At 36.1% G+C, this 112159-nt stretch overlaps 18 protein-coding genes and 2 non-coding genes across 26 annotated transcripts; 6 read left to right on the forward strand and 14 right to left on the reverse strand.

Moving 5' to 3' along the window:
* Positions 1–7212: 7212 nt before the first annotated feature.
* Positions 7213–16559, forward strand: LOC105161603 (oxysterol-binding protein-related protein 3A). Of its 2 annotated transcripts, none has more exons than XM_011079342.3 (10): positions 7213–7435; positions 7725–7818; positions 8002–8118; positions 8200–8272; positions 8357–8475; positions 8563–8684; positions 8980–9156; positions 9256–9400; positions 9508–9686; positions 16093–16559. In XM_011079342.3, the coding sequence occupies exons 1-10, from the start codon at positions 7335–7337 to the stop codon at positions 16343–16345; spliced, it is 1380 nt and encodes a 459-aa protein (XP_011077644.1). In that variant the 5' UTR covers positions 7213–7334; the 3' UTR covers positions 16346–16559. The 2 variants fall into 2 exon arrangements, with proteins under 2 accessions (XP_011077644.1, XP_088736595.1); XM_088880469.1 differs by having other exon boundaries at positions 9508–9715; positions 16093–16229.
* Positions 16560–18946: 2387 nt separating this feature from the next.
* LOC105161602 (scarecrow-like protein 9) lies at positions 18947–22171 on the forward strand. Its single transcript, XM_011079340.3, has 3 exons — positions 18947–19038; positions 19327–21759; positions 21873–22171. The coding sequence occupies exon 2, from the start codon at positions 19404–19406 to the stop codon at positions 21678–21680; it is 2277 nt and encodes a 758-aa protein (XP_011077642.1). The 5' UTR covers positions 18947–19038; positions 19327–19403; the 3' UTR covers positions 21681–21759; positions 21873–22171.
* Positions 22172–24951: 2780 nt separating this feature from the next.
* On the reverse strand, positions 24952–27177 carry LOC105161601 (suppressor of disruption of TFIIS). Its single transcript, XM_011079339.2, has 9 exons — positions 27018–27177; positions 26582–26651; positions 26427–26492; positions 26235–26332; positions 26102–26139; positions 25915–26002; positions 25499–25822; positions 25335–25400; positions 24952–25223 (listed from the first exon to the last, which is right to left on the reverse strand). Exons 1-9 carry the CDS (start codon positions 27141–27143, stop codon positions 25074–25076), a joined length of 1026 nt encoding a protein of 341 aa, XP_011077641.2. The 5' UTR covers positions 27144–27177; the 3' UTR covers positions 24952–25073.
* A 5621-nt stretch (positions 27178–32798) lies between these two features.
* On the reverse strand, positions 32799–34802 carry LOC105161600 (protein FAR-RED-ELONGATED HYPOCOTYL 1-LIKE). The gene is made up of 3 exons (XM_011079338.3): positions 34570–34802; positions 33266–33852; positions 32799–33172 (listed from the first exon to the last, which is right to left on the reverse strand). Exons 1-3 carry the CDS (start codon positions 34764–34766, stop codon positions 33099–33101), a joined length of 858 nt encoding a protein of 285 aa, XP_011077640.1. The 5' UTR covers positions 34767–34802; the 3' UTR covers positions 32799–33098.
* A 1032-nt stretch (positions 34803–35834) lies between these two features.
* Positions 35835–38654, reverse strand: LOC105161599 (laccase-17). The gene is made up of 6 exons (XM_011079337.3): positions 38373–38654; positions 38134–38285; positions 37768–38012; positions 37426–37554; positions 36357–37322; positions 35835–36234 (listed from the first exon to the last, which is right to left on the reverse strand). The coding sequence occupies exons 1-6, from the start codon at positions 38484–38486 to the stop codon at positions 36104–36106; spliced, it is 1737 nt and encodes a 578-aa protein (XP_011077639.1). The 5' UTR covers positions 38487–38654; the 3' UTR covers positions 35835–36103.
* Positions 38655–39706: 1052 nt separating this feature from the next.
* Positions 39707–40652, reverse strand: LOC105161598 (uncharacterized). Its single transcript, XM_011079335.3, has 2 exons — positions 40296–40652; positions 39707–40047 (listed from the first exon to the last, which is right to left on the reverse strand). The coding sequence occupies exons 1-2, from the start codon at positions 40565–40567 to the stop codon at positions 39909–39911; spliced, it is 411 nt and encodes a 136-aa protein (XP_011077637.1). The 5' UTR covers positions 40568–40652; the 3' UTR covers positions 39707–39908.
* A 449-nt stretch (positions 40653–41101) lies between these two features.
* LOC105161597 (thaumatin-like protein) lies at positions 41102–42361 on the reverse strand. The gene is made up of 2 exons (XM_011079334.3): positions 42094–42361; positions 41102–42004 (listed from the first exon to the last, which is right to left on the reverse strand). The coding sequence occupies exons 1-2, from the start codon at positions 42155–42157 to the stop codon at positions 41325–41327; spliced, it is 744 nt and encodes a 247-aa protein (XP_011077636.1). The 5' UTR covers positions 42158–42361; the 3' UTR covers positions 41102–41324.
* Positions 42362–43649: 1288 nt separating this feature from the next.
* On the reverse strand, positions 43650–44446 carry OHP (one helix protein). Its single transcript, XM_011079333.3, has 3 exons — positions 44223–44446; positions 44012–44134; positions 43650–43908 (listed from the first exon to the last, which is right to left on the reverse strand). Exons 1-3 carry the CDS (start codon positions 44364–44366, stop codon positions 43840–43842), a joined length of 336 nt encoding a protein of 111 aa, XP_011077635.1. The 5' UTR covers positions 44367–44446; the 3' UTR covers positions 43650–43839.
* An 871-nt stretch (positions 44447–45317) lies between these two features.
* Positions 45318–47039, reverse strand: LOC105161595 (protein PSK SIMULATOR 1). Its single transcript, XM_011079332.3, has one exon. The coding sequence runs from the start codon at positions 46823–46825 to the stop codon at positions 45497–45499; it is 1329 nt and encodes a 442-aa protein (XP_011077634.2). The 5' UTR covers positions 46826–47039; the 3' UTR covers positions 45318–45496.
* A 1083-nt stretch (positions 47040–48122) lies between these two features.
* LOC105161594 (uncharacterized) lies at positions 48123–51446 on the reverse strand. 2 transcript variants are annotated; one of them, XM_011079331.3, is made up of 3 exons: positions 50224–51442; positions 49059–49604; positions 48123–48409 (listed from the first exon to the last, which is right to left on the reverse strand). In XM_011079331.3, exons 1-3 carry the CDS (start codon positions 51082–51084, stop codon positions 48308–48310), a joined length of 1509 nt encoding a protein of 502 aa, XP_011077633.1. In that variant the 5' UTR covers positions 51085–51442; the 3' UTR covers positions 48123–48307. The 2 variants fall into 2 exon arrangements, with proteins under 2 accessions (XP_011077633.1, XP_088736528.1); XM_088880402.1 differs by having other exon boundaries at positions 48278–48422; positions 50224–51446.
* Positions 51447–56316: 4870 nt separating this feature from the next.
* LOC105161593 (ultraviolet-B receptor UVR8) lies at positions 56317–62291 on the forward strand. 2 transcript variants are annotated; one of them, XM_020694146.2, is made up of 12 exons: positions 56317–56692; positions 58908–58981; positions 59068–59152; positions 59303–59434; positions 59521–59754; positions 59918–60157; positions 60246–60289; positions 60815–61003; positions 61069–61137; positions 61532–61622; positions 61832–61875; positions 61973–62291. In XM_020694146.2, the coding sequence occupies exons 1-12, from the start codon at positions 56479–56481 to the stop codon at positions 62099–62101; spliced, it is 1545 nt and encodes a 514-aa protein (XP_020549805.1). In that variant the 5' UTR covers positions 56317–56478; the 3' UTR covers positions 62102–62291. The 2 variants fall into 2 exon arrangements, with proteins under 2 accessions (XP_020549805.1, XP_011077628.1); XM_011079326.3 differs by lacking the exon at positions 61069–61137 and having other exon boundaries at positions 56318–56692.
* A 1921-nt stretch (positions 62292–64212) lies between these two features.
* LOC105161592 (uncharacterized) lies at positions 64213–64974 on the forward strand. Its single transcript, XM_011079325.3, has one exon. It carries the CDS (start codon positions 64434–64436, stop codon positions 64695–64697), a length of 264 nt encoding a protein of 87 aa, XP_011077627.1. The 5' UTR covers positions 64213–64433; the 3' UTR covers positions 64698–64974.
* Positions 64975–65492: 518 nt separating this feature from the next.
* LOC105161590 (delta-1-pyrroline-5-carboxylate synthase) lies at positions 65493–71182 on the reverse strand. Its single transcript, XM_011079324.3, has 20 exons — positions 71132–71182; positions 70403–70474; positions 70179–70282; positions 69922–70024; positions 69599–69760; positions 69186–69463; positions 68696–68846; positions 68364–68528; positions 68093–68170; positions 67902–67991; positions 67420–67506; positions 67216–67302; positions 67049–67145; positions 66857–66960; positions 66695–66770; positions 66453–66603; positions 66302–66370; positions 66109–66175; positions 65937–66007; positions 65493–65763 (listed from the first exon to the last, which is right to left on the reverse strand). The coding sequence occupies exons 1-20, from the start codon at positions 71180–71182 to the stop codon at positions 65679–65681; spliced, it is 2148 nt and encodes a 715-aa protein (XP_011077626.1). The 3' UTR covers positions 65493–65678.
* A 2768-nt stretch (positions 71183–73950) lies between these two features.
* PRA1.A1 (prenylated RAB acceptor 1.A1) lies at positions 73951–76823 on the reverse strand. 4 transcript variants are annotated; one of them, XR_016065435.1, is made up of 8 exons: positions 76416–76823; positions 76276–76316; positions 76094–76172; positions 75519–75605; positions 75356–75444; positions 75189–75260; positions 74954–75110; positions 73951–74285 (listed from the first exon to the last, which is right to left on the reverse strand). XR_016065435.1 is itself a non-coding variant. In XM_088880266.1 (8 exons), exons 1-7 carry the CDS (start codon positions 76571–76573, stop codon positions 75007–75009), a joined length of 630 nt encoding a protein of 209 aa, XP_088736392.1. In that variant the 5' UTR covers positions 76574–76823; the 3' UTR covers positions 73951–74285; positions 74986–75006. The 4 variants fall into 4 exon arrangements, 2 of the variants coding, with proteins under 2 accessions (XP_088736392.1, XP_011077625.1); XR_847788.3 differs by having other exon boundaries at positions 73951–74321; XM_088880266.1 differs by having other exon boundaries at positions 74986–75110.
* Positions 76824–76857: 34 nt separating this feature from the next.
* On the reverse strand, positions 76858–76931 carry TRNAV-CAC (transfer RNA valine (anticodon CAC)). The gene has a single exon. It is a non-coding gene; the product is annotated as a tRNA-Val (tRNA).
* Positions 76932–76998: 67 nt separating this feature from the next.
* On the reverse strand, positions 76999–77072 carry TRNAV-CAC (transfer RNA valine (anticodon CAC)). The gene has a single exon. It is a non-coding gene; the product is annotated as a tRNA-Val (tRNA).
* Positions 77073–79337: 2265 nt separating this feature from the next.
* LOC105161588 (serine/threonine-protein kinase ATG1c) lies at positions 79338–85822 on the forward strand. Its single transcript, XM_011079322.3, has 13 exons — positions 79338–79739; positions 80366–80486; positions 80573–80631; positions 80969–81033; positions 81940–82033; positions 82104–82184; positions 82274–82382; positions 82470–82551; positions 82631–82992; positions 83109–83464; positions 84215–84506; positions 84965–85035; positions 85374–85822. The coding sequence occupies exons 1-13, from the start codon at positions 79497–79499 to the stop codon at positions 85611–85613; spliced, it is 2175 nt and encodes a 724-aa protein (XP_011077624.1). The 5' UTR covers positions 79338–79496; the 3' UTR covers positions 85614–85822.
* A 4368-nt stretch (positions 85823–90190) lies between these two features.
* Positions 90191–93696, reverse strand: LOC105161587 (uncharacterized). Its single transcript, XM_011079321.3, has 7 exons — positions 93175–93696; positions 92214–92390; positions 91952–92101; positions 91404–91505; positions 91221–91291; positions 91071–91138; positions 90191–90812 (listed from the first exon to the last, which is right to left on the reverse strand). Exons 1-7 carry the CDS (start codon positions 93376–93378, stop codon positions 90574–90576), a joined length of 1011 nt encoding a protein of 336 aa, XP_011077623.1. The 5' UTR covers positions 93379–93696; the 3' UTR covers positions 90191–90573.
* A 1524-nt stretch (positions 93697–95220) lies between these two features.
* On the forward strand, positions 95221–98773 carry LOC105161586 (BEL1-like homeodomain protein 9). The gene is made up of 4 exons (XM_011079320.3): positions 95221–96386; positions 97406–97734; positions 97858–97918; positions 98011–98773. The coding sequence occupies exons 1-4, from the start codon at positions 95517–95519 to the stop codon at positions 98536–98538; spliced, it is 1788 nt and encodes a 595-aa protein (XP_011077622.1). The 5' UTR covers positions 95221–95516; the 3' UTR covers positions 98539–98773.
* A 181-nt stretch (positions 98774–98954) lies between these two features.
* Positions 98955–102677, reverse strand: LOC105161585 (protein NRT1/ PTR FAMILY 5.6). Its single transcript, XM_011079319.3, has 4 exons — positions 102331–102677; positions 100723–100940; positions 100040–100587; positions 98955–99964 (listed from the first exon to the last, which is right to left on the reverse strand). The coding sequence occupies exons 1-4, from the start codon at positions 102461–102463 to the stop codon at positions 99097–99099; spliced, it is 1767 nt and encodes a 588-aa protein (XP_011077621.1). The 5' UTR covers positions 102464–102677; the 3' UTR covers positions 98955–99096.
* Positions 102678–112159: the final 9482 nt, after the last annotated feature.

Genomic DNA, 112159 nt, shown 5'->3' on the forward strand with positions numbered 1-112159 from the left:
AAAAAGAAAGATTATAGCAAGGAAGTTAAATTAGGTAGTTCAATTGAATTTTGTTAGTGGGGGACCGGTGTAGTGCTCCTTAAGTACTTAACAAGCCGCAATTAAAACCCAAAAAATGCAAAAAGCAACAAATATGATTTTTGAAGAGCCCAAGTTTTAAATGAATGGAGGGACCCATCTTCGTGTCCGAAACACATTACATGCTTGATGGTGCACGGTGCACCCTGATCTGATCACCTGAACTGCGGATTTCAATTGGATTGGGCACAAGCGCTTTACTCCCCACCAATCCCAACTAACTGTGTCTGTGTTTGTTGCCTCTGCTTAAAGCAAATCAATGAAATTACCATCTCCACTTTTTCATTATTCCTTTTCCAAATAACCTTACCCCCCTCACCCCCCCCCCCCCCTCCTCCTTTTTTTTTAACGAGGCACAATTAAATAATTATATTAATATTTTAATAAATTAACAATATTTCAATTCAATTAATATAACGAAAAATATTAAAATACTATATAACAATTTGCGTAAAATAAAATGAGTACTCATATATCTAACAAAAATCGAACATATGACCTCAAACTTGTATAATATTTTTAATATAATTTTTGTTTTTACTTTTTATGAAGGGATAGTTAATTTAAGATATAATTACACCGCTCTTCTTGAAATTTAATGTAATTTTATTTAGATCCTTTATAATTTAAAAAATTATATCTAATAATTCTGATGCTTGTTTCCATTCAACAAATAAATTCATATGTTAGTTAAATTTATGTACTTTGTTGATATCAATAAAAAATTAAATAAAAATCTGTATTTACTCCTCAATTGTACTAATATATTGCAGATCAAATAAAACTTTTATAATCAAATAACCCTTATATATTTTTACACTTTAATGCATATGAGATTAATTTGGAGAAAGGAATGTGATTTTTTTGTCAAAATATGTATCGGTTACATATCATACAATTACACGTACGCCTAATTAATTCTGAATGTTTCATCTTCATTTGGGTACTTATATGAAATAGATAAGTTGTGATGTCAAGATCTCGCAATCAAAAGGCTCCTACGAGCATAATTTACTTTTAACAATAATGTATTATTTCTTTGCTTACTTTAAAATATTGATTTGATTTAAAAATATTAATATATTGTCTACTACATGTTGAAATACAACGTTGGTCCATCAAAATTATCCATATATTTTAAGAAAATAAACAAAAACCGTATCAATATATATCCAACACCATACCCAATAATTAGGTAATGGAATATTTATACACTATACATACGTACACATCACATCAGCCCCCATGTGGCATGCCATGAAATGGGCAGGGTTTGATGATTCGTAATAAAAACAAAAAATAAAGAAGAGGAATAAATAGTTTAATTAAATAATTAAGAAATTTAATTGGTCTGATGTAGAAAATTGAAGATGGGCATGTGGCTTGTTTGTTTGTCTTTGGTCAAATTGTAATTAAGTAGTAGGTTTGACCTAATTGCATTGACTAACTATTCCTATTCAAATCTTTCCAACTTATATATATATATTTAGAGTGGTGTGTAGTGAAATTAGTTTATGATTCTTAGATAAAAAAAATAGAAAATATTGAGTTTAGATTAAAAAAGTAGGTGGGAAAGGCATTTAAGCAGAAGAGGGTGAAACAGTTGGGTCGGGGGTGGTGATTTAAATAGGCGGGCTGAGGAGGGTGATCCGTATACCAGAAAAAGCTGATTCTACCAACATCTGCAAAACACACACACATACAAAAGTTATTTGGATTTAGGGGTATAACACAACACATGTGAACCCCTTCCACCTCTCCACATGTGACTTCTGACCTTCCCTTCCCACTATTTATTACACATCCATCCACCCTAATCCCCTTTCAACTTCATTAAGCAACTGACTATTTTTCAAGCTCAGTTTGGTGATTATTATTTGAACAATCATTGCCATATATATATACACGTTGCATCGATCGTAAACGATCAGCTTAAATGACTTATAAATTTTATATATAAACCATCTCATTACTTTAGTGAATTCAAAATAAATTATGAGGCTTGTATTAAGTAACTAGGCATTCATGACATTGTACGACAGATCAAAAAATTATTCAAACTTAATTTTTATTTAAATATTTCAAATCTATAGATTTATGTATGTTGAGTTATTAAATGGAATTGATCAAATGTAACTTTACGTGGGCATGAGTCATGAGCGTGCATATATCATCTTTTAATTAAAACATATAGTATTTTGATTTTATTTATTTATATATTGATATATTGAAGAGATGACTTATGATGAACTACTCTTCTTCATTTCAAATTAAGTAATGATCTGGTCTAAATCAACTAATGATTAACACATGCATGCCAGATCTTTCAAATTATTTATAGAGAGAGATGATAAATTGATAATCAAGAAATAAAAGACAATAATTAAAGTATTTGCATGCATGGGATGTTATCTTCGGTATACGGCTTTGACATTAGGGGCGTACCTTTTTTTGGGATCCAAACTCACATGCAATTATGCGAGAAAAGCTATTTTATTATTTTTGACATATGGATATATATAATATTATTTAATACCAACTATAATGTGAGATTTTGCTTAGGATATGCTTCTGCTAGTTGTATAATTTCTAGAGGAATTAATTTATTAAGGAATTCTTTCAATTTATTATCAATTTTTGCTAATATATTTAAGTGATCATTGCTGGCCAAGTCAGATGATTAGATCAATTCAAAAGCAAGTTTTTTTTCTTTATTCTAATTTGTATTCATGAAAATCACTTATTGATTCACCTAACTATATTTCAAATTTTTATCTAGAATTAATTAATATGTACGACTACTAAGCCATTTGAATAAATGTTACCAACTAAATTGTTGGTCCAGTAGTAATAAGCGAGGTCGGATATATCATAAGCAAGATTTTTACCAATGAGTAGTGTTCGAACGCTAGCTACAAGATATATATATATATATATATGTTACATTTGGTGAATTTAAATTAATCTCGACTCTACGATGGTTATTACCCGTTCTTTCTACAAGTAAGGTCAAAACATTAGCCATGGCTCAAACTATATATAACAAATGTTTTGGTCATTTTGACAACGATGATAATATTGATTAACCGTAGTAAAAATGTAAGTTTTTTGTGCTGATCTTTTTTTACCTTAATTAATAGTACGGATTTACCGTTGACATTTATAGAGTAACGAAAAATCAATTCTCGTTGCAATGGAAATATTAGATTCACACCTGTTAGGAGAAGATTAACTCGATCTCGTCCTGAACATGACCAATTTTCAAGTATCTTGAGTTTATAATTTGTACAATAATCATGGGATGTTAGTTTTCCATTCCTTTAAGAACATCAATATATTCAAATATTCAAACACTCATGAACAACATATTTAATAGATAGAGGCACAGTAATTTGTTTTGCAAGAAAAAGGACAGTACGTGCTTTTTTATTGCAAATGCTTCCCCACCACTTCATTAGGATGAGAGTGTTATAATTATGGTCTTCCATTTAATCTAATAATAATTTTACAACTACTTGGACGGTGTTAATACTAAAGTATTATAGCAACGTATTGTCTATCTCTAATTGATTTCCTGTGCTCATCATCCATCATTCAATACATTAATTAATTATAAAATCTAGAGTTTGGCCCATTTGCTTCTATTCGACTTATCTATAATTAAGAAATATTATACTTCATAAACACATTTACTTAATTTATTGCAATTCCAATAGAGTAGTTTAGTATCTTACAGTTGAAGATAAGGTACAGACAATTTGATTATCATTGATCAAGAATTCTGATTTTTTAGATTTTTCATTGATTATCCAATAAGAAGGGTTTCTATTTTCCCAAAAGAACAATTTGAAGATCTATTGATTCTAACAATTAATTACATGATTGGTCGTTTGGATCTTTGAACTAAGAGATGTAGATCTTCGATTTATGAATGAGAATATTCTTGAAATTCAAACAGAAAAAAGAAAGTGAATTAGACAAAAAGAAATAGTAAGTTGATCTTTATTAATTGAGTTGCATTACATCACTTTTAATTAGGACAGTCAAGGAATAATTTAAGGAAGGACGACCCATCGAAACGGTGGAACACACTGAGGATCTTTGCTAGCCAGTGCAAAGATATATATATGTGTGTGTGTGTGTATGTAGCCGTTTCTTTCAATCCTAAAATGTGTCCGACACACTATTTGGCGTATCGAATACCGTGTCTTTTCTTTTTTATTTTGGACATGCGAATACTGTGTCCATATGACAATGACGAGAGTTTTCCAAAATTCAGGATCCACCTTGTAGAGAAGATTTTGGATTCAAACTTGGTATACCTGATTAATATTTCTAAAATATTGTTCAATAAAACAAATAACATATGTAAATCTGGAGTGAGTTTTGCAGAAGTTTTGAGAAAATAAATGAATGGTTGCTGTACATATATCATTAATAATTAATTACGTACACAGGTTGTTGTGACAATTGAAGTCATATAATCCAACAAATTGTGAGTGATTAGGTCTAATATATGACAAATTGGGGATTACATTGTTAACCGTGTGGGCGCCACTGCCAAAACAAACCAGTCCAGCCCTCGTATCACAATCTAGCCGTTGATTTTACATTTTACTATTTGCAAATTAGTTGACCAAATTGGATTTGATGATCTGATTCCCAACACATTGTGTGTTGGGGGAAAAAGGGACAATGTAGATGGCGGACACAGAGCCCAGAATGTGACCTCTCACCCCCTATCTATATTTGGGCCCTCACTCCGCCTTTGCCCTTCACAATCAATGCCGTTTTCTAACATAATTACACACCCTATGTCCCCACTGCTACCCTACCCATGCAGTTTGACACCCCATCCACATCCTAATTCATTATTCCTACACTGCAAATTCACACTACTTATACCTCTTTTTTTTTCAAAAAAATTTGAACACTATGCAACTGCAATAGTACAAGTATTTAAAGAGGGTTCTTGGGTGTGAAGTTGAATGTAATTGTGAAAAATGTGAAAATCACATGTTGGAAATAGAGTTTTAATTTTACGTACGTATGCAACGAATTGTTTCTTTCTTTTTTTTATCCCAATTTATAAATCTGATTCAAATTCATGTTAATGAGACAACATCTACTTGTTCATCCCAACATGCCCAAACACTACTGGTTCAAATACAATTGACAGGTTGCAGAAATGATAGATCAACTAGCACGGATTTTGCCACTCGGTTGATGGGGCGACACTCAAAGCCAGGTCTAGTACTGGCAAGCCCAATGCCATCCACATTAGCTGCATATGACATATTTTAAGACACATTATTTTAAAAGGATGTCAATAGGGACACCATTATCAGTTGGAACCTATAGGTAACTAGGACTTATACATAATGTTTGGATTCGTTTTCTGAGTGTTTTGTTGTGTTTTGTGGAAATAGAGAGAGAAAAACAAAGATAAATAAGTGTGTGTTAGAGATAGTATGTATGTTTGGATTTGTTTTTGGAGATAATTTAAAATAAGTATTATATATTTAATGTTGTGTTTTGGGAGACAAAAATTACTATTCATTGTCAAATCATGTCTTTGGAGATAATTTAAAATAAGTATTATATGTTTAATGTTGTATTTTGGGAGACAAAAATTACTATTCATTGTCAAATCATGCCTTTTTTATATATATTTATGTATATATGTGTGTATATATATATATGTATGTTTTTATGCTAAATCAGTTAAAAACACCTAAATAAGGTGTTTTTGAATGATGGCAAACATTGGGTATGTTTTGACTTGTCTCGGGAATAAACTGGAAATGAAAACAAACATAGTGATAGATTTTTTGTTTACTTGATAGGATCCTTTGTGACTAGTATGTCTCCTAAAAGATTAGTCCAAAGGTTATTTTACAGGTCAACCTTTCAATAATTTTAAAATTTTAAAGAAGATTTTTCGATCCAATATTATTGGACTCGAGTACACATCAATATGAATCGAGTATGAAAATATGAAACATTATAAATCATATGACATATAGTGTATATAGATTCCTTGTGCGTGGTGTCTTTATACCCAATTTATGTAAGGAAAAATTTGATAGAATTATGTGTTGTGGTGGTGTGGAGCAGAGGTGGTCTGAAACTGAAAGCGAGAGGTGGCTCAAATAATTAATTCTCAATGAGATGAACAAATATACGAAAATAATAATACTAATAATAATATGTATGTAGCGTGTCTTGCTAGTACTTAAGTGTGGGCTTGCGGTGGCATATTTATTAGCATCATCCATAGCAGATGGACGTTGATTGCAGGTACTTCTTAGCATGTCAGAGCAACAAGTGTGTGGTCTGGATTCTCTCATTTTACTCTTCATTCTCATACTAACACTGTCTAAGCCCATCTGTCTGAGAACCACATTATGGACCACCCATTCTGCTTTCTCGACATACAGCCCGCACCCGCACCCGCAACCGCAACCCGATTCCCAATTGCACCAGTTCAAATGGCCACAATAATGGGAGACTTCTACTATCACGTTTACGGAGTGCTGTTATGCTGGTCTGCTTTCTTCTTCCTTTCTTTACTAATAAAAAATTAGAAAAAAGATCGGTGTCTGTATTTAGAATTTTTTTTAACTTAAATTAGATTTAGTTTGAGCAAGTATGATATACTTATCATGTGATATCACTTTTTCTTAAATGATACAACAATCACATAATAAATGTATTGCACTTATCATACAATTAGTTCATTTCCAACTAAATGCAATTTGCGTTAGAATTTTTCCTTATCTATTCTAGTTTGAGTTTTTCGATATTAAGTCATAGTTCATTAATCCTTGTGAAAATGGTGTTCAATAATGTCTTATTCTTGTGAAAGATATGTCAAGAATTCGAATTCCAGATTCATTAATACAACGAAGGGCTGACTCAATTTCTGTGGGCCGTCAAATTGTTGATGGCAGCCCAACTTAAACTGTTGGGTTTCCAACAAGTGAGTTTGGGCCAACTCAGTTTCATGTTACCAAAAAGCCCCTAGCCGCCAAGAAACGCAAAAATCTTGGGGACTAGAAGGAGCGTATGATATCTTGTCAACAAATTGACTATTCGTTCTTCAACCGCGTACAAATATCCTAGTTATTATGACGTCGTTCTTGACTTTCAAACTAAGGAAACCGCCAAAGGATCACAATATACTTAGAAAGATTATATATTGGCTTTGTTCTTCTTCTCTGAGCAAATTTTATTTTGAGAATTGTGACTAAAATATGGCACCGATCAATGATCAGGAACAGGGCGCTGGATTTTTCACTTCGTTTGCTTCGACCCTTTCCAGTTTTGGCAACGCCATGTCCAAATCCGTTAATGGGTACTCTCATCATTTTTTACTATGCAAATTCTTTATCCTTTGCTCTATTTTCAAAGGTCCCAAGTTCAGTTCTTGTGTTTCTGTTGTGGGTATTTTGTTTTGTGCTTTTCTGAATTTTATGTTGTTTCTTTAGTTCTTTTATTGTAAACGTGATTGAAGATTCTTGATTTGAGTTCTTGAATAGATGTCTTGGTTCTTGCATACAATTGCTGCCTACTTCATTTAGATGAGACTATCATACTTTGTTTAACATTTTCTTCACTCATACTTTAGTTTTTCCCATCTCTAGCTTGCTAGGTTACCAAGGACTTGAAATCATAAATCCTGATGGAGGCACTGAGGACACTGAGGTTGAAGCTCAAAAAGGAAGATGGAAGCCGGAGGTATTGTAATTCTTTTACTTTATCTTTAGTTTTTGTTCATGTTATGTAGTTGTATTCTTCACCTTGTCAATTATGGAACTTGTGTCGCCATCCCGAGATTTTGCTCGTACCTTTTGGTTAATCCTCAACTATTAGTCTAGATTACCAATCATGCATAATTTACCTATGAATTGTTTGTGGTAGGATCGGGACAGTTATTGGAGAATGATGCAAAACTATATTGGCTCTGATGTCACGTCAATGGTGACACTTCCGGTTCTCATCTTCGAGCCTATGACAATGCTTCAGAAAATGGCAGAGGTTTGTGTTGTCTAAATTCTTAAGCTGATTGCTATATACGATGTTGCGAAATACTCTGATGGGTGTAACTCTGATCACCAGTTGATGGAATACTCGTATCTATTGGACTTGGCTGATGAATGCGAGGATCCACACATGAGATTAGTGTATGCTGGTAATGTGTTCTTTTACAGTAGCTATCTCATGTGGATTCAATCTTTGTTCAACCATTCTGATGAGTTACCCGTGTTTTGTTCAGCCGCTTGGTTTGTGTCTTTATATTTTGCGCTCCAGAGAACATGGAAGCCGTTTAATCCAATTCTTGGTGAGACATATGAGATGGTCAACCATGGTGGCATTACATTTATTGCAGAGCAGGTGATCCATGAAACAGTTACTGTTTGCCATTTCTCTGTCCTCTTGCATCTACGATAAATGGTTGTTAACAAATGATTTTGATATCAGGTTAGTCATCATCCTCCAATGAGTGCAGCTCATGCAGAAAACGAACATTTTGTTTATGATATTACTTCGAAGTTGAAAACCAAATTTTTGGGGAACTCAATTGATATATACCCTGTTGGAAGGTAAAAGTTCTTTTCGCCGTGAACAGTGTTATTACATTATCTTCTTGTATGTTAAATCTCAAGAACCTGAACCGGATATTAGGAAGCTCTCTGTTCCCCTATTCTTCTACCGTCAAAGCTTTTCTACTTGGTCTTGGCCAAAGGCGATCATTCTGATGAATAGAATCTACTTTATAGGTTTCTTTATTACAATCAGATTCAAACATTGAGGATTTATTTTGCTATAATTTCTTGTAATATTTTTATTAAACACTGACTGTGAAACTATGATACTGACTCTATGTATGTTGTGCAGGACAAGGCTGACTCTCAAAAGAGCTGGTGTGGTATTAGATTTGGTTCCTCCTCCCTCAAAAGCTAATAACATTATATTTGGACGAACTTGGGTTGATTCACCCGGTGACATGATCTTGACAAACCTCACCACAGGAGACAAGGTTGTTCTGTATTTCCAACCTTGTGGATGGTTCGGGTATGATTCCATGACTAGCCGCCAATAATGTAATCTTTGTCGAGAACGTGCTTTTTGTCACCAATTTCATCTCTTGATACTCTATGTGCTTGTCTCCAGTGCTGGTCGTTATGAAGTGGATGGATACATATATAATGCTACGGAAGAACCTAAATATTTGATGACTGGGAAGTGGAATGAGTTTATGAGTTACCAGCCTTGTGACGCTGAAGGAGAACCAGAGCCTGGCTCTGAACTTAAAGAGGTTAGAACATGATAGTTTTGGTTACGATTTTTCGTTTGTCTTGATATATGGTTACCATCTTTCAGTTGAACGGTCTCCAAGCCTTTTTCATTTTGGTCTTGGTGCAGGTTTGGAGGGCTGCTGATGCCCCCAAGAACGATAAATTTCAGTATACGCATTTTGCACACAAAATAAACAGCTTCGACACTGCACCTAAGAAGCTACTGCCATCAGATTCTCGTTTGCGTCCAGACCGTTTGGCACTTGAGCATGCGGACCTGTCCAAAGCTGGTCTGGAGAAAACCAGGTCCCTATGTAGGGTGTAACCCTCCAGTGGTATTTCCTTCAAATATATCCTATCAACTATTACACACGATGGAGTACGAAACTCCTCAAAAATACAGGCCGAATACGATGTAGGGTGTAACCCTCCAGTGGTATTTCCTTCAAATATATCCTATCAACTATTACACACGATGGAGTACGAAACTCCTCAAAAATACAGGCCGAATACGCCAACAATTTACAGAAATGAAACTTACAGAGAAATAGAAAGAACTGAACAAGGAAACAGTACTGTTTGAATGTGGCTCAGGGGAAAGAGCCAGATCCGATTTCCGAAGGGACACGGTCACAGATACCGCACCCAAACACACAAGCCGCAACCCTCACGGTTGCTCCACTACCCACGGTACCCAACCACAACTCTCCGATCACAAAGACCGATCACTCTTACTTACCACAAAGCACGTTCTCACACAGAAAATATATCACTGAGATTGAGGGAAGAAAAGTCTGATTTTCTCAAGTTCGGCCGAGAATCAGAAGGGTGAGGAACCTCCGTTTTTATAGGCTAAGGAACATCCGGAGAGAGTCCGTTAGGCGGTTTCTCAAGAGCCATTAAGTTGGCTCTTGATAACCGCCGGAAACGGCAAGGAGAGAGAGAGACCAACGGCTGCATCGGTTTGAAGGGGGGGAGAGAAGAGGAGAGGGAAGCGGCGGAAACCGCAAGGAGGAGAGAGAGATTAGATTAGGGTTTGAGAGTGAGTGTGTATATATGTATAGACAAACCCGGGTCGGGCTGAGTGGAGCGGGTCGGTACCGGGTGTGGGCCTCCAAGTGGCGGTGGGCTTTAATGTGAGTGGGCCTTTGTATTTGGGCCATAATTTCTAACATACCCCACCTTGGACCAAATACCCAATGGTATAGATCAGGGGTTTAATGGATCTGGTTTTCTCATCATTGCCAATAAATACTCCAAGGTTGTACCTGCAATAAACAACACTAACCAACCACAGAAGTATTAATCAGGATTTAATAAGAGTATTTTTAAGCACTTACAGAATTTTTCTATTGGCAAGCACTTAGTGCCCATATCTGCAGGGTTTTCATCCGAACTGATCTTTTCAAGCCTTATCTCATTTTTCCCCACAATATCACGGATGAAATGATACCTAACATCTATATGTTTTGTCCTATCATGAAAGACAGGGTTTTTACATAATTGAATAGCAGATTGACTATCAGAAAAAATCACAGGTTTTTCTTTTAGGAAGCCGATTTCACTAAGAAGTCCACTAAGCCATAATGCTTCTTTGAAAGCCTCTGTGGTAGCAATGTATTCAGCTTCGGTTGTAGATAGAGCAACAGTATGTTGGAGTTGGGATTTCCAACTAATGCATGAATTGCAGAATGTAAACATGTAGGAGGTAGTGGATTTACGACTGTCCCTATCATTCGCGTAATTAGAATCCACATAGCCAATTAGATGTGCATGAGCAGAATATTTAGAAAATTTAATACCAACATTTTCAGATCCACGCAAGTATCTAAGCAGCCATTTCAATGCTTCCCAATGAGGGGGACCAGGATTTGACATATATCTACTTAAACAGCTAATGGCATAGGCAACGTCTGGTCTAGTGCACACCATAAGGAACATAATAGAACCTATCACATTTGAATATGGAATCTTATTCATCTTTTGCATTTCACTTTCAGATTGAGGGCATTGATTTTTGCTAAGTTGAAAATGGGCAGCCAAGGGAACAGTAGTAGGTTTAGAATTTTCCATAGCAAACTTCTTGAGAACAGATAACAAGTAAGGCTTTTGGTTCAAGAGAATAGAAGATGCTTTTCTATCTCTAGTAATACACATGCCAAGGATCTGTTTAGCATTTCCAAGGTTTTTCATTTCAAAAGTTTTGGAAAGATCATTTTGAAGACAATGGATAAGTTGTAAGCTAGAACTTGCAATTAACATGTCATCAACATATAGTACCAAAAAAATCGGAGTAGTATCAACATATTTGAAATAGAGGCAGTGATCATAATTGCTCCTAGAGAAATTTAAAGACAGCATAAATTCATCAAATTTTTTATTCCATTGACGAGGTGATTGTTTCAAGCCATATAAAGATTTTTTCAGCAAACAAACATGATCCGGTTTGGAAAGGTCAGAAAAACCGAAGGGTTGATTCATGTAAATATTTTCATCCAAGTCACCATGCAAGAACGCAGTTTTAACGTCCATTTGTTTAAGTTCCCAATCATAATAGGCAGTGAGAGCAAGTATAATTCTAACAGTAGTGTACTTAACAACAGGTGAAAAGATTTCATTGTAATCTATGCCTTCTTTTTGTGTGAAGCCCTTAGCAACAAGTCTAGCTTTATATTTTAAGGGATTTTCTTGTTTTATTTTAAACAACCATTTACAATCGACAACGGACACATTTTTGGGTTTAGGAACTAGGATCCATGTTTTATTGTCTTTTAGTGATTTCATTTCTTCTTTCATGGCACTAAGCCATTTGTCACTTTTAAGAGCCTCTTCTACACTAGATGGTTCTCCTAGTTCGGTATTTAGGCTTGTGTGAAAATCCCTAAGTTTTGAAGGTATCCTGGTTTGTCTTCTATCCCTATCCCTAGCAAGTTGGTAGTTATCTAGGGGGTTGATTAATGGGTTTGTGTCACCTATGTTTTCAAGGTTTTCTGCATTTTGTTCTTGGTTGTTGTTGTCTAATCCCTCCCCTTCTTGGTTATCCTCTAAGTCTACTTTATTAAAAGTAATTTTGTTTTCTATGGGTTTGGTCTTTTCCAAGCACGGCATCTCATTCTCATTAAACGTAACATCTCTACTAATCAGAACTTTAAAGCCAGGTTGACTCCTAACCCATAGTCTATACCCTTTCACCCCTTCAGGATAACCAATAAAAATACATTTGAGAGATCTAGGTTCAAGTTTATCAACATTTTGATGAACAAAGGCAGAACATCCAAACACACGTAAGCAGGAAATATCAGGCAATTTTCCATTCCACATAAAATCAGGGGTTTTTCCAGATAAAGGCACAGAGGGAGACATATTTATTAAATGAGCAGCAGTTAGGACAGCTTCTCCCCAAAACGTTTTAGGCAATCCAGAACTAATCAATAGGCATCTCACTTTATCAAGCAGTGTTCGATTCATGCGTTCAGCTACTCCATTTTGTTGAGGGGTATAAGGATTAGTCTTATGCCTTCTTATACCAAATTTATCACACATTTCAGAAAACTGTTGATTACAGAATTCTAAGCCATTATCAGTTCTAAGAGATTTCAGCTTTCTACTAGTTTGGTTTTCAACAAAAATTTTCCATTTTTCAAACTTGTCAAACACTTCAGATTTATGCTTCATTAGGAAAACAAACACTTTACGAGAATAGTTATCAATGATAGACAAGAAATATCTATTACCACCATGGGTGGTCACATTAGAAGGACCCCATACATCCGCATGAACATAGTCTAAAATGCAAGTAGACATAGATGGATTTGGGGAGGGGGATGTAGGAAAATGAACTCTATGATGTTTCCCCATGATGCAATCATCACAAAAATCTAATTTGTCAATCCTTTCATTCAAAACACCGTCCCTTTTTAAAAACTCAAGACCTTTCATGCTTATATGTCCAAGTCTTTTATGCCAAAGAGTGGTTTTATTGTTTTCAAAAGCAGATGCAGCAATATTTTTATACGTAGCAGTGCAAATGTAAAGGTTTCGTTTTCGCTCAGCTTTAAAAACAACCAATGATCCTTTCAAAATTTTCATAGTCCCTTTCCCCCATCTACCTTCTAGCCCATCTTCCTCTAATGCAGCACATGATATTAGATTGTGACTTAAATCAGGTACGTATCTAACATTTTTCAAAATCATTTTATGACCTCCTTCAAAGCATAATGAAATGTCACCTAGACCCTTAATATCACACTTTTTCTCATTAGCCATGGATACAAAACCAATATGCTCATGCTTCAAATTAGAAAAAATGTCTTTAAAAGGACTCATATGAAATGTGCAGCCAGAGTCAATTAGCCATTCATGCATGTCAAGTGAATTCACAGAATTAGCTTCGTATACAACAAAGACTTCACCATTTGATTCTATGGACACATTGTTAACAGGATCTTTCTCCTCATAGTTTTTATCCCTAGGTTCTCGTCTAGGTTTTCTACAATCCTTTATATAGTGGCCTTTTATGCCACAGTTATAACAACGTCTATCTTTTATTCTATCATTTCTGAAGTTGTTTTCTCTAGTTCTAGATTTGCTCCTACTGTTTTTATTCCTGCTTCTACTCCTACTGTTGTATCTAGAATTAAAATTCCGAGATTTCATTCTACCTCTAACAAGGTTGACTTCATGTTGGTTTTGACTGGGTTTGTTGGTTTTAATGTCTAATTCCTTACTCTTTAAGCCATTAACAACAGTTTCTATGTTTACACTATCCCTACCATATTTAATAGCAGCCTTTACGTCAGAATAGGATTCAGGGATAGCATTTAAAAGTACAATTGGGGAATATTCATCAATATTTTTATCTCCAGTAAGTTTAATATCCTGAATCAGTTTTGTAAAATCATCAAGGTTCTCATCAATATTTTTTGATAAGTCGAGCTTATATCTAAAAAACTTTTCTAGTAAAAACAGTTTATTCGGTAAAGAAGTTTCGGTGTAAATTTCCTCTAATTTATACCACAAAGCTTTCGAAGATTCTTGTTTACCAACTTTTCTCAAAACGGTATCAGAAAGGTTTAAAATAATAGAGGAATACGCAAATTCATCATTTTCTTGTTTCTTTTCTTCCGAAACAGTTTCAGCATAATTGCCATCAATGGCTTTGAAAACCTTTTGTTGAATGAGAACACCTTTCATTTTTTGTTGCCAAATGGCAAAATCACTTTTACCATCGAAGGGTTGGAGGCTGTAACCAGCCATTTTAAAAAAATAAGGACAGTACGGTTTTTGAAAAACAGGTAGTAAGTTTAAGAAAAACTGGGTTTTTAAAAAAATGGAGTTTGAAAACGAGAAAACAAAACAGAGAGGTTTAAGGAGATGGACAGGATATTAATATATCAAATACCAACCAAGAAACAATGCACCAAAACAGAGATACACAGAGAGGGGCCACGGACAGTAGAAGAGTATTACAGAGTAAGAGTGATTATATAGATAACAGAGTATAGCAGAAAATCACAGCGGATATAACAGATATAGTCACTTGCAGAAACAGCAGGAAACCCCAAACAGTTATAGCAGATAGCAGAAATACCACAAAGAAATCGCACAGATGTAACAGTTGTAACCAAGGCCGGGGTTTACCAGCCTAAGTCCCACCTAGATACCCGACGACCTCAAGGGTCCGGCCAAGGGGGATATTAGGGGGTTTACCACGGCGACAGAGATAATACGAGTAATGAGATATAACAGTAATAATCACTAACAGTACAAGGAAAAATAATGCGATAAAGGAAAAGGAGGGGTTTATCAGAGGTTACCGCCACCAGGATCTGCACAAGTCAGAACGCAAGCTCTGATACCACTGTAGGGTGTAACCCTCCAGTGGTATTTCCTTCAAATATATCCTATCAACTATTACACACGATGGAGTACGAAACTCCTCAAAAATACAGGCCGAATACGCCAACAATTTACAGAAATGAAACTTACAGAGAAATAGAAAGAACTGAACAAGGAAACAGTACTGTTTGAATGTGGCTCAGGGGAAAGAGCCAGATCCGATTTCCGAAGGGACACGGTCACAGATACCGCACCCAAACACACAAGCCGCAACCCTCACGGTTGCTCCACTACCCACGGTACCCAACCACAACTCTCCGATCACAAAGACCGATCACTCTTACTTACCACAAAGCACGTTCTCACACAGAAAATATATCACTGAGATTGAGGGAAGAAAAGTCTGATTTTCTCAAGTTCGGCCGAGAATCAGAAGGGTGAGGAACCTCCGTTTTTATAGGCTAAGGAACATCCGGAGAGAGTCCGTTAGGCGGTTTCTCAAGAGCCATTAAGTTGGCTCTTGATAACCGCCGGAAACGGCAAGGAGAGAGAGAGACCAACGGCTGCATCGGTTTGAAGGGGGGGAGAGAAGAGGAGAGGGAAGCGGCGGAAACCGCAAGGAGGAGAGAGAGATTAGATTAGGGTTTGAGAGTGAGTGTGTATATATGTATAGACAAACCCGGGTCGGGCTGAGTGGAGCGGGTCGGTACCGGGTGTGGGCCTCCAAGTGGCGGTGGGCTTTAATGTGAGTGGGCCTTTGTATTTGGGCCATAATTTCTAACACCCTACACTAGACAACTTGTTATTTTTGGCTCGTGGCTTCAACATAACGAAATTATCTTTAGGTTGTTGTTTGAAATATCTACTTTTGCAGACTGGAGGAGAGGCAAAGGGCGGAGAAGAGAATGAGGGAGGCCAAGGGTGATGAGTTTAAGGCCAAGTGGTTTGACTTAACAAATGAAATTGCTTCAACACCTTGGGGGGAATTGGAAGTTTATCGATACAATGGCGAATACGGGCACCACCGCGAAGCAGTTGATAATTCAGATAGCATTCGAGAAACAGAAACCAACTCCATAGAGTTCAACCCCTGGAAGTATCACAACCTGCCTAACGCTCAAACCTGAGAGGATTATCATCCAATTCCGATATAGCATGTCTTTGCTGATTCAAGAATTATGACTACTTATGAATAATATTCTATTCTTGGTAGCTTCGATATTTTTAATTCGTTTTCTAAACATCATCCACGGTGATTATTAATTCCAGATTATGGGATGTGATGGTTTAAGGATGGACGTGGTATCAGATTATTTTTAGTGAGACTTGGAATTTGGAGCACATTTGTTGGATACATAAACACAAACATTTACAAATTGGAAGCAGAATATATGGTGATTGCATTCAACATAAGCAGTAATTAATACCCAAAATGTAGAGTGTTGAGCACATTTGATTTGTTAGCAGGCACATACACAAATTAAAAGAAAACCATGAAAGGGGAAAGGGAAGAGAATCAGTTGCTTTTCTTGTCCTAAGCCACATCTCTTTATTAGTGTTTTGGATTTGTAAGTTGATAAAGTCAATGGAGTAGTGGATGGCATGTGCTGTGCCCATCAAGCTTTCTTATCAAACTTGTTTTCTTATCCTAGGATGATCTCACTTGTTCTTCAACTACCATTTTTTTTTCATTAATTGGAAATATAAACAAATTTATTTAAAGTTAATTCTTTATTTTTGTTGTTGCATTCTCATGAGTATATAAAAAATTATAGTGTGAAATAAAAAAAAATTATAAAAAATTCCAAATAGAGTGAGGTGAGGAAAAAGAAAAAAAAAGTATGTAGGAAAAAAAGAAATGTGTGGTAAAATAAGAAAGAAAAAATAAATTATAGTTTTGAATTAATTAAAAATATGAAAACTTATAAGAAAAAAATAAATATGAAGAATGTGTGGGAGAAAAAATTAATTGTAATAGGGTTTATTAAAATCTTGGAAGTTTGTGGGGACAAAAATTATTTAGAACATGGGATAAAAAAAAAAGGAGTAATGGGGTGAGAGAAAAATTATAAAATAATTTAAAAATATTAAAATTACTATTATATATAGGCATTTTTTCTTAAAGAATAAAATGCATAAAAGGAGAAAATGGGATAATAAAAAATTGATACGATTATTAAAATATATTTTATAATAATCTAGATATAGATAGATATGTAAATTGTGGTATTTGTGAGGTAGAATAAGTATCTATACAATTGAGCGACACTTGATTTTCTTCTGACTAACTTTTACTATATTTTCTTGGGTGTAATAACAGAGAAAGGTTTAAATCTAAATATTTAGAAGTAGTAATTTGAAATCATTAATAAATTCATGATTCCTATAAATATTACTAGTATGATAAATGTTAGAGATATAGCATTTGGACGATGAAGCGAGTACGTTTTTCAAATGAAGAATATTTCAATTGCTATCAACGGTCGAGATTAATCACTAGGAAATCTTGACGCTTTCGACCCAAATAAAAATCAAGAAATTTGATCTTGTTTTGCCAAAAATTCGACATCTTCTTTTGTAATTTTTTAATGAAACAAGAAATAAAATGGAGGGCCAATACTGGAATTTGGAAGGATTCTTAGTAGGGACGGAGGAAAGCAACCGGAGACAAATAGCAAAGGCCGAGATTCTACAAGCAGGCAGACAGGGCCCCACTTCTCCAGCGGTCCACCTACGAGAGACACACACACAAACCCAATGGACGCCCCCTGCTGGAAATGATATCATTACAGGAGGTTAATGCATCGGACCATGCAACCTCGTCCTGATTCGTCGTGGATGTTTAGTGCACCCAAATCCCAATGAGCCATCACGTGGACTCCAACTGCAACCCCCCACGTTACCGCCAGTAGAATACTTATATTCGTGTTACCTAGAAATCGACATTTCTTTCCCTTTGCTAAAGGTTCAGGTTAGGTTGCATTCAAATATTTTAATTCTTATATTTGTTTTTAAATAGATAAGCGTCAAATTCGGGACCAATGGCGTCCTTACAAATACTTATTTTAAGTATTCTTTTAATTTATTATTTCAACATGAAATAAAATTTATTGTTTGTTTTATAAATTTTATTTTTGAACTGTTTAAATTAAATTAATTTAAATAAAAAATTATAAACAATTTTCAGTTAATTTTTCAATTTATTAATAAAATTATAGGTACTAAGTTGTTTCTTGGAATAATTTAACTTCAATTTTTTATTTTTAAATGCTTTGAACTTTTATTTATTTTTTTATAATTTATTTCCCAAAAAGAAAAAAACTATCACCGATGCGTGTTGGAGACTGAAAAGGTGTATTGGTATGGACCATTTGGGTGGGTTTTGGGGATAAAAGTAGAACAAAAAATTTGAGTTTGAGGCTGTCTGACTTGGTCGTATGAAAATTAATATATTATTATGTGATTGGTATATTATTTAAAAAAATAAATAATTATAATTTGTATTTGTGCAATTAATTTATAATATAAAAAAATAACAAATCACATAATAAATTCATCAAATAACATTTTATAATTAATTTGATTAAATTAAATTTAATTCAAATAAGAATTTTCCCAATCACCACTGCAATCCACCGGTTACAGCCGGTCACATACGAGGATCAGATTCGTTTTGCCCCACTTTCTTTACCTTTCCCTATTCTTTTCGACCACCTGCTTTCTGTCTCCTACTCTCTCTCTCTCTCTCTTACATAAAGTGCGTAGTCCTAAGAGTTCCTATGTTTCTCTGCATCTACCGGACTTTCGTTTTTCTGAGGAGGTACGAAAATAGTCATGGTTTTACTTTTGTTTTTACTGAATAAAGATTTATGATTCTTTGGAACTTTCTGGGAAAAAAGAATGAGCACTCTTTTTGAGCTGAACTGAAGTTATGATTGATTTTGGTGACATAATGTTGAGGTTAGTGATAAACTGACTCTGTTTTCTTCTTACAAAGAAAAACAACCTCTTAATTACAACTGACATTATGAAATATGTTGGATTAGTACAATAGTTGTTGTTTGAGTAAAGCATATGCGTTCTTGTTAATTTGTTTGAATTCTTTTAGCTGAGCTGAAGATGTCTTGCTAGTTTGACTACGGGAGTTTTGAGGTATACATTTTTCTTGATTAAGTTAATAGAGAAATGGATCCTCATATCCATGGATTCTTCAATTCTTCGAATAGAATTCAATTGGGGAATCAATCCACGGCTGAGTTTTCCAATTGGGATGGGCCTGGATTTGAGATTACTTATCCAGATCAGAAACAAGTCCATAGACATAGAAATCAGAGTTCCTCATTCCAACAACCTAGCAATGGAGGAGTGCATTTACTCTCAAACCAGCCCTTTTCAAATGGGAATGTTTCTAGCTCCTTTGTGGACATTGAGGACTATTATCGAGATGATTGTGATTTTTCGGATGCGGTTCTGAGATACATTGATCAGATGTTGATGGAAGAGGACATGGAGGATAAGCTACATATGCTTCAAGAGTCGTTGGATTTTCAAGCGAAAGAAAGGTCCTTCTATGAGGTACTTGGCAAGAAGTACCCGCCTTCCCCGCATCCAGAATCAGCGCTTTTTAGCCCCTGTCGTGAGAGCGCAGACGATTATTTCATTTATGTTGATCGCCATAATTCAAGAACTAATAGTGGTGATGGCAGTGGGTATCTCATTGATGTAGTTGATCCGAATTGGATAAACAGTCGCACGGATTATGATCCCTCTCTTGTTCCGTGTCATACGACTTATAATCTTTCCAACGCATGCATTAGCTCATCAAGTAGCTTAAATGGATTCTCTGATTCACCGATAAGTCCTCTTCAGATACATGAAACGTGGTGTGAGAGTCAACCGGTCTGGAATTTCAGGAAGGGGGTCGAAGAGGCAAGTAGGTTTCTTCCTAGCGGGAGTGAGTTGCTGGTCAATTTGGGTGTTGATGGTTTGTTACGTCAGGATCCAAAAGAAGGGGAAAGTAAGGTGGAGAAGGATGAGGTAAGACGTTCGCCCTCTGAATCAAGGGGCAAGAAAAATTGTCATTGTGCAGACACAGATTTGGAAGAAGAGAGAATCAGCAAGCTGCCTGCAGTTTCTGCAGACTCTGATGTTCCAATAGAGGAATTTGATGCTGTCTTGCTAAATTCCCTAGGGGAAGGTAGGAGGAAATTTGGAGCTTACAGGGAAGAATTGCAAAATGCTGCGAGCAAGAACATGCAGCAGAACGGGCAAACAAAAGGATCCGGTGGTGGGAAGGGTCGTGATAAGAAACGGAACAGGAAAAAACAAGTGATAGATTTGAGAACCCTTTTGATTAACTGTGCCCAGGCCATTGCTGCTGATGATCGTCGTAATGCTAATGAATTGCTGAAACAGATCAAACAGCATTCATCTCCTTTCGGTGATGGGAGTCAGAGGCTGGCTCATTATTTTGCTCATGGCCTGGAAGCACGTTTGGCTGGAACCGGTAGCCAGATGCATAAAGACCTTTTCAGCCAAAGAACTACTATGACTGACTACTTGAAAGCTTACTATACTTACCTCGCATCAGCTCCATTCAGGAAGATTTCAAATTTCGCCTCAAACAAGACAATCATGATGAGATCACAAAAATCAATGAGAGTTCATATCATAGATTTTGGTATCCTCTATGGTTTCCAGTGGCCGACCTTTATTCAACGTCTAGCTGAAAGAGAAGGTGGCCCTCCAAAGCTTCGGATCACTGGCATAGACTTTCCACAACCTGGCTTCCGGCCAGCAGAAAGAATTGAGGAAACAGGGCGTCGCTTGGCCCATTATGCCAGAACATTCAACGTGCCATTTGAGTACAATGCCATAGCACAAAAGTGGGAGACCATCAGAGCAGAGGACCTTAAGATTGAGAAGGATGAAGTAGTAGTTGTCAACTGTTTATACCGGTCCAAAAACTTAGTTGATGAGACAATGTTGGCTGAAAGTTCAAGAACTATGATTCTTAACCTGATTAGGAAAATAAATCCAGATATTTTCATTCATGGGATAGTGAATGGGGCTTATGGTGCGCCATTCTTCGTCACTCGGTTCCGGGAGGTTTTGTTCCATTTCTCAGCTCTATTTGATATGCTGGAAACAAACATACCTCGGGACAAACCAGAACGGTTGCTCATCGAGAGAGATATCTTTGGAAGGGAAGCAATGAATGTCATTGCTTGTGAGGGTTGGGAGAGAGTTGAAAGGCCTGAGACATACAAGCAGTGGCAAGTACGTAATCTGAGGGCAGGCTTCATACAAATCCCTTTTGATAGGTGGATCATGGACACAGCAAGAAAAAAGGTGAAAGCATTCTATCATAAAGACTATATAATCGATGAAGACAGTCAGTGGCTGTTGATGGGCTGGAAAGGCCGGATAATCTACGCCCTATCCTGTTGGAAACCTGTTTAAGAAACTGAAGAGGATAGCGTCCTGACCAGACTATTATTCTTCTTGACCCATGATTTGCCACGTCTCCGAACGCTCCATTGTAAGCTCTGAGCAATTTCTTGATTTTCTTTATCCTCATTCAAGAAAACTTTTATTCTGCTGTGAGTTCATAATTCCAATTAATCACGTGTACTTTTCGCTCGGTGCTTGCAGATATTGATCATTCGTTGCAGTGGAAAATTGACATTTTTGTTCTTTCATTGATGACTATGTAGAAGAAGTGGGACGTGTTCTTTGCGTTCTCTCCCAAGAAATGGATACAGCTGACGCTTGAATAGGTACACTCAAGATCAGTTTTAGATTAAGCTTCTTAACTTAACTTGCTTACGGCGATGTAAGAAATCTAATGCGAGGCAGTGTCCTTTTAGCTAATGCTGCCAATATATTCTCATGTTAAGGGATTAACTAATAAGTTGTCTGCAAGAAGAGTGCCTTTTTTCCATTCCTCTTCATCCCTGAAAACCTTTGCATGTGCTATGGTTCGTAAATAAGCTTATGCTCCTGTGTCTCTCTGTACTTGAATATCATCATTTTTCTGCTGTGGACGCTTTCTCTGCATGCAATTTGTTTGGTACGAGAAAGAGTAGCTTATTGCTCAAACAAGGTTTCAGAACCCGAATCATGCTTGCCTCCGACATAAAGTGATCACTCCATGTAAGAAAAGAAATCACTTTTTCAGTCATCAGATTTCATGAACTCCCTTTTTATGTTTTACTGTTTTATTATGCATAATGTATACCGAAAGACATGATTATTAAGATATTAATATTAAATGATTCTCTTTTTTGATAACAATTTAAATTTATAAATGAAAAGTCGTTTAACATGCTATTTGTTTTTTTCTGGAAAAAGTGAATTGCTCATTTACAATATCACATGAGTTAAATTGCATATAACCCTTAAAAGAATATATAAAAATGATGAGACATGTAATGAAAAAGGTTGAGACCTGACCAGTTACATAGGTAATTTATGTAATAAAGTTGAGTGGAGGTGATAGCAGCAGCAGTAAATGAAATAATAAAATGATTACACTCACAAATTATTGGTAAGTGGGTGCTTCAACATAATATTATTACCAAATGCTGTCTTTTTCAGGCATTAAAGCCTCAATTTGATTAAATTATGTTGATGTACTTAATCTTTAATGATTATTACAAGTTGAAATGAGTGGGAAGACATTGTGGTGAGACATGATTTCATGGCAGTGACATCTCATCCTCCATTAACATTTTAACAAAATGAAATAATTATTTGCAGACAGCGGTGGAACAAACCATTCACCTTGAAAATAAGCCACTTCTATTCACCATAGCATAAGAATATGAATAAATTTCAGCAATAATTACACAATCCTCTCCTAAAAGTTTATATAATTATATATAATTTTTTTTATTCTAAAAAATTATTTTTAGTGTTTTTGACGTTTAAAAATTTTGATTAGAAAAAAATTTATTTAACCTGCAAATAGATTGGTAATAAGTCAATCGGAATTAAATAGTTTTGACCATTGTATTACTTAAATCTTTAATTTAAGCAAGGGAGTTTATCTAATAATCATAATAGTTAAAACCTATGCTACTATTATACAATTGACTGGATTTGTCTATTAATTCAATTTTCATAATTCCATTGATTTTATAAAAATTGTTAAATTGGAAAAAAATAAAAAAATTGATCAACCATCGTCAAAATCAGTAGTCGAATTTTAGAATTTGATTTTCATACAATATCAAAATAAGTATTTTGATAAAAGTCAAACCTAAGTATTTTTTTTATTCGTGTTTTTTGATAATTTGATAGAAGTGAGGAGGTTCTAGAACAAAGTTAAGAACCACAAATGGTGATTTCCATGTAACACATCATTCTTGATTATGACATTGAAAATATTAGTTATTAGTAGTACTAACCACATAATGCCACCAGGACAATATGGGCATTCCACATTAAAAATTTATTGCAACATCAAAAAGGTCACATTAAGGTAATATTGAAAGTTTGAATCACAATGATTTTGGAAGAGACTAAGGGGGTCAAATTCACTGTCCAATCACAACATATATATATATATATATATATAATAAAGTCACTATTATTATGACATGATGCATCAATAATAATCTTGTCCAGTAGTTTTGACTTTAGTTTTAATCCTACTATTTTATTTGCTGGTCAATTTCATCTCTCTCACTCCCAAATATGTTGTTGATTTATCTAATAATCATTCACTATTTCTCTTGTCTGACTTGTCTCTCATTACCCAAAAAGATGAAAGCAATAAATAAATAAATATACAATTATGAATATTTCAATATTATTTGTAAAATTACTTATACCCGCTTGATAATAACGTTCATCCAATAATTAGTCCATTTCGTTATTTTTTATTAAAATTCTATTCATATTTTATATTGAATTGTCCATAATATTTTTTTGGATCATAATTTTACATATTTTTTAAAATTGTTATATTTTTTTGATAATAACATCCGTCGACCAACATAAACAATTATATATATATATATTTTTTTAGTAATAACATTCGTCCAACATCATATTTTTTATATTTCTATTTAAAAAAAAAACGTGTAAACTTTAAGCAAGAAGAAAGTTAATATTTTCACCTTACCGTCCAATGATTGCATAAATATGTCATATATTAGGATTTATCAATAAATTTTCAAATAAAAGATATTTATAATTGTATCAAATATTTAGGTCAATATAATTTACACTACAAAAAGGGGGGGGGGGGGGGAACTCTACATGTGACATTTATTTTTTAAAGTGAGAATTCTATAATCGTACATAATTTTTTTTTTTTGGATTAAATACAATTTATTCCTATGATATGGAAAATAAGCAAAAACTCCATTTGTGAAAAAAATTAATAAATTATCCCTTTGTGTTTTGAAAAATAAAGCAAAATTTTCCCCATTCGATAGTTTAGATAAAGGGTTACTTTGATTTATTTCTTAAAATGCATGGAGTAATTTACTAAAAAAAAATTCACATAAAATTTTTTGCTCATTTTAAATTGCATCTTTACCTTAATATCTTTCGTCCATTATTTACCTTTTCTTCAAAACTATTTTATTGAATTCTACGTCTGATCAAATTGGATATACATGAGTTCAAACTATTAATATCTTATCAAGTCCAAAATGATTTATGTACCATTTCAATTTCCGAATTTGTTGATTATGAGTAGAAATTGAGTGGAGAAACATCATTGCGAGAATTTCTTTTATATTAATTGATCATAGGAAGAAAGCAGCATTTACATGGTCTGAGAAGTCACATGTAACATTCATTGTTGTTCGTCCTTGCTAAGAATATTGCAGAAAAACCAAGTTAAGCTGTCACAGAAGTCTCCACTGGAACTCCTGAATAGTTAGGTTCAGGGAGTTTATCAGCTTCCCAAAGCTCTGCTATTGCTTCCCGCAGATTATGAATACTTTCTAATGCATAATCTGCTCCTTTCACTCTCTGAGATTTACCAACCTGCAAAATTCAAGTAGTTCCATCAATTATCTCCAAACGTCATTTTACGACATAAGTTCCCACGATTATGTCTTCAAACAGGCAGTCGGCAATGGTTTTTCAACAACTTACCAGCACAGTATCAAGTCCTACGTGTTTTCCTGACTGAATATTTCGGACACTGTCCTCAAAGAATAGCTGCAAAGACAGCAATTGTAATTATAAATCATGTCTGAATCAAGATTATTGTGAGGTTACAATGATCAAGTCTAACTGCAAAGAAGTGGGACACATACTGTTCTATGTGGATTAATGTTAGCAATTTTAAGAGCCCTTTCGATGGCGGATTCTGATGGCTTGCAAACAATTGGGGTCTTTGGCAATCCTGATGATTCTGCATTAGACTGAGCAAAATGTCCGATGATGTCGAAAATTTCAGGATTTGACGCACACGAAGATTGTTTCAACCCCAGAAACTCGACATCATCCTCGTCATCAGAGGCAGTGCTCTTGTGAGTGGGATTAAGAGTCTCAAAACAAATGATCCCTTCAAAACAGTCTTCCAGACCGAGCCGACGGAGAACCTTGACGGCATGGACCTTATCGGCATTAGTGAAGATCTGATATGCAATAAACACAAACAATTAGTCTCATTACATGAACATGGACATTCCCGGACTGGGAAATGAAATGAAATGAAAACAATACGTACAACTTTACGGATGGGCAAGCTTAATAAAAGGCTCCTCAAAACAGGGTCCGGTTTTAGATTTTCGTAAGGCAGTCTCCCATGGACAAAACTGCAAGGATCCAAAAATATTCGATCGAGGTTTTAGTAACCTTAACCATGTAATGAAATTCTCTAAAATTGAAAAGCAAGGCAATGCCCCTCAACATACCTGTGATACTCATCATAGTCAAAATCATAGCCAATCGCCTGCACATAGAACACATCATGATCATCATGATCCATAGTCTTTTACATAAAATCAAGTTTAATCAACAATCAGAAGGAAAACAGAAAAGGCCTACCCTGAGACCCGCCATTGTGGTGCCATAGTTTTTGTACAGCAGATCACACAGGGCAGGGATCTTGCTCTGTTCTATACCCAACTTTTCGACCATGTAATCTGAAAAAGACAACATCATGTATGACTACAATATAGCAGAGACCGGAGGGACATCAAAAGTACTTGTCAAAAACAAAGAGACAGACAAGCTTACCTTGAATGTTCTTAAGGACTGATGTTGCTAGACCAGAACTCAGGGGGTAAAGGGTATCATCAAGATCTAAAAACAACAACAGAAGATAACTGGGTTATTACGTCTGTCTCAAACTCGAATTCTAAATAAACCCGTTTGGAAAGTAGATGACTCACCAAACAGAAGGCAATCATATTTTGGCCTTTGAACCTGTCTGAATCTGTGGTCCTCGTACTCCATATTTGTCTACAAAAATTTGAGTAGAAAACCAAAATACGTAAGCATTGCGTGCAAGAATGAAGTAAGTTCCAGCAAAAGGAAAGAAAACAGACGACATAGACCACGGAAGACAAATTAGACCCTCAACTAAAAACCTGGAAATCAGTGACAAATATCAAGAAAATTAATGTAAAAACTCCAAGGATTAATTACAACAACAGCAACCCATCTTCACATTAGACTTGGAAACTAATAATCTTAATTCTTTTTATTAAACATTAGAAATGTCGTGTAATAGTTTGAACCCATTAGCTTCAAGAACTTCCGACAACATTGTATTCTTGATGAATCATCGTCAGTTAAAAAGGTGAAAATGGATGGAGAGGAAATTACCTGAATGGGGAAGAGGAAATAGGAAATAGAAACAGAGAGCAGAATTTCAGAGGCAAACAGTTCTTTTTTGCTTTGTATGCAGAGGGATTGAAATGAAAGGAGAGGGGGGAAGAGTAATGTAGGCATAAGCCCAGTTTATATAGACGGAGAACGGGGAGGGTTGATGGGAAGCGTAATCTAGAGGGGAGTTTAATTAAAATTAATGTCACATATGACCGTTGTACTTTCTGGACTTCTTTACCGGGAATTCTCCACTTTGTCCCTCACCTTTTCTTTGTTAGCAAAAATATCACCCTATTTTCTGCACATAAAAAGTGTTGGATTCAATTCTCCAAATTGTCCTCGTGTGCTGTGGTTGCTCATCCTTACACGACATCCAAACAACCTGCTACTTATATTTCTGCAATCTCATAAATCATAATATCTATCATCAATTATTGTAATATACTGACAAGGTCGAATCCTACTTTTTTAGATTTTCTTTTTTTTTTTTCATAAATTTGAATTCTTGTCAAATTATTTAATGAGGCTATATGCTCATTCCGATCTGTATTTGTTTTCCATTTACAGGTATATTATAGGGATTAAGGTCATTATTATTTCTGATAGAATTGTAGATATTACCCTTGTTTTTTCTTTTCTTTTTTTTGAATTAAAAACAATTATAGTATCTTATTTATATATATCAATAAAGAAAAAGCAATAAGATGTCACGGGTTTGAAATGTGCGGATGTGTTTGTAGGGTAGTTTTGACTTTAAGCCATTTTCCTTTCGTTCAGTTGAAGAAAATTTATTTTCGTTTCGTTCAATATACACATAAGAAAATAAAAAACTACTATTGCAATAATCATGATTGAGCGTGTTGAACAACACGGGAGTTGTCTCCAAACCTACAAAATGAGTCTTGAAATTCAAACATAAACAACTCGTCCAAAAAAAAAAAAAGAAAAAAAACATATAATGAACGCACTTGAGTTCTTTGACCCAAGTTTATATGGTACTCATCTTATCAGTTCTTAAGCAATGTGGATCGATGCATCAGAAAAGGAGGTATTTTCTTTTTCTTTTTTGTAACTAGTGTAAGTTTTAAGGAAGTGATTATGAATTAGTTACAAAATAAATATTTATGTACTTCATTATATTAATTGAATATAATCGAAATAAATCTGAATAAGAATATCAAAAGTTAGTAACGAAGATTGAAATTCTATATTCTCACAATTAAATATTTGAAAAAAAAAAAAAATAAAGAATCCGATCCATTGAACTGTCTTCCTGGATATTGTTCTAATTCCCAACAATAAATTATGGTGGGTTAGGGATATAGAGATTCATTTATTAATTAAAATCTGGAGACTTCTAGACATAGGGTGGTGGTATTATCATCATTATTATTATTATTGTGTCCCTTAAATTTGAACAACTTGTGGGATGTAAGATATAGATATTTAATGGATGGGACAAATATCAGCATTTGGTACCAATAATGTACCTAAAATCTATATGTGAACAAAGTGCCAAACTGATTCCAAGAGCCTGGAACTTGTTCCTAATTGCATTAATTAATAGCTTGTGATCCACAACCCCATCAATTTTCCGACCTTTTATGGTATATATCATATATAAACTTGGACGTCTATAGTTTCAGTTTAAGTCACCATCACAAATTATAAGGAATAGGTCTTTCGATTTGTACTCTTACAAGAATATTTACACTCAGTCTACCATAGTTGATGAATATTACAAAATCTTCCAGTTGTTTAGTATTTAGGAAAAAATCTTGTCCATCCGTCTATTAGTTGTGGCAAGAACCAATGCCATAAAAATATCAATTTTTTTTAATTATTGCAGTTGGTATATTTCTTTGCTCACTTCCTCTACTTGTGCACACCAACTCACTCCATATTTTACTTGCCAACAAATACTTTTCAATGCACTCAATCAAATTAAACCAACAAATTCTGAATTGCATGTCAACTAAAAATAAATAAATAAATTACATTGCGGGTCAAGAGGAGGCAAACATCTTATATCGATTGCAAACGAGGAGTTTGAGTGACTTATAAGCTCTAAGGCCTTAACTTCCTGACGAGATGTCAAAACAAACAATACTTCTTCGTGCAATGAAGCACTAATCATGTCGTACGCTACATCAGATCATTATTTTGAGTAAAGTCTCATTAACTAACATATATATCCTTTTCACTTTTTTTCATTTCTTTGTAATTTTAACTCTTAAAGTGTATTAGATTTATTATTTTGTGAATAAGTCCATAAGGGAATTTTTTTTACTTAAATTAGGTTTGGTCGAACCAAATCAATCTCATAACAAGATATTATATTTGTTATATAATTAAATATTAATTACACAATAAATATGTTATATCTATCATATAATTAATTTTGATACGACAAAATTCGATTTGATACAAAATTTTCTGTTCATAATTCTTGTATGTTTCCTTAATAGAGTAGTTGTGTGTGAAAGCAAAAGCATAGTCGTACACAAACTCTTTCGATATGTGACCTTATATAATTAAATATGCTGCACAAGTTGTCAAAGTGAAAAGGACTAACTCGTGACACAACTCCATACATATTTTTAAGTCACGGACAACAATAATTGTATCCTTATTACTTTATTAGATTAAGACCCAACTTATTTAATTTTTATTTTTGTACCATTGGTGATGATATTTTAGAATTGGAAGAAATATCGTCTACGTAGCCAACACGATTATTTCTGACTTGTTCGATTTAAAATCTTCTAACTTGTCAATTATTTGGACTTCCTGATCGGTTGGATGCTTTTTTTGTTTTTTAATATATGCTCACGTAATTGGTACTAATTTGTAATTATTGGAGGGTTTGTCTAATAGTGGGCTTGGTGGATGTCTGAAAGCTACACCAACGGAGATGCTAAATATTGTCGAGTCTATAGTTCCATTTACTGGTCCGATAATATCACAATTGAGTTTTCTATTTATATTGATATTGAACAAAAAATTCAATTTGGCGTTTGGTTGGATTTCGAATTTGACTACCGATTAATCATTAATATATATAAATATTTATTTTAAATAAAATACAATGCTAAAAGTGTTGAGACATTTTTAACACTTTTAAATATGTCTCACACTTTTAGTTTTATCATATGGGATATAAATTTTAAGGATGTAAAAGATTAATAAGTAAATGATTCATGTATTGAAATTGTTGATTTGACGGATTTGATGACCATTCGGGTGCTTCAAGAAATTGACCAACTGTAACAAAACATTGAGGCTTAATATCTAATATAAATAATAGTTTTGTTTGTGATAAAAAAATATTATGGTCAATAAATTTATATTTAATGATCTAATTATATATTATTTACCATAAGGAGCATGATGATTATTCGGGCTATTTTAAGCTCGAGATAAAATAAAAAATAATAATTACATACTCTTTGATCCGTCATAAATATTTATTCATATTGTTCGAAAAAGTATAATTACATACTCTTTGATCGCAAGAAACAATGTGTAATATTCAGTTATATAAAATATAAAAATATCAAATAATACAGATCATAATACAATAAAAAATAAATAAATTTATATTATAGTAATGTATCATGATTTAAATAATTTGAAATCATAATAGCAGTGGATAGAAATGAGAAGTTGAAGTTTGAGTGAGTAAAGGAGATTGGGAGTAGGTAGTGTAATAATTAGCATTGATAGAGTGGAAAAAGCAAGTCTGGAAGTTGATGACCAATAATGCATCTATGCCCACATATATCAAAACGTGGTAGAATTTGAAGTTTGGTTGTTCACTTGGAACCATATATGATTATGACCCCATTGCTTTCACAATTCCAAAACCAAAACATCAAAATATATCTATTACCTTTATCATAAACTTATGTTTACACCTTATCATATATGCTTTATTTATATAAATTATTTATAAAAATCATATGGAATAGAGATCGTTTGTGTAGTAATATTGGGGTGTGCGATTACTTTAATTCAACCATCTTATGAAACATGTTTACTATTTTATTATGATGTTATAAATGAGTGCAACGCTAAATTAAATACCCACCTTCGTACAACTTGATAATTTATGTTCATCACATACAATACTTGATTTATACATTTTCCGTTTCTTATCGTTGTTCTATTTTCACTGACCAAATTTAAAATGATAAGGCTGACAACCTTAAATATCCCAACAGTTTGGGATTCAAATTTAACAAAAGAAACATAATGCGGGTTTACTTTTAATTCAAGTCCAGCAAAATAAATCATTGATTAAAGATGCAAATTAATCATCTTCAATAGAACAATTGGAGCCTGAATCGGATCAGATTAGATTAGATCAGATTTGGAGCAAGTGTATTAAACTTGTCAAATAATTAAGATATAATTTAAAAAAAATAACAAATTACATGAAAAGGTTAATTACAAATTGTCATCAATTATTTGTGATTGAATGAAGCTTAATTTGGAGAAAGAGTTTGTCTTGAAGGAGGGTTCTTAGTTGGGTTGGGTGGAGTTGACATCTTTGAGGAGCTCTTACTCTTCAAGCCCATTATAGGGTATGGTCTTCATACGAGCTTAGAGTATGGGTCCTCATTGTTTCTTTATTACGGTTAAAGAGCAAAGCCCAAACAGGTGTTTTTATTGACTTCAAAGCTGCCATTGTTGACCAATTATTTCACGGCCGAATTACATATTACCCCCTGTATTTTTAAAAGTCAGCTGAAAAACACCCTATACTTTAGAAATAAACAAAAAAGTCTCTCTATTTTAAAATCATTTCAGCAGTTTTTTTTTTTTTTTTCTCAATTTCCAATTTTTAACTCTAATGTTTTTTCTTCTTTCATTTTTTTTCTCTGAATAGCTACTCACAACCTCTATTTTTTAAATATTTTTTCTTTATTTAATTAAAATATATAATTTTGAAAATGCAATAATTATATTATTAATATTTTATAATTTAGTTGTGCTATAAACACGAGGATGTAATAAAAGATCCTTGGTCATGGTCAATTCTTATTTTTAATTGTTAATAAATAGAAAAAATGGATTGAGAAGCCGTCAACCCTCCCACGTAGTCCACTACTCTGTAACTGAATTCAGAATTCTTAATCAATTGCGGGCACGGAGTTCTATATAAACGATCCTATCTACATGAACTTGTGCATTTCTTCAAACAAGAAAGAGAGGCAGGAGAATATTGCAGATACACAGAGGGATAGTTGTTATTCTTGGAAGTGCGAGTTTGTGAAAATGGAAGCTGATCAAGGGTGTACAACCCCCAAGAACCAGGAATGTCAAATACCGGCTGCGCTGGTCTGCCCTCCGCCGCCCAGGAAGAAGAATGAGCGGCGGACGAAACGGGAGCCGCAGAAGATTGCGTATTTTCTGTCGCCTGAGATTGAAACCTTCCTCGGCGGCGCTGCTAGCTCAACGTAGAGAAGCTTGGGCTTAGGATCCGTTAGCATGCATGAGCAGTTTAGGGTGCGTAGTGGTTAACATATGTTAGGTTGATATAGGTTTGCCTTTTCAATGTACCTCTTCAAGTTTTTTCTTTCAGCTTTGTTGTTTGAGTTCTGAAAGTAGTAAGGATTACAGGCTTAGTTCATAGGGATGGACTTTGCTAATACTGTGTTTGGATTATTCAAAATTGATAATGCTTGTAACTAGTGATCATGTCTAACTTTGTTTCATCTTCTTCTTGTTTTGATGGATGAACATGAACAATGGTAAGTGTAAGTTGATTACTAATTAAAGGGAAAAAAAAAACCAACTTAATTTCGACAATCCATTCCATAATCCAATATGTACATTCTATCATACATAATGAAGAGAGAGAGAGAGAGAGCATATAGTGAATCTATATTAAGTATCTGCATTAACTTCTAAATTGCACCAGATTTTGGCCAGATCTGAACCAACTATATGGTAACTGTAATATACTTACAGTGTGTGATTGACGTGCAACTCAAGAAAAGTGGTTTGGATCGAGCCGAAATTGGTTCACATAAGAATTTTCCCTGCAGGGTCAACTGTAGCAATTATAGTTGGCTACAACATAAGCATAGCAAAGTACTGCTCAAACTCCTTGTCAATTGTTAGTTTCTTGCCTTCCTGTTGAGTATCTGCAACCATAAAAACAGAGGCAAAAACCTTAACTACAATTTTTAGACCAAAAGGGAACGGAAGAAAATTCTTAGAGGAAAAAATTAAGTCACCTTGATTAACAGACCACCTTCCAGAAGAAAGAACGTAATTACCAGGAGCCACCCCATTCGAGTATAAGAGATTCTCAAGTTCCTTCTCTGTACAATGCTCAATGCCCTCATTTCTGTATTCTGAGCAATCATAGTTCAAAGACGGATCCAATTCATACTCAGAGTCAGGACGATCGAGTTGTTTAGTTACCGATAACGACTCTGGTTCACTGCAACATGACTTTGTCAATGACGTGCTTTTTGAAGAGTAGAGACTGATTTCAGAAGTGCTGTCGGCCCAACTAACAGATGAAGAAGTACGCTCATATGATGCAGCAGATGTTTCTGGACATTCAGTTTCGGTTTTAGATTCATAATCAATAGACATGATGGAGTCCTCATTGCAGTGAAAGCTATTGCTGTCTCTTGCAGATTCCGTATCAGATTCACCTCCTCTCACAACATTGTTGCTTTGTACCTTCTTCGGTTCTGTGCTGGAAGCCAGCAAAGAATCAGATTCCAGGCTATGGCCCCAACAAACATGCTTCGGCAGAGGCATTTCTTGCAGTTCAGCTTGCAATTTTCTTTTCTTGTTCAAGTAAGCAATGCTGGTGATCAAGAACACTATTGTTGTTAAAGCAGGCTAAACATTTATACCAAGAAAAACGAGAGAGGGCGATAGCCGTTACTGACTACCATCTGGATTACACTCTCCAGAGTCCCAAATATGCATTTGTAATAACAGTAAAAGTAGAGGCTTAGCCAACAATACCAAATATGTATGTCTTAAATTACACAAAAAGACCGAAAACATCATCTCTTTGGGCTTGAACTTGAAGCGTCTTCAGTTTCGGTTCCATATTTTCTGAACTATCTCAAATCTTGATCTAAGCAATAATCAGACAACAGCATGTAATAATTAGATAGTTACAGGCAAATGGCATACACTGAATGGGTATCCTTCATTTTACCCTAAATCCGTTTCATCATCATTGACAAAATAAAGGCACAAGTCGAATGGAGGATAATCAAACCATCCAATCCCTCTACTTAGAAAACACATCATCAAGTCATTACACAACCTTCTTCAAGAAAATCCCATCTTCCTTTTTCCCATCCAAGAATTAAGAGATCTTACTTTGTAATCTTTTCTCCATGCAACTACTCACTACCTCAGTACATAGCTAACCATAAATCAAGAAAGAAGAAACTACTACAAAATCCACGATGAAGAAAATAAATAAAAAACTTCGAATCAAGAAACAGAGATCGAATTACCCAATAAAATAAAATAAAAAATATGAAGAATCAAGCAAAAAACACACCTATTTACTTCAGCCGGGCTGCTCATACTTTCCTCCATTGTGATCTGCAGCGAAAGATGGTTGCCGGGTTTTCTTGTTCTCCCTCCAAAAGAAGAGAGAGAGGAGAGAATAAAGCTTCGAGCAGTTGGATTCGGTAGATGAATCAATAAAAAACCCTTTGATTCTGACAGCAGAGTGTGGGAGTGTGAAGGAACCATATTATGGCCCGACTGGAAATACCCATTCGTAGTTCACGAGGACCCAAATACGTGCAATTATCATGGTGGTCCTTGCCTTGTTTTTCGCTTTTTTATCTTTTTCTAAACTCGTCCTTTTCTTGTTTTTAGCCTTTCTAATTTTATATTTAGTAAAAATTCTTACACAAACAAGTCTCTATTCAATCAAAAAAAATTTATAGAGTAAATATGTTATATTTATTCTATAATTAATTATTTTTTAAAATTATACATGAATTACACAATAAATATATTATACTTATTATATAATTATTTTAAATTTTATTTAAGTTAGAATTTTTTTTTATTTTTTTTATTTTTTTAGAGCAAACTGTGTTGGTGTACATAATTTATAAGTTTAATCGTATAAATAGCTCCGCTCTTTTGTAAAATTAGAAATGCATTTCTTGAGGGTATCAATGATATTTACACTAGAGGCTGTTAATATAAAATTTTGCCCTTGATAGAACTATATAAATATAATTATAAAATTAAGAATATATTTATAAAGAATAGAGTGTCTATATAATTCAATTTGATATTAACATAATTAATCCTTTTGAAGTATTAATATTATAGAATATATGGAAGAGCATATGCTGCAGTCATTGTACAAACCGCCAAACGTAGTATAAAATTTCTTCGGAAGTAGGATAAGATTGAGAAATGGATATAGTACATGTATTTGTACCGGAGACCCGTGTGGATGCACGTGATTAGGTATTCTCTGGAAGCTCTATAGTTGTCTTTGCCAACTAGAAACGGATGGAAATTACGACATCAAAATTCGGATTGAATTTTTTATTATAACTTTTATTATATCAACATATAAAAGTTATATTATTAGTTTTATCACAAAGAAATTGTACACATAATATATATATATATTAATTTAAATCTATACTGTTTATTTGAAATAATTGAAATTTAGAGTATTGATCTACTAATTAAATTTGGATTTTAAATTCAAATTAGATTCAATTATTTTTAATTACTGTAAATATAATTTTATAATTAAAAATTAGAAAAAATAAGAAAAAAGTGCGTGAATTATACGGAATCAGGTGATAAGATAAATTGCATTATTTTTAAAAAATATAGTAAGATTATTTATAGAAACTCATTCGACATTACAACAGAGGTTGGCCAGTAACGATTAGATTAACGTGTTTGGACAAAAGCTACCGTAACAGAAGAAACAATGAACATTAACACTGCAAAACTGGGGAGACCAGTCAAAACAGGAAGGAAAAGGAAAAAAAAGAAAAAGAAAACAAATCCGGATCATTTTCAACAAGAAAAATTGACGATGAATGTGATCAGCATTTGGGGAGATCAGCTGGTGGAGGAAGTAGCTTTTGATTAGGAAGCTTTCCATCCAAGACAAGCCACGCCATCTTCAAACCCCAGCTCGTGTGAACTTCCAGGTGACAATGCATGAACCATACACCTATACCGCATTCCATTCAAACATATATACATACAGTTTTATCATCAAAATATTACAACAAAATTTCAAACATTCAAATCCTGGGAATTGGGGTTGAAGATGACATGTATAGTTTCACCTACCTGGATTATCAGCCAAGAAACGGATGGCAACCCATCCACCAGCAGGTACGCCGACAGTGTTCCTCTCAATCGGGTCGACAAGGTTGAAGTTTTTCGGGTCTTCATTTGGGTCATAGTTGCCAAACCCTTGTCCCACGACGAAGAAATTAAATCCGTGGAGATGGAGAGGATGGCTTTCAGCCCCAAGAATGCTTGTATCCTGCATGACCAACTCCACACTAGTGTTAAAAGGCAAAACCATGAGTTTTGTCCCATTACCCACCATTGTGTTGTTTGGAGGATTTCCAGTGTAGTTAAACCAGTGGAGCGGGTTGATAGGGAAATCCGGGCTGTAAACGCCGCTTGATTGGCCCGTAAAATGGGCCTGGAGAAGAGCTGTCGTAGGCTGCACGAACGATATATTACTAACAGATGCTGCAAATTTGGTGCCGTTGGGCCCCTGACAGGTCTTGTTTTGATCACAGGGGCTTGTCCCCAATCCTACGGTGAAGAAGAAATGTTTGTCTACTTCTTGTGGGACGTTAGCAGGGAACTGAGGAGTGGCTAAGCTCCGTAGCTTTTTCGCGAAATTTGTGGCGAAAGAAGTGTCGTTTAGAGGTGGGAGAATTGGTTTGTAGAGTGGGAGCTTTTTCAGCGGGGTGACAGAATGAAGAAATGGGGATTCGTATTCTAAAATTCCAGCAACAGTGGAGTTGTCGAAAGTGCCTTGGCCTGTAACATATGGTCTAGCAGTCATGAGGAAAGTGGCACCTGGGAAGTTAGGTTTTGTCTTGAGAAGAACATTTGTGGTCTGTCCAGGGGTGATCAGAATTGTGTTAGTTTCAAAGGGCTTGACGTAAATTGCATCAGCATCCACGATGGTAAGGCTGTGGTTTGCGATACTGAAGAAAAGCTCGTCATTGAGTGCAGCATTGACCATACGGAGGAGATATGTCTTTCCAGGCTTAACCCTGAGCTTGAATGTATCTGTCAAGAGAGAACGTTATTAATTTTCTCCAATCTCTATTTTGATATTGACATTGACATTCTTCCTGGGGAAAAATGAAATTTCTGGTTATGAGTTGTGCACCTTTTGCAGAGCAATTATACAAGGGCCCTGGAAGTCCATTGATGGTATAGGCATCAGAGACATTTGGGCCTCCACCTGTTTGTAAAGCTTGGCTGATTATGGCTTCAGTATCAGCATTGAACCATTCTCCTGCAGTGCATCAATTTGGTCATTAATTTTGTGATATCATAAACATTTACATACCCTTGAGAATCAGCACATGTCTAAACTAATATCGATCCCGTTCGTTTGTTCCGTTCATTTATAGGTGTAAGTAATTATCACTTGACATTTGATTACTTAAGAATTCGTAAAAGGTTTTAATTTCAAAGATTCACAAAGAATTCACTAGTGAAAACTTACCAAATACTATGGGGATTTCCTCATAGGGTTTCTGGAAAGGATAAGGCACATTTTTCTTAGGAAGGATGATCAGAGGGCCGTAAAGAGTGGACCTAAGCCACGAAATATGTGCATGCCAGAAGAAAGTTCCCCGTTGGCCGACTACAGTAAAATTGTACACATAGCTCTGCCCAGTTTGAATGGGGCATTGGGTAATGTATGCAGGTCCGTCCGCCCATCCACTGCGAAGTTGTCTAATGCCATGCCTGTCATGATGTTAGTTTTATTATGATCAATTCATCAATCTTTCTCAATTAACTTGTAATTAGAATCAACAGAAAACAATAGATATGATCAATGAGCTAATTAGAGTATGGAGTTTTATACCAATGGATTGTGATATTATTGGGAACATGGTTTGTAACTCTAACAAGCAGACGATCGCCCTCCCTTGCTATAACTCGAGGTCCAGGAAATTTTCCGTTTACAGTGACGATACTTTTCGTGTGGCATAATCGTGTAACGTTTTGCATCTTGATCTGCAAGAGGTTGAAACATACATAACATATATATTAATTAATGTTATACTTTATATAGATGTAATAAAGTACTAAAAGTGTACATACGTTGAACTCATAATGTCTGGTGGCTGCTTCTGCATGGTGAGGAAGAAGGCACAATGCCACACACATTAATATTCCTACAGAAAATAGTAACTGGTGAGTGAATAAACCCGCCATGTTTGAGTGATGGTCTGAATATTGTGAAATATTGCAAGGTTTTCAGAGGATCAGCGCCTCTTCTTTCTTCTGTGGTGGTACTTTGAGAACACAGACAGTAGTGCCGTTATATAGGGCGTGTTTGGCTGATTAGGTGATGAGAATTGAATAGTTTAAAGAGGTGGAAAATGGATAGTTGTTTTCAAAAAAGAATTGCATTTGCTTGGACCAACTGTACGTAGTTGGAAAACAACATTAGAGTGGTGTCAAAGACAATCTAGTTCTCTGGTTATGTCCACCCCACCTTCACTGTCCCCCTGAAACCTTTCCTTATTCTTGATGCTATATATGTGGAAAATTCTTATCCAAATATATTTTGGCCATTTAAATCAATACAAAATGATTGGTCACTTTTCCTAAAGTATATATTAATCATACAGCTAATATATTACATTTGCCAGAGGTGGTCACAATTTTTTGATTAGTTTGAATCCTTTCATTTTAACACTCATGATGAGTGAATTGGTTTGTTAAATTAAGAATATATATATATATATATATATATACACTTGATGTTAAAGAATGTATATTATCAAAATTAATTAATTAATGTAGGTAGCTAACAGCCATGCAGATTAATTAATATATATATATATATATCATAATACTTGAATATCAAATTCATGGTTTAATTGCACATATATACATCAGGGAGGAATAGTTGAGAAGCTCAAGTTGGTGGCTACGGAGTTGTCATTCTTTTCCTAACACACAAGAAATTATTTAATAAAATAAAATACATATATATATATATAGTTGGAATTATTTTAAATTTCAAGTGATTTCCTGACAAGCAATGAATAAATAGTAATATTATTTTCATTTTGTTGCTTGCAAATTAAAGATGATTGTGTTTTTTGTATCTCCATGAAAACGAAAGCTCAAAGGATCATAAAGAAATAGGTACACGATCACTTCAAGTGTACTAGGTACGTGGATTGATTAAATTTTTTATTTTAACAATATTTTATACAATTTTCATTATATCGACAATTTAAACTTGGTGGTTAAGATTTGTTACAATAAACTTAGTTAAGAAACAATGTTATATGTTAACTAATAAAACCTCGTAGATGAAATCATCAGGTTTTTTAATATTTGTGTACTCTTAAGTTTGGTAGTGTGATATAAATACTGTCACATTGCGGCAATGTTTAATAATTTAAAACTTTACATGTATATATATAAATCACGATAAGTTATTCAACCATACATGGTAACATAGATGAAACTTTTTTATCTGGATTTGGATCGATCAAATTGAACCAATTACATAACAAGTGTGATTGATGTACAATTTATAAAAAATAATACATTTATTTTGTAATTGAATTGATTCGATCCAACCAAATCCCGACAAAAATTTCCCCCACGTACATAATTTTATTTATCAATTTGGTTGAGCTTGCCCAGACCATTGCAACGGGCACATACAATCTGAACCTCATCTTTCCTTGCCGCATTTGCCCTCAGTGTAGACCCTGATTTCCTCACGAATCCTGCTCCGTCGCATTCAGGGCACCTACACAGTCACACCCACCACCATTTCTATATTATTTCAGGGAATATTAATTATTTTTTTATTTTTTGAACCGTAAAAAGTGTAAATAAACAAAAATTAATATAAAAAATCTCTTATCGTGTGATTAGTGCAGAATTTTAAAAAAATAATCAATGACAAATGTGGAAAACTTGCTGGTTGATTTGGTTTGCCAAAAATATTCCCTATACACACGTACATGAGGAATAACATAGGACAGAATTTCTTACAGGTCCTTGCGAGAGAAGAGGACAGGGAAAGCAGTTCCCAGCAAGGCCACCGCGGCGGCTCCCGCTATCAGATAGGTTGTTCCCTCGGCTGAAACATCACCGACGGCGGCGACCACCGTCAGGGGCCTTGTGTCTTTGGTTTTCCGGATTGTACACTGTGAAGGAAGTTTTGAACCCAGGAACGAATTAATGGTATTAGAGCTGAGAGATGGAATGGGGCGCTTGATTGAGTTTGGAGAAAACACAGCCTGACCGTATGCAATGGATGCCATTGCAGAGATTCTTTACTCTGATTCTTTGTTCGGTTTCTTGGATATGAGATGACACAGATTGACTGAGATTTTGTGGTAGTGGGATGGCGTTTGGATGTTGTGGATAAGATTTGGACATGCTGTAGCTCAATTTTATTGGATGAAGGTGGGCCACTTTGATGAGTTGTCGATGCATTCCCAGTCCCGGAGTATCAAATTTAAGTCAATCAGTGGGCTGGTTTTTGAAGAAAGTTGAACTACGAAGAAAATTTAATGATCGGCCTTTACTGTAAATGTTTATATATAGCCCAAAGAAAGGCCGGTTTATTAGAGCCACCGGCCCATGCCAATTGCCTCATGCTGACGATACTAGTTCTCCTTCTCCTAGAGGTTCTTTCCATTTCTTTCCTGGATATTGGAACTTGGTGAGTCATTTTCTTGATTTAGATTCAAGTCTTGAGAAATAAAAATCTCTTGCCATATAATTGATTTAAGTTCAGTCAAATTCGATTTGGGTTAGAATTTTTTCGCTCCTCTAATGTCCGCTACCATGAGTATGGGAAGGCTTAATGTTCGGTGTAGATAATGAAAAGGAAGAACATGCATTCTTGGAGTTGCTTTCTAAGTCATACATGAATGTAGACAATGAGCTACTCTTCAAATCTATTACAGGAGATGGTTTTTAATTCTAGTACAACAGAGTGACGCTATACTGCACGTTATGCTGATACAATACTTTGAAAAAACGATGAATTGATCGTTCAACGTGATAATATCTTCATTTTGGAGGGCAGAAAGTGATGAGGTATCGTGAAGCTCTGCACTTGTTGAGGCTGGAAGAGTCATCAAAGGCGTAACTATATGCTTTTGGACAAATTGCCTTGAAAAGATGAGCAAAAAGTGTTGGCTTGCAAGTTTTGGGATTTGAGTACTCTCCCGTGCAGCAATATTTAGCTGATTGCATTGCCAAACAAGCGCTCTTGCATCCCACCACCCTTCCTCCGACCCTGACCTCCAGAGCTGAAGGGCAGCATATGTTCAAATCGACCTCACATGACGCCACGCCACACCCGATACCTCCTCCAACGGGCTTCATGGAAACGGGCAAGTTGAAGCCGTCAACTAAACTCACATCATAAAAGTGCAGAGGGGAAGTTGATGAACCCAATGTCATTTCCACCACAGTTGCTGGCGGCGCGCCACCCAATCCCTGGCAATGCAGTTGGCCGGAACAGTCTCCAGTGACACACGAGCCCTTCCCATTTGAGTCAAAGTTGCAGTATTGCCTTCCCCATATTCTGCCTGACCACTTCTCAGGCACATCAATGACTACTTCTTGGCCACTGCTTAGGAGAAAGCCACCATCTTTTGGCGTTTGCTGGCCAGCACTGCCTAGGATTCCAGGCCATATGTTCTCCTTGCAGTTGTTTACTAGGATGAGTTGATGCCCAATGCCATCTGCACAACATATAAAAGAAATCAATATTTCGATCTAGAAACCCGAGTGAATCGCAAGCAAACAGTTTAGCATCAAAAGGAAACCATACTTGTGCTGGTGAGAAACAGGAACAGGCAGAGTATAGTGGAGAAGAGAAATGTGAAAACAGGCATTTTAACTTGAACAGCAAATTCAGTACAGTGCAATTGAAAACGGAACAAGCTTCGATATTATGTTGTGCTGCTGAATGATCTAAGCCATATACTCGGTGCTGAATTTAAAGCCCAAAGCTTTTGCGGAGGCTACTGCCAATATAGGGGCTCAACACCAACTTGGAGTTCTTTATTTTCTCCCTTTTCTTCTCACTTTATCTTTTCACACACAAAGGGTATATATGCATTGCTTCTGGAGGAGGATTAGTACTAATTATTATGTTTGTGATCTTTCGCATGTTGTAACGGGCATTTCTGTTTACTGATATATATATATATTGGTTTTCTTCAAATATCCAGTTCACATGGCTGCAGGACATGCTTTCATAGTTTGTGGTAGAAACGAGTGAACAATTGCCTCAGATTTAGCTAACATTTTCATCCATTCTTTCCTTCTAGTTTAAACAAGTCCCAGAACTTATTTCGTCTTATCTCATGGAAAATTCTTACCAAAATCAAGTTTGGTTGAATCAAACTAATCACATAGCAAATATGATATAATTGGTTTAAGTCTAGTCAAACTCAATCAGGATTAGAATCTCCCACTATCAGGTATAACACTTGCCAAGGCCAACAGATCAAAGGACACAACACAAATCTAGGCATTTTGGAGGTTTTCTTGCTTTTCTGATAAAATATATTATACACATTCTTCACTATTGTGCAAAGCAAAAGAAGAGTAATAGGGACCATTGTTTATTTTTTGGCTATATCTTTACCATCCTTGTGCTGCAAGATGTTTCTTCAAATGCTAGGGGAAAGGGAAAGTAGAAGACCCTTATTACTATTTCTAGGCTTAACACTACATTTACTCGGACATTATTAGGAACCCCGAACAACACTTATCTTACAGAGGATTTTGGGTAGCTTTTGTAAAGCATTTTATGGCTTTCGGCTCTACATGAGCTATTTTTCTTTTTAAATGCTTGTACAACTGATCTATGCTTCTCACACGGTAGAAAAAGTATTGTGAACCAAAATAGAAACATCTCAGTGATGCTTCTAGCTGCAAATAAATGCAACATGATTTTTGACGTTTTCACTCTTTCCACAAGAACAACAATTGTTCACTACTGGATTTTACCTTCAATGTGTTCATCCAGCTTCAATTTTAAAGATTTGATTAATTTTGTGGAAATGTTTGAAATGTCATGGATTTTTTTGTAGAATGTTATTTTCTTGATGTTTCTGCATGAGCCTGTGGGTTAGTTCATATGACTTTGCAGGTGGCAAAATTGCATTTTTTATCCCATAGAATATGGAATTTGTACTTTTAGTCCCATACATGATGGGCTTAATATTTTTGGTTCCACAAGATTGAAAACATTGTAGATGTGATCCAATGCACTAATTATGTGATACCAAATCTGTTAAGACTTTGTGACCATATCTGCAGCGCATTTTAATTTTGTGGAACAAAAAATTTTATTCCTGTAAAACACAAAACCAAAAGTGTAATATCCAAGTCCCATGGGACCAAAAGTGCAATTTTACCTCAAACTCTAGTAAACATCTTCTAGCAAGGGAAATCAAAAGGTGCACAACCAACTAGATTGTATCAGCAGCATACTGTAATTTTCTTTCAATTCTTTACAATCCCCAAAAAGAAATACAAAGTTGAGTTCCATGCTGCTGCCCAATGTTCAAAGAGGAAGATCAAGGCCTTTCCCCACGTCCACGCCAATTATCTGAAGTATTCCCTTGTTCAGAATCTGGAAAAACAAAGAGGATACCAAGAATTCAGGACCCCAAGATTCAAGTAGTTAACTTTTTAAGAAGAAGGGGTATCGACAAGACGGGCATGATAGTTCAGACCAATTCAACAATGAAAGTGCCGATGAGACCAATCATACAAGCCCTGGAATTCCAAATCTCAGCCGTTCTTGTGAACCCAAGAAACGGGGCCTCGAATTTCGGCTGTTGTTTAGGCATTTCCACCTGAAATCATAATCCAGACAGAAAATTGAAGTCATCAATCAAACTACGACAGTTCAGTGGAGAGGGGAAAAAGAAAAGAAGAACATACTCCGGCAGGAAGCTTGGCGGCTTGAATCTTGAAATTGACCCGTTTGTGGTTGTGGAGAAGCGAGATGTTGTGGCGGGTCGGAGCCTTGATTGTGGATGCTCCAGCTGAAAGGAAAGGAGATGAAAATGGTTGTGAAGTTGCCATTTTTCAAAATGGTGGCCGCCAATCACTCATCTCTGTTCTCCCACCTTATCTACATCTGCTGTAATGCGGGTTTGGGCATTACTTCCATCACGGGTTTGGGCATCTGTGCTTCATATCAATTTGGGTCCCATAATTCAGAGGAGAAATCCAAGTGCTTGACGTGGCAGACCACACTACCCCAAGTTCTTGCCGTAAAGTTACATGGATCAGCTTGGTTTAGAAAAATGGACCCATTAGAAAATGGACTAGACTTGAGTATATAAATTTGGTTACTGGACTAGCCCGACCAAACTTAGATTCCTCGTTTGTTGCAGACAAAATTTCATTTGTTTTATCTATATCTATTATCTTACACAACCTAATCTCGTTTAACTTCATCTCGGGTCCTAATTTAATCAGCACATCATTTTTTTTTGTGGCTAGTTTTGTAATTTAAAAGAAAAATATTAATAGTGATTGAGGTCGAGCACATCGTCAATGGAAAGCCTCAGGATCTTGTTCAATAAGTTTGAAATCAATCACAAAGGTTAAAAATGTATGAGTTGTTTGTTGGGGACAGTAGAAACCAAAAGGGAATAAAAGAATATTGAAAGTGTTAGTCTACATGATACTGCATTGAACTCTACATATAGTTGGCATCCAATGAATCGGTATGTGTCATCTTCAATTTGGATCGGTATGTGCCGGCCCGATTCCTAACGGTTCACGAATTTTGAGTGTTTTTTGTTGGGTATTTTGACTATTTAAACGGACATGCGACTTATTTTATTTAACAATTTTACTACATCAAATACAAATATCAAGTGAGGATTTAACTTTTTTATTTGTTTATCCATACATAGGTTTGTTGGGGTAAATACAGTGCATCATAAGATCCAACGAAGATTTTATTCCTTCTTTCACCTTAAATCTTTTGCAACACATAGGATCAACCAATGTCAAGAACAAGAATACGAACAAAAACAATTATAATAAATTAAAATAATCTGAAATCTATAACACGGGCTTTCTTTCCTCTAGTGGATCAATCGCCTTTCCTGTGTAATCAATCATAATACACATTGACTGTAAATCGATCACTGAAATCCATCTGCATCATAGTATCATTGCCTAATCTTTAACCCCTATAATCATACACCTAATTTCCGATTTTCAAATCTAAAAATGCAACTCAATCCAACCAAGACCTCAGCAATGGCAGCTTCTGTCTTCTCCTTATCAGAGAAATGCAATGTCTGCAACAAAAGCACAGAGGGCTTCGCCTCCAACTTCATCTTCTCAATGTTCCTCTCCATCTGCCACGTTACCGTGTCCTGTGCCATCGGTCCGAGCCACCCCATCATCTCCACCATGGCATCTCTCCACCCATCAGCCAGGGATGAATCGTCTTCCACCCTTTTCATGTTCTTGCTCAGCTTATTTCTCACCAGGGCTTTCAGATTCTCCGGCAACATTTCGTACAATGATTCACGTTCGTCATGGCATACCGCCACACTGGAGTCCATGTACTTCTCCGCCAGTAGAATCACATTGGCGTAACGCAGCGCCAGGCCTGACCCGCCTACCGTAGATGGACCGGCGGCGTGGAACACCCTGTTGTTTTGCGCAACCTCTCCGTGGCTATCATCTTCATCAAAGAAGAGAAACGATCTTCGGCTGTAAAAACGGACTATGCTGCGCTTTGATGTTGTTAGAATAGGGCCGGAATGAGGAAGAAGTTTTTCCTTGACTAGGGGAAACTGCCGGCTCTGCTGCCCGAAAACGACGCGAATTCTTGCATAAACAACGCACACAATTCTTGCCATCAGGTTAACACTTTTGTCGAACGCTGTGGACCAAAGAGAGATCTCTCTGAAACGGCGAACTTCCTTCCTCTGATTCTCCAGTTTTTGGTAAAAAAGATCGTAATTCGCCTTCTGTAGCTCTATTTGTCTGCTCTTCCATTGATTCAGCTTCCTCTCCGAAATCTCCAACTCCGTCAATCCCTCCAATGCTGAGCGCAAGGAAGACGTGGCCGAGACTAATTTCTCCATTTGCTTGACCTTTTTCTCAGCCGATCTCGACCCGTATTCCAGCTTCCCAAAATCCAGGATCCCGAGTTTCAAATCCGTGTAAATAAGGTCAAACCGATTGAGCCCGAAATCACTGCATTTCTTACCTAACCGAGAAACAACTGCAGCAGCGCGATCAAGATCTTCAAGCCATTCAGCATACGCAAGGCTCAAGAGAAACCCCTCATCTCTGGAATTCAAGAATGCAATTCCTTGGGATTTAATGACATCATTTTTCAGCCTGGAAATTTCCTCATCGGAGAGGGATTTGTACAGGGAGACAAGCGTTGACATTGTTTTGGCTGTCTCGAAGGCGAGAATTCCTAAACTGGAGTCCTTCTTTGCATCGGAGGAGAGACGGCGGTGAGTGGGCTCCGGCAACCAACCCATGCGCTTGAATCCAACCATTGCTGTTCCGGCAGATGATGAACTTAAAAGGGTTTCTGAAATTAAAGGATTTTCATTTCGGAGGCGTTTGGATTTAACTTGGGAGTTGGAGTGGGAAAAAGGAATTTGCTGTTTATGGAGCGAGGAAGATGAGTGACAGGTTGGGTTGGATCTGTTGTGAAATAAGGAAGTTGAAAGTGAGGTAGATCCAAAGTGTGTTGACTGTCAGATGAGAGGAATTTATTGGAATTTAGTGGTGTTGTTATCATACGTGAAGTGATTATTGATGAGTTAAGGAGAATTGAATCAAGTGTTTGACGTTAGATGCCGACGTTGTGCATACAATATTATTATTACCTGTTCCTCCATTCATTTTTGGTTTAAAATACACTTGAGCCCCCATTACTCTATTGTTGCACTCCCTCCTTGACCCTATTTATTTTGAATCAATCCCACCAACTTAGTGGTTAAGATTTAAATATTATCGAGATCAAAATTTTGAATTCCATCATATATGTAAATATTTTGTATATAATTTTATTTATTTTTTGTTATATCAATATATTGATTGTATTAATTATATTGATGTATTGATATCTCTTGTAATGGGAATATATCAAAAAAAAATTTATATTAATGTATGTTTAAGAATTAAAATGATTGAAAATAATAGTCAACATCCACCGGTACCAAGAAAATGAAAATATCACAATAATTTTAAAAATATAACTCTCTACTATCATTAATTAGGCAAAGATTTTCTAATAGAATTTCAATTCTCTAAATTAGTTGGGAGAATTTCAATTGAAAAAGATAAGCTGAGAGTTTCTTGATTCAATTGGTGGCCGGTGGGCATGAATTCTTGCCAATTGGCATTCATATTTCAACATACTTAGATTCGGAATAACTAATAATAATAATAATAGTAGAAGAAAGAAGAAACCATAATAAAAAATGAAGTTGAAAAGTAAAAGAAAAGAAAACACGGAAACTCGCACATTCCAAGCTTTCTGTTTCAAGAATTAGTCCCTTAACTGCTAGTTGTTATCAACCCAACTTAATGATATATCATCACTTCCATTTGGTTATAGGATGGATGGATGTATCTCGTGGCTTAATGTGACACCAACTCTAAATACTAGACAAGTGAAATTGTGTTACGTATATGAGAATTATTTATTAAAACTGATGAGATAATTTAGTATTGAATGTAATTAAAAAAAAAAAAAAAAGAATGAATTATAGTTGGGAGTTGGGAGAATCCATCAAATGTGAAAACTTTGTTCAAGATTAATATTAATTTGCTGACACTAATATATATATCCCATTGACTAACTCTCTGTCTATATATATATATATAGTATGTAAAACGTACAACTATACACATGCTGCATGTCCATGTGAATAGTCAACACCTATCCATCCTGCTCTGCTGTACCTTTACTATTATATATATGTTGTACAATGTGGCTGCCCACTTCCCTCTCATTTCTTCAACTTCATCTATGGCGGTGTTACTGATTCCCTTTCCTTGCAGCCTCTGATTCTGACCTCTAAGACGCCATTCGCATCCTTCATTATCTCACAGCACTCTCTACGTGGGGCCTGTTCTCATATTCTTCCAAACACAATTAGCTAAACCAATATTTTCTACATCACACTTATCACAAATCATTAACCAAACTAATTTGCTAAAACTAAACAAACCAAAACTCCACCAATTTGTTGCTAACATATCAAAATAAATTATCGTTAATTAAGCAGGAAAACAAATAATTTTTAAATTTATTCTTATTTAGAAAATTTCCTCCATTACTTATACAAACTTCTAATAACAATGCATTAAATTAAATCAAATATATAAAATAAATTATCATACAAGTTTTTTTATCCTCTTGGGAGCAGTGAATTTAAGCAAAAATATATAATTTCTAATTACAAAAAAATTAAAAATAAAAATGAAAGATGGGCATTACTTTTAGTCACATAAAATAGGTGATTCAACCCTTTTAGTTTTATATTTTATTGTATCTTTTAAAATGGTTCCAAAATTGAGAAAATTCTACACATTTAGTCGTATAAATTCTGTAAAGTGGTGGATTAAATGTGTCGAATTTTTTCAATTTTAAAATTATTATTTTTAAAAATACAGCAAAGTAAATTTTCAATTTTGATATTATTTTAAATTTTGCATAATGGTACTCTGTAATTTTGCCATAGAGATGACTTGGAGTTGAAGATTAGGAATCATTACCTTGTTCCAGATTGTAGGATGAAGAAGCGGTGCAGAGACATTAAACCCCTTAACGGAATAAGCAGCCGCATAATTCTCGCCGTCGCACTGCCGCCTATTGTCCTGACGAGGCCTCCTATACATCGTCAGCGTGCGCCCATGTCCAAACCCTTCAACTCGATCAAAGTAAAAAATGATGGGTCTTTCACAGGGCTTCAAGCTCATGACCCGGGTATTGAACGTGAATGGCTCCTGGCTCCAACTCCCAAACGTTAAAAATGTCTGCAGTGGGGTGCTCAGGTCTTTTGCTGTCACCAAAAACGGGTATAATTGGACGTTGTAGCCCCATGAAACGGATATGGACCAGTTCCGGATCGGGTCGTAGCAGAAACTCTGTTGAAGTGTTCGGCTTGGATCCGATTTATAGGCTTGTATGAGTCTCTTGACGGAGTCGACCCGGTTTGTGCCCGGGAACAAGGACTGGACGTAGTCTAGATGGTGCAGTGAGACAAGAGGTGCTAAAGGATGGGCAGACAGTAAACCGAATGGGCTTCCTCGTATGTCCATCTGCGAATCACACAGAATTTTATTTAGTGCGTGTGCTAACAAGTTGGTGATATTTACAAAAATTAGTTTTAATTTGTCATTTCGGAGGCAAAGCCTGAAAATGTGTTTCAACCACGATATAACACACATTATATAATAATAATAAAAAAAAACATTATCACACAAAGATTTTAAGTTCAATTCTTGATAATTTTTAAGTACTCGAAACGCACTGTTTTCACATGTTATTAGCATCACTAATAAGATTAATTTCATTTAATTAAAAACAAGGAATTAATGAGTTTTTATTAATTTCAAAGTGTTATTTGCCTAATCTCATCACAAACAAGGTTATATTGTACAAGTTTTGATTTTATATTTGGTGAATCAAATTTTGATTATTCAAACATAAAAGCAAAAACCTCACAAAAATCCATATCGAATCCGATTTTCTGTTTGCTGATCATATTTTATTTTTTTACATCATTCAGCGTACACACGTAAGTGAACATACATACATTAACATATACAATGAGATCATATATTTTATTTAGCGAAAAATTTTATACCAAGTAGCCAGAAAATGAAATAAATGTTGCAACATAAAATCCCATCCGGCAAGGAATACGTATATAGTTACCTGATGAAAACCCAGTTCTTTGGTGACAGGCACACCAATCTCACTCATGCAGCCTCCAATCTTCAGATCAGAACCGTAAAACTCCGCGTACCGATCGATGCAACCATCCAAAATCCTCACCAGCTCCGCCGCCAAGGGGTAACTGATAGCAAACCCGCCGCCGCCATAACCCATGGTATAAGAATGTACCAAATTTTGCTCCACGCTCTCCGAGTTGCCGCCAATGTAATACATCTGCTTATGATCATACTTATTCAGCACATTCACCAAATTCTCCGTGAAGAAAACTGTATCATCATCTCCCAACACAAACCACCTCACGTTCTCCAACCCAAGCTCAAAACTCTCCTTCACAATCCGGGCGATCCGAATGGCTGATCTCGACCCGTACCAGTTCGTGTACTTAAACCGGGACGTATCCGCCGAGACTTTATACGGAGGCGAAGTTTTGGGCCAGGGCTCGCCGGTCTTCCCCGGCTCCTCGTCCAGCCATACGTAACCACGGGTTACATTGGGTTTCCACCAGAGTTCACAGTAATGGCGGCGACTGCTCCACGTCTCGGCGGAGCCGCCTATGCCGAAAAGAATGTGGGATATGGTTGTCTTTTCTTCTCCGCCACCACCGACGAATTGACGGAATGAGGGGTGAATGAGAGTTGGGTCGCAGTCCGCGCAGTTGCTACGCCATTTGGGGGTGGGAAAGGCCGAGAAGTAACAGAAAGAGAAGACAGCAAAAATGCAGATAGCGAAAAGCCCTTTCATCATATTTGGCGTTAAAAGCGTGAGTCTTAGAGGCGGGTAGAGGAGATGCTTCCAGGGTTTCAGAGGGTCTCGGACGGCGGGTTCTGATGAATGATGCATCTCCAAGAGATTGAGGTTAAAAAGTATTGGATTGAAGGAGTCCCAGAAGATTCAATCTCTTTTTATGTTTGAAATTTCCATAAATCGGGGCCTAAATGGCATGAGAATAAATGGAAATCGGGTGGAGTGTTGCTAGTGATTTGTGTGTAATTAAGAGGGTTTGTGGAGTTTTATTTTTGGGGTATCCCTTAATTTTGGTGGGGTCAGCTCAACTGGACCTGGAAGCTGAGTTTGTTGCTTGAATATCTCTGTTTAAATTTATTTAAAGATGTTGATATGGAGTGGCAAACATCAACTCTCGCATTACGCCTTTATTCGCTCTGCACAAACTATTAAAACAAATGAGATAGATGTGCACTGCACTCAACTAAACTCCATCCTCCATCCAACTCCAACTCCAACTCTCCAACCATATTAGACTCTTGTCATTTCACACTACTCTAACTATTAACTATAATATAACCTCCTAAATTCATTACGTATTGCTATTAATTAAATTCGTTTTATATCAATATGAACGTTTTTTTCCAATTTTTTTTGTTAATTGTAATTAATAACTTATTAATAATTGTATTAAATTACTTATTTATATCTCAAATCGAGTCAAACGTATACGTATTGATTTTATAACTCTCTTTCTCTCTCTATATATATATTAGTGTGAATAAAGTTATTTTATTACTAACTGATGAAATAAATTAATTATTGGTTTCTGATGTTGTTTATTTCTGAAAACATAAAGACATAAATTTGAAGTGTTTTTTATATTATTCATTAAAGTAGAAATATAAAATTAGGTTCGTTAATTACATTTTATTTAAAAAAGAAATGTCCAAAGAAAATTCAGGCATAGTTATAATATTTGCTTCAGCCCCAATCTAAAGGGTTCAACTCCATTTGACTTGATCGATAACTTAGATATCATTTCTTAATCGAGTTAATTGATTTGTTAAAGAAAATGAAGGAATGAAAAGCCTTTCACTTTCAACAAAAGAATCTTTATTTTTGTAATTTATAAAAAGGAAAACGAGTTCTGTAAAAGGGATAATTATAATACCCTCTCTCCACATTTTTTTAAATACATATAAATGTTTTGTAATTTAAAAAATTACACCAAATAGTCTTCACGTTTAATTATATTTATCCAATAACTAAATTTTTTTCAAAATTTGCTAACATCGACAAAATTTTGAATGAAAATCTAAATTTATACCCCAAATTGAATTAACATAGATTTATGATGTGTCAAATAAATCTTTTCTGATCTAATAATGGTATTTGAATTTATTTGACATGTAATAAGTTTGTAATAAGTCAATCGATGATAAATACAGATTTTTATTCAACTACTTTGTTGAAGTCAACAAATTGCGTCAATTTTACTGACATGTGAATCTATTTATTAGATGAAAACATACAATGAATACTAAATATAATTTTTTAAACTAAAAAAAAATATACATAATTACATAAAAAAAAAAAGACGATAGGATTATCCCTTGGTAAAATTAGGTATTCATAACAAACATAATAAAGAAAAGATAATTTGAAAAGCCCATTAGAAATACCCAGAAATGTTTTGTGGAATAGTCCATATGAAGGGGAACACCCATACCATACAATAGGCCCACTACCAAAAATATTAAATTTTAAACAGAATATGTTACTGCAGAAGGCAAAGATGCAGTGGATGAAGGAAGGAAATCAGTGCACACGTGTATTCTTTCGCAAGATTGCACATTGACGTGCAGTGAAGAGGGTGTTACAAATTAACGATGGTCATGGAGTCACCCATACCGATCCTGATGCGGTGAGTGAGGAGTTTGTATCCTATTATCAGTCCTTACTTGGCGAAAATCGACGACAGGAAGTGCTGGATCTGCGGTTTTTGTGCCCTTGGGCACGACATCTTGTGGATGAGGACGAAACCTCACAGCTTATCAAAGTCTTCACGGCTGAGGATGTAAAACTGGCAATATTTGATATAGCAGAGGACAAAGCTCCAGGGCCGGATGGCTATTCGTCGGGGTTTTTTAAAGCTGCATGGACAGTCGTGGGTGATGAAGTCACTAGAGCTGTCTTGGATTCTTTGCTACGAGAAAACTTTTAAAGCATGTCAATTGTACGCTCTTGGCGGTTATTCCCAAGGTCCACTCCCCTATTACTGTAACTGACTTTCGTCCCATTTTTTGTTGCAATGTGATTTATAAGGTTATTGCTAAGCTACTGGTCGAAGGATTGAGTGTGGTCTTGGGCAAGCCTGTTAGTCCTTGTCAGGCGGCTTTCACACCTGGCAGGAGTATTGGGGATAACATCATGATGACACAAGAGTTATTCACCGAATATAATCAGAAGCGATTACCTCCACGGTGTGCCATGAAAGTGGACATACGTAAAGCATATATACTATAGAGTGGGATTTCCTCCTTGCCACACTTCAATTATTCGGGTTCCCAGTCATATTTATGAGATAGATTGAAGAATGTATTACAACACCATCATTCTCGGTGGGCTTGAATGGGAAGGCACACGATTTTTTTGTGGGTTCAAGAGGGCTTCGCCAAGGTGATCCTCTATCTCCATACCTCTTTGTCCTTGTTATGAAAGTGATACACTTGGTCTCCTCTAAATTATTGAGCAAGATGGACGCTTTCAATTTCATTGGAAATGTGAAGTCTCCAATATCTTCCAACTGGGTTTCGCCAATGATGTTATCTTATTCAATTGAGCAGCGGCGGACTCTATACGTGTATTCAAGGACGAACTGCATCACTTTGGTGATTGGTTGGGGCTTCGGTTAAATGCGCAAAAAAGTCATCTCATACTGTTCCGAGCGGCTCAAGGAATGAAAGAGGAGTTGATGATGATACTTGAGTTCCAGCAGGGACAACTGCCGATGAGGTATTTAGGACTCCCCTTAATATCATCTAGACTTTCGATATCTGAATGCCTACCCTTGCTGAATAAAATTAGTCTCGTATTGTTGGATGGGAGGGGTTGGCTTTACCATATGCGGGCCGAGTACAAATTATTAAATCTGTGCTTTCTTCCCTTAGTATTTATTGGTCTTCGGCTTTCATTCTCCCAAAAACGGTTATTTTAATGAAATTGAAAATGCTTATGGAAGTTTCTATGAAAAGGCATGGGGAGCAGTGGGTATGCTAAAGTTGCTTGGAATGAGGTGTGTAAATCAAAAGATGAGGGGATAAAGGATTGAAAGGCACTGGGACGATGAATTGGGCCCTCATGTATAAAAAATTGTACGATGTTATTCGTTGTGACAGGACATCCATTTGGGTGGAATGGTTAAACCAAGGACGACTTTGGGACTCCTCTATTTAGACTATATCTGAAAATAAAGGCTCATGGTGTTGGAAGAAACTTATACAGTTAAAGGCATGGCTGCAATCGGAGGTTGTTTACCGTATCGATGATGGGCGGAATTTTTATTTGTGGAGGGACCATTGGCACCTTCTAAGCCCTCTTATTAAGAGAGTTTCTCATGGACCTGGTGTTACGGGATTGCAGGAATCCAGCAGGTTGTGGGCTGTCATTCACGAGGGTCGGTGGCAATCGCTTTCTATCACTGACTTTGAATGTCTGGAGATCTTGCAGGTACTACCTATCATTCACGGAGGTAATGACCGAATTTTGTGGCGGTTCTCGGGCAATATTGTCACCACACAAGCCCTCTATTGCTTATTTGCTCTCCCGGGTCCAAAAGTAGGCTGGTATTCACTACTTTTTAGACCTCTAAAAATTTCTCGACACATGTTCATTCTCTGGCTCGCTATTCAGGAAAAGCTTGCTACGACGGACAAGCAATGGTTATCACATTTTGGAGGATGCGTTCTATGTACTGAGGACAATTTGGAGACACACGCATTTGTTCTTTCATTGTCAGTATAGTAAACGTTGTTTGACTATTATCAGACGAACTATTCAATTTCTCTGGCCTAACAGACATTGGCAGATGGATATTGAATGGGCTTCTAGGAAGTGGAGGGAAAAAACACGTTATTAACATGGCATACCGTGCGTTACTCGGGCATGCGTTTACCACATTTGGAGGAACGCAACATGAGACGGTTCGAGCACACTTCGAGGTCGCCGGCTATGTTAGCTAGCTTAATCATAGAGGACGTCAGACTACGGATTCTTAGCAAAAATCTTCCTAGCTCTGTTAACTCTAGTGCACTTTATAGATTATGGCGTATCCCTTGCCTGTCGAGGGATAACATATCATACGAGCACTGTGGTATTATACCTCCTTTTCCCATTTATGAAATTTACCTTTTTCAAAAAAAAAAATTTAAATTTTATCGTAGAAATATTAAAAACGTATAAAATCTTTATCTTGCTTTTGACTTCGAATATAATTATCCTAATAATTAGGAATAATTACATGTATTCTTTTAATATTTGATATAATTATACTTAAATTTTTTATAATTCAAAAAATAATATCTAGTATTCTTTATTAATCAAAATTTATCTAATTTGTCGATATTAATAAAAATATTGAATGAAAATTTATATTTAACCCAAATTGATTTATTATTATTACAGGTTAAATATATATTTCTAACAAAACTACCCTTGTTATTCACACAATAATTGATGTGAGGAGGCATATCATTATGCTAAAAAAAATATTTGATTTAAAAATAAATATTCAATAAATGTTGGGGGATATATATGAATTTCCAATCAATTTTTTTGATAATATCATTAATGGATGAGTCTATTTGTTAGATATAAATAAATGTCAGGAGTATTAAATATAATTTTTAAAAAACGTGTAATTGTATCATAGTCATCAAAGAAGACAGTATAAGTATTCATAATTATTATTATGAACTAAATACATATTTTTAATTATTAAATGAAATGATAAAAAGAAATGTTTGGCTTTTGGCGAGGCAGTTTGCAAAGGAATGTAAAGAATTGTTAAACCTGGAAGTGAGAAATCTGACCCACAACGTGTCCACCAACTGTAAGAATTGTCCCGAAGGACAGAAGATTCCGACTCACGCCTTAATGTTCCAGAAACTTCGAGCTTGTTCATGCCTCAAATTGCATGAATTCAATAAATTTAACCGCACCGCTTCCTGCAACCTCCTCCCGACACGTGTCCCTCCTGGACCATGCGTATCCAACGTGGCACTTATGGTGAGCTAGCAAATGATACGCCCCCAAAACCACAACAATAATCTAAATCTAATCACTATTATATTTTACATTTTCATCCCCCCCCTCCCCCCACCATCCTGATTTCTATCTGCTTCTTCAGAACGCCGGTGAAAATCTGTAGCCTCGAAGCAGATCAGCGTACAAACTCGAACAAGGTTTTTGGAATTCTGTTTTGTATGTGTGGAAGTCTTCCACTGAGCAATGAATGGAGGTGAAGACAAGAAAGATACTGGAGTTAGTGATAAGAATGAGAAGCAGTGTGAGGTGTTGATGTGGGGGTATTTCCCGGGAGTAACAGCGCAGAGATCGCCGTTGACTTCTCCGGCCACTGTACGTTTCCCAGAGGGAGAGTTAGCCGGAGACTCGTGGATGGATGTTTGTGCCGGCGGATGCGGCTTCGGCATGGCTATTTCCGGTTAGTCACCTACCCCTCGCGTTTGGTGTATGTTTCCTCGTGCTTCTTTGGTTTTGGATCTTTCATTGTCAAAGTTTCAAATGTGTGTGGTGACTTTTGCACTGTATTGAGCTCACTTTGTTTAAAGCACTAGTCAACTCCTTTTATTTTTTTCGATTAACAGAAATTGAATACTTGTAACCAAATCTAAAAAGTCGTAAGTTTTAATTGTATCGAAATTTCAAAGAATCAATGGAGTAGTACTAAAGTCAGAAAAGTTAGGCAATTCCATTAGGTAGTTTTTTTCAGCAAAATAAACATTCACCTTGAGATGGAGGAAGCTTAAAGGAGTTTATGTCAATCTAGGCTGTGCATGTTTTCTTTTGAGAAATTATTATGCAGATTGATGAAGTGTCTGCGTCAAGTAAAAACTGTACTACCTCATTTGTTTTAATTTTTGCTTAGTGATATGAATTATTATTATCTACTCCCTATTTTGATCTTCTTGCTTGACTTGGTGCGATAAACAACAAAAACAGTCATCATCCTTTCGAAATATGTTGTTGGAATTGTTTCTGTTAGTGAAGGTGTAACGACATGCAATATGTTCCGTTCTTTCCCTCATCCAAACTCTCCGGGCATATAACAGGAATCTCGGAACTTAGCAATTTGAACTTTGGTGATGAACAGATTCTTAGAAAATAATAATGCAGGAAAAAATAGGATGATAGATGTAATCTTTTCTTCTTTTCAGGTTTCTATATCCAATCTATGACTTACTAATTTTATAATTCTCATAGCTGAACTAGCTTCACATATAAGGTATCTTTATTTCATAAAAGAACTTAATGTACCTCTGGATAGAAATAAATGTTCCAAAAATATTGATGAGTGTTTTTCTCCAGAGAGGTAAAATGGGTGAATGTGGTCTTAATCAGAAAGAAGATTGTCTCGATTGTTCACAGTAAATTACCTAGACAGTTCATATCATTACATGGTGTGGTACAAAGGCAGTGCTAGGATGCAACAGATGGTCTGGAAGACCGAGAATGTTATCCTAATTATTTTCTTCTTAATAAGCCTGACGACTATGCCTCCAGTGGCAGTTGATGATGTCCGGTGAGACAGCAGTTCAAAATGAAGTGGAATCGAGTAACATTGTAAAAATTCTCAAGCACATGTGTGTAATAATATCCTTCTAGGAACGGACATGTCTAAATTATGTTAATCTTGTGATTGTCCGGAAGACAATGCTCATGATGGACATGGAATATGAAGTTCTGGATGTGTTAGTTGAAATAGTTACTGTCACGTGCTATATCACTAAAGTACTGGTTTAACTGCTCCAAAGGCGTATGGGATGCTCTGATATTTCATAGAAATAGAGAGCTAGTTTCTGACCATGTTAGTCTAGGGAGAATGCTCTCTCCTACAGTGTTTGTTAGGTTCAAAGAGATACTATGGCATTTCAAATTGCATATCCATGGGCAGAACGTTTTAAATTCATAGGGCTTAATAGAACAAGCCCGGTAAAATATCTAAAAATAGGGGTGAGAAAGGCATGATTGTGGTTGATACTGGAGAGTGTTTACCTCTGATGACCTCTCAAGTGCTGCCATGCATAGTGGAATTCCGGTAGCTGATATTCCTTTTATTTTTCAACTGTCCATTTTGTGAGCTACTGTTTGTAGAACATTTATCTTATTTTGGAACTGCTGCTAAAGCGAAAGTGTGTTGATCGGTTCATATACTGATATGAAAATGGAACTTTAGGATGCTCCATATATAAATCAATACATGCAAAGAAACTATGCTCTATATGGCCAATTATATCTTTCCGTTGTACAAGCTATTTTACTGAGTCTGTTTGAAGCGTATATATACCAATAATGATAAAATTATGAATTGGTATTTCCAATTTATTTCCTTGTCATCGTGTAAAGTGACATTTGAGTCAATCATTGTCATAATAATGGAATTATGATTAGAAGGTAAAACGTGTGATTGCTAAAAGCTGGTGGTTCTTTTCTCGAGTTGATTTAATTTTCCTTGATTGCCTTGAACATCTGAAATTTCCACTTTCTTTTTTCTGTGATACATATAGGACCCATAAACATCTAAATTCTGGTTTCTCCTAGATTTAGCCAATGATCTGCATTCTGCAATTTAGATAATATTATGTGCCTACTTACTTTAAGAGAAACATTGCTACATTTATTTAATGCTTGCTTGGCAGCCTGTGGTAAACTAATTACATGGGGATCAGCTGACGATCAAGGCCAAAGCTATCTGACGTCAGGGAAGCATGGGGTAATGCAGCTAAAGTTTTGTTCTGAAAGTCATTCTGTTAGTTGTTTCTTAATTGATTTTGCATCTTCATTCATGCATATACATAGGAGACTCCAGATATATATCCTCTTCCAACAGCTGACCCAATTATAAAAGCTGCTGCTGGTTGGGCACATTGTGTTTCAGTAACAGGTATTGCCAAACAACATTCTTTGTGAATCTAAGATTCTTCTATCTTGAGGTTTGATGCCCTAAAAATGATATTACTCATGGAGTAATCAATCAAATGGCTTATTTTGATGTCAAATTTGATGATTTAATGAACGGACTCTTGGCATGCAGACAAAGGTGAATTGTACACGTGGGGCTGGAAGGAGTGCGTTCCATCTGGAAAAGTCCCTCGCTGTTGGACTAGTATGAAGACCCGAGAAGATGAAACTTCTACAAAACAAAGTTCAACTGTAACTGAACCAGGTATCTCTGGAGACCATTAACTCTGCTGAATAATGGATCAACTGTGCTGAATAATGGAGGTTGACCCCTTAGGCCGGATGTGACAGGGAGCCCTCAGTCTCATAGTACAAAATCGACAAGTGGATCAGTTTCTTGTCAAAATGATAAAGGCTCTGGAGATGAAAGTATGAAGCGAAGGAAAGTTATAACTCAACCAGAATATGAAGCATCAATACCTGCAGATGAAACCCTTTCATTGCCGCCTTGTCTTGTAAACTTGGATCCGGGGGTGAAGATTACCTCAGTTGCTGCTGGGGGGCGCCATACTCTGGCACTGTCAGGTACACATCATGATGCGGCACCTTACAGGCTATACTTTGTGTTAGTAGCTGCTCTTTCTTTGTATAGGTTTTTTTAAGGACAAAGCAGGCAAAGATGTTTGGTGTTAGCAAGATGATTTTGTTATGCAAACAAGATCTAACACATATTTTTTACCTGACTCAGATGGGGGACAGGTCTGGGGTTGGGGCTATGGAGGTGAAGGTCAGCTCGGCTTGGGATCTCGAATAAAAATGGTGGCATCTCCTCATTTGATACCTTGTATTGACCTATCATCAAATGAAAGAGACAGCTCTGTGGCCATTAATCAAGAAAGTGTTTGTGTGGGTGCGGAGCAACGTAAATCCATAGGAAATTACATAAAGGGAATTGCTTGTGGAGGCAGGCACAGTGCAGCAGTCACTGGTAAGTGAATATTTTGTTGGTGGCACTAGACGGATTTCCAGAAGTTTTATTTTCTCTTTTTATAATCCTATTCTCCTCTGCATTTCAGATGCTGGCGTGCTTCTTGCCTTTGGTTGGGGCCTGTACGGGCAGGTGATTATCTCTATGTATTACGTATTGTTTATCCTCAAATGTTGTCTTTGATTCTATATATTTGCTGCATTATCAAGTCTGGTATTGATTTCCAGATATAATTCCAATAATCCTGCAGTAACTCTGAATGTAATCTAATTCATGATGTGTGGTATCTATGATCTGGTCAATTCCAAAACCTATATACTATTGGAATTAAATAATGGCATTCTTTATGGCGAAGTTAGCATTTAGCCTTTGCGAAGCTGGCAGTTCAATCAAATCTTAGGACATAGTATGCCTTGTCCTTATGCTCTACCCACTAGTCATTTTCCCCAGGAAGGTAGATACTTAATGCATGGGTCTCATAACTCATGCACTCTATGGTAAACTACGAATGCTGCCCCAATTTTCTGTTTGTGTACATACCTATGCAGAAGTTCTCAACCATGTTGAATGGAGTCCTAATAATTGCAGTTAAGATGAGCAATCACCAAAAAGCAAAAACAGAACACCTCTCTAAACCATCATTTTTTCGCTCTGCAGTGTGGACAAGGGAATACTGATGATTTGCTTCGACCAACATGTGTGCCTTCGCTACTGGGCACCCAGATTGAAGCAGTTGCAGCCGGACTATGGCATACAATTTGCATCTGTGCCGATGGCCGTGTTCATGCTTTTGGTGGGAATCAGTTTGGGCAGTTGGGTTTGGGAACAAATCCTGATCAATGTGAGGTAATTTCATTGCATTTGTTGTTATATTGGTTCTGAACCTGGTTACCGTCTGTTCTGTTTTATAGAAGTTGATCAGAAACCATTATTGTCAAGTACTCTGGTGTGAAGTTACGATTTGCAAAGAAGATAAGCAGGTATTTTTATTGTATGATTAAGTGATTTAAGAATATGTTATTGACTGTGAAACCTGCATAAAAAGGATGAGAGCAAAATTAAGATCAGATAGAAATCCATCTCCATTGAACCACTTCCCAGTATCCCAAAGTTGCTTCCCTTCCATGGGACCCTAGGACGTCAGTATCCTAATCAGTATCTGATCATTTGTGATTGCTGTAACATGATTACAAAATATTAGTTCAAGGAACTGAGGCTTTTCATATCTCTGATAAGTCTCCTACTCCCTATACCTGGTGCTTAAGTACATCCAAAAAGTGCGTACTACTTTTGCCGTTCCATGTACTAAAATTTGTAGATATCATAGTTACACCATTTACAAGGTATTTAACTTTCGAACTTGCTATGTTACAGATTGTTCCCAAGCTCTTAGATGCTTCGGTCCTGGAGAGCAAGAAAGCCAAAGTGGCGTCTTCTGGAGCTCGCCATAATGCTATACTAACTGGTAAAATCTTCTAATAGTTCATGCTGTTAGGTTCCGTTTGATCATCTTTGTTAAGTTGATGCTTAACAACGAACCATGCTTACAAGCAAATTGGCCCAATCATGGCCAATTGTAAGTTGTATGATGTCAATGAACATATAATGTAAATAATCGTGTCTGAACCAAAAAAGACATAATGACATGCCATTTCTTGAACTCTATTTTTACAGAGGATGGCAAAATCTTCTGCTGGGGATGGAACAAATATGGTCAGGTAAGCGCTATCTAATGGATGAAGCAGTTTATCAGTTGTTTCTGCTGTGGGACTTTTCATGTAAAGTATTCTGCAATCTTGTTGGTTCTTATTTCAGCTCGGTCTAGGAGACACGGTGGACAGAAATATACCTGCTCAGGTTCTTTTTAAAGATTACATGCCCAAGAATGTTGCCTGTGGTTGGTGGCATACACTCTCACTATGTGAGCCAATCTCGATAAAGTAGTATTCATACATTGGAGTGGTCGTTGTACTCAAAAGTTGTTGGTTTATAGGTAATTTTTCTGATTTGTGTACAGTGTAGGGTGTTGGTGAACAACTATATTTTTACTTTCTTTTGTATCTTATCTATTTCCGAGGATTTACTAGGAAGCTGTGACAACGTTATATTATTAATGGAAGCAGAATCTCGTTTCCTTGGTCTTGTCCAAAACGGGTTCTGGAGATCTCCCCTGGTGCCAGATTATGAGCAAAGCGATTCAATTACATATGAATAGACAAGCTTAAATCTTGCTTAGGAGAGGCGGCCGACTTTGTTGCAATAGTTGCATGGGCTTTCATTTTCTCGCGGAAGGACGTGTATGGGTAACGGGTGTTATCATAAATATTATGAAATATTGGATTTATGGTGGTTTCAGGCCTTGTTCTTTGGGCTTCTGCACACCCTTGTTTTCAGTTTAGTTGGGTAAATTACAATAACCTCCTATAAAATTTGATGTAATTGCAAATATATCTTTATTATTCTAAAATTACTAGAATAGTTCTGATTTTAATGGTGGTCTAACAATTGGTTTAATTCGTTAGTTTTGTTGAGGTTTTTATTCATTTTTTTGTAGTGAACTGATCAAATTATTTTTTTGGTGTATGAATTTTAATTCTACTTATTTTTTAAAATTTTCATCCAACTACTTGATTCTTTTACCTTTTTTCTATTTTTCTAAAAATAAAAAAATTAATAAGAATAAAGTTGATAATTTCATATTTTTATTTTAAGATTATATAATTTTATTAAATATTAAAAAATATTTATAAATTTTTAAATAATTTATAATGATATAAATTTTAAGACAACTTGTTGTTATTTATTTTTTTATCTTTCAATTTTTGAATGAAAGAAGAGCGTGTGAAGTTTGGTTTACGTGAAAAAGACGTCTTTTACTTGGGAAAATATTCTAATCAGACGGTAATTTAATAGTCATTGGACAAAAAGGTGACGCAAGAAATGATTTCATCTTCGACTGTACAGTATAGGCTAAATCATAAGTGGAGTGGGTACAGTCGTCGACTATATTTATCCAAAGCCACAACAAAATTGAATTGAGTTGTAAGGCTGTCCTACCCCTTTCTGTGTTTGACATTCGACCCACGTAAGATGTGTTTTTTCTTTTTTTAGTTGTCAATAATTCCTAATGTTGCAAACTTATAATTTCAGTCTTACATAATTCAGTACTTAATAGAGGACCACAAGAGATATCTGTTTTACAACATTGTGTGTTTGCGGTCTCAAATTAGCAAGAAATTAGTGTATATGTATGAAGTAACCTTGTGGATCAATCAAAATTCAAACTATAATAAATAGATATTTAAAAGTCATGATTCAACTATTTGGGAATATAGCATCATATTTAGGAAACTTGAGCATATTGGTCCATAATTATACATAGTTAGGTGAATTCGATTAGTACAAAAATAGTAAAATATTTTTAAAAATAATCAAATTATTTGAGTTAGACTCAAGTTTGATCCAATTAAAACTCGTTTGAGCTCGATTAGAATAATAATCAAATCAAATTAACACAATTTTTGTAGCTCGATAATAATTCATAATAAGTTTCAACAATAATATGTTCTACTCGATTCAAATCATTTATACCCCTACATAAAAGCTACACCGTGTATTCGTTCATCATGGATAGTTAGGTCCTGTTAGCACAATACAAAAAATTATATACTAACTCACTCAATTATTCATTTCTAATAAAGATAGATGGCGAGTTTGAATATAACGAGAAAAGTTAGAAATCTGCATTGATCCTCCTCTAAAATAAGTTGTGAAAGTAGCATTTGCTAAATGTCAAATTCTGCTTACCAAACGTGTGGCGCTGCTGCTTTCACTATCTCAATGAGCTTCCTAACTTGCACATCTTATACAACGTTCGGTACATAGATTACAGGGCAATAGAAAATGATGGGCTAATCAAAGACGGAAGATGTGGATTGTATTTTCGCCTAAGAATTGAACATTAAAATATTTCACTCTAAGAATCATCGTCAAACCGACAATATGATGATTAAAAGATTAATATAAGGCTATTAGAGTATAGTAATCCATGAGAGAGAGAGAGAGAAATATTGTAGTGAGATTAGGTGAGTTGTTATAATACAATGTAGTTAAGACATGACTTTCAAAGAATGACAGCAATGGCCCTTTCAATATAACACCCTTTGACTGTCTTAGAGCAAACAGCCACTCTCCAACCTCTCTGCCACTTCTTTTCTGATCTTATTCCAAATTAACTCTCTCACACATCTGAAAATTACACACATAGAAAGAGTAGATGGAGGGGCTTATTCCATTTCTGTATAGAACAATAGCGCAGTACAAAACTGGAGGACAAGGGGTTCTATCGCCATCTGCCTCTTACATGAGACTTCCCGGTGAGTCAGGGCGGTTTTCGGCTTCTGAAGTCCAGATTGTCCGGCCAGATTGTGGGTTCTCCGCCTGTTCACCACCACCCTCCGCCGGCAAAAGGGATGCTTCCTCCGTGAATCAGCCATCAGGGCTACACCATCTGATGAATTCCTGCCGTGCTGTGAAGTGATGATTGAGAGATGGATGTACGCGACTGTCAACTTGTCAGGTGGTCGTTTTATAATTGAAATAAGCAATTTTTTTTTTTTTTTCCCTAATGAATGAATTATAGTCTGTATTTGTGCTTCAAACATTGTTTGTTGTGTGTGCTGTGTGGAAAACCGGAAAGGGTCCACATACATGCAACTGTAATTTGTAGAACGTGAAAGTGTACATGGTATGTTTTGTGTATTGGCTCTGGAATGAGAAGAAAATTACGTGTGTTGTGTGGTTTGAGATTCAGGTCAGGGAGGGAGCTCTTCTTTCATCTCTTTTCTTCCCTAGAAACAAATGAAACAAACATACCTTGCTAGTATTTTCTCCTTTAATGTAAAATTTCCATGTTTCTGAATAAATAAATTCTTAGCAACTGTGACAACGGACTTAAGTAGGCTCTGTATAAAGAGGGATACAGAGACTTTTCTTGGGCTTTAGGGTATTCGTTAAATTGATCAAGAATCAGGAAACAAAGTGATTTCTTGGAAACAAAGTATATAAACAATAGTTTTGAGTGGAAGATCTCTTTTCCACATAACTCACCACAATCATACGTTAATGAATTAAACAGGTGATTGGTGGATATGGAAAAAATGACAAATGTAATTACTTGATTAGAATCATCCAACTGAAGACATTAGATCCACCAAATATAACTATCGTGCCATTTGAGTACTATTCTAATTTAGACAAAAAATGGCAGTCATTTTTCCATTTTCTTGTACTTAGCTTTCAACCTTGTGTAGTAGCCATTAATTTGTGCGAGTAATAATAAACTAATAAAGGCATTGGGTTATTTGATCCCGAGTGTTTTAAGTTTCATGACTACTAAAAGAAATATAAACTAAATAAATACTGAGCCTCCTATATCCTCAAAACAAAATTCGACCAAAATTTGGTATAAGGCAAGCATAAAGTAAAAACGATGCTGCCTTTGATGAATATTAGTTAGACCCTAACTCTCACTGCTGACAATGTTCTTGTGGGTATAGATGACCCCCTCATCTCCCTTCACGATGTGTCCATTGCCTCTAAGAACCCTACAATCGCGACAAGGTTAAACACTATAAGCACAGATTTAATCATATTAAATATATACTACACACCATAATTACATATGAATTAGGATATATGAAGCTTCTTTTGGGAGTAAACTTTGAACAATATTGTAAATTAGGATATAAAAGCGTGCAATAGTATTCTCCATACATACCATTTTGTTGTTAATAGTCCTTCAACTCCCACTGGACCTCGAGCATGAATCTTGCTCGTGCTTATTCCAACCTTTATTCCATGGAGGGGAATTACGAGATGGTGAGGTTATCAATGCACTAAAATTTTGAAAGAGAATTTAACATTCAACTGATATTTAAAGTGTTAGCTACCTCTGCACCAAGGCCAAACCGCATCCCGTCACAGAATCTAGTGCTTGCATTGTGAAAGACTGCAGCACTGTCAAGGCCAAGACGATTGTTATCCCATATGTTAAGCAAACTAGAGTGTATTAAAATGTAAATCATATTGCAAACAAATTTTGAGTGGTGAAATTTGAGTTTCTCTGTGCAACGTGATGATTACCTGTCAATATGTTGCAAGAAATATTCAGCGGTTCTTTTATCTTCTGCAATAATGCATTCAGTGTGGCCACTGCAATTAAACTACAAGTGAGAAAGCCACTACTTATTCACAGTAATACGCAAAGAAAGGGACTGAAAAATTGTAAACGTGCCTTCCATGTTTGCGTATGTGATCAACAGCAGCTTTCACATCATCCACAATTTCAATTGTGCAAGCCCTTGAGTTGTACTCGTGGTGAAATGTTTGGACCTCTGGAATTTTTAAACGTGAACTTGCCCTTGGGCCACCATGCAGTGTAACACCTGCATCGAAATAATATATTGTGGTTGGCTAGTCTATTATTCGTATGGCATGAGTGTGTGTGTAATGTTAAATATAGTTAAATTAACAAACCTCCATGACTGAGTTCGACTACAAGGTCCTGTAAACCTTCAGAACTTGAAAAATCCTTGTGAACAAGAAGTGTCTCCTGGATGAAAAAGAGAACGTAATTATTGCTAAGAGAGTAGCTTAGAAATGTGTTTGCAGCCTGTGCTAACATAAAAGTGAATGTACCATAGCATTACAGGCAGCAGGATAATCCAGCTTAGAATCCATGATAATATTCCTAGCCATTTGCATATTTGCTGACGTATCAACATAAACATGGCAAATCCCATCTGAAAGAAAATTATGAATCTAGCATAAGTCTCCATTGCTTTGTGAGTTTACATGGTAAAACAAAGATGTTTAGATAAACTCTCTTACCAGAATGACCAAGAACAGGGATTTTTGTGGAGCTCTTTATCTCTGAGACAAGTCTATTGCTGCCTCTTGGGATCACAAGATCTATCACATCATCAAGCTGATGCAGAGGATAAGGGTCAGCAACAGCTTATAAAGAACGTTTCACACATCTGAGTCTCCATGCTTACCTTGAGTAAATCAGGAATTTCCTCTTTCGAAGTCACTAGTCCTATAAGTTTTTCACCAACTGTTTCAGGAATGACGCCAGTAATCACCTAAACAACGGGAAAAGTACATTCAGTTTGGGCGAGGGACAAGGAGTTGAGGCCAGAGCCAGACTGATTAAAATATGCAGAAACTATGGCCCAAAAACTATGAGCTACAAAACTCACCTTGTGAAGGATCTCATTTGTACGCCTGGCTTCTTTACCTCCTTTCAGCAGCAGACCATTCCCACTCCGAATTGCTAGTGAAGCAATCTATGGGCAAATTTCCAGTAAAATGGCTGTTATGTAGAGGAAATAACTAAATCTAAGTAGCATCTTGATCCCAAATTAAAATTCCCCCAAGTACTTTTAGTAGGTGCCAAAGCTTGCAGACCACCTTCTACATAAAGGGGATGAGGTACACATGGACAGAATCCTATGCTCACATGCTTTTTAAACAGAAGATAATACACCATAGTTCTAGCTTAACAATACAACCAAAACAACAAATACAGCAAAACTGCAATTCTGGAGGGGGCAAAAGAAAAAACAAAAAAGCCAAAGATAAGATTTTAGAAACTAGAGCCAATCGTTCATAAATGGTTTTCAGAGTTATATCTTGACTAAATTTGTTGATTGAAACCTAAGTGGGGCTCGTTGGTATGTACCTGAACTAGTGCATCAGGTCGAGATTCAAAAATAATCAAGAGAACACCCAAAGGACATGTAGTCTTTTCCAGGATGAGTCCATCTGCAAGCTGGAAGGTCAAATAGTCAGAAAATGAAATTATAGCAGAAACTAAGCCCATGAACTGAAGTTCTTTTGAAATTCATGCAGAAGATCTCAGAGTCTACTGACCTCAGTTTTTGTCACTACCCGACCAATGGGTTCTTCCATCTCCGCAATGGTGCGGACAGATTTTGCCAGAGCAGAGATCTGAAAAAATGCATGAATACACCATGAGAAAATGTTAAGTTCCCCTTGATAGGAAAGAAATAAAAGACTGAACAGCATGAATGTGTAAATTACATTAGATCCTCTTCATTGTTGATTGATGGATATCATTGTCTACGAGCTATTTATTTGTTCCAACTTTAATATTGAACTTGAAGAAGTGAGATTTACTTGCCTTGGCAGGGCTTAACACCAAGCGGGAAATTAATGATTCATCATATCCAGCATCATTAGCAGCAGCGACATCAGCTTCATTTTCAACCTTAATTAGATCTTGTTTTTCCTCTAATGCGTCCGCAATATCCAACAAAATTTTATTCCTCTCTTTAGAAGAAATACTCTGTAATAGTAGCCAGTATTAGTATGTATTCCAGCAATCATGGTATTCACTAGAACCATAAGCTCTATATGCTCAAAGAAGGCTGGGAACTAGCAAAAGATTGTCCTCATCGGAATCACGATGATGACATAAATTGTCCAAGACAAGGCAAAAATGTGCACATTCACCTGTAGGCGCATTGAGCAATCTCTTGCAGCATCTGCCATCTCCCGTGCAGTAAATTCATTAAAAGTAACCCATGCATGTGCATCCTTGTGAAAGAGAGTACCAATACGTTGTCCTTCTAGCACTTTACCAATGTTGCCTGCAACAAAACCACTTCCAAGGAAATGGAAACACAGATCATGGTGGATTCTATAACAGGTGAAACATTTGATGCCTAAATGTCTTCCAAGTGCTATGCTATACCATGATAAATAACAAGTAATGATGTTCCTCTAACTTTTTCAATATTTTATGGACATAAAAAGCCACTCTGTCAGAACTATTTTGGTTGCAGTATCTGACAGGCAAAAAATCATGATCATATGTGAAATAGATTCAACACCAGCATCAAACATTGAGTATGATTCTTTTTTTTTTAATTTACATAAGGAATTTTTCTATTTTAGAGATCTTATGGTTAACATGCCAAAGCAAGCATGTCATTGTTGATACCTGGCTATGACAACAGGAGTGCCAGAGTCAGCAGCGCTAACTGCAGCCTTTACTTTAGCTGTCATTCCTCCTCTTCCAACCCTCGACTTATCTCCAAACGTTATTGCTCCGAGATGCTTTTGCTTGATATATGTATGTATTAGCTTTGAATTTGGGTCAGTCGGAGGACCACTGTAAAGACCCTCGACATCGCTCAACAATACCAGGAGGTCAGCTTTTAATTCAAGTGCCAGCAAAGCTGCCAGACTATCATTATCCCAAAAGATACCTGTTGAATCCTGCCAATGGCAGCTTATTTCAAGCTACTTTAGTTTTTGTAGATCATGATATAGATGGGGACATTGTTAATTGGCCCATGAAAGTTATTATAACTAAAAGATTGAATATGTATTGAAGGTAAATGAGCAATGTACCTCATATGGAGCTCTTCTAGTGCTGATTGCATCATTTTCATTGAAGATAGGGATACTCCTTAAAGCTAACAATGAATTCACTGTTTGAGAAAGTTGGGTTCTGAAGTCTGTACTTTTAAAGTCATTGTCTGTAACTAGGAGTTGGGATGAAGTAATATCCAACTGAAAAAGTGCAAAGAAAATTTGAACTTGGAAAAAAAGAGGGAGCTAGGCAATACATCAATGCAGGAACTGCAGTAGAAAATAAGCAGAAAACTACAGATACTTCAAACAAATATGTTTTTGAAAATATTCAGGGCCAGAATAATAGATTGCATTATTACCTGGCTGAATAACGAATCATATAGTGCCATAAGACCATTCTGTCCGACTGCTGCACAAGCCTTTCCGTCTATTTCAACTTGTGGTTTCTGCAAGTCAGCAAAACTGCCAGACAAGATAGATTTTCAGCCAAACAAATTCTGTATGGACAAAAACTAACTCAACAGCAACCAATCAGGCTTTGAAAACTAGGATGCATGTTTCCCCCATAAGATTAAAAATTGTCATCTATAGTAGTCTGAATCAAAAACCAAATCACCTGCTGTTTAACAATTTCCTGTACTTGAGCCTTTGGCGACCAGCCCCAACAGCACCTGATGTCACTAAAATTATCTCATAGCCTTGAGAGTTCAATGCTTCAAGCTGAATCATGAACAGATACATTCATTAACCAAACACGCAGTCCAATAAAAATTGAGAAACTTTCCATGCACTCGCAATTGCAAATTACAGAAGGACGTTTACGCACTCAATCAAACAAACCTGCTCAAAGATAGCTCCTACTCTGCCAACTGCCAATCTACCATCACTTCTTGTAACCACAGCAGTGCCTACCTGTAGCATAAACAATAAATGAAAACATTATTAATCATTAAATCAAAAATAATCCCTTATTCTCTTAGATCATGGAAAGTAATCTTTAGGTGAGTTGGAGAAAGCAACAAAGCGTTATCATAATAAATCATGTAGGAACGACTGAGCAACATTTTCATTCGAATTACGTGGCAGTGCCCTGCGATTTTATTTGTGTACAGCGCAAATCTTAATGTGAATGGATTTTGTTGTGTATAGTGGTAATATTCTTGTTTTATGTAGAATTCTTTTTCACAAGAGTCATAAATAGAGACGTGGTGAGAGATTTGAAACCAGATCCTTCGCTTTGCCGGCTTTAATTTGTTTTCTCTTTTTTTTTTCAGAAAAGGAAAACAAAAACTAGTGTAAATCATCATATGACATCAGTGAAAACATACAAATACTACACCTGTAAATCATCAATTCCCACTTATCGAATAACCTTACAGCATGGAAAAAAAATACGTTCGTTTTGCACTATAAACTGTGGGAAGAAAAACGATGGATCTGTTATTAAAAAAGTGTTGTATAAACTCATCAGGCAAGCATGCAATCAAGATGAGAAACATAGAACATGAAATCTAAGATTTGATGATCGTAAAAAAAATGAAGAGAGAGAGAGAGAGAGAGAGAGAAAACCTTGAAAACAACACGCTTGACATTCTTAACAAAAACTCTGGTAGGATCCATAATGGTGGGGGAGGGATGCAAAGGCAATGTGAGTGAGTAATGGTGAATTGGAGAAAACAAAAAGAGGAGGAATAAGGAGTATAAAAGGTTTGAAGTGAGATGCAAAGTTCTTGGAAGGTCGTCGGCACATGGGGCGGGAACCCTCCACCCCAACACTCGCCACTTGGAAATGCCTGCGGAATGCCTGCTGCTGCCTTCCGCCTTCTCCAATTTCTTCTCCCTCTTCACTTTAATTACGTGTCACACTCACACTCATATACATACTTAATTATCTATATATCCCCCCCTTCTCTACCTTACTTAATACTAATCAATCTATTATTTCATATTTTTCGCTTTTTTTATTTTATTTTATAGATAAATCTATACTTATTTATCTTTATCCAAAATCTTTCTAGATATACTTTCAGTTAGAAATATATAATTTAAATTTATTTTCCATCTATATAATTGATTATTTTCATAATTATTACTCAAAGTTTTTATATATAATTATAAAGATTGAAGTATTTATATATCACTAATTTTAATTAGAAATGTAATGAATTAATATCCTTGACCTAATTGGGAGGGGCTATACATATATATATATATATATAATTAACTAGTTAATTTGTATAATTAATTAATAATAGTAATTTATGAAAGAAATCTTGATTGATATTCCAAATCCAAAAGTAACTCTAATCATTCCAAAACCTATCAACTACGAATTGTGTGCTTATTTATTTACCAATCATTTGAAGACCCCAATACTCCCAAAACTCTTCTTTATACCTATCAATACCAAATCTATAGCTACAAAACAGAGAGAATCCGAGAGAAATCCCAGCCTAGCTGCCGAAATAACCGCCGTCGCAACTGCAAGCGCCGTCGCTCCCGCGGCTAGGGTTTCCGTGCGGCCGTGTTTTCATGCTCATGCAGCAGCAACCGAAACCGATCAGCAGCATGAAGCCACAAGCAATGGCCAGCGCTCGCACCCAATGCCAGTCATATTCCATCTCTTTCCTTGCCTTCGGCTAGCTAGCTGCAGTTTTGTTCCACCTTTGTATAGTTCACGGCAGCCTGAAAGAGGTCAGGGAAAAATCGGCGATGAACGGAGCGGTGCTGAAGTGAATCAATTGATAGAAGATGTACATACGTACGTACAGACAGCTATGAATAGTGTACGCTTTCTTATGGTTCTACGTACTGTATAGATTTGTCTTAAGTCTCTGCTTAATTATATAGAGTAGGAGATTGATATATGGTAGAAACATCTTGTGGCCAGAAATTAATTTCGACTAGAATTCTTGGTTAGGGTTCTAGCTACTTTAATTGGGCTCTGGGTTTGATTTTTCACATTTTTGGGTATCAGTGAGATATCGTGTAAGATTTGATTAAGTGAATGTAAACGATGTATGTAATGTGAAAGATTATAATAATGTTACGACTTGTTGATTTTTACTGTTATAATGACGGCCTCTGCCTGAAATTGGTATTATTCGCAATTGCATGCATGAAAAAAATGGTGTGGGAGAAAGCCGGGAGCATAATTAAAATAATGCTATTTAAAGGGGAGAATCTAAGCATGGTCAGCTCGCTCGCTTTTAGCTTTTCTTTCATTTCTGTTTCACTTTCTTCATCTTCATCAATATTTTTCAATACTTCACCTTCCTTGCCCATATCTATCTATTTTTATATTTTATTATTAAGTGAGAATATCTTTTTAATACATCACTTAATTTTTATTTGCCACTGATTTTTTAAAAATTTTTTAATTAATTAATTATTTTTAATTCCTCTATCTAAACATGATTTTTAATTGTTCTTTTTTCCTCATAACTTTAAAAAATTCTCTAATATTATTTATTATCTTTGTTAATGTTTTTTTATAAATCAAAATATTTATATTGATTTATTATCTTAATATATACTTTTAGAATGTGCATGTGACATTTACCAGTTTAAATAATAATCCCATTGATTGCAGTAGAAAGTCCATTTCTTTAATTGTTTAACCCATTTATCATAATGTTCTTTTTTTTAAAAAAAAAAATTATTAGATTACAGAAGTGTCAAATCAAATCTTACGTCCATAATGGAATGGGACTCTGGGTGTGTGTGTTTAACGTTGATCCTGAGTAAGAAACCGATGCCTTAGAGTTTAGACTAATCATTTTAAATTTGAAAGGCATGCATGCATGCAGAGACATTAACAAGTTATTCCCCACTTGGCTGTGAGTACTCGTTTTACACTAATATTTCTTTACGCATAATTATGAGGCTTTTTCAAGAATAGCACTCGGGGAGGGCGGGTTTTCAAATTACAAACGAACCTTATATAGACAGTCTTGAACTCATTTCAGATACAAAAGAGATTCATATAAACTTAAGGTACACCTTTGTTTTAGTTTTGTGTCATTTGAAAAATTAGAATGATATAAATAACAAACCACAAACAGAGCATGCATCAGCATCTTGTAAGTCCAAGATAGGAAAATTTTGCACCTAAAAATTTGCACCTATTCTAGTAAATAAAAATTATAATTTTATTTATTCTTAAAATTTTCTGATTATTTATGAACTAAATAGACAATCTTTGTATAATTTTAAAAAAAAAATCATTCACCCCATACAATTTCTTTTATAGTTTTTAATTTTAAAAAAAAAATATATATATAACAAGGACAAAATTAATATTAAATACCTTCATCCAAAAATTACATAATTTTATCAAACATTATAGAATATTTGTAATTTTTCAAATAACAAGAGAATGTTCGTAATTATGACAAATATCAAGAAATATCGTTGTAATTCATCCAATAAAGTGAGGGGGAGGGGTTCAACAATATGCTCAGTTTATCCTGTCCAACTAACTCATGCAGAACGAGAGCCTCATTAAATTTACATATAGTGCAAGCCACTGTCTTCTAAAGAGGCAATAAGGTCTCCTCACGGACACTAACAGTAGAATTTTTTCACATCATTGTGAGAAATATATTCCTGTATATTTCTGAAAATCGAACTATAACTATAGCTACGCAAGCACTTCAACAAATTTACAACATCCTACTGAACTGAAGATATCAGCAGCCTCCTTTTCTTGAAATTTGAGCAGCTGTCATGAAGAAGATAATGCAGCATTACACAGACCCTACATAGAGGAATTATAATCACCAAAAAACTTAAGCATTAGGGCCACAAATTAGATTATAGAAAGATAGGAAACACACTCTTAAAACATAGAAGAACTGTATATTAAGAAAACTAAAACTTAAATTTTCAAAAAGCCATTGTCAAGGAGGATGGTGATGAGATTTGTCCTCCATTGGAAATATACAAAAAACTGGAAGTGCTTGCACAGAGAATACCAACTAGAGGTTGAGTTACAAGAGACAAAGCATAAGTTTCAAGTAAATTAGTTCACTGCAACTCGCTATATATTGATTCTCACACATCATCTTAAAGCCGGTTTAACAAAATAATATAAGAATAACATAATGAAATATGTTAAAATCCAAATAGGGAACCATGCATCTTTCCTCAGAAGTAGTAAGCAAATTGCTAGGACAAGCACAAGCAACAAGTGCCTCAAATTCCCCAGGAGTGCTTGCAACTTGCAAACCAACTAGCTTCAACATATGCACATCTTACAGGAACTTATACAAAACATGCAGAAACCCACAACATGAAAATGCAATAAATGAGCACAGATAACAAAGGATATCTATCACCAGCTGATATACAGAGAAAATATATGAGACAAATGAAGATAGACAACAATACCAACAGTAAGGCAGAGATGCAAAGTAACTGACATGTACTCTGCTACACAAGAGCTACAGCTCACTATAATTGCGCCAAACAGCACGGAATTCTTCACGGAATGTGTTCAGACGAGCTTTCAGATTTGGTGTTCTAAAGCTTGCATGAATTAGGGTGGCTGAGAGAGACACAGAGAGATTAGAGACACTTGCATGCAGCGGAGAAAAGAATCTAAAAAATGAGAATATTAAATTACCAAGAAGGCCAAGAGCAAATGCCCATAAGACCGTGAGAAGGCCACAAGAAACAAACCAGAGGATGAAACTCACTGCAGAGAGAATAAATAGAAAAGCCACAATTATTTGCACATGAAATTACGTTGTCACAAGTCTACAGTAGTTAGAAAGACTAAGAGCCTCTTACCTGCAGAAAATACCAAGACAAAAACCCATCGAGGCTGTCCACATACATGTATTGCTCGTTTTGCAGATGGGCGCCCCCGAATAACAGGCCTAAATTACATTACAATTATAAATAAGAAGCAAAGTCAAATGCTAAGCAAATTCAAGACAGCAACTCTACTTACGTAAGGGGAGGTCTCATTTTAGCAGCTAAATGGGGAGAAAACTGCCTAACAGTTCTTGTGACCTTTTCATTGAAAGTACCTGCAAAACTAAATAAACAATATTGGCAATATAAGAAAGCTGAAAGGAATAGCAATGCCATGGGACTCAAAAAACAAATATCATCTCTCATAAACTAAAACAAGAACTAGAGGAAATGGCAAGAGAAATATGGTCTGTGTCTATCCACTATATCATTGCTCATCAATTAGAACGAAACCAACTAGTATGTAATAAAAGTACTAGAGGGCAAGCCTGCATTGAGGATTTCGATTTTTTATCACCAAAGAATGTCTTAAAAGACGGATATTCTACCATCATCGCCCATTTTACAATCTATCCACTCATTTTGGTTATACTACCCTTTTCTCCTCCTCCAAGGTCTATGCACCTCTTCTCTGAACATTTTCCTTATGCATCTACTTGTACAATTCCATCCTTTTCCCTTGGGTCAGTCTCCTTCCTCCTTCCTAATTTGGTTGCATCATAACCAATCAAACTGGTGGAACTTTTGATAATTAATTCAGAAAAAGCATACCTATCATTTAGAAATGCAATACTCAAAGCCGTCATTAATGCAGCAAGAATAGCAAGTGGCCTCCTAAGAAATCCCATCCCTGAAACTCGAGAATGCTTATATACTTTAGTTAGGAGCCATGTACAAACATACACATGCATCATGAACTTAAAAAATTAGTGGATCATCGTTAGATCTCTTACCAAGAATGAAAACAATCATTATGAAGTAATTGGTCCGGTAGCTGCAAAAACCAAAAAATAATAAATAACACACTGACGCCAACTGAGAAAATTGTACGCATCTAAAGTGATTACGTGCATAAACATAAAGGGGATCATACTAATAGAGGTTGCACTTGAGGCGACTGTTCCATTTGGCGGACGAACGGGGCACAGTGAATCGAGAGAAGAATTCCGAGAGAGGACGCGGCGGAGACGACCAGTCCACTTCTCGCAGCGCCTCGACCAGATCCTCCGCTGTTACATTACTCCAATCCATTTACTGTTTTTAGTGATCGGAAATTTGAATTTGATTGATTGCGAGAAACCCTAGGCAGAAAAAGAAATCCAGTACAAAAACGCGAAATTGGAAGAAGAGAGGGAAAATCAATAGAGTGTATAGTTATTTTGGGTTTGGGAGATTGAAAAGTATTTGGTTTATTACTATGTGATGATGCAGGAGATTTGTGAATTCCGAGTCGATTCTTGAATGTTCAATAAAGTGTAGCGTGGGAATCGTTGTGTAGAGCCGTGGAAGAAAAGAAATAGAAATAAATCAAAAACTGTCTGAGCCCGGGTTCGAACCGGGGACCTCTAGTGTGTGAGACTAGCGTGATAACCAACTACACCACCCAGACTTATTTGCCCATTTTGTTGTGTGATAACAACTTGATAGTGTATGAAATACGGGAAAAATAGGAAAAATGTCTGAGCCCGGGTTCGAACCGGGGACCTCTAGTGTGTGAGACTAGCGTGATAACCAACTACACCACCCAGACATGATTCTGAATATGTCTTGATGTATGGTAATTTTTACATAACCAGAATAATATTTCTGTTTTTCATCAATATAATAAGAAAAAAATTAAAATAACAATTACTTCTTTAATCTCATTATAGTTATTGTATAAATGAACATCTTTTAAAATACTAGTCGTCGTCATCGTCACACTTGGTCATCGCGAGCATATAAAAAGAATCATAATGTGAGAAGAAGAGAAAAAAATAATTGTGAAAAAAAAATAAAAATGGTGTGATGGAAAAAGAAAGAAAGAAGTCCATAAAAACAAAGAATTGTGGAGTGGGGGCGAGAGAAAAAAATAAATTATAATTGTGAATTTATCAAAAATATTAGAATTAGTGCTATGGCCAAAATTTTGTTAAAGGAGTGAATGAATTAAAGGGTAATTTGAATATTTAAAAATTTATATGACAAAAGATTTTTTTTCTATAGTAGTATATACATAATGTATCTTTTGTAAGCTTAAAATCACCAATTATTTTTGTTCTTAATTTTTCTTTTTCTCTCTGTGAGGGGTAAAAATCAAAACAAGGTGGATTTTGTGTAACCTAAAACTACTCCACTTGTTTCAACTAAAACTCAAACACACCCTAAAGCCTTACAAATACTTTTTCAAATTTAATAATCAAATTAAGCCCAAGACAAAATCAAATACTATGTTTGGATTAATGTTTTGGAAGTTTTTATTTTGGTATTTTGGAGATAGAGAGAGAAAAATAGAGATAAGTAAGTATGTGTTTTGAGATAGATGGTATGTTTGGATTTGTGTTTTGATATAATATAAAATAATGTAAAATAAGTGGTGTAGGTTTGATGTTGGGATTTTTGAAACAGAAGTTACTGTTCATTGTCAAATCATGTCTTTTAATATATATATTTAGTAATATATATGTGTATGTATATATAGTATTTTGTTTGTTAGTAAAATATAATATATATATATTTATGTTAAGAGAAGAATAAAAAATAAAAAAAAAATTAAATTACAATTGCACACCTAGTGGAGGTGTGCAAAACACAAAAACAAACAAGGTCTCCTATGTTTTGGCCCATCTCTAAAATGGGCCAAAACACAAAATCAAATATTGTGAAAGAGTCTGATCCATTCGTTTAGCCCAACATACTCAAATTGTACTAGTTTAAAGCATACTCAATAGATAACAAAGACATTAGACCAACCAACTCAATCCTACTACCCTGCTAATAGGGCAATGCCCCAAATCTTATTCTATACATCATTGGCTATATCCCCATAAAAAGGCACCAGCAAAGATATTCCAGGCATTTGAATCCGTTTGATGGAAACAATATGTAACTAACCCTCTATATTCTTGGTTGACTTGGCATGGTTTCACTCGTATTCAAGTACTCCACTTCACTTGCATAACTTATTTCACCTCAAACTCGTTCAAATTAAAGCATTAAAAGACAAATCCATACTTAAATCCATTTATTGAGTCCCAAACATACCACAAGTATGAGGGGTTAGGCTAGGCTGTCGGTGTACTTCAACTGATTGTCGTGCCTAATTAAAAATTACTATCATGAAATAGTGGGATTGGCATAATATATTACTTGTTAATGTTTAATTAGCATATATATATATATCTCACAACCCATATCTTTTATCAAGTTTGTACAAAATTATTAGTTAGATCATCACTATCACAACAAAATATTGAAATAATTTAAACAAATAGAACATAAATTAGGAGGATAAATATAGTTATGGGAAGAAATAAACGTTTTTGTGATGGCGTGTGTTTAAAAAAAAAAGGTAATATTTTAGAATATGAATGAGTGGAAAATAGGGCGTTATTAATGATGAGGAGTTTTGTGGTGAAATGAAATAATAGAGAAGGAGGGTTAGTGTTATGGATAAAGGGCCCATATGAAACCAAGTCCACAAGTAATAAGCCCATGCTGATGATGAATTCAATTGCTGCTGCGTCTCGGACTCCATAGCCTTAGCATTAGCATTAGCATTGTTGTTTTCAAACGAAGAATCAAACACAAACCATACGTATATACCATTTCTCAACCTTTATAAATTTCTTGCACCTAAAAATACTCAAACTTTTTCCTCCCTCATTATCATTATTATTATTATTATTATTATTAAACTAATAATAAAAACCCCTTTCATTTATATCCATACTCATCTCTCCACATCATTATTATTCTAATAAGAGATTTTAACCCCACAAGAATTATTATTATTATTATTAAATTATTATTATTCAGTGAAAAAGTAAAAACTCCAACAGAACAGCCCAAGGCCAAGGCGAAGCCAAGAGAGAGAGAAAATAGCTCAAATCAGCGGCCAACTCACCTAACCCTTCTTTTCCTTTTTCTGCTTGATTTCAGCTGAGATTTCGTTTCGATAATCCAAGATTTTCCAATGGCTCAAGCCATGAGGAGGTACTATGTGGTAGGAGATTATATGGTCGGGAAGCAAATCGGGGCTGGCTCATTCTCGACGGTGTGGCATGCGCGCCACCGCGTCCACGGCACAGAAGTTGCGATTAAGGAAATCGTCACCACTCGATTGAATCCCAAGTTGCAGGAGAGCCTCAAGTCTGAGATTTTTATTCTTAAGAGAATCAATCACCCTAATATTATCCGCTTGCACGACATGATCGAGGTCAGCTCTTGTATCTTTAGGCCTCGTCTCCTTGATTCCAATTCCTATTTGGAATTAGAGGATGTGAAGTGAGGAAAGTTACTAGTTTATTGTTTGATTTATTCTTTTGTTGTTTTAGCTCTTTGGAGTGATGGAATCTGGAGTAGATGAGTGTCTCGCTGTTTGTTTTCGTCGTTGTGGCTTTTTAAGTATAAAGCAGTGTGGTTGTGGGAATACCTGGGTTACCAAATTGTATAAGTTTCTTCCCCGTTTGGATGGGGATTTGGGGTTGTGTGTGCATTGTGTTTCGGTGCAATATGCTTAAGTTGCTTTCTTTTTTTGGGTTCCCTGGAGGCATTAGTGTTGCATGGGTGGATTGATAACACAGGTTAGAGTATAAGAATGGAGGAGGACTAGATGAAACTGAAGTGCGGCTATAATTTAATTGGAACAACTAGGCCTGGATTGCCATTGTCAACCATGAGCAACCATTACCTGCATTGTTCACTGCATGTGTTAAAGGAAAATGTTGACTAGTGTGGTTCTAAAAGTGCATAATGAACCAATAATGTATTCCTTTTTATAGGTTAGATGATACACTTGACTTTCATTGGACTGAAAACAAATTTTATTGCGTATGGCTTTAGGAACCTGGAAAGATATACATTGTTCTGGAGTACTGCAAAGGCGGTGACCTTTCAATGTATATTCAACAACGGCAAGGAAAAATCCCTGAAGCAACTGCAAAGCACTTTATGCAGCAATTAGGTATTCTTTTTTAGTTTGTTCTCTGTTGCTCTGTATTCTGTTTGATTTCTAGAATAATTAGCGTGCCATATTTTATGCCCTTGCAGCGGAGGGTCTCAAAGTTCTTCGTGAAAACAACCTTATACACCGAGATTTGAAGCCCCAGGTTAGCATTAATAGCCAATCTTCTCCTAATTCTTTCTTTAGGTTGGTTTTGTTGTCTCAAGCATGGTAGCCTACACTAATAACACTTATAATTAGAGATCTTAGGGGAAGTAACTATATGATGAAGGAATCCCCACTGCATAAGTAGTATAAGTTGTTCATAATGTCAGCTTCTGAATACTCTATGTTCTTGCAGTAATAAGCTAAATATTATTGTTGAGGAGGTTATTGATCATTGTTACTTCTCCTATGACTCCATTGTTCCTTCACCAGTTTTTTATATGTGCTAAAATAGTCATCTTGTTGAAATATTCTTATGTATCTCATCCCTGGAACAGAATCTACTCCTTTCTGCAAATAATGATAACAGCGTCCTGAAGATTGCTGACTTTGGCTTTGCAAGGTATTGCTACGATTTCTAGAAGACTTGCTTTTCTGGCTCCAGCAGCTGCTTCCTTGATATGTTCTGGGAGGAAATTGTGCATGTCTGTTAGTGCGAACTTTGTGATAATGTTGTATGGGTGCTCATTACGTGCTTTCTGTCTGACTTGACTAAAATTGCCTGCTTCTCGCACTTTACTGTTGCCAAAGTGTTCACCCCAAGAATATTTTGACCTTATGCTGATTTTGCATTTGGCCACAGAACATCTAGTTCTCAAAGAAACGGATGATTCACTGTAAAGTTCTTTATTCTATTTCGGCTAGTCTACTCTACAGACATAAGTGTTCCTTTTGCTTTGACCAAGAAATATCACATCTTCAGGCTTGGACGTAACTGAATTACCGATTGCTTAGGATTGAGCATGAATTTCACAATATAATGCATTAGATATTGCTGTTACTTTGAATTTGACATTCTAAACAGTCTCATAGTTTTACCACGTTTTTTGAACTATCCTTTTGAGTTTGGGATTTCTTTAGCTCTTGTGTTTTTATACTCAAAATTTTTTTGGAAGTATTAATCTTTGATTTCTGGTTTATTCGATTCTTCATGAAATGCAATTGTAGTTTTAAATAGTTAAAGAATATAATGTGATATGTAAAGAAAAAGAAACAGCATATTGGGAGAAAAATTGAAGTTATAACTTAAAAAGGGGAGAAAGGTGGGAATAGTGGGACATATTGAAACTTATGAAGGGGATACGTTGTGACTAAATTTCTGCAAGGACAGCAGTTGGCCTGTCGTGAATGATCAGAGTGCAGATGTCTTAAGAATATCAGTCATGTTGGAATCTGTTGATATACATAGACATGTCTTCTGTATAAAGGCTGAAACTTACAGTTCTGAAAGTTATTTTTCTTATGGCAGATCATTACAACCTAGAGGGCTTGCGGAAACCTTATGTGGTTCACCATTGTACATGGCTCCAGAAATAATGCAGCTCCAGAAGTATGATGCGAAGGTGACATTCACTTACATATTCACCGAGTCCCACACATAAATCCTGTATTAACTTTGAGCTGATAACACAGGCAGATCTCTGGAGCGTTGGCGCAATTCTTTTTCAACTTGTCACTGGGAAAACCCCATTTACAGGAAGTAATCAGATACAGGTGTCCTCTTGTTAATCTCTTCATGCAATCAAGAGTTTTCTTGTGAGGTGATCGTTGTTTCCTAAACCCTCTGCTGAATTTATTTGCAGCTTCTACAAAATATCATGAAGTCAGTTGAGTTGCAATTTCCACCAGAGGCGAAGGATTTGAGTCCTCACTGCCTAGATTTGTGTAGGAAACTGCTGCGTCGCAATCCAGGTACTCCTCATGTACTTGACTAATCTTGAAATTTTTGGTTCCTTTTGTTCATCTTATCTAATGTATTATTTATTACTGTTTGCACAGTCGAGCGGTTGACATTTGAAGAATTCTTCAACCATCCATATATTTCTGACAGACAGCCAGAGGAATCGTACAGGCAGATAAGGTTTAGATATATCCGTTATCTAGGGAATACAAGCCTTTTTCTAAGTTCTGATAGAGGTGGACTTCTTCTTTGTGAACAGGAATAGGCAACCACAAAGAGTATCAAATGATTTCCCATTTTCTGAGAGGAATGCAGAAGAAAGTCCCCAGGAAGATTGCTTACCATTTAGTCTAGATTACGATTCCAGCGGACCTGATGGCAGTCCATCATTTCGGAGGAGGTCCACCATGAGATCCATGCATGGATTTTCTCTGGACTCAAAACCTGATAGGAGGGATATTTTTAATCTTGCAAACAGACCAGATTCTTCAAAGTATAGTAGCATCCCATGTAAAACAGAAATTATCGGGTCAGGTCTTGGCAGCCGCCAACTTTCAGAAGGAAACCTGAAAGAATCTCTTAAAACCACAGGCCTCGGATCACCAGATAGGCGTCCAAAAGGTGCTTAATTATTTAATCGTCTGCCCTCCATTTTTAGTGTAGAGCATCAATATGCAGGTGTTCTTGCTTAAAGGTGCTTAATTATTTTCTTTGTCTAATGTGCATCAATTTCACAGTTGTGGATTCTCTGGAGTCGATCGACCAGGATTATGTAATTGTGTCAGGTCCTCCACTAGACATATCTTCTTCAACACGTGCATCTAAGCCAAGCCAGTTTCCCCCTAAAATTGGTAGTCCGCCTGTTGACTCTAGAAATACAAATGCAACAAGTGATCCCGTGCCAATAATTGGAGGAGCATCTGGTAGGGTTTGTTACACTGGGAATGTGGAGAGTCGCTTATCTACCCCTAGGACGTCACAAGGGTCAATGGATGTAGCTAACACATTCGAGCAGCCATCAACTGACTGCATGATGCGGATCAAGTCACTGCAGCATTGTGCATCTTCTATTACTGAATTAGTGAATGAAAAGGTAACTTGCAGCTGTTTGTCATAGCAGATGTTACTGAAAGTTGAACCAATAAACTTTTGGAAACAATAGTAGTATTTCTGATTTAGATATTGAAACTGAATAAGAATTCTGAAGAAGAAGTACAGGAAAGGTTGGTGGTGGGGTTCATTTATCACCTGTTATATTTGAGTATAATATGATGCTCCATTTTTTCTCTTCATGTTGTAGTCGCAGCATCCAGCTAAATTCTAGACATATTGATATTAGTTTGAAAATTAATTGGCCATTGCAAATGAAGGTGTTCGATAGTTAACCAAGCAAATGCTCGTCACCAGAACAAATCCTTATTTTTAAGTGCCATTAGGGCAATCTGTGGATGGTGGTGTGGTTTAATAGATCTTCCTTGTAAAATCTCTTTTTTCGACCGATGCCATCTATGCTAAATGATTATAAAAAGCTTAAGGTCCATGCAGTGTTGATTTCAAGGAATACTTTTGCAGACCTTTTTGGCAGGCTGCGGACGGTGGTGTAAAAATGAGCTAATCAAGGCCATGGTGTCCTTCCATCATCTTTCTTTTTAAAAAACTTTTGTGTCAATTGAGCATCAATTCCTCAATAATAGAAAGCATAGTCTAGTTGTAGTTCCCTGCATGCATTAACATTGAGAAATCTTGTTTGTACTGTCCGCTTCTTTTTGCATTGTCTGTTCATTTAGCTGTCTTATGTTTTTATCATGATATAAAACCAATCAGTATAACTTTCGTTTGCTAGATGGAGGGAGAAAAGCAACTAGAAGCATTTTCATTGCAGCTTGTCATTCTTGCTATATGGAAGCAAGCGTTGGATATTTGTCATACACATGCTGCATCAGCTATTGAAGGAAGCTCAAGCCTAGAGACTACAAGATCGAGAGAAGTCTCTAAGGTTCAACAGAGTCCAGATGACCAAGAGTGTCACAGTATTGACAACACTCAGGGGCCACAGCATGTCTGTTCAGAGATAGAGAGAGCATTTCTTCATGAAGTTGGGAACGCTGAGGAACTTGCTAAAGTGATAGAACCAGGTATCATTTTGTGATGACTTCTGACACCTACATTCATCTACTTCTTTTAATCAATATAGCCCCGGCTTTAGATATGCTCCGACTTTTGTTTTGGATTATGTAAACCTGTCTCTTCAAATGCAACTTCAGATTTCCTGCCATGTATCAATTGCTTTCTAACCCCAGAAGAACGCCTAAAAAAAAGGAAAAAATGACAGAAAGAGTAGATTGAAAGGACAGAAGGAAAGAAGGTGTCAAGAAGATCATCCTCTCTTAATCTTGCTACTATATTGTGCACCCACATGCTGGATATAGGTTCATAGATGTGGCTTTCTCTTTGATCAGAATCAAGAAATACTACAGTTGATGTCTGTTTATATATATGTGTCTCTGTGTGTATGCATATATCCACATTCTAAAGGACGGTACATGTGGTAGCAAACTGTGCAACGGCATTTATGCAAGTTTCCCGAATGCAGGTAACATGGAGATGCCAGATGCAATGGAGCTGATATATCAGTCTGCCCTTGCATTGGGCAGACGTGGAGCGGTAAGTATATGTTTATTTATTTTGCGAGGTTCCATAGAAAATGGGTATTTCATTCTCTCTATTATGATGATTAGTTTCAGAGATCCAATCAAAATATGTAATTCTTATAGCAAAACTAGATTATCTTTATAATGTTGTTAGGTTTTTGTTGAAGAGGAGTACGAGATGTACTTCAGGTAGCAGGTTCCCCCTGAATAATATCATGAGTTATGAATCTCGTTGTGTCTGTGTCTGTTACAGCTCCAAAATATCAATCAAGAACCAGAAAGGAAGTTGTAGAAATTCTTTAATCTTCAAATCTGAATTTTTTATGTAATCTTACTGTGAATTTTTTCCAGGTTGAGGAATACATGGGTGATATTGAAAATGCTGTGCTTTCATATTCAAAAGCAGTGCGTTTATTACGATTTATTCTAGTGGAAGCACCATCTCTTATTCTGAATCCTCCATTTTCCCTCACAAACTCAGACCGATATCGCATTAAGAATTACATTGATGTCCTCAGTAACAGGCAAAGCATTTCGCAGTCTCAAAGAATGGCACTATTCAAGGTTGAGGATCGACCGTGTGTTTCATGAAAATGGTGATGGTACATGATGCTTCATTGTGTAAAATTTGTGTACAGTGATTCTTGGTTGGGAATGAATAATATTTCTTTCTGTTTTTTCTCCTTCATTGTGGGCATGGGGGCGTGTTAATCTTCAAATGTAATTAAAGATCAGATGTTAATATTAATTCCATAGCTATAATGATTTGTCCAATCCAAGTGACGAATCTTGTAAACAAATGATTCCTATGTTTCGACTTTCTGCTGTAATTTTATACATAATCTACCAAGAATTTCATCTCAAACAACCTTAGAAAGCGTGGACCTTGAGCAGGAAAAAGCACAGATCATAAACAAAATAATGGTTGCTTTCGGATTTATTTTTTCAGAACATTCTCTGGCTTTCCTAATACATGGAAATCTGATGAATATTTACGTTGATAACCTGGAAGGAAATATAATTAGAACTGATTGCTTTCGGGTGGCAATGTTTGTTTGTCAGAAATGCTTGATGTAGGTGAATGATTTGTTTCCTCAGCATTTTATGCGCACATTGATTTTTTAGTAGAAGAAACTCACAGCTTGGCTCTTTAGCAATAAAATAACTTGGTAGTATATTATCCATTTATCACGATCTAATCCTTTGCATTTTCTGTGGCTGGGAGGGGAATATATTAAGCACACAATGCTTTTCGGATATTATGATTGATTGATGATACCATATTCATGTCATGCTATATAAAATTATTTGCACATGTCCTTCAACTGGGACAATCAGTCAAGATTCTTAGTAATCAGAGATATTTGATAAGTTTTTGGAGAATCAATCATTTAAACGAGTTGCCATATTCATTGATTTTATGTTAAGTTGATTGAGCTTAATGTGCCATTTGCTGATAGATCCCTTTTTCTCTTTAGGCAAAATCCAGTGAAGTTCACATATTCCCTTTGCTTTAGCTGTTAGGGTTCACCTGGATCATTGCAATCAAAGGACTCCCTATAATTTAAGCATCAAGTTTCTTATTACTGGCATGTTTAGTCAGTAAATGCTGCGCCTTCTAATTTTATTGTCCAAAACAAACAGAAGATATCTTAGTTACTTTTGTAAGCTCTTTCATTTATCGAGCTCCAACATCTCTGAATTTGATGCATGAGACATAGCTGCAATCTGAACAAGGCTTAAAAGGCTATATACTTACTGTTATGAAACTGTTGATATAGGAAAAACACGAGTGTCCTTGCTTGTATTAAGTTCTTGTTTGTGTGTCTTTATGACATGGAACAAAGTTCCTGGAACTATGAAGTACGCTGATGGCTGAAGTGTGTAAATGCAAATTGGTATCATGGCCTATAAGTTTTTAACTAATGAACCTGAAACTGACGATGGTTCATAAATTGAATTTCTCAGGCGAGTACATATGACTGAATGAAGCCAAATTATAGTTAACCATCCTCCATGGTATTTTGTCATAAGTTCGTTTTGTGTTTGTTTAGTTCTTGGCTCTTTATCTCGCACATTATCATCAAGAATTATCATCACAGAACCTTAATAAGTTTCTCATCAGGACACTCAGCACAAACTATAATACAACTGCTTTCTGATTGCACGCAGTTCAGACAAATTATGTGTCAGAGGCACCATGTGATTGGCCAAGGCATGGAATCTGGCACCTTCACTGGTTGAAGATGATGAAATTCTTCTGTCGCAAGATAGGAAAGACTTATCTGAGATCAAGAAGTAGCAGTTCCACAAAAACCTGCCATGATAGTGGTTCTCTACTTATCGCTCATTGGGATTTATCAATTTCAAGAGAGATTTTAACTTGCCAAACTGTAGGAAACATGTGATACATATTTGTCAAGTGATGAAAAAGCCTTGAAAAGGAGGAACTGCACCTAGCTTGGTATTTAGATTTGTAATGTTTTTTATGACAATGAAATCCGGTACGAGCATGCTTTGATGGATACTGTCTGCTCTTCAAACTAAATGTACTTCTGGAACAATCCTTTACATGCTCCTTAAACAGAACCATCTTTTTAAGTGATAAAAGAGAAAATAAAGGTTACCTTCAGGAGTAGATATCTGAAGGTTTCTTGTTTTTGCTGGTTGTGAAGATGGGATAATCTGCAGCCCGAGGACTAGATGAAACGATGAATCAGTAATCATCCAAACCTCAGGATGCAGATTACCTGATCCGCACACCTATATCGTTTGAGGAGCAGAATGAGAAAGACGAAAACAGAGAGAGACTTTAGAGACAGTTTCATGCAGAAGGGAGTGATGATCCCTATGCATGGGGGAGAGGAGAATATATAGTGCCGAAAGAAAGCATCGATATTAAATTCCCAAGCAGGATTTGGGGTGGGATAAAGAAAACTAAAGCCTGCAATCATCTTTGATTCTGTTCCCTCCTAACCAATCATAAGAAGGGAACCTTTCCTTTATCAGAAAATGATGTCTTCTTCCTTGACTGCTTTCTGAACAGGACCAGAAAATATCCCCACCTGAAAAGGAGAAAAAATAGCATCAAATCATAATTTACAGACTTGATCATCGTGAATAGCAGAAGGCTGGAAGTGATCTGTACCTTCGTTCAGGAAGCTTATCATCGTAATGCTTCAAGTGTTTTGAGCATATTTACTTTGCCTGTCTTGCCGTCATGTCGCTGGTGTTTTTAGTTTCCTAGGTAGAGTTATATTGGCGTAGTATCCATTGTGCTCCTTGAGAAGACAAATATACAAATAAAGCAGGGAAAATAATAAGACGTAGCATATTGTTTTTGCAGCAGACCTGATGCTTGTGGAAGTCCGGTAATGTGCCATTGCCTGAAAATGAAATGTGGTCCTAATATCTTTGCCTTTATGCCAGAACCACAATCTCTTGCATGGATAGATTTCATCTAAAAGAACTCTTTCCCCACATCAACTCAAAAGTTCTTGTTCTTAAGTAACTAATGCACCAGTTTATGTCAGAGGCTTCGGGAAAAACAGTAATATCCCTGAATTACAGCTGCTAGTGAGATTTGAGGGGTGATTACCAATGATCTATGCCAACCACTCTCAACCTTTTTTCTCCTTTCAGTGTCATCACAAGTGGAACATCATTCTTGTGCTTGTTCTTGGTTGCCATCTGTCATCCTCCCATCACTACCACTTACAATCTTCACCTGGACTGAAAATCCTGCTTGGTGCAAAAGCCTTGTTGGAGCATCAGTAATATGTGGGGTGTCACACAGAATCTGATCCATATTGCTATACATAAACGACTGAGATCATCCCTGAGCAGGTGAGTAAATTACAGCCGCAAGGAATGAAACACAGATTGACTGCCTTAAAGTTGATATAGAGCTAAGGAAGATCCAAGATGCCCAGGGAATATCCTGCAACAGTGGTGACTTCACAAAGATGTTTTTGGGTGAACCAAACGAACATGCATGTAGGTTGCTACCATTCACTCACAAAGCGAGGGAAAGAAAGTACTTCAAGGTGGGGAAGTTCATGTCCAAGACCAAAATTGAGTCTCTAAAGGGTTAATATTAGCATTGCCACTTTCCAAGACAAGGCCGTAAACGATACAATGAATTTTATCTTCACAATCACCCGAGTTAGCATAAAGATGTCTACCCTGATACATTTGACCTGTCATTGATCAACAGAAGGTATTTGTTTACTTTCATGCCAGTCTTTCGTTTCTTGAAACAAGGCTTAAAAGAATCACGAGTTAATGTATTATGCATTACGAGAAACCCTGATCTTTAATGTAAAATAGAAGAAGTGACTGGAACTTGAAAAACTTGTGTTGCAGATCCTGTCCGGTCTAGAATTGTATACTACATGGAAAGACCCAATCGTGGTAGGAATAATATTATCTACTGTTCTTTTCCAAATTATTGGTGAATGGAATGAACCCTTGAAGAAACAAGTAAAATAGTTTCTGGCTCCTGGTTTTCAAGAAATTTAATTAACTGTTCAACCAACACCTACATGTGAACATTAATGGCACTTGCAAGAATTCAATCTCTGCCCAGGTTAGACTTTGACGAACAAGGGATAGATATCAATCAAGCCCAGATGGGACAAGGAGTACAACGTCTTCTTGTGCCCCTTTTTCTTCAGTAAGATCGAAATTAAATGGTGCGCATGTTAGGTAACAGCATCATAACCATTTCGTAGTTTGAAACATATCCAGTTCTAGAAAGCATCCGCAATCAGTGAATCAGCAGGCAGAATATCAAGAGATCTCAGCAATTATCCGGACAAGAGAAGAAAAGAGGCAGATCACAGCTTTTCTTTGTCATCACAGACGCAGAACCAAGCACCGAGAAGACATATTCATAAAATATTCCAGCTGGATATGCCATCATACATTCCCACAAGAAGCCTTACAACCCGCCATAATGATATCGTTACCCAACTGTTAATATCCTCAGAACAATGAGAACATAATGATGTGCAGATTTAAGAAAGAAAAAAAAAAATGAAGTGAAAATTTTCTGCACCTTAGGACTGGATATTCTTGCTGATAGATTGATTATAAATACAATTTTTATCTATACAAATACTTATATATTACTGATCTCTTCCAAGAACAACAAAGCAACAGAAAAATGCTTCACCGGAGCTTGGCTCCAAAAATGATAATATCACTGTTAACAGGATTTGACATAGTGGCGCAACAACAAAATTTCATGATGATACACTCATCACTATAGTGTCCCTAATTCAGAAACTATATTAAGAAATAAGAAACTATTTTAGAAATAATACTTCAAACGGGAGACACACTATGCTATCAGTAGCCTATACACTGAAAATTGTTCTTTTGGCAGCAAGAACAAAATTTTTACTGCCGTCAAATTTTTGGAAGTACCACAGACGAAAAAGAAGCTCTGCTATTAGTGGCTGCCTCAACACATTTTAGTCAAACATATGTCCTTATTGCTTCTTTGGAGACACAGGTTGCACTCCAGAGGGGTGGCAAGAAATGCCAATTAACTAAAAGATCCATGTGACAGTAGCTTCTTCAGTGTTTCATATGTCATGAAAACAATCCCTACACTTGGAACTACCTTGTAGTATTCTGGCATAATCCCTCTATACAAACCACAGAAGCCTTCTGAACGGACAATGTGTGAAAATGTTCCAAACAACCCCGTATTATACACTCGCGCTCGACCAGCAGCACCTTCCAATTGCATTCTTCGCCTCACAAGGTCCAGGGGGAATGTTGCTGCAGTGAACAAGATATAAACAAAATAGATCATGTATTGCCTACTTTTCCTGATTGAACATCAGAAGAAATCTTCCATAACAAAACTTAAAATTATCAATCAGTGAATATGAACACATCCAGATTCCAGATTCAAGACTTGTGTGTCCAGTGTGCAATCTCATAATGACATGACCAAACAAAACAGAACCATATAATTTGTTAATGGTCGCTCTTGTTAGGTCCATCAAAGAAAGCATATGAACTATATCCACCAACCTGTTGATGATGCAATGCCAGAAAGACTGCCACAAGCAAGGCTGACCATAACTGTAGAGTCGTTGGGCCTATTGGAAACACAAAATGTGAAGGAAAATAAGCAGATGCCATTTCATTAATTACAGTCCATTAACTACAAGTTGTTCTCACCTTTGAGAATGCCAATAAGATCTCAAACTCTCATAAACCGAGAAACTAATAGCTATGCTAGGTCCAACACCCTGCAGCCAAAAGAAAAAGAATAAAATGAAATGAAAAGTACTCAAATGCAGAGCCTAAATAACAGTAACTATATACGGAGCCATAGTTTTGGAGAAAGTAACATGAAAATACCAATAATGTTGCACCCAGCCCCTTGTAGAGGCCAAAAAAACCTTCATCTCTGCAGATGGTATGAAGTGCATGCCTTATGCCGTGATAGTATATAGCATTCCTCTACAAAGTTTCAAACCAAATGAGTCAACAGAGAAAATATTGTTTCCACTCATCACTCACCAACAAAACAGTTATAGGAATTCAAAAGGCATAATATCCTGCCGAAAGATGAAAAAGACAAGTGTATACCGAAACAAAGGAGGAAAAAGGAAGAGAAATGAAATTTCAAGCTAACCAAATTCCTTCAAAAATCTAATTAGAAGGTCCAGTAATATATCCTGTAATTTTCATTGTTTCTTTTCCTAGGAGGGAATATCTGTGTTCTCTTTATTTCTTATCTATCTTTAAATTCTGCCCAAGCGGCTTGTTGTGCACGAATAGAAGTAATAGAAAACTGTATCAGCAAATTCGGTCACCAACATCCTGTTAATCCAAGCTGAGTCATGAGAATCAACTGATTGTGAACACATTCTGCTTTCTCCTTTAACAGTATAATATCCTTGTACCTGTGCCGCAAGCCGTGTCCTGACAAGATCCAATGGATATGTTGCAGAAGCTGCAGTTATTCCTGCCAAGCCACCACCTACAAAGTGCACAAAGACATCTGCACCGGGATTTCTACTACGTCCATCAAGACCAGGAATTGATTTTAATATCTGCAAAAGATTCTAACATAAGTAAAAGGGCCACATCCAAAACTCTACAAACTGCTCACTAAACATACTTTAACCACATTAAATTTGCAATGCACATCTCATAAATACTCACGCTCTTGTACTGTTCATATGCATAGAAGTTGACTGAAGAATAAGGAAGCCGATGTGCTATTGTAACCAAATTCCCTTTCCAGAAAGCTCTGAAACCTTCTTCATTGACTATGCGCGATGCCTCACGCCAGATACTAGGTTTAGTCATCAGTGCAACATCTGAGTGCATGCCTTGTACCTAAAAGAATTAAAAGCTTTCAAGTTAACAAAAACAGTAGGAAATAATATGGGAAAGAAAGATAAAACGGATAACTAGCTAACATTTAGCTGTTCAACTGCAAAAGAGAGGAGGATAGTAATATTTTAACAGACTTAGAATTTGGCACATTGGGAATTTGAACCAAGCATGGCATGCATAGAACATGGTGTTCCAAACGCAATTAAATCCCAGTATATCATCTCTAACAGAATTTATAAGGTTTACATCTGTAGTAATGTAGTGGATCTAGTGCAGAATTAATCAGAAAACAAGGCAGTCTCTTTAAAGCTTTTTAAATGCAAAAGTAGACATCAATTTCCCCAAATTACCAACAAGACCATAATCTCAGTGACAAAAACTCAAAAGATAGACACGGGAGAAAGAGATAACTAGAACGAGTTATATTCTGAGTTCTGACAGACAACACTCGCGATCTTTGCAGTAAAGTTCAAAATTTCATACAGTTAGTTTAGAGAAGAAAAAACTTTGGAGAAAAAAAAAAGCTCCTTTTCATGAAGTAAAGCGAGAACAAACAACAATTTAGTTGGATCGTCAGACATTTTTCGAAATTAATAAAACTAACAGTCAGGCCGCTAAAAGTACTTAAGTAGATATTCAAATTGTCCAAGAAAAAAAGCGATGGAATTTGATTCTCTAATTTCTCCGACAAAATTCGAATTTAATATAAAAAGGGGGGGAAGATTGTCGCCAGACAGGGAGGAAGAAACAGAAGAAGAACAAGAACAAGAAGAGAAAATTAAACCTGAAAGAGAATGGTGAGTCGAGCTAGTGGGGCAGTACATGTCTTGCTGAAAGCTCCGGCAATGCCGCCGGCGAGAAGCTGTGGCACGGTGCCAATCTGCGATATCTGAGGCTGCTGCTGGGGGGGCGGCGCCTGGCGTGAGTGGTGGTGATGGAGAAACTTCCTCGTGGCAGAACCGCCTTCCACCCCCACTCTAGCTTCCATTGATTAAGGCAATAAAATTCTTGAACCAAATTTTCACTCCCTCAATTAATTATTGACAGCCAGAAATCTTGAGAAATATTACGGGGTCATAAGGGTTGGGGATATTTGTAGTGGAAATCAACAGAAGTCGTCGGCATGTAAATTGTTTCTCCGATTTTGTGGTTGGTGGGATTAGAATAAACCCTATGGAAACCCTAAAGAGGGGGAATGAAGGTTTAACGTCGCTTGATTCGGAGGAATATTACTCTTTCCTTCAAAAGTGTAATCCGACTCGGAAGGAAAATGGCGGTGTTGACTATTGTTGACAACGTGATCGACGTTTTCTTTCACCCAAAATTGCAAAACTACTCCCACAATTTACGGCTATTAAAACTATATTGTACGTAGAATTTTGAATTTAACCCCATATTGTTCAAATTTACAAAAACAAGTCTCCTCCCACTACAATATTTTAGATTTAACCATTGGTTTTTTTTCTTTTTTAACTCATTCGCACATGATTTTTAGGTGGGTTCTCTATGTTAGTATTAACGTTATCTAATGTTGGATTTTGTTTTATAACGTTTTGACCTCTCGTTATAATATAGTTGTATACTGTTAATTTATTAATTTTTTTAAATAAAATTCTCACTTTTTTTTATTTTATTTCTCATTAATTTAATATATATTAAAAAAATATTAAATCCAACCAAATCCAAAATTAGGTGGGTTGGGTTGGAAATTGGAATCATGAATTTGCATCCATATTGGCACCGCTAGGCCCAACAAATGAAGAGGTTTTGGAGTCCAGCCAAGGCCTATTTTGCATTTAATAACCCAACCCATGGATGAGTAAATATAGTTTTCTGAGTCCAATAAAGGTCCATTTTACATGAGTTTTTGGTATCGACCCATAAGCCCATTTTTCATTCGACCCAACTCCTCCTTTAACTTCAAAATAACAGCAGCAACAGTGGAGCAACTAGCAAGGGGGGAATGTTTAGCTCCTAAGTTTAGAAATCATTGGAAAATAAAGAGTTAAGGAAGGTGGGCGAGGGACAGCATTGTGATATGAGATATGGTTGTTGGGGAGTGTTGAGAAAATTGCAGCAGCAGCAGCATGATGAAACGTCTAATTCTTGCATCAGGGTCAGGGTCAGGGTCAGGACATTCCTTATAAAATTTGCCTTGTTTGTATGAATGTATGTATGTTTGGGTGGCCGTGAAAGTGATTCAACGCCTACTGCATGGAGATGGGGAGTGGATGATTCACTGAGTGAGTGCTCTCTACCATCACACAATTCAATTCCATATTTTCCCATAATTCATTTATTATAGTTGAAAATTGGAAAATAGTATTTTTATTTTGAAACTATTTAAATTTAATTGATTTAAGCCATAAGTTATAAATATTTTTCTATCAACTTAAATAAAATTATTTTTTCAAACACTCAAATTTTAACTTTTATTATAATTTAACTTGTGATTTTCTTTGTAAATTATTTATCACAAGCATAGAAGTTTATTACAAAAATTATTTTTTTTATTTGTGATGAATATGTAGAACTAACGGAGCATTTCTTGTTTCAATCAATCATTTCTTTTCTTTTCAGTAGAAAAAGTATAAACCTCGGAATGAGTGGTACAGTGTAAAGCTACTGTTTGGCGGATAGAGAGAGCGTGGGGAAAGGACAAACTCACCATTACTATGTCTCACTCTCACTCTCACTCTCACGTGCGCCATCCCCAACTTAATTTCACCCTCACCACTTTCATTATTACCACAAGTAAATTTCTTGCGGGAGATGGATCAAAAATAATAATACATGATATGATAAAATGAGTAATGAGTAGTGAAAACAGACAAGACACAGACACAGTAGTTTCACTATTCAACGTAGGAACTGTGTATGTATGGACTTTGTCTGCTATTAAACATGCACCAGGAGAAAGATTAGGCAACATCTCTGCCCTCTGCACTTTCATCTTCTGCACTACCATCAATTCCTCATCATGCCCTCTCATTTCAATACTATCATCTCTTCCACTCTCCTCTCTCTCCTTTTCATCCCTTGATCAACACCACCTGCTGTGTGTGTGTGTGTGTATATATCTGATTGAATTTCACTGTGTAGCACAGTAGTCAAGTCGTACTGATCATGGCTGAGGGGTTTGAATCATATCATCATGTCCCACAGCAAAGTAGAAGAGATAGGCTGAGAGTAAACAACCCGCCTGTCTGCCTTGATAACCTTCACACCCCCGCAGGTTTACTCCCTCTTTACGATCCATCACTCATCTCCTCTGATTTCATCAACCTGCACCGTCAAAGTTTCAGTCTTGGAGCAAATACAAGTGCTGGTGTTAAAGAAGAGGGCGTAAATTTGATGGGTTTTGTGGGAGGAATGAATGTATTCAGTGCTGCTGCAACAACTTCGTCGTCCCCCAGAAATCTCATGTATGTGGATCCACAGTTAAACCCTAGTTCTATTCAAGATATTAACGTGTACAGTACAGCAACCCACAATTATAGAGGAGTTCTTAATGATCAGTCTTTTCATGGAAATGAAGTGGCGGTGTATAAGCCTGAGCCACTCTCAATAGCCCATCATGAGCCGATTAGTAACTGTGGAGCAGCCAGTGGTCAAAGTTTGTCTTTGTCGTTATCTTCACATGACCACACTCACCGAAATAATAATCTTCTTCCTCTGGAGTTGAATCTGCAAAGATATGACTCTTCAATTGAATTGTCTTGGAGTTCAGGACCTATCGGAGTAGGACCCTTTACTGGCTATGCTTCTGTTTTGAAGGGATCAAGATTTTTGAGGCCTACACAGGAATTGATGAAAGAGCTTTGTGATGAGTGTGGAGGAATCTATTCAGAAAAATTTGCAGCAGACTCATCTTTGATGGATCCTCCTCCATTGGAGAATTGGAGTAGGAATGTGGTTGTTGATAATACAGTAGCTCTCAGTGATAGCGGTGAGGAAACTAGGAAGAAATCAAGGTTGCTATCAATGCTTGATGAGGTATCTTTACAAATTTCATCTTATCTACTTCCATGATATTCATCTGATGTCTTTTAATGGCAGTTTTCATGACTTGCTGATCACTCGTCAAGCAAAAGAGTTTTAGCTACAATTTGATCTCTTGTCAGCACATAAAGCTTTTCGGGTTTAAGATATATTGGTTCTATTCATCAAAAAAAAAAAAAGATATATAGGTTCTCTAAAGGCTAGTTACTGATCGGTAGTGCTGCTAGCGTATGCAAGTTGTGGTTTGCCTTATTTGGTGGTGGAAAAAAGCATTTAACTTTGATCATGTGGTCATAATATAAATGATTCTCTATGTTTTTTGTGCAACTGAAATCTATATATGTGATCTAGATTCTTGTATGACGGGCATAGAGTGTGTGCAGAATGCATCTGGGAAAGTAGTCCTATCGTGGGAATAGATGCACCGCCTGCCATCAGTCTGATCAGGAAGCGTCAGACAACCTAAGCAAAATTTGTAGTAGGTTAGATTGATGTCTGGTTTGCGTATTTAGTAAAGTTATCAGAGAACAATGTTCTAAAACATGTTAGTTGTTAAGACATTTCAAAGTCTAATTAAAAAAATAAGCCAAACAATGTAAATTCTTATTTCTGTCTTCATAAGCACGAAAATTATGAGGGATCATTTTCGAGTTCTATATATTATAGCCTAAGATGAGATTTTTACTCTCTTGCAAAGCACCAAACATGAAGTCCATGTTAGTGATTCCAGCTGAGGTTTACACGAATCAATAATTACTTACCTTGCTCTTGATCATGGCAATTTTGCACATGTGTATCGATCAGCTTTTGATTACCGTCAACATGAGAAGCCCTTTCCTGTCATCCTTTTCTCCTCTATAGATTAATTATTGGAGAGGGATATGGAAGCCCGATCGCTAAAGCCATTGCTATTGGATATTCAACCCCCACGGAAGTTTACTAATCAGAACTGAAGTGATTTGATTGAGCTTTGGCATTTGCAAAATCTTTGAATAAGCTTGTATTTGCATTAGGTTTACAAAAGGTACAAGCAGTATTACCAACAGATGCAGGTCATTGTTGTATCATTTGAATCTGTTTCTGGACTAAGCAGTGCAGCTCCACTCGCGAATTTGGCTTTCAAGGCCTTATCTAAACATTTCAGATGTTTGAAGAATGCCATTACCGATCAGTTGCAGTTTACAGCAAAATCTCATGACAAAAAAAACTATGAGAGAAATGAAACTCGAAAATTGGAGAATGGTTACAATGATCATCAACCTGTCTGGAGGCCGCAAAGAGGACTTCCTGAGCGTGCTGTTGCCGTCCTTAGAGCCTGGTTGTTCGAGCACTTTCTACATCCGTAAGTATAACTTCTGCTTCTAACATATAGCAAACAGCTTTGATTTCTCATAGTTTCAAGTTTGCAATATATCCACATATGTCTACAGAATAATGTTAATGTACATTGCTATCACCATTACAGTTACCCAACTGACACAGACAAACTAATGTTGGCAAAACAGACAGGTCTTTCGAGGAACCAGGTGTGTTCACTTTTTCCATTATTTATTGGCATTAGATTCTTGGCAAGTGAAACTCGCAATCTCTAAAATACCTTTGTCTGAACGTGGACCAGGTTTCAAACTGGTTTATCAATGCAAGAGTAAGGCTTTGGAAGCCGATGGTGGAGGAGGTACATATGCTTGAAACACGTCAGGGCCAAAAGGATTTGCAAACAGACGAACAACCGGCCAATAGGCAAAACGATCATTTGCCTACAAGTTGTTCAGTTCAGTGCAAAAATGCATCCACCTCTATTCAAAAAGTTGGAGAATTCCCATTGAAGCGTACTCGAGATGATCACCTCACTGAAACTCCTGCCGTGAGCGACCAGCCAATGAATTTGCCATATGACAAATTATTGAATCATCCTCAGTTGGGTATTGGTGTGAGCAATTGTAGCAGTGGTGGCGGTGTTTCCTTAACACTGGGCCTTCACCAGAATGGTGTGGGATTATCCGAGTCCTACCCGATAAATGCAGCCAGTCGTTTTGGTCTGGATGAACATGGTGAGGGATATGTGGTGAGTGGATTTTCAGAACAAAGTCAAGAATTTGGAAGAGACGTTGTCGGAGGACAACTTTTACATGATTTTGTTGGCTGAACATGATTCTGTATTACTTGAGCACAACAGTGAGGCTTCAATTGGATAATATTATCATTAACAACCATCAAAAGATACATTCAAGAAGCTGACTGTTTGATGGTTGCCTTTGCTCCTTTAGAAGGTACGGCTCATACTATAATGGTGTGTTAGTTCTAGAAGATTAGCTTCTGAAATTCAGAAACTGACTGAAGCTTTGATTAGTAATATGAAATATTTTTTTTTTCAGAGTATATACCCCATCTGTGGAAAAGCTTTTCTTTTGATTTAATGTTCTGCTGTAAATTCTGCTTGTTGCGTTTCTTGTTCTCTGTTGCATGCTAGTAATATTTGCAACGGTATATTCAGGCGGGGTTTATATTTACACTACGTATGTTTGGATCTTGAATTACAAATTCAACATTGTTATAGGCAAATATCAAAACATATTTTAGGCCTCACTTCACATCAAATGTCTAATAGTCCATCTGAGTCCATCTATACATACATACTTTGTTAGATACTACAAGCTTCCGAATAAGTAGATAAAACTTGGTTTACTTACATATACTATATAGTTCAAGCCATTGTTTTTGTGCCACTCTCTTCATAACAATCAGCAACAGCCACTGTTGTTCTTCTTACATTCTTGTAAGAATATCTCCTTGCAACAAAGGTGTAGACAAATAGGTTCATAGCAGTGATGGCTGCTAACAACGAGTAGAAATAGTCGAGCCGACTGCTATTTAAATCCTTGCCAAACCAACTCTTGCCGCCCTTCTCTGTCAGGTGATCAACTAAAGTTATCAGAAAGCTGCTAAGAAAGCTTGATGCTCCAATAACACTAAGGTAAAATGCTATGCCTAAGCTTCTCATGGAATCAGGAACTTGATCATAAAAGTACTCTTGCAATCCCACGAGCGTGAAACTATCAGCTATTGCAATAATAAGATACTGCGGTGCCAGCCAAAATACACTCATTGATACCGAACTCTTGAGTGGATCTTTTTCCACGACATGCAGTCTCTTTCTCTCGACCAATGCAGCTGTTATCATCGTTAAAACTGAGAAAATCATCCCAATACCAATTCTTTGGAGAATCCCAATGCCTCTGTCATTCCCAGTAACTCTTCTGAGGGAGGGCACAAGGACTCTATCGTATATTGCTATAAAAACTACCAACCCAATGGCTGCCAGGGCGTATATGGAGGCGGGTGGGATTGTGAAATCCTGAGTGATTTTGCGGTTCAGTGTTGTGCTTTGTTTGATAAAGAATGTGGAGGATTGTGCAACACAAACACCAAATGGTAAAGTTGTAAGCCAGATTGGAATCATGTTCACAATAAGCTTCATCTCCTCCACTTGTGTTACAGTTGCCAATCTCCATGGATTTTGCTTCTCTGCTGAACTCTGTCTGTCTTCAATAATTGCAGCTTTGTCAAGAAACCTGGTAAATATAATTGTGATATGCTCAGGGTCCTCATATATAGAAGCCAGAATACTAGTTTATCAGATATCTTACTTGAGCTTCTTGGTGTGGACAAGGAGCCTTGTCCCCTGAGTCTTGTCCGATTTTGAAATCTCATGCAGTTGATCGGGTTCTGATGGATACGGAAGATTTCTCTTTACAATTGCTGCCACAAGAACCTGTAACAATGGTGTAACGGGACTTCCCATTGGCTTCCTAAAACGATAAAATGGCCTTCCCATGCAAAATATCACCACAGCGGAAGCCATCACTGCTGTAAGGATGATATCTGCTGCAGCCCAGCCAACGTTGTCCTGGATGTAAATGATTACAGTTACACCAAGCAACAGACCACAACAAAGCCCGAAACACCACCAATTGAAAAAGGACATCTTCTTTTTTCTTTCTTCCTGATGATCATCATCAAACTGGTCAGCTCCAAAGCTCTCCAGAGCAGGCTTATGCCCACCTGTACCTATTGAGATCAAGTACAGTGCAAGAAAGAAGAGAATTTCATGGATCCTTCGAGGTTCTTGGCAGATCCCGTCATCACAAGGTTTCAAGGCTGGGATCACTCTGGACATTGTCAAGAGAAGCAACCCCTGTTTTTTGTAGGAAAATGACCACATTATTTTAGGATGAGGTTAGAATTATACGCCAACGTGCATAATGCTCACAAAGTCCTAACTGAGCTACTTTACTATTCCAAATACAACAAATTAAGGAAATTATGTTACCAGGAGGTAAACAATGGAGGAAGCTAGAACGGTGGAGAATCGGCCAATGTAAGCATCAGCTAAAAATCCTCCAAGTAAGGGCATCATCGTGGTCACCCCCGACCAGTAGTTAACACACTTAGCTGCTGTTTTCAGGTCTTGATGGAGCACTTTGGTGAGGTATATGATCAAATTTACCGCCAGTCCAAAATAACTCAACCTCTCGCTGAACTCCGTTGCTGCCAAGGACACAACCGTAAGGGCCTTTTGTAAACCACTTAGTCAACTATGCAAAACATTGACGTCTTATAAAATGAAATACTGACATATCACATTTAATCAACAGCGCATAACCTCACTACATAGTACCTCAAATGGTTACTCAGCCAGCATCTCATATACCAAAATAACTATGAATTAGTCATCTCGTATCTGAAATTACAAACAAAATGCCTGCACTATGCTATGTGAGCATATAATCGTCTTAGTCAATGCTTTCTATCATCTTTAATTCTTCAAGAAGTTGATCCACAGAGGATATCAAGCAAGGTAGGGATGTACCGCGATTTTGACAAAATATGGTTCTTTGTAATTTCTTTTCTTTTTCTGTTTTTAGTAGCCTGCGAATCCATTTGTTTCTTGGGATGTTTAAGTATGTCTTAATCTGACTAACTCTTTATTCCGCGTCTCTCCCCCTAATATTCTGTAAGTCATATCAAATATTATATGGATTCCTATTTATGTGAGTAGCTACAGTGCTTAACTAACCCTGCAAAGAGTAATTAACTGTTTTGACTAGATTAGACTAGGATATATACATACTTTAAGTTGTCCACAAATAGACACAGCAGCATATACACAGTCTCCACTTATTTCATGCTGATGCCTTGGTTATGGGGGTTATTATGGGATTCTGAGTCACACTTTGGATGAAGATATACAAGAATCACGAGGAAAGGCATTAGATTAAACTAGGAGCTCAAATATTGGTGGAAATCGAGAAAAGCTTTTGACTGTATGTATATATGTAAGTCGTAAAAGTCGTGTATGGATTAGGTCTTAATTATCAATACAGAAATATCGGCTATGGGCGAACTGGTTTTAGACCAAGCTGACAACATGGAATAATGCAGAGAAATTGTAAGGGTGTAAGTCTTGACAACCATACTTATACTTACTTCTCATATTTAAAGTAAGTTCAGATTATTACATGAGATATGGTCAATTATTAGCAGACAATCCCATCTAAATATGTTTGCTCAACTAGAATTATTATATGTGACTTTCGGTCTACCTATATAAGAGAAAGATCTGAGCTTCGGTGTGGTCTAACATAGATGTTTGGTCCTAGACAAGAATATCGTATCTATTTTAATTGTTCAAAACTTTGACAACACCAAAACCATTTCTCAATTGTTCTGACAACATGGAAAAAAGAAAAACCAGAATTTTGATGCCCTCCCTCTCTGTCCAAGGTATGGAAGTAATAATTTACAGTACTACTATCATGTAAGTAATTATCATCAATACTTGGTTCAGACAACCAAACTACACACACACACACACACATATGTATATGCATATGAATATGTTGAGGTTTCATGTGATATATATATATATATATGGTACCTATAATGAAAAGGGCAGCCTTCCATGCACCAGTGGAAGCTCTGAGAGGAACTCTTCCTTTGTAATCAATGGAAGAATCGTACACCCATTTCTCACAATCTGGTTGCTGTATCTTGTTCTGATCCATCTCCATTTGCTTCTTAATACTATGTTATTACCAAGGATGACAACTATAGCACTCTCTCTCAAGTCTCAGTTACACTTACACTTACTACACTGAGCTTATTGGTACTTGTTATATAGTACAGAATCTACTGTCTAGTTACGTTGACTACCGTTGAATTTGTCCACAATGATGATAACCAAGAACATGGATTAAAATAGTGTTTGTGGCGAACAATTCTTGTTAATGATTTTCATCGAGAATAATTTGGATTCCCTCCCACTTATTTGTGGACGCCTTCTGTCCTTATTGGGGAATAGTATCCAAAGTCTTGCAGCTTAAATCCCTGTTTTCTTGTCAGTGAGCCAATAAAGTAGCTTTCACACGGATAACCTAATTTAGTTGTGGACGAGAAAGTCAACTTTTTTTTTTGTGAACTCATTATCTAAGAATGCAGTGTGATGACCTACAACACAATACAGACAGTCTTTAGATAGTTGGTTCTTGCAGATTTCCCTACCTATTATTGGTATGAAATGAGTAGTACACCAATTGGTATATGAAGATAATCCACGTCTTACCATTTCTGCACAAAAATCCAACCATGATGAACATCATATGATCTCCACTAAGCACCGCATCATGGCTGCTTAATTCAAATTTGTCTATCATTTTGACAAGTTACCTGGAATACAATAAAAAGTCCATAATTCTTTTTCCTGCTTTCTCAAGCATAATTACCACTAATTCCAATCAACACTTTTGAGATACCGCTATATCCAATCACGACTTAAATACACATACAGGATGCTTAAGTCACACTCAACCAGTAACAAAGATTCACTTCATCTGCATGGATATCGCATTTATGGTAACATCAACTTTGATATGATATTTTCCGGTTTTCCCCTGTTATCTGGATTTGAGGTCATACAACGTTGCCGGCCATCTGATTTCTTGTAAATTCTTATAGAATATATATGAAGCATTAATACGCAGTTGAAATGTTCAGACACAAATTAAATAGTATCCTCCTAGAATAAAATTGTAGTTTGGCAAGTGATACGTAGTTTCACATTATCTCTTGTCTTATCATACAAGAAGTGGGAAATATAGCGGTCTAATAATGCAATATTTTGTGCCCCATGTGTTTAATATTCCTTTTGTCCCGATAACAATTTATTTTATTTAAAATATTAGCAATGTATATTGGGGTCTCAGAGAGAGGTGTTGTAGAGGCGAGCCAAATTACAAAAAATACACTTTTATTCGCTAACAAAATTTTACACAAAAATCCCATAGAATATAGAAGGTGAACTTATAATTTTACAAAAAAAAATTAAAATATATATATATATATATATATTATGTAATGAGTTAGCTTTAACTTTAGGGAGGGTTAACATAATTTAGTAGAATAAATATGAGTGTGTTGTATTGAACAGGGTGATTATCATAAGAATAGGGACAGTTAACCCTCCCAAGTTAACGTAGATTAATTATCATCGAATGGGAATCCAGACTCAGTGCTCTCCCAACTATAAGACCACACGTTTGGCTGATCATAATTTAATATTTATTGACGACCAGAATTAGCCTTCACTTTCCTTTTTTTTTAGACCAAGTTACCAAAAATCAACAAATGGATTATAGGTGGCATTCATAGTCACTTAAGTGCAGGTCATAATGATGTTACCATATTTTTTTTTTCCATTGACCTATGTCTAGTTTAAATTTTTTTAGGATAGAAGATTCAATTTGCTCATTTAGTGGCTAGCTACACGGAGATGGACATGATTTAATTGGAAGTGGGTAATCATTTATGTAGACCACAACCACACATGTTTGTTCGAATAAGCCAATGCAGCAGCACCAATTGATGAAATGTCTGAGTTCACTATATTTCTGCTGGTCGTGTCAAACTGCACATAAGTATTTTGACATAGTGAAAAGCTAAAATCAGACAAAAATAGTGAGGGAAGAAGACCACAAAATCCTGCAACAATGAAGCAGAAAAAACGTGCTTATCGAGGATGAGAAACCTGATAACATCCAGTGTCATCTAAATCTAGTAGAGAGCAGTAATCAGCTGATGGGAAGCTCGTTTATCAGATTCATTTCATTGTTTCAACAAAGAAAATGGTGCAACTTTAGCTTCAGGAGAAAAATATGCTTTTGACTTACGAATGATGGTGGACGGCAATACTTACATGGAAGAGTGGTTAAACAGTGTTAGCATATGAGATGCGATGATCAAAGCTCTGGGCCAATTCATAGCAATAACTCACACAGGATATTAATCAACTTATCCTTGTCCAATCGCATTATAATTGTCCCCTGAGATTGGTAACAGTGGATTCTATCAATGCTGTCCAAGATAAGCATCACGCGTTTGATTTGTGCTCAAGCTTGATTGAAGCATGGAAAACCTATTTTATGGCTCAGTTAATATATGAAAAGATAAGCATGCTGTTACTGAGTCAGAATCACCTCACTGCATTATGAGAGCCTATTCATTCCACGGCCTTGACTTATCCCTTTTGGCATGAAAGGATTCTTGATTTATCCACAAGGGGAGTTCAGGAGATCGCTTCTAGTCTACCCAAGTGTTGTAAAACCATGAAAAATGTTACAATGATGAGTTTCACTTGCTAAATACTACAATTTACAGCATATAGAAAGACAGTAAAAAAGATGATGAACACTGAATATGTATAAGGTTTTTCACGTAGGGAAGTCGAGTACTTGTCACTGCATGGTCCACTAAAGAAGTGTAGATATCTTGCTCAATTACTGGTTCACTAATTATAGAGATATCTAGATCTCTAACAAACCATGAGTAATTGCCGGAGTTATGAGAAGTCATTGTGAATTTGTGGTGCAGGTTCTAGATGTCAGATCTCTTAAGATACGAACAAAAGCAAAGTGCAGGGCGATTGCTGCACATGGAAAGCAAAACAAGATCATTATTTCTTGCTGCCCATCATTTTCTGCACTAAGATGTTAGAAACTAGCAGAAGTCATTCATCTGACCATCATAACACCTTTGCACTAAAGTATAATATCATTTCATTAGTAATGAACCAATAACAAAATAAGGAATAACTTAGTAACGTATTGACCACGTGCCATCTATTTAAAAGAAAGACACAAACCCCTCCTTCAAATCCTTCCTAACCACAGGAAAGACCCAAGAGGGTAAAAAAAATCCACCCAGCAAAATGAAGTAAAATGAAATATATGAAGCCTCCAGAAAGAAAAGGAAAAAGAAAAATAGATATGGTCCAAATACATAAAATTACTTTAACCAATAAGAACAATAAAATATGCTATTGTTCGGGTAAGTTAATGCCCTAAGCACGGAGAAAAAGAATAGCATTATTAAGCGCATAATACCAATGGTCATCCACTTTAGAAAAAAAGGGTGGGGGGTGGGGGGAGGGGTCTAAAAGTAAAATCAGACTCATTTAAGCGTGGCGTTTCTGTAAGATTCTTTTGGAAGACAGGATAAAGGGTGCAAATGCAGTAGTCCATCAAATCTTTTTATGTCATAGTTTGAACTGTCGAGTGAAGGGAACAGTGAGAGTGATAGCAAGAAATACAAAGAAAATTAGGACAAAACAGTGCACAAATACTCTCAGATAGGGTACTGGGGGTAACTTGATTAATCAACTTAAGAAGAAATATATCAGAGCTGTGAAGGAAAAATTGAGCAAGTAGAATAAAAAGTTAACTCTGTCTTGCATGGAAAATTTGTCACTCGATGCAAGTTAAGACTCTTCCTATTTCAATATATATGACCTATAGTAATTAGGATGATACATACTCCCAACTGATTTTCTTGGAATCTAGTTTTTGCCATCAATAAAGATGCAAGTTTCTAGTTTTCATTCAAATTGTTGCTCAGAACTCGTGCCATGGAAACACCAATAAGCATGTGTATCAAATTCAAGCATCTAACTTGTTGAAACTATTGCTAGACATAATTAAGGCTGCAAGACTTGGTCTCATAAAGTTCTTCTGTCTGGACTGGACTTCCATTGAAATTCAAGTGCAGTAAACTTCTATTCTTGTTTTTCCTGCCAGTTACTTATTCTCACTTATCTTCTAAAGAACCTTTTTTCTTCCAATATGCTTCATCAATGGCTTCTTAGGCAGACAAACAAATATCACTAGAAAACTCTCTCCAAATGCACAAGGCTCCCATCATTGTGGAATCCTGGGGGATGGATTTGAAGTTTGCAAATATTTTATCAGCCTTGCTCCACCGGGGAAATCCAATAATGACGATTATTTAATTACTAAAAGCCCCATAAAGTTCAGTGGAGTAATACTCATAAGTACAAGTCATTATGCATTACTGCTGCATCGACTCAAATGAAAAAAATAAACCCAAAAAGAGTGGCACTTGATAAGGAAAGACACTCTCCGATCAGCTTTTGATACGCAGTTCAAGAATCAACTGCCAGAGATGCAACAAGAGTTTTATATGTACATTTGATGAAGCAACAAAACGGGAATACCTGACCAGGGCAGTGATCCTAATCCTCAGCTCCCGTTTTCTAGCAACCAATGAAAGCCGAGAGTACAGACTTTCAAATTGAAATTGATTCTGCTTTCTGCCAACACTTCAGTTATTCCATGACACGGAAGCTAAACCCACAACTTCATGTTCACACTTCAAATCCTCAGTTCGCCAATTCAAAACCCTTTGCTCCCCTTCGCTTGTAAACTTAATATCAAACACTGGTAATTTCTAGTTTTTACCTTCTCATAGCCATACTCCTCATAAATTATCACCTAAACAAACACTATGAACAACCCCTTCTTGAGAAAAAACTGAAAAAGGCGACCCATTTCCTTTCGGACGACAAACGAAGACCACCAGCCTTATGGAACTGATTCCATAACGACTCAACTGCTCATCAGCACTCAAATAGAACAAAAAGGGAGGCCTTTCAACGGTCTCGGACTCCGGAAAGGAGAAACCCAAGTCGGCCCATTCTCACGTTCCGTAAAGTTAGCCTGATCGAGCTGATTAGTTGCTTTTTGCATTCTTGCCTTGGCCTGCATTTTCTTCCACTTCCACTTGGAGACGGAGACCGCTCCCGACGTCCTTTGAAGGGGTGGTGGTGGTGCGTGGAGCGGAGGACGAGGGTGGCCCATGCCATGAACGTCTCTTTTGATCAGAGGTTTTGTGAGAGTATTGGTACTTTGATTTGGGCCTATGAAACTGAAAATCTCTGTTCATAGCCCAAATTCCGTAGTCCAAGGATTTCTTCGTAGTCACTTTCTCAGGCTCCATTTAGGATTTGTTTGTGGGCCATATCCATATTCAAGAGAATTTAATTCCACCAACAATCTGGTAAAGGATATTCTACCGCATATTCACGTCATTGATTGACACGTACATATTGCATGTAGACCCATTTTTAAATTATAAACTAATTTAATTACATTTTTTAATTAAAAAAATATGTATCAATCACCCATCGTTGTAATATCAATATATAACACAAAAATATAATACAACCTCCACACCAAATAAAGAAGACAAAGAACTTCGATTGGTGTGATATACGTGCCAGCAGTCATTCATTAATGTGAGTATGATACCAATATATCATATTAATTAGGGATAGTTATCTCTTTTTTTTTAGGTTTGGTGTAATTACACATAGACCCTTTATGATTTGAAAAATTACATCTAGCAATTTAAAAGTTTACTTTCCTCTAACAAATAAGTTCCTCAACTAGTCAAAATTCACTGAATTTGTTGATATTAATTAAAAAAATCTATATTTACCCCAATTGACTTATTACTAACTTATAGCAGGTCAATTAAGTTTTTTTATAATCAAATTATCCTTATATGTCTTTATGCATTAATGAATGTGAGGAGGTATATCTTCACCGTTATAAGGGTAGTTTATTCCGAAAAAAAATTATTTGACTAACAACAAATCGGTTTAAGTCAATCAAGGGTAGATATCAATTTTCATTAAGTTTTTTTTATATATAATATGAGCAAGTTTCAGTTAATTTTGACTAATGAGATGACTTATTTGTTAGACTTAAGTAAATTTCAGAATTATTAGATGTTAATTATAGAAAATTTATGTGTAATTACACCAAACTACAGAGATAAAAAATGGTAATTGTTCTATTAATTATGTTAGTATGATTTGAGCGCAAGGAGTGGTAAACTTAAATTAAAAAATAATTTCATATATACAATTTTTTTATCTAATTTATAAAGCCCACATTATTTATAAATTAATAACATACATGTATTAAATGAAACATAAATAAAACTAAAGTTTCAATTTGACCAAAACAAAACCCCAAACCTAATTACATGTGCAAGTGACAAAAACATAATTACCATCCTTGTTCTGATCATTGCATATATTCATAATATAAGGTGGTCAGAAAATTTGCCAGCAAATTATACATACGTGTTTAACAATAATAATCACAACCCTAATGATATCAGAAGATGTGACTGACAATATCTAAATTCCTAAAGAAATGGCACAGTCTCTCTCACTACAAACCCATATTTTTTTTCAATATGAGATGGCAATTCTGCTTATTCTATTCTCATAAACATATACTTAATTTATATACTGAAGCACCCTATTTCCTCATTAATTTCGCCTGTCTTAGAGTTCCCAAGCACAGCCCATGAATGTAGGTGATGGCACAAGGTATTCGACATAATTGGATTTTTTTTTTTTTTTTATCTAAATTAGTTCTAATCGAACCAAATCAATTTGATGTGTGTAAAAACCGCACAAGTCCAATTGGATGTGAACTGGTGTTTGTAACTTGGGTTGAAATATTTAGAAATATGAATTGAGATAAAGTATGATGAAAGTATGATAATAGTAGAGAGATGTGATAAGAATTATTGATGAGAGCTTAGAAGTGTCGTTCCAGGAGTACAAACCTGTATTTGTAGAAGAGGTTTGCCAAACTTGGGGGGTCTGTCATTAAAGTAAATAGGGAAAGGTGGTTGTCAACAGATAAATCCACACCATCATCCTTATCCTACCAGTTTGTAGGTCTCGTGGGGGTCCTTCTTGATTAGGGGGCTTCAATCGGGTAAGGAGTCTATTTTTCTGGACCTTCTCGTAGTGACTTTTTTTTTTTTTTCCAAAATCCGTCGAGGAGACACCTCGTAGTGACTTGGTTTAATGGAATCCTCCAGTAGGGCGAATGCCTAGTTGGCTGCTGAGATGACTGTTCTGGTGGCTTATGGGCTTCTCGTACATATTTGTATTTTTGGGCTAAGAGCTTTCTTGGACTTCGAATATGAGTGAAGTTAGGAGGGATCCTATTAGGTCTTATCTTCCTAGATTTTTCTGAGTTGGCTTATTAGGTTGAGAAGTGAGCCTAATTCTGGACCAGTATAGTGTCATATCATAATTAAATAACAAATATAATTTACTTGTTATGTGATTAGTCACGATTTCATCTTATTTTGTTTTCAACCATAACACTAAGACCACATCAATTTGACTCATTTAGTTTTGTGGGCTCAAGACATTGAAGAAATGTGTGAGTAGATTTCTGAAGAAATTAGTAGTCACTGGGACATAGCAATATATATTATGTTACTTGCAACACAATTGATTCGGATTGTCTCTCCAGGAACAAACTTAATAAAATTGATTCGGGTTGTCTTCTAGAGCAAAAAGTTTTGTCTTTATTCTGATTTGTCCCTGGTTCCATTGTAGGTAGGTGCAGGTTCTGTCCTTTGTTACAAATGCAGATTGGGGGATAGGCAGACAATGCTGGATTTTCGTTTGATTCTTGCAGAATATCATAATTAATTAATAATTTATGTAATCCCATATATTACAATATGGTAATTACTTATAACTATATATGGCCATCGATCTATTCCTCCATTAACCATTCTTATCATTACACACAAATATATGATTTTTCTTTTAGATTTACTTAATTAGTTGTAATATGTATTGGGATTTGCAAAAGAAATGTGATTTGTTAATTGTACAGCTGTTTGGCGGTGTTGGCTCGAGTTCCCAATATTCATACCAGCCTCCATCTTTGGTGGAAACTGTTGTTGTTGTTTAAGTCAAAAGCCACGCCAGTCAAATTGTTTTACAAGAAATTTCATTTCAAATGGGAGACGATGGAATTTAAATTAATTATACAACATATCCAATATAATTAATAAAAAATAATAAATTATATTATAAATATATTATTTATTATATAATTAATTTAATTCAATTAAATTTGAGACATCACCTTCCTGGAGAAAAGTATTAACTCAAATATATTTAATGCAATTGGGCATGAATGACAGTACGATCTTTTACAAATAAAACATGTATAGCAGAAAATCATGTTCCCCGGACTGAAATTCCAGTTGTTCTCGGATGAATAGTTTAATCCCCCCACGTGCACCGTTGTTGATTTCCCCTACCATGCAGACAACCACGTATTGTTTATTGTCTTAACAAATCATGAAATCCAACAAAAGGAACTTTCCATCTAGCCGCATGCTCAGCCTGCAGCCTGTACATATAAATCATCGCCAAAGCGTTGGCTTAATCACATTCACCACCGCAATCTCATTCAAGAACACCAACAATGGCTAGGTTTCTTGCATGCTTCATCTTGATCACCGCCGCTTCCATGTTAGCGTCGGCTGAGAGTGAAGATAAACTAGTCATAGCAGAAGCTCCCACCGCCGCCCGGAAACTTGGAAAGCATACGCTTTTGCAAGGGAAGATGAGTGCGAGGTCGAGACGGCTAAGCCCCGCAGAGTCCCCTTATAAGGCTGAAGAAAACGGGGTGTTTTCAGGCGAAGTGAGCGCCTCGGGGGAGGAAACTGGAGGTGAAGAGGTGATGAGAAGCAACCACCACCACCACCACTCCATCGATAAATCGGTTGCAGGTGGTGGGGTGATTCTTGGGGGATTAGCCACCACGTTTCTGGTGGCTGTTTTCTGCTACATCCGTGCTACTGGAAGAAGAGCGGTGGAGCCTGGCTCCCCTACTAATTCAGACTCATCTCTTGGGAGGAACAATGGGGAGCCTGCAGCTTCTCCTACTCATTATTCACTCACTATTAGCAACCAAAAGTGAAATCAAATGAAAGGGGATTATGAATATCAAGTACATATATTTAGTACAGAATTATGAAAAATTCTTATTCAAATTATAGTTGGTTGGACCTAATCAATTATACATATTATGTCAAATTAGAAAAGAATGATAAAATATTGTGATTGGTTCCCACCACATTCAATTTGATTAGAATTTCTTTTTTTGTGATAGAAAAAAGATTAATGTATGTATTGATATAAGAATGAATAGTTTTATGAATGGTGAAATAAGCGCATCCATTATTTATAAATTTTATTTGAATTTATAGCACCTTAATCCCAAATCAGCGATTATTAATTAATTTCCTACCCTAATCTATGGTATTGCAAATTAAGAACATTGCCCATTTCATATCACATTGGGCGAAGAACAAACATAGCCCAATTGGAGAGTCCTCATTTCGAAGCTGTTTGGGCTAACAATGCCTATTGATGACCCAATCAGAAGGTCTGTACTATATCTTCTTCTGGCAATTCACCGTTCAAAAGTGCATAGTGTGGCATCAACGATATTCATTTTAGTTTAATGGTTAAGATTAAAATTAGATATTTATTTTATTTTATGTGAATTATTATAATT

This window comes from Sesamum indicum, linkage group LG5 (assembly GCF_026168435.1).
Source record: "Sesamum indicum cultivar Baizhima isolate 11 linkage group LG5, ASM2616843v1, whole genome shotgun sequence".
In the NCBI taxonomy this organism is placed as follows: Eukaryota; Viridiplantae; Streptophyta; class Magnoliopsida; order Lamiales; family Pedaliaceae; genus Sesamum; species Sesamum indicum.

Bases quoted from the DNA above. Each gene is read 5' to 3' on its own strand.
- PRA1.A1 (XM_088880266.1), bottom strand. From the start codon at position 76,573: ATGGATTGGAGTAATGTAACAGCGGAGGATCTGGTCGAGGCGCTGCGA. The intron at 76,173-76,275 runs GTAAGAGATCTA...CTCGAGTTTCAG, and splicing joins AATGATTGTTTTCATTCTTG to GGATGGGATTTCTTAGGAGG. The intron at 75,445-75,518 runs GTAAGTAGAGTT...AATGTAATTTAG, and splicing joins AAAATGAGACCTCCCCTTAC to GCCTGTTATTCGGGGGCGCC.
- LOC105161599 (XM_011079337.3), bottom strand. From the start codon at position 38,486: ATGGCGGGTTTATTCACTCACCAGTTACTATTTTCTGTAGGAATATTA. The intron at 37,555-37,767 runs GTAAGTTTTCAC...GATGCACTGCAG, and splicing joins GGAAATCCCCATAGTATTTG to GAGAATGGTTCAATGCTGAT. The intron at 36,235-36,356 runs GTAGGTGAAACT...AATGCGGTATAG, and splicing joins TTTCTTGGCTGATAATCCAG to GTGTATGGTTCATGCATTGT.
- OHP (XM_011079333.3), bottom strand. From the start codon at position 44,366: ATGGCAACTTCACAACCATTTTCATCTCCTTTCCTTTCAGCTGGAGCA. The intron at 44,135-44,222 runs GTATGTTCTTCT...TTATGATTTCAG, and splicing joins CCGCCAAGCTTCCTGCCGGA to GTGGAAATGCCTAAACAACA. The intron at 43,909-44,011 runs GTCTGAACTATC...TTGTTTTTCCAG, and splicing joins GCACTTTCATTGTTGAATTG to ATTCTGAACAAGGGAATACT.
- LOC105161600 (XM_011079338.3), bottom strand. From the start codon at position 34,766: ATGGTTCCTTCACACTCCCACACTCTGCTGTCAGAATCAAAGGGTTTT. The intron at 33,853-34,569 runs GTGTGTTTTTTG...CTTGATCACCAG, and splicing joins AGCCCGGCTGAAGTAAATAG to CATTGCTTACTTGAACAAGA. The intron at 33,173-33,265 runs GTGACTTAATTT...TTATGGTTGCAG, and splicing joins AAGGTGGTCTGTTAATCAAG to ATACTCAACAGGAAGGCAAG.
- LOC105161587 (XM_011079321.3), bottom strand. From the start codon at position 93,378: ATGGAAGCTAGAGTGGGGGTGGAAGGCGGTTCTGCCACGAGGAAGTTT. The intron at 91,292-91,403 runs GTATTTTCATGT...TTTTGGCTGCAG, and splicing joins GGCTGGGTGCAACATTATTG to GGTGTTGGACCTAGCATAGC. The intron at 90,813-91,070 runs GTTGGTGGATAT...TGTTCACTGCAG, and splicing joins TGGCATTGCATCATCAACAG to CAACATTCCCCCTGGACCTT.
- LOC105161602 (XM_011079340.3), top strand. From the start codon at position 19,404: ATGGATCCTCATATCCATGGATTCTTCAATTCTTCGAATAGAATTCAA.
- LOC105161585 (XM_011079319.3), bottom strand. From the start codon at position 102,463: ATGGAGATGGATCAGAACAAGATACAGCAACCAGATTGTGAGAAATGG. The intron at 100,588-100,722 runs GTAACATAATTT...TACAAAAAACAG, and splicing joins CCTCCATTGTTTACCTCCTG to GGGTTGCTTCTCTTGACAAT. The intron at 99,965-100,039 runs GTAAGATATCTG...TATATTTACCAG, and splicing joins GTCCACACCAAGAAGCTCAA to GTTTCTTGACAAAGCTGCAA.
- LOC105161595 (XM_011079332.3), bottom strand. From the start codon at position 46,825: ATGGTTGGATTCAAGCGCATGGGTTGGTTGCCGGAGCCCACTCACCGC.
- LOC105161592 (XM_011079325.3), top strand. From the start codon at position 64,434: ATGGAGGGGCTTATTCCATTTCTGTATAGAACAATAGCGCAGTACAAA.
- LOC105161598 (XM_011079335.3), bottom strand. From the start codon at position 40,567: ATGGCATCCATTGCATACGGTCAGGCTGTGTTTTCTCCAAACTCAATC. The intron at 40,048-40,295 runs GTAAGAAATTCT...GTGACTGTGTAG, and splicing joins CTCTTCTCTCGCAAGGACCT to GTGCCCTGAATGCGACGGAG.
- LOC105161593 (XM_020694146.2), top strand. From the start codon at position 56,479: ATGAATGGAGGTGAAGACAAGAAAGATACTGGAGTTAGTGATAAGAAT. The intron at 61,138-61,531 runs GTATTTTTATTG...GCTATGTTACAG, and splicing joins TTTGCAAAGAAGATAAGCAG to ATTGTTCCCAAGCTCTTAGA. The intron at 61,623-61,831 runs GTAAAATCTTCT...CTATTTTTACAG, and splicing joins CCATAATGCTATACTAACTG to AGGATGGCAAAATCTTCTGC.
- LOC105161588 (XM_011079322.3), top strand. From the start codon at position 79,497: ATGGCTCAAGCCATGAGGAGGTACTATGTGGTAGGAGATTATATGGTC. The intron at 79,740-80,365 runs GTCAGCTCTTGT...GTATGGCTTTAG, and splicing joins GCTTGCACGACATGATCGAG to GAACCTGGAAAGATATACAT. The intron at 80,487-80,572 runs GTATTCTTTTTT...ATGCCCTTGCAG, and splicing joins GCACTTTATGCAGCAATTAG to CGGAGGGTCTCAAAGTTCTT.
- LOC105161590 (XM_011079324.3), bottom strand. From the start codon at position 71,182: ATGGATCCTACCAGAGTTTTTGTTAAGAATGTCAAGCGTGTTGTTTTC. The intron at 67,992-68,092 runs GTCAGTAGACTC...TTGACCTTCCAG, and splicing joins GGGTAGTGACAAAAACTGAG to CTTGCAGATGGACTCATCCT. The intron at 67,146-67,215 runs GTAAGCATGGAG...CCTCTGCATCAG, and splicing joins AAATTCCTGATTTACTCAAG to CTTGATGATGTGATAGATCT.
- LOC105161603 (XM_011079342.3), top strand. From the start codon at position 7,335: ATGGCACCGATCAATGATCAGGAACAGGGCGCTGGATTTTTCACTTCG. The intron at 7,436-7,724 runs GTACTCTCATCA...TCCCATCTCTAG, and splicing joins ATGTCCAAATCCGTTAATGG to CTTGCTAGGTTACCAAGGAC. The intron at 8,273-8,356 runs GTAATGTGTTCT...TGTTTTGTTCAG, and splicing joins CATGAGATTAGTGTATGCTG to CCGCTTGGTTTGTGTCTTTA.
- LOC105161597 (XM_011079334.3), bottom strand. From the start codon at position 42,157: ATGCCTGTTTTCACATTTCTCTTCTCCACTATACTCTGCCTGTTCCTG. The intron at 42,005-42,093 runs GTATGGTTTCCT...TATGTTGTGCAG, and splicing joins CCTGTTTCTCACCAGCACAA to ATGGCATTGGGCATCAACTC.
- LOC105161586 (XM_011079320.3), top strand. From the start codon at position 95,517: ATGGCTGAGGGGTTTGAATCATATCATCATGTCCCACAGCAAAGTAGA. The intron at 96,387-97,405 runs GTATCTTTACAA...TATTTGCATTAG, and splicing joins TGCTATCAATGCTTGATGAG to GTTTACAAAAGGTACAAGCA. The intron at 97,919-98,010 runs GTGTGTTCACTT...AACGTGGACCAG, and splicing joins CAGGTCTTTCGAGGAACCAG to GTTTCAAACTGGTTTATCAA.
- LOC105161601 (XM_011079339.2), bottom strand. From the start codon at position 27,143: ATGCCTACATTACTCTTCCCCCCTCTCCTTTCATTTCAATCCCTCTGC. The intron at 26,652-27,017 runs GTAATTTCCTCT...AAATTTTTGTAG, and splicing joins ATTTCCTCTTCCCCATTCAG to ACAAATATGGAGTACGAGGA. The intron at 25,401-25,498 runs GTATGTGTCCCA...CTGTCTTTGCAG, and splicing joins ACATTAATCCACATAGAACA to CTATTCTTTGAGGACAGTGT.
- LOC105161594 (XM_011079331.3), bottom strand. From the start codon at position 51,084: ATGCATCATTCATCAGAACCCGCCGTCCGAGACCCTCTGAAACCCTGG. The intron at 49,605-50,223 runs GTAACTATATAC...TGTGATTCGCAG, and splicing joins AAGAACTGGGTTTTCATCAG to ATGGACATACGAGGAAGCCC. The intron at 48,410-49,058 runs GTAATGATTCCT...ATATGAGAACAG, and splicing joins ATCCTACAATCTGGAACAAG to GCCCCACGTAGAGAGTGCTG.